The 100972-nt window shown below is 40.5% G+C and overlaps 5 protein-coding genes across 11 annotated transcripts; 3 read left to right on the top strand and 2 right to left on the bottom strand.

Annotated features, from left to right (window-relative positions):
* The first annotated feature begins 24291 nt into the window (after positions 1-24291).
* LOC112459824 (leucine-rich PPR motif-containing protein, mitochondrial-like) lies at positions 24292-28277 on the top strand. Its single transcript, XM_025024159.1, has 4 exons — positions 24292-24897; positions 25155-27440; positions 27747-27897; positions 27981-28277. Exons 1-4 carry the CDS (start codon positions 24469-24471, stop codon positions 28139-28141), a joined length of 3027 nt encoding a protein of 1008 aa, XP_024879927.1. The 5' UTR covers positions 24292-24468; the 3' UTR covers positions 28142-28277.
* A 66-nt stretch (positions 28278-28343) lies between these two features.
* LOC112459825 (intraflagellar transport protein 74 homolog) lies at positions 28344-30846 on the bottom strand. The gene is made up of 2 exons (XM_025024160.1): positions 30012-30846; positions 28344-29923 (listed from the first exon to the last, which is right to left on the bottom strand). The coding sequence occupies exons 1-2, from the start codon at positions 30449-30451 to the stop codon at positions 28399-28401; spliced, it is 1965 nt and encodes a 654-aa protein (XP_024879928.1). The 5' UTR covers positions 30452-30846; the 3' UTR covers positions 28344-28398.
* Positions 30847-31968: 1122 nt separating this feature from the next.
* Positions 31969-91264, top strand: LOC112459823 (SLIT-ROBO Rho GTPase-activating protein 1-like). Of its 7 annotated transcripts, none has more exons than XM_025024158.1 (14): positions 62654-62795; positions 66455-66792; positions 73460-73643; positions 75971-76136; positions 76669-76896; positions 81328-81456; positions 81837-82058; positions 82328-82603; positions 83034-83629; positions 83704-83925; positions 84105-84175; positions 84261-84441; positions 84631-84910; positions 87269-91264. In XM_025024158.1, the coding sequence occupies exons 2-14, from the start codon at positions 66747-66749 to the stop codon at positions 88571-88573; spliced, it is 3906 nt and encodes a 1301-aa protein (XP_024879926.1). In that variant the 5' UTR covers positions 62654-62795; positions 66455-66746; the 3' UTR covers positions 88574-91264. The 7 variants fall into 7 exon arrangements, with proteins under 7 accessions (XP_024879920.1, XP_024879921.1, XP_024879926.1 ...); XM_025024157.1 differs by having other exon boundaries at positions 66429-66792; XM_025024155.1 differs by lacking the exon at positions 62654-62795 and adding an exon at positions 63213-63761 and having other exon boundaries at positions 66429-66792.
* A 1228-nt stretch (positions 91265-92492) lies between these two features.
* LOC112459821 (E3 ubiquitin-protein ligase RNF123-like) lies at positions 92493-98781 on the top strand. Its single transcript, XM_025024149.1, has 10 exons — positions 92493-92833; positions 93256-93581; positions 93744-94727; positions 94957-95093; positions 95211-95314; positions 95686-96896; positions 97024-97352; positions 97415-97580; positions 97649-97798; positions 97922-98781. Exons 1-10 carry the CDS (start codon positions 92730-92732, stop codon positions 98239-98241), a joined length of 3831 nt encoding a protein of 1276 aa, XP_024879917.1. The 5' UTR covers positions 92493-92729; the 3' UTR covers positions 98242-98781.
* LOC112459822 (putative sodium-coupled neutral amino acid transporter 7) lies at positions 98429-100966 on the bottom strand. Its single transcript, XM_025024150.1, has 4 exons — positions 100723-100966; positions 100010-100370; positions 99673-99922; positions 98429-99478 (listed from the first exon to the last, which is right to left on the bottom strand). Exons 1-4 carry the CDS (start codon positions 100826-100828, stop codon positions 98825-98827), a joined length of 1371 nt encoding a protein of 456 aa, XP_024879918.1. The 5' UTR covers positions 100829-100966; the 3' UTR covers positions 98429-98824.
* Positions 100967-100972: the final 6 nt, after the last annotated feature.

The following is a 100972-nucleotide window of genomic DNA, read 5'->3' as shown; positions in this document are numbered from 1 at the left end:
TTGAAAATTCCCGTACAATCACCCCTTTAAAACTACAAACGAAACTAGCGGCGATACAAACACGTACAAACGATTCCGAAACAGCACCCGTTTGCGGATATCGTTAAATTAGAATATTTATGTACATACTTGAGAATCTTTAAATTGTAGAAACCGATATTTCCTATTAATTTAGAGATCCTCAAGCACACGTGCAAACGCAGTTTGGCAGTTCTAATTTAATGCGGAATATTTACTCGATTATAAATATAGCATATACGAATTATATATTTACATATAGTATATACGAATAAAAGATAAGCTCTAATAATTGGTCTAGAAAGGAGGTCAAAATAGCGAAGTTTGAGATCACGTCCGTCGCGCGTTACGGTTCTCCTTTTCCGATGTTTGCGCTTACAATGGCATTAGCATTATCGTCGTTGCCAATCCGCGAGATTAGTTCCCATAATAATGCGACTCGAGGACACGGTGCATAGTACAATTAAACCGGTATCCGAGATGAATATTACCGGCGCGAGAGCGCGGCCCGATAGTGATCTTACGTTATGTACAAGTGGCGCGCATACTGTCGTCTAGCACGAAGGCTCTCCATGATGATTGCTTCGTAAGAACTCCGCCGCCGCGCCGCCTTTATCCCGCATTAATCTGAATCCCGAAATTGGGAGTCTCGGAGGTGAGCGATAATTAATCAGAATCGATAGCGGCCGAGAATATTAAAAGGAGCTCCTTTACATCGATTCTAAAGAGCATAATAGAGCTTGACAATCCGCATTTTGAATTCACGACGTTTTCTTAATTTTATTAAATTAAATAATTCAATTACATTAATTGAACAAGGAATTTAATAGATAAATCAATTTCTTGGTATCAACTTCTATAATGACCGAATAGACGAATCGAGGAATTAATTAATTCTCATCATAATAGGAGATACACTGATATAATATAATAATCGGTTCTAAATAAACGCGCGCGTTCAAGTATTCCAATCTGCTTGGCTATCTAATTCCAGTCATCTTTTCGGCACGCATTATGTATCAATGTGATAGCCAAATAGCATTTTACCACTCTCGTACCCAAGATATTTTCTGATATAATCTTTGATTGTGCAAAGCAATACGATTTGTTAACATTATATAACAGAAAGAATAAGTCAATAAATTATGATGATTTACGCAATACGATTTGTATATTATCCAACGTAATATTGAGAAATAATAAATAAATACACTTTATTTTGTAATACTTAATTCTGTAGTTAAATTAACAAATAAATTTTGTACATACATTGCGTAAGTCATAATCGCCATAAAATAATTAATTATGCATCCATTTTAATTGCTGCACGGTACGGAGAGATTGGTTTAAATTTACTTTGGTCGATATGAAATATTCCTCGGTCCGATATGTATAAATTAATACATGTGTGCCAGGTGATCGATATTTAAACATCTTTCATATTCCAGGTAGCGCTGATTAAATTCCGCAGAATTATACATGCTTTCAGAAAGTAACAGCTTCGTCCTATTAACCGCAGAATAAATTTGCATTGTTCCAGATATTAATATAGCGGGTAATACACATTAAATCTGACACGCGAGAAGATTAAACTTCAAATCAGGTTACAAGATTCGGTAATCTTGGGGATAACATGGTCCAAAGATAGAACCGCGTATGTCCAATTCGTATATTGTGTCAGTGCTGCAAAAGTTAGGCGGCTCAAAGTAAACTTTCTATTATTCTCCTATCAGATTTAACGAACGGATTTACAAGACTGATAAAATAATTGATCAGTCAATTATGTTAGCAGACGGTATCTATTCTAATATTATCAATCTCGCGTTATCAATTTTTTGGAGTCAAGAAAACTTCTGTGTTACAAACTCTTTCCTTTATATAATTTGAAAGAGTTTATATCGATTCTCGCGTGAAATCATAAATCTCAAACGATGATTATCGTTGATATGCCGAAGTTCGGACCTGAAGATAGTGAGAACACGGTCGATCTCGACTGCGGCCTGCGGCTTCCATATGTAACACACGAATAGTAATCGAAATAAGTAATTGACGACAGCCCAATCTCAGCAATTGCTGAGCCGGTCGGCATTACGGTGTCACCGAAACCCCAGCGATCTGTCATTCAAGTGTCACATAAGAGAGATACGAGACGGAGACATACCCCTCGCAACAATGGAGAATCGAGAGATCGCAAATCGCGAATCCGGGGGACGAGGGATTCTGATACGGCGCGTTACGTCACCTCTCGGCTCGGGGAAAAGTTGACAAAGGAACAAGAGAGGATCAATGGAGATCCTCTACGTCTACGTATTATCGAAATTCAACCCTCGCCTAACAGTATAATGGGATATTAAATTAACATTGAAGCCGTACTTTGGGAATCTCTCTTTTCTAAAATATATACATGATACACAAAATAATATAATGTATACGTGTGTAAAATCTGAGTCCAATTCGTTATATAAAGATATATTCTAATGTTCTGATACATGTAAAATAAAATAGAACTATATTAACAGTATAACGCGTGCAACAATATTTATATCATTGTTATAAATATATGAAATCAAATTGATAAGTTTTATCCAATATGGAACGTCGATAATGTAATAATCTAATATATTATAATACTAATATAGACATTTTTGCTTCAAAATTGATTAAAAAATCTGATTAATTCTGCGACACCCTGTGTATTAATACGCATTCAGAAACCCATGCAAATAAAATGTCTGCGCGGAACAATGGAGCTTTTTGTCCGACAAGTTTTATCGTTATACCGGCCCGGCGAAGCTTGCTCTTTATTAATTGTAAGTCGCCTACAAGAAACATCGAAGTTGCTCATTTAGCTCATGAAAGCTCTTTATCAACAGAGTTGCCTGCTTGATCGAAACATGAGATTAAAGCTCTGGCACGATACGTCAACTTTCGTGGCACTAAGGTTTTTCACATCTTGTTATCGTGCATTATTACGTTTACGTAAATCCGGCCGGGCCCTTCACGAATTACACGAATACAAATTTATTTATAGCAGAGTGAGTCATCAAAATTTTATTTTATTTTAACAAATAAAATTATATATCATATATATAAAAGTAATAAAATTGTTAATTCTATAAAGCTGTTTAATGAAATTGTAGACTTAACGTTTTATCGGGCGGAAAATAAGTAGTAAAATAAATGGATATAAAAAGAAAGTAAATAATTTATCAAGTACGGATATTTCGTGGCAAGAGGATATGCTATCGCGAATCAGCGTTCCACTACCGAGTGCGCTCGCTGTGCCTAATCTGCGATCGTTTAATCGCGTAATACGGTACGTGCGCCAGCCGGACCTACGTATTCGTGCTAGAAAGGGGTGAAAGTGTAACACTGTGTCGCGGATAAATGATTACCAGAAAATTGCAGCTCACGGCCGGCCGGCAACACCGATCCGTTTCGTGGATCGCCGTTGTGGTCCTTCGCGCTTTTTTCTTTTTTTTCCCTTCGACGATTATGTTCCTCTCCGCCTTTTCTTTCCAACAACACGATATCGATCGATGTCTTAAACTTTCGCCGGGCGATTAGAGCGTGTAGATTGCACGCTATTTTGCTGGCGTCCGAGCCGCAATCTAACAAGAAGTACTGCCGCGTACACGTTATAAAAAAAAATAGGAAAATCGCGGTCGCGTTTGAAAAGCAACGTCACGATCTGATGTAGAAAAAAATTTTAAGCAAGAAATTTATGGTTTAACGGTTATCCGATTTAATAAATTTCATATATAAATTATTGTGTAATATGTGGTATAATTAATATAATTTATAGAAATTTATTTAACGTAATCTATTAAAAAATAAAAAAATACACGTACACAAACAATATAATAGATCTCGAATATTTAAGTAACAAGACTGAATTAATTGGGAAGATAGATTTAAATACATGTGAGATCATTTTTCTTATAAATATTGCATTTGAAAATTTTATACACTGCTTCTAACGATAGAGTCACCAGACTCGACTGATACGTGCTATTGGAAAAAATTCTCACGGAGGCGTCATACGCCATCGACGAACGTTTACGGGTTCCCATGGAAAATGATACACCTTCCGTAACAACGCGGGGGGGCACCAAGGTGCGCATTATAGTATCTCTCCATATTTACGGCATTGCCTTAGCATTTATTGAAATAACGACATATGGAGCATGAGCGTGCGTACGCTCTTATGCGGCAATTATTTCGATTCCCGTGCAGGTGAACGCGGATACGTCGAACATATGATATTAGAATATATTGCGAAATGCAGATAGAATACCGCCGGAAGCGTGTAAATACATATTGCAACACAGTCGTTCCAGGCGCGTACTTTTAATAAAATATTCACGATAACAACGTATTTACGTTAATCACATCTCTTATAGCGCAAGTTATTCGTATAATTATATTTATCTGTGTAATTATAATTATTCGTATAATTTGTACGAATTCTCGCAATAACATGTAATATTATTTTGAATTATTCATGAAAACTGTGAAAAGACTGTCACACATGTTCATCGGCATGGATATATCTATAATGCAAAAATCTTTCTTTTTCTAATCATATAAAATACTTTAATTTTTATATATTGAACGTAATCTTTTATTTTCTTGTAAATTATAAATATTCTCTTCTTTCAACGCATTTAAATCGAACGAAAGAATTGTTGCCCAAATTATACGATCTTGTACACACGATCTTTAGATCTCTTTTACGCCGGACATCAAATTTCTATCACGACTTTACTACTTCAGATCTCCTTCCTGTTATCCTTTTATCATTAGATTCGGGGATTTTTATGACGCCCATCATTATGCAACGATAGTACCCTATCGTGGGTGGGCGCGAAAGGGATCGTCGCGAGGCCTCGCCAAAGGGCCCACCTGTTGCAATTTCCACCCTTGAACACTCTCTCATCAGCATACCGTCGCGTCATCGTTCCATTGAATTTCCAGCCGAGAGAATACAACCTATTCTACGTCAGGATCGCTCGCTTCGTGTTTATTAGGGACAGAAAAGAGAGAAACTGACCAGGTATCGATTCTCGATACAGTCACGCGTAACAAGTGTGCGAAAGCGACGAATAAACGCAACGAAGAAATTTCTACGCGGAGCAAGGCAAAAATAACTCCGTAGCAGGGGAACTATTGTAACGCACAGTGCGTAACGAAAGTTTCCCGAGCGAGCCTCGACGGTGACCATCAATTATTCAAGTCGATTGTCTTGAGTCTTGATTCTGCGCAACATTGTGCATCGCGGGTGGGGTGGAGAAAACGAAGGGAACTGGGAAACGAATACCGGCGCTGCTGTGAGGAAAATTGGAGAAATGTATGGCAAAAACGTATTCACGAATGGGAATTTCATGCTTTAATACCATGTCATTTTTGTAATAGTCGCCGCCGAGAAAGGGGTATTCGCGGAATATCGCACGCTCTTCTAAGAACGCTGCGGATAATTAAGTAATTTATGATGCGTCCATATACTTTGGGAACCATCGTAATAACGCTTCAAAGGAATCGATTCGTTCTGCGAAAATAGTGAGGTGTTATATTTTTGTAAGCATATCGCTCTATTAGCGAAACAGTATTTTAAATGTCTTTCAAAACTCACTTCTATATAATTACACGCGTAATATGGAGTAATACCTTTCACTTTAATATGTATACAAATTAAAATAATTCGACTATACTCGAAGTACAACTCGGAATATCAGTTTGAAGATTGATCGCCCATCACAGTCACCAATAATTAAGAACAGGCAATTAATAGACAGAGTTTTCTTTTGTTACGAGGTCGTGCCGCGATTGTCGGTATGTCTCACGATAGTAAAAAAATCACTCCCGATTGTTCGCACGTATAATGAAAGACCATTATCACGGAGCGCCCTTTCAGCAACCGTTAGACCATTAGAACGAGCCCTTGAACGAACAAAGAACGATGTCGTTCCGGTTTACCGGCACTTTAGTTCTGGCTCTCTTTTTAAAACTTTTACCGTCCTGTATGAGGATAACTACCTGTATGAAGATAAACTACCTGTTCGTAAAAATTAAAAAGGTGTCGCTCGGTACGTTTAACACAGCGAAATTTTGTACACTTCTATATAGGTTGGACAAGTTAATAAACGTTTTTACGAATTATTTTTGTGAAATAACTAAATGTTGTACGTAATAAAGTTAATAAGCGAGGATGCCATCAAATTATTTAAAAGATATTAGCACGAAAAAGTTCTCACACACGTCACCTCGCCAATAAAATTCCAAGAAAAATTTCAAGATAAAATAAATTATTAAATTTAATATAATTTCAGTAATTAATTGTAAAATGTGTATTGCATACGAAAGTCGAAATACATATGCATATTATGAATATCTTATAGTATATGTGAAATTATCGTTTCGTGCATTCTTTAACAGGCGATTTAAAATGTCAAGTTTTGTGTCAAGTTTTGTTTCTCTGCCTTGTTAAGCTGTTAATCATACTTGTGCATAGCGAGCTACGGAAATTGAGACGTCAGACGATGAGAATCGAGCGTCGTCCGATTCATCATTCGAGGGGGATAGCACCGGTGTCGGTCGGTGAGATAGCTTCGCATTTAAGCTCGTGCAAGTCGATTCAATTCCGATCGCCGTATCGCGTTCATTCTATGACCGCAATAACTTATCGAATTCCTGAGGAACGATTCCAATAACCGTTGCGATTACAACGCGGCGACAAGCCATTTGGCTTGCGAGCGAGGCTCCCGACGATAGATTTATAGGTTTCGATTAAAGAATCCCACGGCCGACGCGGACGGCTCGGGCGCAATTATCTTTTTTATTTCATTGACACGTGGAAGCCAGGAAGCAGATGTCCGAATGACTCGCCTCGCGCGTCATCGCAAAGTGACCGGATAAGTATATATAAATATTACATATATGTATAGTCATATTAAAACCATGCATACATTATAAATCTCTATTCTCTAATTAGATACTGGAATATTACTTAGAGAAATATATGCCTATATATTATATATTATATTTTTTTATCTATTTTTATCTACCTATTCTAATCTACTTTCTCCCTACTCTTTTCTATCTTTCTGTATTGATTATAAAGTTATACATATATATACTCAATCGATGTATAATGTAATGCGACACTCTTTTCTTGGTGGAATCATTTATTTATATAAACGAGCGAGCAAATGAGAAATGGCATTACCCAATTCTTTCTCCATTCTTCGATCCGTAAGAATTTTTCGTGCGTGCCCCCTGTCTCGTCCAATCTACTCTGACGTCTTACCAGCGTGGTAGTAAGCACCCCTGTCGTGCCGCCCCCCTCCTCCCAATCCAAGTTAAAGCGCCCGTATCAATAACGTTTATTCCATTTCGTAGCGTGACTAGAGATTTTGTGCGATGCGAAGCACCCTTTCGAAAGACCGGCTGTTTGTCTTGAGGACGAGAATATCGCCCCATAGCGCGGTAAAGTGCGGTGTAATGGTGTCCCGCCGCAGGCATACTTAGCTAATTAAACTGTATCGTGGATATTCGTTTCGGGGGATTAAGTTACGAACAGGGCACGCGACCGTCTCGCAGCTGCGAGGAGTTTGATACATCGCCGTCGGTAGGAAGAGCCGAAGAATTCCTTGTGCAATAGCCCGGTATCTGTGTTACGTTATAATTTTAATTTGTTATATATTACTCAACTAAAATTCTGTTAATGATAAAAAATAAAGAATCGAATCTAATTAACTTGTCGATACGTGACATTTTTCGTGTACATCTATTTTTGCGTTAATATAAACTGATATCTTGTAAAATCCCCGAAAAAGGTTCAAATTATGAAAGAGCAACCGATAAATCTGCTTATTGGAAATTTCTCTAAGCACGTGACGGTTTCTAGAGCTAACAAAACGTTGGCAGCGTGCAGTAGAGAGAAAAGGATAGATAATAGATAATAGATATAGGTACGCGTTCGGTACGTAATATAGCATTTACGGGTCACATCTGTCGATGCGTGCCATTGTTATGCATGCCAGAGATAAGGCCTATAGATTATGTGCGTTCAATGCATCCGCTCTCCAATATTAATATCGTTCTTTAACGTTCGACAGTTGGTCGTCATCGAGATTTTTAAAAATAGCCCACGAAATGTACTATTAAAACGCGTATTAAATGTGCAAGTAGATATACTCATAGATTCTAGCTTTAATTTACTATTAAATATTTCATTTACCTATACGTGATAGTAAATAAGTAAAATTGTAATATTCTTATTTTCCAGCACATTTGTTACGTGATAACACAACAATATAATAAATATAAATATGATCACGTTAAATAACTTCTTAATATAACAATAATTATTTTTCTTTGTCAAAAGACAATGAAATCAATCTCCCTGAAGAAAGTTACAGGATGTCCAACGACATATGCCTCGAGCATTACGAGAATACACTTATCCGAAGCTTAGGTTAATTATAGGTCTAACCACGTAATAGCCTCATTTATCAAAGCCACACTAACTCAAATTGGCCGAAGTTTATACACGCATACAACCACAAAAAGCAGATCCGGCTGCTGTTTTATCTTCGACTTTGGTTTCAATATACCTCAAAGTCGCAGTTCCAACTGCCTTGCAATTTTGTGTGTGTGTGTGTGTGTGTGTGTGTGTGTGTGTGTGTGTGTGTGTGTGTGTGTGTGAACATATCGATTTTAATATTAATTCTAATATAACATATCAATAACTTAGTAATTTAATTAATCCTAGTTTTGCTACACGTAAAATCTTTAAATGGCGTGCAAGAATATTACTTCAAATAAAGATTTTAAATATACTATACTATCTACTATCGAGTTTTTAACAAAAATATGGCACGTTAACGAATTCCGAAAGTCTGAACGAAAAGGTCGATGAGGAAAGTTGACGAGTCGATGATATTTATTATCGTAACCTTGAGTCAGATAGGGGTTCGGCATTGCGGAACCTTGGATCATTACAAATCGACCGTGAATGCCAATGTTAAGCCCGCATATTCCGTCGGTGTTATACGACGGCCTAGCCAGGCAAATCGAGATTCGTCGATGAATGAAGACACAGGTGCGAATGTCAGTAGAGGATGAACAAGTCAAGTATTTATCACGAGAGCCGTGTTTTACCAATCAACGATTTCAACATCGCGATACATTATCGTCATTATTGTGATATACTGCATGCTATTATTATTATATTATTTTGTGTTATCGTTGTGCATCTACGAGAAAATTAAAGAAGAAACAAAGAAATTTATAATTAAAAATATTTTGCAGATTTGATACTACGATGTAATAAAAGTACGACTCGCGAGAGTAGCGCAGACAATTTAGCAGACGAATAATAACTCGCCTTCGCAAGTAGTATTAAATTAAACAGAGTTATTCTTTATTGCTTCTTTGAAGCTAAGCGAGCAATTTAGCGTCCGAGAGAGAAGGAGAGGAATCTCTAGTGTCTGCGATATCGTTTACGATCTAATTTCGGTGTCGCGGCTATTAGCACTTCATCGGCAAGGCACTTTCCCGACGATAGAAATATCCGAGATCCGAGGCGATCACATCGCTCCACTCCGCGAAATTCCGGGTCGGCCATGAATTTTATTACGGCTATCGAATCAAGGAACGCTCCATTTACCGCGCGGGGATTTAGGTATCTTTCTCCGATCTCTCTATAATGTAGAAGGACAGACGCGTTCGTAGATCCCGACGCGTGCCACGACCATGGCTCACGAATTATAGAATTCCCTCGTTCCGCATCGAATTCACTCGTCCCTTCGCGGAACACCATTGATCTCTCATAGGGAACTCACCCTTCGCTTTTAGAGGGTGACAATAAACTTACGTATCCCTGTAACATGCCACTGTATTTCGCACGACGCCCTACGATAAAGACGACCGGCAATTTGGTCCACGATAACTACTTTCGAGATAAAAGCGACAATACATTATTCATTTGTATTAATGATCGCAATTATATATCCATTTGTATAACAAACATATATTGAATACAATTATATTACTAAAATTACTTAAAGACATACTAATTGATGTGCTTTTGAAAAACGAGATTTTATAAATCTTGAGATATGTAGTCCACATTTGATATATAAACTAAAAAACTGGAGATTTTATTTTTGCTAGAAATATTTTATGAAAATAATTATCATAATTAAAATAAAATAATAAATCTTATTATCTCCGTGGGTTTGATATTATATGTATGTAATTTACGTGAACAACTAGGTTGTGTATCAAGGATTACAAAAATAATTAATTAAATTGTGATTAGACGAACACTCTACTGCAAGGCAAATGAGCAAAAATATCGAGTATCTTCTTTTCCGTCGAGCGTCGCGATCGCGTGGGGAAAATGCGGTAGGCATAAATCTACGCATGCACCCCACGGCAGCAAACAGCATGCCTTATGTCTCATACCTCGGCGTGCCCGACGGTCCGTGAATTCACGAGGGCTTTGTGGCCCTGCCGCAGCGTGCCAGATCGAACAGCGTTTCGCACCCTTTGCTACAAAATCACGGCGCGTGCCGCGCATAACTCCCGACACTCGCGTCCCACCCCTCGCTCATTATGCTCCCGAAGTAAATCACTTTTCCTTCGCAGGAGCGATATAAACTATCCCTCGAGTACGCGCCAAACGGCACTTTCGACTATTATGACGCACGTTTTCTGCGGCCCCGAAGTCAAACGGTGCTATATTTAATAAAACATCAGAACAATTCACTGCTCGTATATTTCGTTATGAATTTATATAAAAATATATTAATTTATGAAACAAAATATATTATCAAGCGTTACTTTCTGAAAAGCTATCGAAAAAGACTATTGCGAAAAATTGGCGTCGTATCGCAAAATTCTCACGAACGGATACGCGACATATGTTTTCGCGGGAGTGTTGCTGCGGAAATTCTCTGGCAATGTAACTGAAGCACGAAAATTGCACCTATTACCCCTAAAACCCCGGTGAGACATCGCAGACGCATTTCCTGCGTAATCCTGGTTCCTGCCACTCCCACATCGTCCTCGCGTGTCGGACAATTTTCACCGAGGCTATTATTAACATGCACCTAGTACAAGGCAGCTGTCGTTTTTTCTGCCACACAATGCAAAACGCTTTTCTTTCCTTCGGTTTTTATATTAGCGACTACCAATATACTTTCGACATGATACTCCACAAGCCAATCTTATCTCATAGCTCGAGAGAACACTTTGACTTTAACTAACGATTTTAGATTATTTTGCTAGATATACGTTATCTGCGAGCGAATTAACGGAGAGTCGCGGGCCTTCGCGTCATAACGGACGAGGGGTGAAGCGTACGAGCGATAACGAGTGCGCGAATGGAGCGTAACGGCTCATTCATCGCGGGGGTGGCAGCGAGTGGTGGTACTGCAAAGAACACCTAAACACGGTGCCCACATTGACCGTTGGGAGAAAATTAATTAGTCAACCGTCAAAACGGTCGCTGGTAGAAAAATGGAGAATTCGAATTCGAATCTGTGTCCCGATTGTTTTCGAGAGTGGGGGGGCGCGTCATTTACCACCTTTATCCGCAAACGGTGTCAATGAGAGGAAAAGAGAGAGAAAGACAGCGAGAGAGAGAGAGAGAGCAGCTAAAAGCAGCTTTATCCAGCGACCACCAATAGCGTGATGCCGGAGGTTTGTCTATCCATTCGACATCGCACAAACCACGGGACGCGCCGTCGTTCGTAGTGGGGGTCCAACGCAGCATAGTGGGGCACGGCGATAGGATGTTGGCGATATTGCTCCGAGAGAAGCGCTGAATCGGCGTTTTCGGCGAGGACGAAGATAGGTGGGGGTGCTTGACTCGGAGACGTGGGGGTGCTCTCCCACGAGACCCCGGCGCGGCGTCCCCGGTACGGTTCCCCCAATCCATGGTAGGTGGTAGACACCCGGCCGCGGCGGGTCCCGTAGTGGAGGGGTAACTAGTTTGTCGGGTTAGCGTCGAGGTGGCGGCAGATACACGCGTCATGAGCACCCCAGGAAGGGTGGGGTACAAGCGTGTCCAGGTGGGGATCGGAACCGGGTGGTATCCGAACGGAACATAAAGCCTAACACGCGCAGGCCTACGGTTAGTTTGCGACCGGACGAGCGACTGTGCGCTTGCGTGACCCTCGGAGGGCTCTCCTCTCCTTCTCTTTCGCCTCGTCGTTCGCCCTTCCACCTCGCTCCTCGCAGTACTCTCGCCTCGTCTGTCCGATGGCAAGCATGACTCGAACCTCCGAGGGTCTCGCGATCATCTGTCCGGCATTCCCGAGTCGACCTCGTGACGGATTGAAATCTCTCACCCGGCCGCAACCATCACCCGACAGAATACTCGCCGAGGATCGAGGATCCGGGGAACGGTGGACGATCGTCTGTGGAAATGCGAGGTACTGACCGAGAGAACATCCTTGTAGACCATGAGGAAACTAGAAGGATCATCCGTCCTCGGCAAAACGCCGGATTCAAAATGGAGAGACGAGGGAGGACAGAGGAACCACGTGATAACCACAGTAAGTACTCAACAATCCAATATATAACACCGCTGTAAAAATCTCGAGCTAACAACATCCAATTAATACAGATTGACATAATCATCGACATCGATATACTGCCGGAATATATCCTCTGGTGCCAACCTCGTTCTCCGTCTTTATAATACACGAATATATGAAAATAGAAATCTGCGAGGCGAGCATGTGCAAATAAAGTCCTAACTTAAGCGCGTACTGATATAAAGTGGAAATGAGAGAAGGAAAGAGAGAAGAAAGAGAGAAGGAGAGACGTAGAGTTCTGATATTCAAAGTACAAGCAGTATTCGAACAATACGCTCGGTGAAGATGAATAACCGCATTTCGCGGAGATGGAAAATTTTCATTCAAATTTCCTGCATGCTTTCGCATCGAACAGCTTCAAAAATCATCGAAGATAGCGTTGGTGCGTGATTCTCATCCGCTTAATTACACCAATTAAAGAAAATGTTTTCAAAAGGCATTCGGACTAACATTAATGATGTTAACGTCAACAAGAAGAAACACGTCGTAACGGAGTATTTTCCTGCTCGGATCAGCTCGAAACACAAACACAATTGTGTCTTATTTATTGTATATACATTTATCATTGCGGACAGAGGAGAGTCGTATAACATAAGTATACGTGCCGTAAATATCACCGTCCTAATCGCATAAAATTCTTGTTCTTCAATCGAGATCAAGACAGACTTAACATAAGAAATAACATGAGAAATAACCAGAAGAGTAATTCGTGCACGTAATTGCAGTCTTAAAAATCTTCAGTACTTATGCGTCAGCTTGCACTACGATGGCACAAAAATATTCAAGTATAATGATAGAGAAGTAAATATATTGGCATGGCAGCAAGAATGATTTCAATAGATATGTATCAAATCGGGCATTTTCTTTGATTGGACATACACCTAACTTTCAACACTCCTGTTGCGGATCGATGATCGGATCTAAGTTCGTTCAACAAATTTTTTCGAGTAAGTATTTCATTGATTTTCACGATTTTATCCGAAACAATGTTGGGTTATATTCGCAATATATTCGCAAATAACAAATAACGATTTCAAATGTATGTATTATATATTCGTTAATACATTTATGCAAATATATATTGCAGACTAATCGTTATTTGTAAATAAATGTTAACCTACCTAAAGTATGATAGTGATTAAAATACTAGGAAATACATTTAATAGATATCGTGGGGACTGGATTCGAGATTCGAGAGGAATTACGTGTCATTTCATTCATCTTTAAGGACGATCTGTAAAGAAGATGACATGTGAAACCCCAACTAAACGCAATCTTTTGAGCTGATATCAACAGAACATCATAATTCATTCTAACATCCAGGAAGGATATTTCACTCGCAATAATGCAATTTTAATTGCGTAATGTAAGTAATATTTATATATGTAACATTGCGGTATTAAGTTCAGCATGCAAATAGTTATTCATATATAAGTTGCTGTAGTATAAAGAAAGTAAAGAAGACTCTTTAATTCAATCGGAACAAAAAAGCCAGATCAAGCCGGAGAATGGGTACTCGATTTATAATTTAATAAAACAGCAAAACTGTTATATAACAATAATAGATTTCAAAATTTTGAATTTTGGTTTCAATTAAAATAGCAGACTTAAATTTAGCTGTTTATTCAGAAACAGCAAAATTTAAATGTTTCTTTTCGTTTTCTTTGACATAACAATATTTCATCAATATTTCAATTTTCAATTATGTCCCAAAAAAACTAATAATTCTAATTCCCACAAAATGTTAATTAACTGATTAACATTTTTCATAAGATTGCGCTTTCAGACTCTATCTGGCTTTTTTTCGTTTCGATTAATGATTAATCATTAGTCTTCTTTATACAAGCGCATTATTGCGAGTTAAAATCTAAATTTTATTCTACGGACATTACTTTTTGCACGGTAAAATTGTTATTTAAAAATAATTCTACTTTTATTCGAATTCTGAGAAAATTGTTTCTCATTAAAATAATCAAATGAATGTAAGCAATGAAAATTTTCTTAGCCGAGCGTTTCCACAATTCAAAAGCTATATTTTAAGTATAATTTAGTTTAGGCCGACAATAATGAGATTAATTTTATGCTAGAGATAAGTAATTTTTTATCTTTAGTAAGTCTCGAAGTGCAAAAGCTAAGTATCTACATTGCGAAATCAAATTTAATTTCTAGTCATATAACTTATCACGTGCAAAATATAATCTAGTCAATGGTCTTATTTCTAGTCTCTAATATAGTCAAAACTTTAATTTTAATAAAAATCAAATTTTAAATCCAACATATTTCTAATGTAATCAAAATAGTTCATTTAATCAAATATTGATAGAATCTAGCCAAGAATGTCAAACATTTACCATCTAATGGAGACTATTTACTGCAATATCAATTGCTGCAAAATCTAATTAAACATATTTTCAATCTAGTCCTAATGCATTATCGAAGATTTAATCTGCCTATCATTATTCCTTTTCTAAAAAGGAGATGTGAAGTTTATTGTTGCCGCTTTTCCGTGATGCCGATTGGTTTTCTTGCTGCGCTTACTTCATTTGCAGCTGTCATTGTATATTTTGACAGTTGTGTATAATAGGGTTAATAGTGAAATGTTAAAGATAAATAGCGCGCGCGTAGCGCGCGTCTGCAGTGTCTAGTCAATTATAAAAAGTATGTATCTAGTTCGTATTGACACTATAGTCTTAACTAAATCAAACTTAAAAAAAAATTAATTAGTCAGTATATCTAGTCAGTTGCGGCAAAAAGTCGTGTTTAATAGTACAAATCTTTCTTTAAGTTCCTTAAACATTTCGCAACTAATTTCTTCAAACTCTAGAATCGTAAGTTTCCAAATGATCTCTTGCAAACCGTAATACATTCCTTTAAAGTAAGGTATCAGTATTAGAATATAGTATTAGACTCAACTAAAGCACATAAACATTTAATTAGTTTGATATATTATCTTTGCAATTCTAGTCATTTATTCACTTGTACACTTATTTCACGTCATTTTTACTCAGCCATCTAGTCTATCGATTTAATTAATTTTATATTCGATGCAGGATATGCAGGCCACTAATAAATGCAATCTTTTCTTAAATCCTAAAGTGTGCAATTACATCTCAATTAGCGTGGCATAATAGTTATTGTCTTATCAGTATTATTCTTGCATATATAAGTTTATATAAGTTTGTACGTCACGAAGTCCGTGGATGCGATGCCATACAAAACTGATACCAAAGCATGTTAGTCATTTCCTCAGACAATTGGATAACCCTCAATGTCTTTGGAAGCATACAACTGTATAATTCTCATAGCATTATCATAGTTTAATCATAATAACTTGGTGTGCAAATAATCTAATCAATTCTAGGCATTATACTAGTCAAATTTAGTGATTAATACTAAAGGCACTCTTCAGAGTCTTAAAATGAAATAATAGACATTATGTATATAGATTTAATTTAATAATAAATAATTTATAAGTTGTAACATATTTTGGGAACCGTGCCAGTATCGCTATCATTTGAAACTGATACTCCCTGAATTGCAGACATTTAACAATTAAAGAGCGATTATTTGCTCTTTTTAACAAAGAGAAGGCTTAATTGCTTAAGTAAGAGATGAAAGTAAATAGAGAGGGACAAGTTTGTGAATTTTGTGCAAAATATGTATAAAGTGCCTGTACATTATTTAACTTTTTATTAATTTACGCGCAAAAATAAGGTGTTGCTCAACGGCAGCTATATAGGAATGAGCTATGTTAGGGACAAATGAATCATTTTAAATCTCCGTATTTTTTTAATTATACTTTTCCAGTAGCGTATTATTTAAGTGTTTATTTTAAAAACTTTTTTCTTTCCTTCAAACAACATGAAGAGTAAATATTTTATAAAAATTATTAATATTTGAGACTTCATTAAAATTAAAATTAATCATAAACGTTTAACTGCTATATGGAATGATTTCAACAAACTTGCAAATGTAATATAAATAAGAAAGAGTATAGAGTTTAAACATCTTACTTTCTTCTTAAAAGTCAATCAATTATCATAAAAATGTATCATCAGTTTTCTATTATAACTGTTCCTTGGATAATAGATAAACAATAACATGAAATTATTAATAAAGATAATAATAATATGGGATTATTAACAATGACGATATTATTGATTATGTCGATATTATATCAATGATTCATTTATATCGACTTTTTTTAACTGAGTTTAAAAAAAATATCTCATGTGTACCTACTTGTATTATAAATCTAGTCTATTTGCCAAAAATTTTAAAGTATTGTAGCGTATTTACTTTGCGTTTCAGTTTATTTGTTAAAAATTTCGGAGTATTGTAACTTGTAACGAATTCTAGCACTTGTTTTCTAAAAATTTCAAAATACTGTAATGTATTGTAGTCTATTTGCCAAATATTTCGGAGTATCGTAGCGTATTCTAGTTTTTTTGCCAAAAATTTAGGATTATTGTAACGTGTTCATTTTCCAAAGATTTGGAGGTAATGTAACAGGTTCTAGTCTGTTTGTCAAAGATTTTGGAGTACTGTAACATATTCTAAAATATTTGCCAAAGATTTCGGAGTATTGTAACATATTTTAATCTATTTCCCAAAGATTTTGGACTATCATAACATATTCTAACCTATTTTCCAAAGATTTCAGGGTATTATAACGTATTCTAGTCTATTTGCCAAAGATCTCAAAGATTTCAGAGAATTGTAACATATTCTAGTCTATTTGCCCAAGATCTCAAAAATTTCAGAGAACTGTAACATATTCTAGTCTATTTGCCAAAGATCTCAAAGATTTCGGAGTATTGTAACATATTCTAAACTATTTGCCAAAGATTTCAGAGAATTGTAACATATTCTAGTCTATTTGCCAAAGATCTCGAAGATTTCAGAGAACTGTAACATATTCTAGTCTATTTAGTACAAAGATCTCAAAGTATTGTAACGTGTTCTAGTCTGTTTGCCAAAGATTTTCGGAGATTTAAAATGATATCAACAAGAAATTAGGATAGAATTAGTTTAACGTTAAGTTCCTGCTTTTTATCCAGTTTGCGCGTTTGTCTTTTAGTTCGATTAACCATTCTTTTCAAGTATTATTCGGCTGTGCTTATTTTAATATTTCATAATTACATTAGTACCTTTTTGAGAACGTATTCTAGTCTCTAAAAGTAAAAAATTGTAATCAAAATTACAAAAATCAAAAGTACAAATCATTTTTGTGACGATTGGCAGGAAACATCAAAACCATTTTTAGTTTTAAACCGCGCCTTTAACAAATATTAAAAAACTAATAAAATTTAATCTAAATTTCGTTTAATTAAATTAAAACTCGTTTACTTCATTTCTATTGTCTATTGCACATAGTAGATTTAAATGAAATTAGGGAACAATTTTGTGGAAAGATATAGTTTAAGTTCACATACACGAATAAGAGAATTAAAATTAATCTCACTATAGTCGGCATGTTAAGTCAATATAAACAACGACATAAAATTAAGAGTATTTCCCTTAAGTTTATTGCATAAGTGAATTAGTATAAATCAATCGGTACAAATTAATTTGACTGTTGGCGCGGCTTAGTGTATAAAGCAATCCTTACTTATAGTCATGAATCCAGCATTAATTAAATCCAGCCAAAAATATATAAATCTAATTATAGTGAAAAAGGTTAAATAACTCCGATCCTAATGAAGGATCTTTTTATCTTCAACGTGACAACAGATAAGCTCCATCTTAATTGTTTGGCTCATAAATATCGTAATCAATAAATAATAAGATAAAAACAGTAATATAAGAAATATTTTTCGAGAAACAAATGATGTTTTAAAACAAAATTGGCTCAAGTATCGTTAATTATCTATTTTTGGCTATTATATGTAATATCATTTACGAGTGTCATCTAGTCAGAAAACTCATGGACGACTAACTCGAAAAGTTTCACCGAGGGAAGATTAGAGGAGATCCCGAAAAATCATATCCGAAAGTAGTCGCCAGATAATGCCATGTAATTATGCAATATTCAATCAACTTGGAATTTTCAAAATAAATCATCAAAATATATTGATATTATTATCAAATATTTTATGCGATAGATAAATACATAACATATATAAATACATAAATATAATATTTAATTTAAAATGATTCTATGCGTTCAAACATTTTTCATATAAAAGAAGAATATTTTATGAAAAAGGAATATTAACTTGTTTCTTAATTATTCTCTATCTATTGTTATATATATTTAATCTAAAAATGGCATGTAATCATTGTAAAAAAAAAGTTCGAAAATTGATTTTCTATCGCATAATTAAGTTCAATTAAAGCGTACTGATTTACAACACTTTATTTACTGACGATCGAATCGTCTTCTCTCGGCTTACGTAGTAGAGTACGCGATCTCAGTCCATGGGGCAGTAATTATTATAGCCTGTAATAATACGTAATAATTCTAGTCTGTAATATAGTCTCTTTGATAAGAAAAATTAAGTACAAGGAAAAACTAAAATATAAGTATCGTATTGTTCATCGAACTCGATAATAGGTAATAAGTAAATAAGCGAAATGATAAATACGCGGAATGATAAATAATCTCGCGTATTTAACCGCCCACATATTTATTATTATTTATTATTCGCCATTTCGTATATTTAATTATCTACAATGTATTAATTTATTCCTTGTATCTATTACACATCATTCCGCATATTTGTTTATTCATTATTCGCTACTTAGTGTATTTAATCGTCTATTTTACATCATGTAACGCGTCAAGAAGTATTATTCAGATTTTTTAGCTTATTGACTTTTTTACGTACATTCTAACAATAGATTCATTTATGCCATAATTATTACATCACGTACATTAAGCTCGAGTTGTGTAACGAGAATTTAATTACAAGCTTTTATAAAGTAATTATGATAGAAAACAGACGATTAATTTCTATTTTTATTTATTATCTGTTATATCGAAGAACAATACATGTATATACTCGACATCATATATTTAACCGTAATAAAGAGCTATATTTATCCATATTGTAAAGAGTTTTCTAGCGTGAGCGAAGTTTGTCGCGTGGAAATATTTATTGCTTTCGGTGTGACTTAATAATTTCTGTAGAGCTTAAGTAAGTCGTATATATACCATGCATTTAATTACTTATTTATTCCGCATATTTAATTCCTACTTATTATTTATATCTCTGGTCTCGATATTTATATAATATTTAATCTATTTAATCCGCTATTCTCCGTATTTATACATCTGTTTATTTAATACCTGTCATTACAAAACATTGTATTTGTGTGTGCTTGCGTTATGTAACCGAATCACGATGTGTGAAATGTATTCTATATTATAAATTGTCACAAAATATCAAAAACATATACATATACATATCTATATATAGTCCGGAAACATCGGAAATATCGGAAATATACATATATACTTCTGTTAATTCCGAAATTCATCGTTCCATTATCATTATCGCGTCATGTCACATTATACCGAATTACAGTAAAATGTCGATTATCTATGCAAATTGGAAGATAGAAAGCTATCCATTATCAAAACTATCCGCGCAAAACAGTTCGAGAAATAAAAATATAAATGGAGTATTAAATAAAATAATATAAAAAATACAAAATAACAGCAAATTGATTAAGAATTTCTGCTTATACTATGTTTGATATCGGCACTTTGCTATATTTTTATTCCGAACAGAAGTAAAATTGTAACCATTCTATTCTCCCGTATATGCCGCTGTATAAAAAAAAACCATCCTAATAAAATCCGTAACAACCGAATAAATCGCAATTTAATTTCAGGCCATTCTATAAGTTCCAAATGTCGCCGTTTTTCATCTTTATTTTTCCAACAAGAATCAATGTCTTTGCGTAATAAGATGTGAGTGAAAAACCTCACATAATTCATAAATGTAATAATTTACTTTTTTTATTTGTTCATAAACACAAGAAAGGTGCTCGTTACCAGACAAAAACATCCCATCAATTATTATCGCGTACTTTAATAATTTATACAAAAATCATTGCACAAGTAATACTTACGCACGAAGACTATTTGGTAGAACTGTCGCACGTTCATAACGACGTGATAACGTACTGGATAATCTATGCGCCTAATACGATCGCCCGACACTTGACTGATACTCCCGACATTATTTCGGTATCACATGCTTGCGATATTTTTTTTATCTTCTCAATAATTTAAAATCATAACGCACAATAACTCGAGAGACAGCGATTTTATAATTGGAATATGATCAATGGATCGTAATTATACACCGATGCGGATCGACGCGTCTTCGACTGCTTTCTTCGACACTCGATCCGCTAATTAAATAACGTGATTTATGTCCATTTCTATACCAATGTAGACTAACTTTAATCTCTTAATTCTTATAGGACTAGAAAAAGTAGGTTAAACCGAGATCGAAGTTAATCTTCATTGGTAGAAATAAACATTTTTAATTACGCTGCTTGTGTCTCGACATGATGAATTATCGCGCATAATGCACCGCGGACGAGCAGAAATATTTCAGCCACGCGTTTATTTCAAGATTCCGAGTTTACGTCACGAATATAACGATTGTCAAGCCGCGCATCGATCGAGCGTCCGACAGTTTCTATCAAACGCGATTACGCGACGTATATGTATAATTGTCATTAGGTCATCACATAATTGCCATCACCGGTTAAGAAACGGATTTCAATGTGGGATACAAATCGAATGATCGATTCGTCACGGGCAATACCGCGAATGAAGAGAGCTCGGGGAGAGCAGTCCGATCTGACTGAAAATAAAGCTACTTCGAAAAAATGCGTGGCCTCGACGCGGAGCGAGGAGCACGGAGCGTGAACTCGGCCGCGTTGTTTTTATGTATGTTTTTAATGTCGGAGTCGAACGGCGCGGCGCGGCGGGGGAAATTCCTAGAATACAGGAGCGAGCCCGGCCTCAGCCCCCACCCCCTTGTTTACGACGCCGCGCCGCGCGCCGGCTCGACCGCTCGACGCATCCGTGTTAATATCCGCGCGAAACGTTATCGGTTTTACGCACATAATATAAGTACGCGATGTAATAATTAATACGATTCTTCTCGTTACGTGTCTAGCACGGCGCACCCGCCAACTTTTTCTTCACAAGAGACACACAAAGTGGAGCGCACTCCATCTTCGAAACGTTCTCTTGAACCATAAAGCCCCTTGCACAATGCCAGGCAACAGGCAATAGGAACAGGAAATAATAAAAAATCGTTAATTACAACCTAAAATATTCGAATGTTATGATTTGTTGGCAACAGGCAATAGACACATAATTTCCAACGTGACGGAAACTCCTGTGTCTATTGCCTGTGTCACTGTTTATTCTGCATTTATACATTGATTTCTGATTTTTATTCCCTGTTCCTATTGCCTGTTGCCTGGTATTGTGCAAGGGGCTTAACGGAAGAACGATAACCCAGGTAGCAAGATGACGTCTAAAAACAAAAACGTCTTAATGACGTTTTATTGGCGTTAGAGACGTCATTAAGACGTTATCAATACGTCATTTGACGTCACTCTGCTACCTGGGAAGCGAGCCGACCAATCGCAGCTGGGAATTAAAGATGGTCTTACATTTTTTTCGACGATTCTTGACTGTGATTGGCCGATTCGCTTACCGTTTGAATTTTACTACTTTCGTTTCCCTACGTGACCCATCGAGATCTGGCGCATCTAATCGATAAAACGAACGCGATAACCGCAATTATATTGCTCGTTATTACTTGCGTGTTTAACTCGCACTTTCGCGGGATCGACAGATTTGTAACACGAATAATCACGACCGTACCGTCGACACGATATTCGAATTTTCCGCACAAATTCCACTCGCAGCAGACGCGTTCGACGTAATTACGACGATCTAAATCTCCGACGCGCTACATTTCCGACAGAAAGCACGCCAGATCGCTCTCCGATTCCCTCGGAGGGCTCGGAGGAACGTAATTACGCGTAATGAACCTTAAGGATCATTCTCGCGCGCAGGTGGTATCGGAATCTGTACTTACTTGATCGCAGCGGCTGACACGGCTCCGCACCACGGTCCCAGGCGTCGATTACGGTCGGGTCGACGAAACGGCATGGCACTGATCGCGAGAATTCGCGCTAACCGATACGTTCTGGCGGTCGCTCGTCACTTTGATCAACACTCCCGGCAATAATTCGCGCTTGTCACACACTTTTGGCGGATGAAAATCACGATCGATCGCGGAGCGGCCCGCACTCAGTACTCGTCCGAACCGACGCGCCGAGACTGTCATGGCGGCCGGCCGCGCGCGCCGCGCAGGCGCGCCGTTGCAATATTGAGATAATTTGAAATCCAAACGATTAGAGATCGCGATGAGAATTGAACGTTTTCTAAGCGTCTTTTAGCGAGCTATGATGATCAATAACATTTCGTTTGACTTTCTTCGTAAAGATTCGAATGGACGCGAGAAAAATGTGTATGTTTTTGTTCAAACTGCGAATTGGCGCGTATTACCCGAAGGTAATCGTAACGCGAATGCAAGTAGAATAATTAATAATTTGCGAAACGGCGCGATATTATATGTATAATATGTGACAGCACGGACAGCACGAATCGTTGTAGTATTAAGGTTTTTTCCAAATTTTTCGAAGAATTCTTGTAGAATAAAGAGTCCTATTTATCTCTATTTCTAAATCTATATATTTGTCTGTAACGAATCAATCCTTTCGAGATATACCGCGTAAAATTATATAGAAATTAAATTGTAAAAGACACCTATTGTTAGCCATAGAAATATCTATTAGAAACCTTCGAATCAAGTTTCGCACAATATGAAATATCTTAAAATAGTTAATAACTCGAAATATATATATTTATCGAAGAAAGATAGAAATATATACACAAATTTTTATAGTGTACGGCAAGTTATATAAAAAAAAAGGTATCAAAAATTATATTATCGGCGAGGTCCAAAAACGAGAAACCGGTAATAAATTCGTAAAAACACGAGAAGCGGCTAATTGTAAGTATAATTGATCGATGACACTACATTCCGGTTGCAGTCTCGACACCGAATGCATGCTTGAGGTTTCGAGTTTCAAGACTGCAACCGGAATGTGGCGCCATCAATCAATTTACCACGCAACGTTTTAGAAACGATGTTACCATTTCAGGACATTTCCTTCTTTATCGTTACGTCGCGATATCTCGCACGAAAAAGAACAAATAATTAAAATTTGCGTTAAATTCCTGTCCATCAATATATTCCGGAAATGTCGAAAAATTGCTGGAATTGTAGAATGGCTTATAAAGTATTTCAATACCTCAAAAATATACCTCAAAAGATGCTTTAAAAAATTCATAAAAACAACATTTATTATTTTCTTATACGTATTGTGTAACCGAAAAGCGCTACAACTAAAAAAAACTTCGTATTGAAAATATCTCGTATATTGAAATTGATCGAAATATACGATTCGACACTACAGGCCACAGGGGCTTTCGACGGTCCCGTCGCACGAAAAAGACCGGGATGGCCTCTCTTCAGGCTTCTTCTCTGGTATATCTATACGTACAACACATATAGGCCCGATATTAACTCGATCCCGAGAAACCGAGCGAGAAAGCATTCCTCCCGAGACTCGAGATTCAGTTGCGTCGATCATAAGATAAATACGTGTTTGATACGCTATATAGCCCAAAGGTGGGGCTGAAGGCGTCAATAACTCCAACCGGAGTTTATAACCTCAAAAAAAAAGCTCCTTCGTTGACGCTGACCCGGCCGACCCGGCTAACCTGACGAAGATGCTAGAGGTCGAGAAGATGCTGCAACTGAGAAGATACCTGACGCTCATCGTCCGTTCGCAGCTACGTTCCCCGCGATACGAGACGGTAAGGAGTCATCCGCCGCGCCACGGAGGTTATGTCGTCGGTTACGTGCTTCCTCGACACACGGGTCTGCGACCCGAGATTTGCGTCGCGACGTGCAACAGGACGTATGGCACGACGGCCCCGCAGTCGTCGCAGTCCGACGTCGTCGATCACAAACTGATGTCGTTTTGCGACGATATTAAGAAGGGCCGGGTCTCGGCGGATGGTCTGAGGGAGGTTATCGACTTGTGCAACAAGAACGATTATCACCTCCCTCACGATACTGGCGTTCTGTTGCTCAAATGTTGCGGCAATCTACTACCCGATCTAGAGGCAACCGAGAGAGATCATCTTGCGGGCCAGGTAGAGCATAATTTATTTCATCTTCAAGTACAACTGTGGGTATACAATGGCTGCATTCCGATAATTGACTGTTAGTACTGCAAATCTATATTTTACGTCACGTATACTATAGATTTTCAGTACTGACAGTTGCTGACAGTGAATATCGGAATGCAGCCAATATTCTGTAGACAAAAAAAGACATACAAGGCATGCAAGAACAGTATTTTAACTGAAGGAAGAGACTAATAGCTCAAATAAATTGTTTTGTTGCTTAGGTATGGCGTTTGGCGAAGAAGAATGATAAAGCATTGACGTTGGAGTATTACAATACATTGCTGGGCATTAACGAGGAGAACTCCAAGTTTGTGAGTCCCAAGAAGTTCCTGACGAACATGACTGTGGAACCGGATGAGAACACCTATCGCTTGCTGTTGAACACAGCTACAAAGACAGGTAATAGTGAATACTTATGGGAAATCTTGTCCATGATAAAGGACAAAAATATAGCTGTCTATGAAGAAGCGGTCAATGCGTTAGTACAGAATTACGTAACAAATGGCAATATCGCCGAGGTTGAGCGAACGATAACACTAATGCGAGAGGCCGAACTGTCGACAGCCAAGGCATATACCGAGCTGGCGTGCGGATATGCGAGACTTGGCGATATTCCGAATCTAGTCAAGATATTAAACGAAGAGCCACAGAGCAACACAGATCTTTTGAGGATAATAAAGGCTCTGAGTATGTCGAACAACAGCAGGCACATCCCAGTTGTTTTAAATTTTCTAATGACCTCGGTACCAGAGATCGAGTTCGAGATCTCTAGGATGATCGCGGAACTCGTACGCGCCAATCAAGTCACAGACGCTCATACCATTATAAATTGTCTCGCGATGAACAACGTGACGAAGGACATCGTACAGAGTTTTGTAAATAGCTTTATGAATGAATTGGTAATGATAAACATGCCGATTGACGATATCATTAAGTATGCCAACGACTTTTCTGATTCCGGTTACAGCCAACACACGTTGACCGACTTAGCTGACATCGGTTTGAAGCTGGGTAGAGAAAAACTGTGCCTCGCGATATTTCAGGCGATGAGAAGTAATAATATCGAGATACGACCGCATTATTATTGGCCTTTACTATTGAGAGGGTATCACGACAAGGGGGAGGCTGAAATATTTTCGCTTGTAAAGTCTATGGTGAATGAGGGTGTAGAAATAGATTCCGATACCTTACTTGATTACGTATTTCCATACGTAAATACCGCAGATCCGATTACTACTTTAAAGAAATTATTGCTGAATAACGTACCGGGTGCTGTCTCGTTTACGCCTCTATTAGCTTTTCTGCTGCATAATAACCGGCTACAGGATTTAGCGTCACTGTGCAAGCATTATACGCGCTACAAGGTGTATTATAAAGAATTGATGAGACCACTCGTACGCGCCTATCTCGCCACTAAAGACGTCAAAAATTGTGTAATGTTATTGACGGCATCTCCACAAGGTCAAGATTTCGCTGGTTTGTTCTTGAAATCGTTGTTAAAACCCGAATATCCGGTTTATATAGAGGATCTACAGCTTCTCCTGGAAGAATTACAAAAATGTGAAATAAAGATATCGCAAGAAGACGCGACCGTTCTCAAGGACAGACTGAAACAGAACGAAAATTTTAATGTCACGACAAAGGTGGCGAATTTAATAGACAATTTGGTTGATCCGAATATAAAAATTTCGGCTCTCAACCGGCAACACCCGAAATATATGACTACCAAGGAATTAACATACTACCTAACGGAGCTGAAGAGCGAGAAAGTCTCTACTAAAAACGTTCTGCATAAATTACTGGTTGCGTACTGTAACGAGAATAATCTCAAGAGAGCTGAAGAGATAAAACGAGAATATGACGCGTGCCAGTACGAATGGACGTTCGGTATGCGGGCGATTTTGTTCGAACTGTATCTCAAGCACAACAAGTTAGACGAGGCCGAGGCACTGCTGCCCGATTTACAAGTCTTGCCCGCTGAATTCCAGATAAATAAATTTAAAGTTGTGACGTATGCCACCGCGTTGGTGAAGGCGAATAAACCTACAAAGGCTTTCGACGTTATTGATACATTCAACGCCATTGATGATACCAACGTAGACACGCAGGCACCGTGTTGGACACTTCTGCAAACGCTAGCACAGAGTCAGTATCACGCTCACACGAAGGACATGTTAGACTTGCTTGTAAGGAAAAATTACTGTCAGGTAACCACGGAACTGCTGAGGCCGTTGGTGGCGGTACCGTTAGAACGCAACAACATCCTGGACACTGTAGATGTATTCGCAGAATGCGCGCAAAAGTATGGCAAGGCGCCGTTGGCATTACAATTATTGACAGCGTTGCTGGAGCAGAAGGATAGTTCAAGATTGCAAAACGCGAATAACTACATAGAACAAGTGTATAATATAACAGCTAATACCTATTCTGTCAAAGTGGCGAATACGTTACTGGCGATAGCATTAGCGACGTTGAACAAGACAGAGAAACTGCAAGCTTTGTTAGAGGTAACCGAAACGTTTCCGATTGCAACATTTAATTTATATTTTCTCAGTTTGTAATTTACTAACAAAACTAGAATCTTTTAAACGTCGATAAAAATTTTATGAAGAGAACGGTCTGAAAAAGATATTTATGTATATATAAATTTTTCTAACTTGTATTACCCTAGTATATATATATAGTGAGAAGAATATTAATAATGTATTCCCAAAATAATTTTAAATGATTTTCTGACATTACCAAACACACGATTAACTTCGTTGGTTACATTTTTTTATTTACATTCTTTTCATCAAATCTTTCTGTTGCAGAATCACGAACTCTCCATGAACTGTCTTGTATACTATATCATTAACACAAAAACTGACAGTGATACAGATGGTTTGCTGAACCTCTTTAAAATAGCTAATGCGAATCATTTGGATGAAGATGTGATATGTAATAGGTTCCTTTCGGTTTATAGTAAGCTATGTTCTTCTTGCATTCTAAAGTATATATAAACAATCTTAAAGTTAATGCTAATGTTATTTTTTTTATATTTGCAGGTAAAACGGGAAATTGCGACCGCGCTTTAGAATTATGGAAAATTATGCGCACGAAGAATATCGAGCCTAGCGAACGGTTCAAGAAGAACTTTATTCAATTTTTATTGTCAAATAAAGTTTCGCTTCCTCCAGAATTAGACAGACAAGCAAAACGACGTTAATTAAATGGATTAAGAACAGCAACAATACGCGCGGAATAATGATATTTTAAAGATAGATAAAGTAGCCAAATGATAGGAATTCTTAAAAGAAATTTGGTAAGAACAATCTGTACAATAAAAATAATTTATAAAATAAGATTTTCTCTCTCTCTCTCTCGACTCTGAGTTCTAGCATCTTATTCTTCATGTATTATTATTTTTGAGTAAATACTGTTAGGAAGTAATTACTGTTATGTAGAAAATGGGCAAAGCGTTATCTAATAAAGAGATTTCAGATTTTCTTGGAGTAGCGCACCGTAATCGTTAATTAGTTTGAAAGCTTTCTCTTTGAGCGGCTCACAATTAACACGCTCTTTTTCTTTAGTTATGAATTCCTCAATCTTTTTATTATCTTCTTTCAATTTTTCTAATTTATCTTCTAGGCTACTGATCTCCGGATAAATTGGATATTTCTCCACTTGCTCTTTGAGCTCGTTATATTCCGCTCGCAGTGACTTGAGTTCGTCCTCGCAGATCGTTTCTTCGGATACTAATTCTTTTCGTTCAGCCATCAACTCGTCCCGCTCGAGTTCATTCCGTGTTTTCAAGCCATCCAGGTCCTCCAGGACGATCAATTCGCTCTGTTGCTTCTTCAGCTTCTCCTTCATCTGCTTGGATTCCAGCTGCAGCTTCTCCTCCAGGATCCTCAGTCTGTTGAATGTTTGTTGCATAGTTGCGTAATCTTTTTTCAGTTCTTCGAAGTCGTCGTCGCGATGCGCGGTCTCATAATCGTTGTACGGGAATTTGTCACGCAAAATCGCCGTTTCTTCGGCTTCCGTGAAGTACTCGTTGTTCTCCACTGCGTTCGACATAGCCTCCAGCTTGTCAACGATCTCCCGCTCGAGTTTCTCCAGCTTTTCCATTTCCTCCTGTTTGTTTTGTTCATACGTGGACATGAATTCCTCCATCATTTCCTCACGCTTACGCAGTTCCTGATACTTAACTTGCTTCTCCGACTGATTTTCTTCCATGTCAGTCTCCAGCTGTTCCAGTTGTTGCTCGAGCTCCGTCACCTTCCTCTCTTTCTCGGCTATCTGCGCTTCCGTTGCGGCGATGTCGGTGTTGTCGCGCTTGATCTTCTGCAAAAGTTGTTCCTTCTCGTCTTCCGGCGACAATCTTCTACGTTCTTCCTCCCGCAGCTTGTCTCGCTTTTCCTCCGCCTCGATGGTTCTCACTTGCAGCTTCACCGCCTCCTGCTTCAATTGAGAGAGAGCGATCTGCTCTTCCAAATGCGCTTGCTCTTTCGACAGTTGGTCCAAATCGTGCTGCATCTGCTGTGCCTGCTCCTGCAATTCCGTCTTCTGTTGGAACAGATGATCGTATTTCTCTTTTGTGTGCGGATCCATACTCTCAATGATGTGTTCGGTCCTTTTCCTCTCATTCTCAATATCCTTCTCCATCTTATGCAATCTTTGTTCCATTTGCTTCCGTTGCTCAAACATCCGCTCGACTTCCGCCGTCCTACGTTCATTCATCAGCGCCAACTCCTTGGCTTCCTGTTCGATCACTTCCTTGTCGACGTCCAGGGTCATTTTGTCCACGACAAGATTGTAGTCCGCTAACTCGGCCTGTAGAGTCGTCAACTCCGCGGCCAGGCTCTTGGCTCTCTTGTCGTAGTGCAGGAAGGTGGCCTTCTCCTTGTTCTGAACTTCAATGTCCTTCATTATCGTTCCGATCTCTTGCGTCAGTTCTCTTATCTTCAGCTGCAGCAGACCCTCGTAGTATCTCTTGTCCTGAATCTGTCTGGAAATTGGAAAAAATTGACAAATAAATACGAAAATGTTAATAGTAAGATTTAGTATAGTTTAGTAAGAAATAGTAACACCATTACCTCGTCATCGGCAGACCTCTGGTGGTCCCCGGTCGCACGCCCGCTATCCCATGCTGCGTAATTGGCCTATCCAGCACGCTGACATTAAACTGCTTGGCAGTTGCCAGTCCCGTGTTGGAACGAATTAATCCGGAGCCTATCCTGAAGCCTGGACCCGCGGTCGGGGCACGATTAGACAGAAGGGATGCCGACGGCGGTCTCGCAAGAGCGAGACGTCCGGGTGTCGCCGAGCGATAGCTAGCCGAATTAACATACTCCGACGACTCGTCCTTATGTCCACGTCGAGACCTTGGTCGCTCGAACTTGCTCTGAGACCTCACGATACCTGTCGGCGGTCTGTCGATCTTGCTCGAGGTACTGGGCACGTCTTCCTGGTCCCGTCGCCACCGGGTGACCGGTCGTTCGCCGATCTTACCAGAATCGTTCCTCTCGGAGTCCATTTCTTGAAAATGAACTCTTGAATCAGAATGTCAGATGTTAGTCGTGAATTAGTCGGGAGACGTTGCTTAATCGAGGAAATACAGTGATAGCGTATCACGTACGCATCTACTTGATGACAGCGCGACAAAGGTAAGGTATTAATCACGGTGGAGGAAATAGCAATGTTTTGCTCATCGTAGTCATAGAAACTGGTATGTGCGTGGTTCGTTGGATTTGCCAACAAGGCCAGCAGCCATATGATCGCGCAGAGCTGTATTGTTTCTCACTGACAATGAGAAATAAGTTGAACTTCTTTTATAATCGAATTGTTATATAAATTGAAATAAATACTGTCGGTTGGGGATAGGAAAAAGGATTGATACAAGGATTTATACAAGTGAAAGAGAAGATATGAGACAGATAATATTTATTTGTAAATTTATAAGATAATTATAAATTTATAAGTAGAGATAAGTACATACACATAATATTCTATTTTACAAGAAAAAAAATTTGGAAAGAATATAATAATAATAACGATAATTATAGTAATGATTTGTGCTGTTTTAACATAATATCGCATCATTTCACAAATTATTGATTATTCTACTCGCATTCACGTTATGATTATCTTCGGGTGAACGCGCTAGTTTGCAATTTGAACGAGGATATTTCGCTTTTCCCGCATCTTTTAAGTACAAATTTTTGCATGTCCATCTGAATCTTTACGAAGAAAATCAAACGGAACATCATTGAGACCGTCGTAGTTCGTTGAAAGGCATGTAGAAAACGTATAATTCTCATTGTTATTTCTAATCGGTTAAATTTTAAATTATCTCAATATCGTAACACGGCGCGTGCGCGCGGCGCGCGGCCGGCCGCCATGACAGTCTCGGCGCATCGTCGGTTCGGACGAGTACGGAGTGCGGGACGCTCCGCGATCGATCGCGATTTTTACTCGTTAAAAATGCGTGACGAGCGCGAATTCCTGCCGGGAGTGCCGATTAAAGTGACGAACAGCCGCCGGAATGTATCGGTTGTCACGAATTCTCGCGATCAGTGCCGTTTCGTCGGTCGTAATCGACCCTGGACTGTGACTGGAAACCGTTGTAATTTCAGCGAGTACGAATACACACGAAAATGATCCTTCCCGCTGAAAGAATCAACGCTCGCGTGCTTTTCCTTGGAAAAACGGATCGATAACTTTTCATAATTACGTCGCGCATGCTACGAGGGAGATTTTGACGGGAAACAATCTGGACGGTACAAATGTGCGACAGTTTCGTCAAATAAACTCCGCGCGATCGTAACATTCGTAGCGTCGCTAGTGGTCGCTAGTCGAGACAGTTCCGTCAAGTGAATTTCGTGCAATCGTAAGTCGGCAGGGCCTTCGGCCTACGGCCTACGACCTTCGCCGATGGATGACGCCAGCGGTTCCAGCGGTCGCGCTCGAGCGCGGTAATTATTCAGTGGGTTGCCGGGCAACTAGACGCGAGACGCGACTCCGAACTCCGACTCGTGTTCTCGTGTCTCGACTCTCGTGTCTCCCGTCTCCTGTCTCCGTCTCCGGTCTCGTTCGAAGCGCGACGATGCGTTCAGGCGGCACCGGCGCGGTGGCGGCGGCGGTGGAGGGCTCCCGAAGTTGAATTTAATATACGTTCGTCGTCCAAGAATATCCACGCCGCGACCGCCTGGAAGACAGCCGAGTGAGCCGGCGGACTGGCAGAGGCAGAGGCACTACGCGGCGAGTAGCCGTCCAAGCAACAAGCGTGCTCGACTGCTCGCGTACCGCGTACTTGTCGCGATCGACCTCGGTCCTCGGTCCTCGGTCAGTTGGATAGTTGGATTGAGCGTAACGTCTCGATCGGATGCTCGGCTGGCTGGCTGCAGACTCGAAGGACTCGCCACCGATTGGCTCCGCTCCGCTTCGCCGCTCTCGCCGATCGCTCGCACAGCGCTGCGCGAGCGAGTTTAGCCGCGGCGAGGAAACGCGAGTGCATCCTCGGATCCGATCCGCGTGTACAAAAACGCCGCATCGGCGGCGGTGCGCTTTGCTTCACCCTCCTCTGCTACTTAACGACCGATCGGCCGCCCGGCCGACCGTCGTAAACCGGTTTCAAGGCGCATAGGCACGGTGGAGGCACGGCCCGCGCGCGGGCCTCCTCGTGCTCTCGAGAGAATGCTCTGAACCGCGGCGAGAGCTTACGCGCGCGCGCGCGCGCGTACCGCGTCCACCTTCGGTTGGCTCCCGTTTGTCGTTCGCGTTCGCGCGCGGCGATAGAACACGCAACCGGCAGCGTGCGCGCCTTGTGTGTATCTCGCGTCGCTTCACGTCACGTCGGATCTCGGATCTCGTGTAACGCCGAGTGCGAGTGCGTGTGAGTGCGTGCGTGCGTGCGAGCGAGCGAGCGCATCTGCCCGTGGGAAAGAGAGAGCCCGAGGAAATCAAGGTCCGCACTTTGCCGTCGCCGGCGCGGGATCATGGACGAGGAGGAGATCGACGGCGTCAAGTCACCCATCAAGCGGCTCGGCTCCACGCGGAAGCTGCTCGTCTTCAACAGTGAGTTTCTCTTTTTCACACGACTTTACTTTACTTTACTTAACTATTACGTTTACTATTATGTTCCAATCTCTGCGTATGTGCGAGATGTGAATTTCGATAGTTTCGCTTCTGTCAGGTGCTCTCCTAAAATAAACATTTTCCGATAATCGATCATTACCGCGTCAAAGCGATAACGACGCTCTCCCGAGACTTTAGCGCTGTAGCTTTTCTCAAGTATCGGCGAATTTTTGAGTCGCAGTAAATCTCACATAAAAATATAGCAACAGATTATTCTACGATCTTAAATGTCAGGGAAACTAAACCGAAACTAAAACTTCGCCCTTTGAAAGAACCGTGTTGTCGCGAGAAAAAGGAACATTTAATGCACAAAATCGTTCGCTCGGGACGCAAAACTGGTATTTGTGATCTTTAGTTCTTTTCTACGAAACTGTCTGAGAATCTTTAACTTTTTGCGGTCCTACGTCGAATTAGCCTCGACACGGTTGAATAATTTTCTTCGAACATACAAGATTATAATCGACAAGCTATAGTTTGAGAGAATCTCTGTAAATATTCCTCCAAGTAATACAAATTCTTTATTTTAGATCCGACGATTAAATGAAATTGAGGATGAAATACTTTATCTTCATTCATTGCAAGAAATAGTCTGGACCGTAAAGAGTTAACGTAACATCGACGTTTCATACGCGGTGACTTAGTAATGTCTTTAATTTAATATCTTTTAATTCCACATTTCGAGATCCGTGAGCGACCACGCAATGTCGCTTAAGAAAACTTTTAATAATTAGATTTTTTGTGATAAAAAAGAACGAATGTTCCGCGAATGTGTTGTTGCGAATGCTAGAATATTCTTTGAAAATGAAACGAACTGCGTATTAGGAATAACATATAGTAGGTACGTGTTTATGTCAGATCCGACGATTAGATAAAATTGAGGATGAGTACGTGATCTTCGCTCGTTTGCTAGAAATAGTCTGGACCGTAAAGAGAGTTGCTGACACATTATTTCACATGCAATGACCTAGTATTTTGAGTCTTTTTTAATTTATATTTTGAGGCCCGTGCATGAGCACAACCAATGTCGCTTTAGAAAACTGTTAATTAGATTTTTTATGATTAAAAAAAACGAGTCCCGTGAATCTTGGTGGCGGGATATTCTTTGAAAGTGAAACAAATTGTATACTGGCGTCTACTCTAATTTTAATAGGTGAAATCATTATTTGCTGCGCAGAGAGAGCGATTTCGAAGAAAAATAAAGCATTAGCTCTCGTCGTAAGCAATATGCGGATTCTCATCGCAATGTTTGCTTTTTTTCTCGCATACTCTCACGTAATAACACGCGTCGTCTAGATAACGATTTCGGAGGCGAAACGCCGAGTTCCGCGGGTGATAACGATTTACAATCAGCTACCTCGACCACGAGTAAAACGAATCGCAAATGAGTCTATTTCGGCGTCATCGAGCTCGAGACGTGTCGTAATCCACTTCGCGAAGATTAACGAGCGCGATTCCGATGTGCGAACAGGTGCGATTTGTTTGTCGATGAGGCATAATACGCAAAACGGCAGGTTACCAATTTCGTTGGGCGTAACGCGAAAAGGAAATGACGGAGCCTCTCCGTTTTGAGTCTCGTGGAAACGGGTGCTGTTTCGGAATCGTTTGTACGTGTTTGTATCGCCGCTAGTTTCGTTTGTAGTTTTAAAGGGGTGATTGTACGGGAATTTTCAAAATAAGATGAGTCGCATAAAAATATGCAATAAAAATCAGATTTTACGCTAAGAGTTATCTTCGCCGTTCTTAGAGATATTTTAAATCCGCGTGGACGGACAGTGCGGTGCCGGTTCATGTAAAACGCATACCAACGTAAATATGTCATTACGTCAAATCCGTCCGAAAAGTTGCAGGCGGATGTCGGACAGAATTACCTCGTTTCTCAACCCACGCAATTCGTCGAAGCGATTCAAATACAAGGAAAGCGAGAAATGCACCAACTTTTAATCGTTATTATAATTTATCGTTACTTTACATTCACGTGTTAATTATATTATATTATCGTTAACTTCTTATTAAGAAGCAAGAATGAGTTTGATTAGATAATATAATAACGCGGTCATCGACTTCTTAAAGAGAAATGGTCCGATTGAAACTGCGGTGTACTTTACGTTCCTGGTTACGTAAAGTCACGCGATTGAAATATATTAATATATTAATGTCAATATTTTAAAAATGTCAAACTTCTGTTACCCCCTTTTAAATAAAATACGGTACAAGTTACAATCGACGGAGCTCATATTTGCGAGAGGTGTCTCATATTTAAAACGCGCGAACGTTACGCGTGACCCGCATGCGGAAAACGGCGAGATAAAAATTGACGTTTGCGACAAATTTCACTCGAAAGATGTTTAATTAATGACGGTAGAAACTTAGGCGTGCGATCGATTTGCAAATAAACGTGTCGTTCCGCATGAGGAGAGGAGAAACGGGTCGTGCGCGAAGCGAAGCCGCGATCTTCGCCGGGATGTGAAGGCGATTCCTTATCTCGTGAAGGGATTTTTCTCGCGGTCCGCGTTTCATCTATTAATTTCATGAATACGATATTCGATCGTTCTGGCTATCTTCTTGCGAAACCGAATCGAAAGCTTCGTTAATCTTGAGCACCTTTTTAAATAATTTAGGATAAAACAGTCACTCACGCATAAATTTACATTGCTTTCTTCATTGCTGTTATTGCGATCGGTAGTTGTTTTAACTTCTTTTCAATATCATCTGCTGCTGCAATTAATCTAAAGTGATCATGCTCAGTTCGTACAAGTCATGTGCATACAAGTCATGAATTATAAAACATGATATAATGCGCCATGGAAAATTACTATTGTCGTGAGTCTCTATGACATCATTAACGCTATGGAAAGCTACATCGCGAGAAGTCTAATGAATCATCAGTTGATGATTGCGGTTTGACGATTTTTGTCCGATGGAAGAGCGAGATAGTCCATCGACTTTCCAGAATAATTTGCGTTTAAGCCGCAAAGAAATTGCGCGTTTATTAGTATCGTGAGCGCGCCGTCATTGTCGCTGGTGGACCACAGTGAGAGGCGATCAAGTGCAGACAGTTGCACCACTATTGGAATGCCGGTGTCGACGAAGGCTGCAACGTGCAGCAGGCACTCGAATCGCTTTCGGATCACACGTTGATTCAAACTCGGCTCGAGAGATCGAATATTCGCGGAGAACGATATACTTGCAATCGCGTCTGTGATCGAAAAATTGCTCCTTATTGTTAGTTAGCAAATATGTCATATGCATATCGTCTCACAAGTGTTCCCACAAAAATCTGAATTTCTACATTGAGATTAATCACGTGTCTGATTCTTTTACGGGATTTAATGATTGATCGCTTTAACGAGCGTCTATCGCTTCAACGAAGCGTGTTATTTCAGCCTTCAATTTCACGCTTGTTTTTGTATATTTAACCAAATATTTCATTAGTAAACCGAGGCTTCGTTAATCGAAAGAAAACAGTTCATTCAGGATTTTTTTTCTTCATCTTGATCATTCAATGGACTTGCCGATCAATCTCGTTTCTCATTAGCATTATTGATACAGCTGCAGCTTTAGAAATGCATGTATGCATAGATCGCTTTCGCAGGCCAGAGGAAAAAGACCTCTATCCATAACACAGACGGGGATAATATACATCACGCGACAGATAAAATTTATTTTCTCCAGCATCACGTAAGCCCCGGACTACTTTGATAAAACTTCACGCAAAGATCCCCGCTTTTTCACAGAAATATTAATCTATCAGGACTTTCTAATCGCGCATTGGCGTAGACGGTCGGTTTAATTCCTATAACAGGCCACGACGACGACGCGGACGGCCTGGCGAGATTTCACGCAGCAGCGCGTATTGCAATGCAGATATTCCTCGCGACCTCATTACGAAACATTTCAATATCCTTTAATGTTACACTGGAAGTAGTTTATAGCGAAAGTACCCCGCAGCTTCGTAAAAATAACAATATGAAAAACAATGTGCAGAAAGAAATAAAAAAATATTTCTTTGTGTGGAACAAGTATGATACGCGATGTATTTCGAAACGAGCCATTCGCTCGAACAATTTTTTCGTCTAGTTCTCGCAGAAGAATCTCTTGAATCATCGTGTTTCTTTTTCTTTTTTACCGCAGTCGTAGAAAGATAGTGAAAAATTTCAAGGAAGTTTTGGATGTGGCAAGGTGTGCCACGTTACAATGGCGCAGCGTCGAAAGCATAGATCCGACGATGAATTCATTGTACTCGCGAGCGCTCGCTCGCGAGGCCCTTCCGTTACCTGGCCCTGGCCGAACCTTTCGACCCTTCCAATGAGATAAAACGAACGCTTTCCGGCCTACGGGTCTGGCCCTTGCCACTGTGCCGGCTGGTAAGCGTAAGCACACACGCAACGCGCGTCCACACATCGCACTCACACGCCGCGTGCGTGCGCGGAAGAAAACAGGAGAACGTCGAAAGGGAAAGAAAGTAGTGAGGTCTCGCGTAGACGTTGGTATTCACAGCTCATTTCGAGGCCGTGTTTAGAATAAATACTAAAAATAGTATTTCATTGTAAATATTGTTTATCCACTACAGATCGCGTTAATAAACGCGAAGCGAGAATTTAAAAAACCGATCAGATAAATCTTATTTTGTATCTTCGTTCAAACGTAGTTAGTCAAAGTTTCTACAGTTTATTCGTCTAATATTGCTATTATTCTCGATACTCTCGATCACTTACGTCCATTTCTATCGATGCAGATTAATTTTAATCTCAGTTCTAGTTCTAAGAATTAGAGAATGACAAAAAGTAAGTTAAACCGAGAGTAAAATTTTTCTAGAAAATAGGTGGAAATAGACATTAATATATTTGCTAATTGCTAGTATCACCTGCTGCATTTGCTAAACGCGCGCGACGACAGAATGGAAACCAACGTCAATGCGAAAGAGAGATATATGTATACTATGTTTACGCGAGTGTTATTTCTGTAGTAACTTACGATAATTTACTCGTTCGCGCACTCTCAGAAAAGATTTCTATAGATACAATACTATTAGGATTGAAATAGGGCCAATCATATTTAGAATTGAAAGAAGAATATTTTAATCTTAAATAGAGGAATTCTTAAATCTAGAATAATTCTGAGAAAATTAGAGGGATAGCATCAAGATTATTTTATTCTAGATTTAAGAATTCCTCTATTTAAGATTAAAATATTCTTCTTTCGATACTAAATATGATTGGCCCTATTTCGATCCTAATAATATTGTATCTAGAAATCTTTTTTGAGAGTGTGCAGAGTGAATTATCATAAGTTACTAGAAAACTCCGTTTACGCGGAGGACGTATCGTAAGTTACTACAGAAGTAAGGGCCAAAGCACATATGACAGTCGTAGTCGTGGACGTAAGTAACGCACAAGCTTTGGCGTATCCTGATCTGTCAGGTCGGGGTCTACGACCGTCGTATATCGCTACGCCATGTTATGTGCTTTGGCCCTAACGCTCGCGTAAACCTAGTGTCAGATTGTCACTTTTAGTACAAGTCTTTTGTTTCATTGCATCTGCGTGCATGAGTGCGTGCGTACGTTTGTTCGTGAGTGCATGCGTACGTGCGTGGTTTCAAGTGCGATACCGAGGCGCGTGCGCGTGCGTCTCACGTGTGGGTGTCCACGTGTATGTGAATCGCCGTTGCAGCGTCCTTTTTCGCGCACACTTACGTCTCTCGTTGCATACATGCGTGCGTGCGTGCGTGCATGCGTGTGTGTTTGTCTGTGCGCATAAGGCGGCGCACGTATAACGGCCACCGTCTGCCGTAATATCGATCTCGTTAACCAGTCAGTTGTGTGTACGCGCCGCCGGTTATGCACCTCCCGCACGGTACACAAGGCCCCAGTGCCGTGCCCCGCAAAATACAGTACCCCTTCGCCTCCACGTTGCTGCCGATCGCGTTCGCCACGTTTTTATCGGTTGAATTGTATTTTTAGTCAGTTGCCGAGAAAACGGAAAAACCTTCTTATATTTCTCAATCTTTCAGAGTATTTTTATCTTATTTCGAATAATCGCATAACAAAGAGGGGATTTAAAGGAGAGGAGGGTTATTTAAAAATCAGAACCGTGTACACGGCCTTCACGAATATTACGTTGTATCGAATATAGTGTATTGGATAATACGGATATCGATATGCATAATAAATGCGGAGCGGTTTTCATTCTCGAAATAGGAATTATAAAAATTATTTGAAATTGTTAAATTAGCCGGTTTGCCTTGTACATTTCGATGACTGCTGCGATCTGTTGCGGTTCTGTGAAATAAGCTATTTGTTGGTAAATTTACGTTTTATCGCAGAATTATATTAGCGTTGCAGAAAGATTCGTACCGATCGGTCGGTTTAATGTGCAAAACCATTTTGCGCACGAACGCACCGCGATGCGTGCATCACGATGTATTCGCGCAATGCATTCGCCGCGCCGCGCACTTCGATCAGTTCTATCAGAATTCCAAACGCGCTTTCACGCTTCTTCCTCGCTTAGCGCCTCGCTGGTATAATGTAAATCGCATAAATTTCTTCGGCGGCGGATAAGGGTGAATAATTCGTGGAATTTAAATGGGAATGTATAATAAATGATAACTATATATTAAAAAATTGCGCCAGAGTATAGTAGAACTAAACGAGCTAGTGCACTTTTTTCAGTAATTCTAATAATTTTAGTACCTATACATTGTGGAACAAAATTTAATATTTTTTTATCTCGAGCAAAAATTTACGCGAAATAGTGTCGAAGGTGAAATCACTGTTCCAGCGATATAAATTTCGTATATATAACATAACATTAATTGCACCGACAATAAATAAAGTAACACGCGTTGTTAACACGTGTTAACAATACCACCTCGTCGTTTAGGCCTTTCTTCTCTTTTCGTATCGGTAGAACGTGTCCTTCGGATGACGATCTAAAAATAAGAAACGCTTGAAAGAAACGTTTTCTACGGCTCCTCTCCACTTGTTCACCATAAATACGTTAGACGGCCTCATATATATCGACTCCATTCCCGCGGCGATCCCATCGACAACGGAATCGCTTAAACGCGCGCGTACCAAAATATTTTCTCAAGCAAACAAGCGCCGAAGATTGCTATTATTTTAGAGCACGCGCACGTGTGTTTGCGTCGCAGATTATACAGAGTATAATCCCGATGACCTCGCTCTGGATTTTCGCGATTAATCTTGGATAAACTTCGAATCAAGTTTTCCATAGTGCGACATGTGATTTCGAGACATATTATCTTCAAATGTGAAAAATTACTTTCTTTTGTTAAGTATTTTATCAATACACGTCTCACCGCGTGTGTTATTTCGCAAACATTCTGATAAACTATGCGCCGCTCTCTTCTCCACGATAGCGATGCGGAGAAGTCGGCGGAAGAAAGTAAGAAAACGCCAACGACGACGCGGCGCTTCCTGTCCCCGGATATTTTTACAAACGGCAGCAGTCGTTTTCTCGCGAGTCAAAAGGGGCGGTCTTTCGTTCGAACACGTGCATCCCTTATGGCCAGGCGCGTGCATTCAAGTGCATGACGTACCAATAAAGTGGAAACTGGCAGTGTAATATCGCGTTTTTTTGCAACGACGAGAGAATTGCCTTCTAATGACCACGGGAAATAATAATAAACGGAAGGTTTTTTCCGCTTCTCGGCACTCCGTTTTCGCGCACGAGATCGAGAGACATCGAGAATTATCTCACACTTTCGCTCCGCACGACTATGATCACGCAAAAACGCATCAACTGTCACTTTCTTCCAGAGCGCGTTACCGCGCCGATTAAAATTGATTTCACGAACAATGATGTTTGATGTTTCCCGCATCATTACGCGTAAAACATAATTATTTTCTTATGTGCTTTGTATAATTATCCTTTGAATTTTTTTAACAGCGTTTAGGAGAAATTTTAAAATAATTACAAGCGTAAAATAAAATAGCGCAAGAATAGAAAACGACGACCAATTTAAAAAAAAAATTTAAAATCATCATTTAATTATTATCTCCGCTTTATGGTACAGATATTATCGCGACGTTAAAATTCAGGAGAGTGTTTACCGGTATCATCCGGAGTTGACCTCGCAGAGAATCCCCGAAAATCATTACTTCTGGCAACGCCAACGGCCGGGGTCACCCGTTTGCTCGAGTTCCGCACTTCCGGGATTCGAAAATTTAGGGCGCCTATCGGCCGACTGGCGCCGATTTGGCACACTTTCCCGACCTGTCGCAACGTATTTCGCGAGCCCTAAGCCCGCGGTGCGCACTGTGTGCTGTGTGTTTCGCGCCCAGCGGACCCTCTGGCCATAAATTCCGATCTCTCGCCCTCCGGAGAGCGGATCTTCACCCGAAACCTAACCCGCGCAACCCTCGTTATTGCAATTTTTATCCCGCACAACTCCGTACCGTCCTTCGAACGGAAAGTTCTGGCGTACCGTGAATTTTTTATGTCCCTTTTATTTGTGATTTTTTTCTTTTCCCTTGAACTCCAACGATCTCAATTATCCTGCTCGAGGATTCTAACTCGCGCATTTCGTGATAATCTCGATTCCGCGCGGCATTCTCGGCATAAGTCTAAGAAGAAATGTTTATGTTCCGCGTATTCTTGGCGCCACTTTACTCGGAATTTTTCCGGCATTCTTTGTCGTCCACGCTTCTGGAATCCCTAAATCGGGCAGAAATTTTCGTAATAATTTTAGCACTGTTCGTCTTAACATTCTTCCGGCGTCCTTCCGGCGTCCTCGAACCGTGGCCGTCTTTGTTCCACGACTTCCACGGGGCACGGACTGCGTGCGGCTTCGTAACGCAGGTATAGCACGTTCCTCCGGCTTTCTTCTCTTTCTCCTCTCTTTCGTCGGTCGGCCAACGACGTGCTGCTGCCGGATGCCACGCCCTATACGTGAAAAAGGCATAAAATCTCGTTACGACGGCCTAGTCAGGCCGAAAGATCATCGTTATCCCATGAGATACGATATATAAAATAGGATTAGAGTCCCGCGGACGCGAAACTCGTCGCCGTCGCTCTTGTGACATATTTGAACATCAGGTGATACGATATATAGCAAGTGTGCACATCGGCAATCAATAAATTGCGTTAAAATATTAATATCGTATATGACGTATATCTAACAATTACAATGCTTCTCTATTTAATTTCCCCCGATGAGTTGATAGTGTTCATATTATCGAGAAACAACCGCTGCTCGACTGCTCGTTTTCCATCCGACTACAGCGCATTTTACGCCTTATCAAATCGACCGTCTCACAAGTCAGTCCTGTCAGCTTCTTTCTCGACGCTACTGACGATGGCATAATCGACCAACACAGTATATTCTTTGTAAAGAAGTCCCGTTCGCTATATGGTTGCACGAAAAACGTCTCGAGGCAAGGTCAATTGTGAATAGAAATGCCTTTACAGGGTACCGTAGAGATGCTTCGCCAGATGTTTCGCTAGAAATCATAGCTCGAGAGTATCTTCATATAGAGTATAAGATAAATCATATTATATCGCAAAAAATTAAATTTTCCTGCGGTACGAAAAGGTCGCGTTTAAAATTCTTCTGTTAAAATGAAATTTTGTTTTTAACGACGAAAGTCGAGCCTGCAATGCTACAGGGACACTCTGTTGAGTCAGGCTTCATAGACTGACTGTGAGATTTATTCTGAAGTGCTCGTTCTCGCACGCATGGCTCTCATCTGCGAGGCACGTACGCGCACATCAAGTTCGAGGTGGCAGTAGAAAAGAAAGGGAGACAAGGGCGAGCTAGATGAAGAAGGGCTGGGGGGAAGACATTTGAATGCGCAAGAAAATTATCTCCGCTCTACTCTTTCTCGCACCCGGCGAGAACGATTATGCGTGCGCCGGCTGTCGCAGCTGTCGTCGGTTGCATCGCGTCGTCGCGTCGCCGAGAGTTAGTCGCGTGCTGCGTCTCGAAAACGTCGAATTTTCACCTGCACATTCCTATATATGCACACATATGGGGGCGCGTATCGCATTAATGGAACTGCGAGCCTGTCGCGATTTCGTTCGCCGCTCTCTGCTCGCAGTCGCCTCGCACGTTCAGCTGCTCGAGATAACGACTCATTGAATAATTCCGTGCGAGAAATAACGATAAAATAAAACAGCAGGTGACGGCAGGAGTTGAGATAAATGCAGAACAAAGCGTGATGAATTAATTAATAAAAATCGAATATCGAGATTCTGTTCCTCGTAAGAGAATCATTACGTTGAAAATATAAAAGTTTCAATAATCCGCATGATGTCAAGGTTTCATTACGCCGATAACAGAGGCTTTTATTTAAAAAATTGATTTTTTTTTCAAAGATTTTATACACAGCTGTTTTAACTTGATTTAATTCTGCGATTACAACACGGCAGTCTGAAGCGCTTATTTTTAAATCGGCATCTTAATCGCTGATTTAAAAAAAAAAAATTAAGATTTTAAAGACTGTTTATGAGACGGTTCGAACGAGCCATTTTTACCCGTGCGAACGAATTACCGGCTCGCGAGTATAGCCCGGCAACCGGCAACTCGTTATGAAAGTCATATTAGTGCGGCGATCGGCATTTTACGACACAATGAATTCCACGGCGATATTAGTTCTGATTTTTGCGCAACGCAATTTTCGAGTCACTGCGCTTCTGTTAAAAATATCCGCAGCTGCATCGCTATCATTGTTATCGCAAGCATAAAAGCGTTCAATATCGTTGAGAAATCTCCCCTGAGAAATCTTGAGCTGCGTAGCGAATAATTAAATTTTTACTAAAGTCAGTTGAGATTATTTGCATACAGAGGATTATTGTTTATTTATTTGAATTGGTGGGATTTTATTCGTCAGAACTCAAGTAATTTCCGGATTTTAATTTCGTTTTACAGTATTTCCTTTCCTAATTATTATCAAGTTATATTAATCGTCGAGAAGTTCGATGCTATAATATTTTTCCCGTGAACGATGAGACATTTTATATAGCATAACGTATACAAGCATTTGAATGCACAGACACAAGGAAGATAGGAATATAAAAGCTTCGTGCTTCTGGGTTTCGATCGCTGCCATTTCGAACAGTGGAAGCGAACAATAGAACCGCGGAAGCGAAAAGATGGAGGCGAGAGAATTGCTTTTTCGAAGTTTTATCGAAAATGAAAGTTTCTCGTCTATTCCGTTTTTCTGTCAATGCAAAAATGATTAATATTCTCGTGCTCAACTTGTTCGAAACCGTCGCAAGAAAAACTTGTACTTGAAAAGAATATTTAAAAGCAGGCAGCTGATAGAAACTTTCTTGAAGTTGAAAATGAAAGTTTTGCGTTTATTTTATTCTTACATAAATGCAAAAAATTTCTATACTTATCAATTTTCTTAAATCTTGCTAAATAAGAAAATAATTTTCACGTTTGCAAAAGAAAATGTTAAAAAAAGATTCTACTGTGATTCTCTATGTACAGAATATTCCAACAGGATCGTCGTGTTGAAATGAGTCTAGTCTACTTCTAACACCGTTTGCTATATTTCGATGTCATGATAAAGGATATTGGCATATTTTTCGCGACCAACGGTGGAATTCGCGGCGTATTCGTAGAAACGAGAGAATTGCCCGAGTCTCTCACGTTTAGGCGGAGAGAATAGCGCACGCTCGGAACGTGGAGTGCACTTTCTTTCCACGAAACGATATTTGTTTCCTCGATTGTAGCACGGAAGACGCGGAGTCGATTGTGCCGCGAAACGTAAATGACACCCGACGTTTGTCCAGGCCGCTTACTTCGCATATTTTAGTTTAACGATGCGGCTGTACCGCATCGTTATACATCGCGTGCTGAATTAAAACGCAATTATGCAAAGAGCTACGAACTGCCAATACTTTTCTTTCCAGATTTCTAAATATCCGTAAAATCCGTAATGAAGTAATCGCAATCAGAATCCATAATACGTACAAATAGGTAATATGTACTGTTTTAAGAATACATCACAACAATATACATTATATAACTTTATTCAAACTTTAATAATCCTACATTTACATTTTTAATTAACAAATTTTTATGAAAAATTATTTTAGTTTTGCTAGGTATATAATAGTTGAATGATATATAATAGTTAAATGATATAATAGTTTTAGTAACTTACCTCACACATCCTGCATATTTATATCTTTAATACAGAGAAACATTTATGTACTAATTATCTCTGAAAAAAATGCGTGTAAAAATAATTTACAATTTTTTAATAAGTATATATATTTGTACACCGTATTCGCTATTCCCAGATAAAGATCATTTCTAATAAGAAACGTCCCCTTTCAGTAACAGTGACATAATGAATATTTCCCTGCTGCGGTAAGCATTACAGCTTGTGTTAAACTCTCAAGTGTGTCGTGCTCGACTGTGTTAATAGAAAATAACGTGATGCACCCCGGGGCGACCAAGTTCGGTCGTTTGTTTTAATCCGATTCGAGGGGCACAATAAAAAGTCAGGCTTGCGCGTAAGGGGAGCTGCGCCACGCCGCGTCGGTCGGAACGATACGCTCGCATCTGTGTATCATCGTCAAATTAAATGACTCCATACCATCTTATTGGGTCGTAAATTCCGATCTAGACTCACGCATCAAGCTGTAATATAATCGGCGGAACCGCTCGTTGATTGAGATAAATCGCCATCGAAACGAGATCCAAATGTGACTCGGAATCGCGTTATAGCCGAGGGATGATACACCGAGATACAAATAGGGATAGTGTGCTCGAAAAAATATTATAGGAGATATAAGAATATAAGGCAAGAAAATCATTCCAAATAGAGAGTTTCAAGCTATAATATACTGAAATATGTATACCTATCTTTAAAATTTTCTGTCAAAAATACGGCAATTTCGGAGTATCTAGTATTGTTATCTACGATTTATTTTTAACACTATAGAACAACCAGCTTTGAATGTATATCTAGTTTTATCACATATATATCCATTAGTTTAACAGGTTTTGATATATTTAGATATACAGAAATTCAAAATTAAAGTAGTGATGGAAAATAAACTGGCATATATGATCATTTTTTTTATCCCAATCGAAGTCAACATATACATTCCGGCAAAAACACTTTAATAATTTTTGTAGTTTAAAATAAGAAATCTGATGAAATAATATCCATTATTTTGACGGGTTTGATTGGTCTAGTGTTAAAATAGTGTAAATCTAATTTTGAAATGCAGTGCATTTTAAACCAGATATAGATTCAAACCAGATATGGTGCGCGCAATTTATCACTTATTTTTTAAAAAGCTCTTGAGAATTTTGTTTTGAGAAAAACAAGTATTTTATTTAAATATATGCATACATATGAACGAATGTACAGACGGCGTCATTAATGCTTTCCAGCTGTGTTCTGGGGATTTCTATAGTGTACGTTACATGTACTATGCCTTCAGGTGGAAGGCATTAATGACGCCGTATGTACATTGTACATATATATTTCGAGTTATTTCAGGATAAAAGTCCGGAATTGAAAGGTGTGCGCCACAATCGTTGGACACAATCCTAGACTTAGATCACGAGAGATCGCGGAATCGGAGAATGCGCGAACTTAATGACATCTGGCTCCGAACGAACGGCTTTTCAGACTTTCGCGTCCGCCCTCGGGCTTTCGCGACTGGCTATTCCCTGAGATCTATAATGAGAGGAGATAAGCCGTTCTCATTGCAACGATACCGCTCCGACACCTTGTTCAAACTAAAGCAATTACATCGACAGGAAAGTTTCGCCTCGTAGTCTAAGCACTTTGACTAAGTGAATCTCGCAAAAGGTCGTCAATATTAACGCCGGTTCTAACTTTTTTCATCCTTCATATTGACTGCACAGATGCAGACCACCAACAAATTTATCGTTGCAATAAACTTCCGTTGTCATTTAAAATCCATCTTGCTTTTAAAATCTCATTATTCATAATCGATAGATTTATGGAATTGTAAATTATTTTTACACGCATTTTTTTTTAGAGATAATTAGTACACATAAATGTTTCTCTATATCTAAAAGTTTTTCTATTTTTTCAAATATATGTTTTATATATATTTACCAGATATAAAACTAGAGAATAAATTTTAAATGATTTATAGCAAACTGCGACAATTATTGATTAATTATTGGCGGTTGTGATATATTTTGAAAAGCGTCGAGAACTTGACTAGTCATGGATGAAGCTTTGTCATCCGATATTCCCGGGAAGAGGTCGAGAGATGATGTTTAGTCACGTGAATGCGGGTGGTCAGTAGGGTCGACTGGAATATTGGAATAGTGAAGAACACTCCGGTGAAGAGAGTTACATGCCGCTTCCGTTTCTGGGCGTACGTCGTGGGCGTGCACGAAAACTAAAATCAGTCCGGAAATCTGCGCCGGAAATAGCCGGTTGGCGCCGCACGATCTCTCACGTGGGTAGGCCGCGACGCGGGCAACAAAGGCTGGCAAGGAGAAGTTTACAGCCGCGAGAACGACGTCTATTGAATCCCAAACGTTTGCGCTCTAATGGAGATTTAATCATGCCCCCGAAATAACATCTCGCGCAATCGACATCACGAACATCGCCGCAATTTTAGATCATTGTTCAGTCTTATCTCGCGTTCGCGTTCAAGGTTGCCGAGGTTGGAATAATATCGCGCTAGAAGATACATTGACGCGTAACATATCGGGTAACATGGAAGGATATCGACTGGAAATAAGGGTAAACCTGCCAAGACAATTCTAATATAACCGTTCATACATACGTTATTAACAATTTGTTTTGAATATCGTAAGCTCGTCTAGCTTATTTATTCTTACTAAATTTTTCTAAAAGATAAGTCAATCTTTATTTTTCTTTAAATATGCCACAAAAGATATAAAACTTTATTTCAAGTAATTAATGTTACGCTCTAACGATAGATTATAGATATGAATCGTACGGTAATGACCACAATATAAATGCAATTTGTGTCGGCAGCTTGATAACTTAAAAAGAGCTCGGGATTTGCTTAGGTCCCTTTGCTTCGACGCAATTAAAAGGGTCAAAGTCGAGAGAGTCTAGTGCTGGTGGATATCGGAGGAGCATGAAGAGTGCGTTCGGTATTAAAGCACGCCTGGTAAGACAACCCTGAGTGTTGTTAGAGTGGCCGATGAAAGGCCTCGACACTTGTTGACCAAGCCGAAGGGTTAGCCAGGTCTTATATTGATGTGACGCAAAGAGCATGGGCGATTAGATCCGTAACTTCATAAGTGAACAGATAAGAATGGAACAATTAAACAATCTATGCTATTACGCGAGTTCTTGAAAAATCATGCAATTTCATTCGCTACTAATATACAAAATTTTTCGATCTTGAACCTAGAAAATACAACGAGTATTTTAGCGGATAATTTTAGGAAAATTTTCAATCTGTATAATTAAAATAATTATAATAATATATAATTACATAATAATTATAATAGCGATCAAAATAATTAATAATAGTAGTTGCTTTATTATAATGTATTTAATTTAATTATGATGGTTAAATTGTGAGTTAAAACGCAGAAGAGTAGAATCCGCTAAATTAAAGCCCGCTCAGAATTTAAAGATTCAAGATTCTTCTGTGCGCAGCAAAGAGACAGGAAAAAAATCAGTAATAACAATCCTGATGACAGTTCTTAATTTTTCGCGAAAATTTTCACACGCAGTCTTCATTCATTCGAGTCTCGGTTACGGTGGATGCATCGCATCACCACGTTACAGCGAATCGCGTTACGCGTGCAATGCACACAAAAACCAGCAGTAGCGGCAGCGGCGGCGGCGTCGATGCAACGCGGACACGCGCACTCCGCTCTTTCACAGACCAGAGAGTCACAGTCACGGTCACGCTTCGAGGGTTGGACACTCGATATAGGGCGGGCACGGTGGAAGCGCAACGTTCGGCGAGTCTGAATGAAAGAGGAAGAAGGAGAGAGAATGGGCAAGAGGGAGTGTGGGAGAAAAAGAGAGAGAGAGAGAGAGAGAGAGCGAGAGAGGGAAGCGCGAGGTCGTGGAGTAGCACCCATTGATCCCATACTCTATCTGCTTCTCCCCATCGCTGTCTCTGTTCTTCGTTATCTCCCTCGCGATCTCTTTTCTCTCTGTAATTTTAGCACTGTTTGTGCAGATACTTACATACTCGATTATTACATGTATATTATTTGCTGTTGCGCATCTGTCATCGAACAACGATTTACTTTTATTTTTTATTCATTCTTTATTTAAATAAAGATTATTTATTTATTAGATCTCCTTAAGTTCGATTTTATGTGCCTTAGAAGTAAAAAGTCTTGTTTTAGGAATTTAAATAACTCATTGTTCTATATAATCTATTTTTATCATGATCGACATCATAATTCTTACTCGTGTCGCGTGTCTGTGCTTTTATTTGCTCAATCACAGCTTTAAATAACTAGACTACCTTTCGAATCGTTACCCTACTTTTTCTTAGTATTATAGATTTAGTTTCCGGAGTCATTTGTTCTTATCATTATTGCCTGTATTGTTGTGCCCCAGCTAAATTACTTCCTTTCACTCGATCGCTATTTATTCCTGGGGCGTGCTTCTCGGAGCACATAATAAACTTCTACTCTATTCTACTCTCTCTCTCTCTCTCTCTTTTACGTGCCGGTATTGTTCCTTTTCTGCTGCTTCGGTATAGATGACGAACAATCGGGGAGAGTCCATTCCATCGTGCACCTGGAGACCGACGCGACGCCGAGTTTCTCTGAGTCTCGTTTCCTCATTCGACATTTTTTCCGCCCAAAAACCAGCGGGATCACTCGCGCCTCCAAGTGGAACGTAGAAAGTGCCGGTCAGCCAGTCGACGCTGAAAAGCGCGAATCGCAAACGATTTCTCCGCGACCGGCACGGCGGCACCTCGCCAGCACGTTGATAATATAGCTCGAAGGAGCAATTAGCACCGCCGAAAGGATCGGTCGAGAAATTCTTGCCAGAGAAAAAGAGAGAGAGAAAGACGATATAAAAACTTACGCGTCTAGACTTAATAAAGTATTATAGGTCGCGTGTTATGCGAAAGTTGCGATCTTATAAGCAAGAATTATCATCGTAGATTACTCCAAGTTTCACGAAGAGCAAAGTTTATCGGATTATTGCGTTCACGAGGATTTAATGATGAGCCGTTTTAGCACGATAATATATCCGGCAAAAATGTATGGCAACAGACTTTTGTCGCCACTGGTATTCAGTGCAATTAAGGTACACAACAAATGCGATATATCTTATCTGCTTTATCGCACGACTCGGCAAATATTTATCGCGCCAAGAGGAGCCGGGTATCGGGTGGGGAGTCATACTATTTAGCCTCTGCGTGTCATTTTGCGTTGCGACTGGCTAGGCGAAAGATTCGTTCGAGGGAATCGCGGAAAGTTGCCAAAACTTTTCATCACGCGCGAGATCCCATGGATATCGCTAATCGCAAGATGAAAAATCAAGTTTCTAACGTACGGTCGCGGGTGAAGTTAAATTTCAAGTTGTAGCAAAATTAAAAATGAAGTGAGGCGAGTGCAGACGATTGATTGTTGAATAAGGTGTGCAGGACATTTTTCTCGCAGTATCCGTGCAGCGTTCGCGGTGCAGAATCTCGAGGAAGAAGTGGTGAGGGAGGAGGATCCTCCGCCGCATCCTCCGGCACGCGGAGGGTGAGCGAGAGAATTGCGACGGAGGAACCGGTGCGCCGTACCGGTGATGTGTACGGGGGTCGGGGGGGTAAGAGGGGAGAACGGACGAGCGAGTAGCGTGCGCGGGAGGGTGGAGGAGAGCCCGCGACTAGCAGAACGGAGTGGAGTGGCGAACGAGAGGGCGAGAAAGAGAGAACGCCGAACGGTCGAGCGAACGTGCGAGCGAGCGAGCTAACGGGGACCAGAAAGGAGGGCGGAAGAAGGGGGAGAGACCCGTACTCGCGCGCTCGAGAGACCGAGAGGGAAAATCCGGTTGCCTGGCGACGAGCCATCTAGTTCGATCCCAGCCAGCCACCCGACCAGCCACCCTCCTCCGGTCTCTCCTCGTCATCGTCGTCGTGGTCGTCGTGGTCGTCGTCGTCGCAGGAGCGACGACACCGCTGTGCCGAGGGGAACGGTGCTCCGCTTCGCTCCGTTCCGCTCCACTCCATTTCGTTCCGTTCTGTTCTGTCACCGGTCCCGGTTTTCTTCCCGAGAGCCGAGAGATCGGCAGCGAGAGAGAGAGAAAGAGAGAAGAGAAGCTGCCCTTCTTTCTCTCTATCTCTCTTTGGGATCATTTTCTCGCCGTTGGTCGCGTGGGATGCGTCCGGTATCGAGATCGCGGATACCGGACCATTGTCAGCGCCTTCGTTTCCGAGCCGCAACGAGCTTCGGATAAGTCGGGAAAATGCTGTTCTGATCGCGGCTCTCTCTCCGCGTTGCGAGGCGTCGTGTGTACGGGGCGATTCGATATCTTGGACACGGTGGTCGTACGTCGTTGTCGGTGTGTGAACTTCCGACGCGGGAACATTTCCGAAGGACGTTTTGCGCTGAGAGTTATCCAACTGATCTCTTCCGTGGCGCGAGTGTGTGTTTCATCGGTGCTCGCCTGTCACCTCGACGTGACAGCGTGGGAAATTGCGAGTATTACGCCCTCGCTCTTTCTCTTTCTCCTTTCCCTTCGGCGGCGGCGCGAGGGAAAGAAAGAGGGACCGTGGCAAGTGCGTTTCCCAAGGACGTCGTCCCAGCGCATCTCGCTGGACTGCGTGCGCGCCCACAGGTGATGTCCTTCGCCTGCCACTAACAAAGCGAGAGGAACTGCGCCCGGCGTCGTTTTCGCCACAACGAAATTATAACAGCAATGTTCTCGCGAAGAGAAGAATAGACAGGAACCGCGGTGCGTTCCCCGTTCACGAATGACTTCTCGAGAGGAGAAGGCAAAAAGAAATTAGTTTCATACGCACAAATAATATTTATTTACTCGAAATAAAACGTATTAAATAAATGTTGTGTAAAATTAAGACAAATATAAATGTCCATCACTAGCAACATTTTAACGCCCAATTCGGAATATTGCGTCAAATTGCAACTAGATATGCCACTGCGTCGCTAATTAGTTGGAACCACCTAAGTTGAAAAGTACTGCAGCTATAAAAGGAAAGAGATATTCATTAAGAACGAGATAAGATTGATAATTATTAAGATAATTACCAAGAATCAGAATCCTCTTCTAATTCATTATAAAAATACAAGTCAAAGGGAGGCTATTTCGTAAAAGAGAAGAGAAGGTGATGAAATCATTCATTGTAGGATTACAATACGTACAGAAAAAATTAAGAAAACGCGACGAGGAAGAAAGGAGAGCAAAGTATATCGATGGTAGGAAGAATTTATGAGGGCAATTTCTTTCGGCGAGATCGACGACCCGATTGAAGTGCACGAGGGGCAATAAGAAGTGGAGACGAGGAAGATGAGCCTGGACCGTCGTAGTTCGCGGAATCTCGCAGGCAGGATCGTCCTGGGGACGACGGCGGCCGCGGTGGCCTTCGATGGAACGCCGTACGGTTCAACGACTTAGAGTTGCGTCCATAGAGCTACGACTTATACGTAACGTTCGCGCTTAACTGACTGCCCCTTTCCGGACCGTGGCGTAATACGCGACGTAGCATAAGATCGCTAACTATCGGAGATCGATGACAACGTAAAAGCTGATTGAACAACGAAGAAAATTCACGTTCTTTTTTTCCTTGACATGTAAATCTGGAAATAAATCGAAATACAGGATAGTTCCTCCCATAGGAAATCGAATTAAATCCGTCGAATGATATGGCAACGTCTACATTGGAATCCACGACAGAGTGACAACCGTACATTGAGATCTACATTATTCGAGATTAAAATGCGAGACTCCTCTTTGACTCGCCGCGCAATTGTGTTCGCGACTCGCGATAGAGATCTCGCAGATACGTAATTTAGATTAAGTGCGCTTCGTCGTGATAAGAAGAAACTATCTTGTTTCGGAAGAGGCGCCGCATTCTGGAAAATCCTCGGATCTCTTTCTCACAGACAGAAATCTACGAAATTCACGGCATCATGTTCCAGTGCATCATACAGCAGAGGAACGGCTGGATCCATCCCTACACTCCCGATACCAAGGATGTCTTCCCAGGTACCGTCAAACGAAAACTTTGATATAAATAAGTCTAATAGATCATCATGCGTGCATTCAACTCTAAAGGTGATACGAAATACAAACAGAGCTATACGATATAAGTCTAAAAAAGAAGATATCGGATATTGGAAATTAATCAAAATTTCGATGAGACAATTTTTATAGCAAGATATTTAATACTTGAATATAATGATATTAACATAAAATAAATAGGTATTATGTGCGAAATATTACGTATTTACATTTTCTTACGTGTCTACATTATTCGAGTATCTTTTATTAAACCATGATACTCTTCTCAAGGTTCTTCAATTACTTAATCTAAACTTTCTTTTTATATCTGGGATCATAGAAAACAAATTATATCTTACAAGAAGGAATTTTGTTCCGCTAGAAATTAAACTTTTTCATTGAAAGTCTTTTTACAAAGAATTATTAAAACGTCAGAGCAATAGATCGCCGTCGCCTTATGCATATATAAATTCAAGGAATTGTGATTAATATTTTCGACTGAAGGCTTATTTATGAGGGAATGGCTTTTATATATGCTGCGTGATGTCATATACAATATGGGAGATCTACGAGGATACTCAACACTCATATCGCAGGATGGCGGTGCGGGCGTTCGTTATAGCTGTATAGAATTTCTGATGGAAGAGGAGTACGCGAGGGAGCGTATGACGCATGGAAAAACGCTGGAAGTTAGAAGATAACCCGCACTGATAACACCGTAGTCGTAGTAGCGAGCGAAACGAGCAGGGAAAAAAGGATAATATAGTCGAGTGTAGTTAATTTCGCTTATAATTGCCGGTTAACGAACGCTAGCGGACGCATTTTTGCCGTTGGTGAGCTACGAAAGTTCAAATAGAGAGGGATGTAATGACTACACTCAATGCAAACTAAAGTACAGACGGACTACGAGAGTCTCTCGATAAGGCGCTTTGAAGCTTTCCGTTTCGCGTTCAATTAACGTCCCATTGCTTTCTCAGCACCGGTGATATTTTAATACATTCAAATTCGTTAATTAGATATAAATTATGCACAAAGAAACAATATTAAAATGCTGCTGTCTCAAGGAGGAGAGTTCGAAAAGCATGACGTTAAGAATAGAATTCTTTATCTTAAATTTTATATATCATAAAAGCAAGGTTCTTAATATTATACAGGATTGTTCACCGATATCGTATTTAATTTTAACAATCGATTTTATAATAAATTTTGAGTTGGCTTTTTCTTAAAAAAAATTGTACATAATATGTATATATTTGGCTTGAGAATTTTAGTTTCTGATTATCTTTTTAGGTAATATATGCATGTTAAGGAATTAGATAAAAGTCGTATCGGAAAAACAAATTGCTGATGCCTTTTTTACCCTTTGAAAATGTTAACACATGCTAAAAAAAAGGCAGACCTGCGTGTTCACGTTCGCCTCGTGTTCAGCTACTCTGTATTGTTTACTATTCCTTTTATTATTTATGCTGCAATGTTCTTTAACCATGCACGCATATGGTACAAAAGAGACGCGGAACATTTCGGTCGATAAACGTGCGTGCACAACGAAACTCGACGCCAGAGCAGGAAGCCGTTAAATTGACACGTCGCCGAGGAGGAGGAGGTGCGTGCGTGTTGCGTCGCGTTTCCTCCATAGTTATGTATGCGTGTGCAACGATGCGACACATATATTACGAATACATGCGCTTGTATAAAGGGTTGCACTGGCGCACCTCTGAATCTTCAGAAAAGGCTGAAGAAATACAAAAATTAACGCGATACTTTATTAATTACAGAATCTACCACGAGTTTTTAATACAAAATTATAAACAAGGCTCTTTCTTAAACGGATTTAGAAAACATTTTATTTTGAACAAAAAAATCAATGCCGTCTTAATTCTTTGCAATTCTATATCAAAGATACAATGCCTTGTGGCAATCTTTCGCGTTGTCGTTGAAATATTCGAATCAGTGTACGATTATAACGAGCACTATATTTTTGGAATCTCCATAAATTCCACCGAATGATAAACATTCTTTGATTTGTATTAGACTCGTTTAAATGAAATTAAATAAAATTGAGATCAAAATACTTGATTCACATTTATTTGAGAGAAATAATTTGAATCGCAAAGCGTTTAAGAAAGAGTTCGAGCAATTTGCTGTGAAAAAACTGTAGTGCCCAAGTTTGTTGTGCGTGCATTACTGTAACGCCGCTCCGGTGCGTCCGACGACGACGTCGATGTTTGCTATCGGATAAATCGTCGATGTGTCGGCCCGCGTGTATGTACCTGTCCGCACGATATAAATAGACCGACGCGAATGCGTCGTCGTGGTGACGCAACGTGAAAATTCGTTCGTCTAATTTCGCTGTCGAGCTCCTTCTCATTTGATATCATATTCATCTCGTTTTCGGTACGTGAGACGCGCTGAATAAAAACAACATGATATCTGCGAGTGTATGCGACTGGAAATAATATTTTGCGATGTTTGCAACTATTTTCAAACGCCACTTTCGCCACTTTTATACAAGAGTTTTATCTCATGAAATCAAACAACGAATTTATATTAATATAATTAATTAATTAATTGAAGTACTTTAATTATATTATTATACAAATTTAATTGAAGTTTTATAGTGATATAAAGAGAGTAAGATAGAAGTCACGAATTTGAGAAAAAAATGCAAGGAAAAATTTTCTTATTTTTTATTTATTGCGCGCAATGTGTATCTAGGTTACACGCTGTTTTAGTGTATAAACTTCAAGTTGAGTAAATGAGAGCCCGCACGTGCGGTTTCGAGGCGCAGCGGCGCAGCGTTGCGAATAAACTGCATTGGCGTATCGGCTGAATGCAAATGCATAATAAATCGTTCCAGTCCGTCGCGGAAGTTCGAAACCGAAAGAAAGATTATCGAAGCTTCCAAGTAAGAAGCTTTCGCAACCATATTAAGTGATATAATGAAACATATAGTAGTTCGAGAACTTGCTCCCTTGTGATATCCCTTTTATTGCGCGTGATAAAAGCGACAATAAATGCGGACGGAGCGGACGGTAAGAGTCTCTCGAATGTGTATGCGTGTGTATTAATCTCCGCTCTGAATGATAATCAAAGTAATAATGCATGAAATAACATTGACAGCCGTGCACGCATCTCGTCACACTGGAAATTGAATAGCTATATTGCGGTAAACCATTAAACGACGCCCGCGTCTGCCCAATGTTCCCGAACTTAAAATGTTAATGAACTAAAATAGATATTTTTTTCAACAAATATTAAATTTTTTCTTTCTGATATTTTTGAAAAATAGAATATTTATACGGCTCTAGATCTCTTCTTCACGTTATCTCGTATAATTTTATACGAGATTTTACTATTTTGATCTTAGTTTTATGTTTAAATTTTTAATAACAAAAATAGGAGATTCTTTACAACTAAAGGAATTTTTTAAAGAAATTTTTTTATTTTAAAAATGGACATTATTTTAATACAATTTTAGAATGTTTTTTCTTGTTCTTTATCATAAATATTTAACGATAACTGTGTGTATACCTCGCAGTTCTCCGGTGTCAATTTCTGATTGTTCCACGTGCGAACGTCGATAACAAAAGTAGTTCGCGGCGCGAAATTGCCAACCTCACTTCGAAACAAAAGTCCAGCGAGATTTCATCCGCGATCGACGCGACCGTCGTTTCCAGCCAAGAGTTAAATAATCGTCGCTCTCTCGCCCAATATCACCGAATAAAAGCAATTACTTGGCCAACGTTTCTCTTTTTCTGCACACGAACTCTTGTGCAAATAATCCGTTTCGTTCATAGTATTAATTGCTTTTTTATTTTTTATGCCTATCTTTGTTACGATGCTTTTGACTCGTTCGGCATTAATTAATTTTTAAATAGATATTCTTATATGATCGGTGAATATTTAATATATTATATATATTATAGACTCCAAAGAAATAGAAAAGAAGAGAGATTTCGTCTAAAAATGTATTAAATAGAAAGCTTCCCGTTGAGAGTCAGAGGTCTCTGACTTTCAAGGCGCGCTATACATCGAGAAATTATGTCAATCGTGGGATATACTTTAAGGCGCATTATACACGGTGCCGGAAACAGAAGATTTTGTGACGCAGAATTTCGTGATGTTGAGTTCGACGCGATTCTTGTCAGTGGACGACTGTTTCTCGTGGACGAGCGGTTGCACGACTTTTTTCCTCCAAGCTCCCGCTAATTGCTTCGTGCGCGACAATTGTGCCGAGCATGAAAGCGACACTGGCGGCGTGACAAATTGAATTCGTTTGTGATCTTTGGCCGCGCTCGGCAAAATTGCGCGTTTGGTTCAACCGCTTAAATGCGGCCTCGCGCTGATCCGAAGAATTTCCGTTCAGCGAGGGAAGTTATTTCGCCAATTAATTTCCAATTTTGCCGATAAATCGTCCCGATATAGTCTGGCGATAGAATTCGCCGTAACTGCCGTAAGTCATAATAATTGCGTTACAGCTGGACGCGAGATCATCACGAATGCGAGTCGAAGAACGATCTTTATCCGGCATAATTGAGAAATCTCACTTTGCTCGAAAAAATCATTTTTTCAATTACTTTCCGTGGATGAAAATTGCTTTACCATAATTATAATCTAATTTTAGTTCTATAGAATTTAATTCTCCGAATACGTCTTGCAATTACGTTTTAAAAAATTCTGATTAAATTAAACGTAAATGTTATGAGCCAAAATGGTTTTTATCAAGAATAACTTTGTTTTAATTAAATAGACATTATTTTGCTGTTAATTAATGCGATTAAGTTCTAATTTTAGCATATAATGTTATACGTGTTTGTATAGGAAATTTATTCACTATCAGCAAGAATATAGTATCAGTGAGAGCTTCTTTCGAACTCCATTTGATGAGAATTGTTCTTCGCAATTTGAGACGAAAGAAATAAGCACACGAGATAGAGAGAGAGAGAAGGGGAGGAGAGCGGAGAGAGGATCAGTTTCTCCAATTAATTCTTAATTCCGACAGTTAATTCCATCGACAGTATCGCGCACGAAACTTGAGCCTAATGAGAGTAATAACATTAGCCGGATCCAGAAGCGTAATGAACATCTCGACTCATCTCGTCTCGTAACAGACACGCGGTCCAAGATGAATCTCTCCCATCAACATCGGTTAGAAACGCGATCGCGTTCTTCACCCTGACAAGCAACAACTCGCGCGCGAAGTTTCGCCTTCCTCCTCCCGCATTCCTTGCATTCGTTGTCGGCCCGGCCGACTCGATTTAAAGCTGTCGTTGCGATTGTAACAATGGATACGCGTTGCATTCTTGCGTAACTCTCTTCTCTCTCTTCCTCCTCGCGAAGAATGTATATATACGAATCGTAATGCATAATAATTCCACGTTGCAGGATTATTAAGGCGCGCGAATGCCGCCCTCGGTATTGCGTTACGAGTAATCCGTAGATCGGTAATTAGCGCTGGCAGCGGAACTGTGTCAGCTCGTAGAAGCATATCCGTGATCTTTTCAATGGCCTATAACTGCTCGTCGCTCGTTGTAACTTTCTTGGGCTTCCTTAGAAATCTAACAATACGTTATTTTCGATTTATCAAATCTTGAGAGTGAACTTCGTCGGGCTTGTTTGTGTGAGAATTTAAGCCGAGATGTATTATTGGGTCACTCGTTTTGGGGGGGAACTCTGTCCCAGAAATATCGAATATATGTCAGATTTAATTTTTAATCCTTTTTTATGAATAGCAACATTGATCTTGGAGGGATAACGTTCTAAAGTTAGCAATTCAATTATTGAATTATTTCGTATTGAAAATGGCTTTCGCTAAAAGATTACGCATAATTAATGAGAGCTTCTTGCTTTTAGCAAGAATAAACTTTCATGTAATTTTTTTCCAATTTCAAATATTCGACGTTGATAATTAGGAAAGAACATATTAATTTTTTAAATTAACTACGGTTTCTTAAAATCCTTGCCAGAGATTGTTCCCGTGATCTCTAAATATTGAAGTATCTTTCTTTATTCTTTTTTTGTACTTTTGTATCTAAAATCACACTAGAATATAGTGCATATAATACACTCGTGAGAGTAAAATTATGTGATAGAAACATAAAAGACGAGCGGAAGTTGAACTCGAGATCGTTCGCGTAACATCTTTCGTTCACGTGCACTGGTGATAAGACGAACGCGGCATATACAATACTCTATCAATGCATTATTATCAATCCGGCCGACAGTCCGTTTCTCATTTATCACACGCGAACTCTTGCAAACGCGATTATTTTCTAGCCCGTGAAATAAACACCCTAGGATTTTCCGTTAGTAGACATTCTAGCACGTAATTGTCATGTAAAACATTATGCCTTTAAAGTATGCATTGTGATAAATACTGGTATTACGACATTCTTGACGTTTCATGACGTAAATGAGTCAATTGAGGCGCAAAATTAATAAAGATTAATTTGTATTAATAACAGCTTGCCTTAAAATCGCATCTCGGCATTGGACAATTATCCGCAATTTTTACTCCATATCGAAACTAAAACAAACTCGTCGTTGATGAGTTTTTGCGCGTGAGATTACCGGTAATTATACGTGGCATGCGCGCGTCAGGGAACGTATATGAGCTCATGACAAATTAAACAGCTGTTTTATGCCGCGCGTTATCGTCAGCTTCGCGCGCTCGCTTCGCTGCAGCTTCCCTTCACATCGTTAAAACGGTAAATTACTATCGCGAGCATGATGCAATTAGAGGAAAAGGAACTCGATGCCGAGCTTATTGGGAAATCAACGAGCCAGAAGAAGCGAACGGCGATTGAAACGGATTCTTTTTGAACGATGGGAAACAACGACCGTCATTTGCGTTTGGTACTTCGCTTCCATGTACATCTCGATTCATAATTCTATATTGCATACAAATTGTTCGTTAAGCCTGTAAAAAAGAATTTTTCGACTTAGAATCTGTTTCTCCTGTTAGCTTCTCGATTTTATTAAGGAAATAACGATAAGAATCTTGATGACTTTTACAATTTTTCACATATTAATCTTGTTATTTATTTACTGTTTTTATTTTGGTTTACAATATTTCAGTTGTAATATTTTTGCATGGCATATCATTTCCTTAATAACGCTCTGATATGACTCTGTGTAACATATACCATGTAAAAAATCAGATTTTTTAAGCTTTAACCGCAACCACAAGATTTTCGAATAAATCGTCTAACGCAACGACTGCGCAACAAAGCGCAACCGATACTATCGATGACCTTTATTAAACTTATTCAGAGGCCGTCGAACCATCCTTCGACCTGCCATTGTGCTGGTTGCACTCTGGCCGCATTTGTATATATACACACACACACACACACACACACACACACACACACACACACACATACATAACTTGACACAGTTATTCGAGCGAGAGAATTAGAGTTAAGATAACGAAAGGCAAGTCGTTCTCGACGCAATAACCACTTGGCGCTTTTCTTCAATTCGTGGAGGAATAAGAAAGTCGATAAAGATAGAAAGAGAGAGAGAGAGAGAGAGATTTGTCCATCGCATTTACTTTGAATAAATATAAAAATGCAAATTTAATTTTATAGCGAAAATATCTTTAGGTAGTTATTCTTGTGTGAAAGTATCGATTTGATATTTAAAAAAGAGAACGGCGATCGCATCCGGTGAGACCTGCACTTGCTGCCCCTTTCAATAATTCACAAAGAAGCTGAACTTCGTAAGCCTTTTTTGAAGGATGCGTGGGCTGCACCGGAAACATGCATCGCAAAGTGCATTACGCGGGAGCTGTTTCACGATGCAGACACTTTCAGTAGTTCAGTAGCATATAGATGAAAATTCGCGGAAAACGTATTTGAGAAAGTAAAACTGAAACCTCTTGAAACGTTAACTCAAAAAGACTTTTTAACGTGGGATATACATATATGACGAGACTTTATAAAGTGTAACGTCATATGCGAATTATTCACAGCTGGCGCTCGTGATGAATGAATATTTATGTAGAATCAGACACAGATAGAAGACAACTTTTTAACACATTGAAACGTTTTCGACTTCAGGTCGGAACGTAGAAAATAGAAAGATAATAGAGATTATTAAATAATAGTGATTATAATTTAATAATTTGAAACAAGGTATTTTAAGTATAATCGTCATAAATTATGTTGTGAATTATTTTAATCCGATGCAGATATTACTATTTTAATTTGTGCAAATTTAAGAAGTCTTGCGATTTAATTAAGCGTGGGAAGTTTCGGTAACGACAAGATCTTTGAGTAAACATTATGTGTTAATCATCAATGTACGTAACAACGAGAAAGGGACAGACTGCAGTCGGAGAAATTACGCGCTTAGGCGCCACATTCATCGTACTCGGAATTTGTCACGGTCACGAGCACGTACAATGACGTGGAATAGGCGGCGCATATAAACTTAATTATTCGGCACAGTTCAAATCTAATTTTCGCGGTTCGTACAACGTCCACTCGTTTGAGCGTTTATTCCACCCATTCGTATCGTCATTGTCATCACTTTTCCACGAAAATTTAATTTGCGTCGTTCTGCCTGTAAGTCAATCGACGCATAAGTTTCACGCGCGTATTATCCCAATAATATCATATTTTCAGTGTGATGTATATTTCCAACGGCTTCGTCATCCGTGATCATTATTTTTCTGTTTCGCGCTCGCCGAATTTCCCGATTATCATTTCATACACCATATGGACATGATCGCTAATCTAGGCTGATAAAAGATAAAATTTACAATTTACGAATAATATTTTACGCAACTCCTGAGGGAATCACTCGCGTCAATCTGTGCAAAGCGAAAGCAATTAAAGTCGTTATACCTGGAAATTTTATTTTTAGGATTCCGAGCCCTTGAATGTGCAGCTTTATCCAGTTTACGTCGCATCCCTATCCGACAAACGACACTGTCGTTATTATTATCATCGAAGTATCTGCAGTTTCGCTTCGTCGCGCCTCAGCATCAGTTATTGATTACTCATTATCACGGTAGCTCATACAGGAACGTTCGCAAGCTGCATTCTATTTCTTCTCGAAACAAAAATTCAATTATCAGCGTTGCCTTCTCTAGAAAATATAACATTCCGAGTTATCTTCTAGGCGTGCTTATCGTACTTCTTTATTCTTGAAAACCAGCTCTCGATGCGAACTAACGGTCTCGGCTACGTTGATTTACTGGGAAAAATCGTATAGCGCATGACCACGAGGGCAATGTCAAGGACGGGGCCCTTCGGGACATCTCGCCGTGCCTGTTTTCCGCTCGCGCCTGCCCGACTGCACACTTCTCGTTTGTGCGCGCGAGAGAGAGAGAGGGGGAGAGAAACAGAGAGAACGAGAGAGAAAGAGCGTGTGTGGGCCCCGGGGACGGTGGTAATTGTGGTTAATTTAACGACGGTCAAAGCAGTCACTGCCTGTCCTTATAGGCCAGTTTATGCGGCCGAGTCCTGAGCGCAGGCTGCTTCGCTCGCGCGCAAAATCTCGCTCTCGTCGAAATCGCGAAACAGCGATTTCCGCGCTGCCCATTATAATCCAGCGGATATCTACAGTTGTTTTGTGAGAATCGCGAATAAGAATCGGAAAAGTGTGTACGTGTATGTGTGGATGCGTGTGTAGTTGGCGAAATTAGTCTGGTCAATTAATCAAGCTTTGAGGGAGTTGGTCGTGAGAGTTAATTTGGAGAATGAGATTAGTAAAATACTGTCTGTGAGATGTGAAATATAGGACGTAGTAGGGAGTGAATTTTTCAAAGCTGATGGATAAACGAATGAAATGTCGAAGTCTGCGTAAATAATGTGAAGAATGATTAAGTTTGTTGATTCTGATCTTTCGAGCGTTCACTAAATCAGGATTAAATACATTAGAAGAGATTAATTAAACTGTCATATATGCAAAAATCAATTTCTATTAAAACGTGTATATATATATAATATAGACGTCTGATATAAAATTATTGTTAAAAAAAATAAAATTATTTTATTTACCGTCAGTCAGAAATAATCCAAAAATAATCACGAGAACGTCGAGATTTTTATTTTCAACATTCATATTAATGAAATAGAAATCGGCGGCATTCTAAACATAACACAAGATTAAGGAATATATAATAAACTATTATTACAGAAGAATTGATTGGCGTGAGCGTGAAACGATTACAACGCGGCCTCACTATACTATATCGATACTCCCCGATCGGGAACCCCGACCCGTATCGAGTCTCTCCTTCTCGCAATCGTCAGTAACGGTGATCGCTTCGTACCGGCTATTTCGCGTAATCGACGCCGCCGCTTAACACCTGCGGCCACCATCGCTAAGAGATCGATCGTGATCGTGCCCGATTTTCTCGGCGTACAGACGCAATCTGGAGAACGTTTTAGTCTCACTTTATACATCAGTGGAAATCGTTTGCGAATAATAGCTGCGGAACCGAGAAATCACGGCTCGATATCCGTATATCAACGCGGAAAAATCGATCTCGATCGCCGTCGATCGGTCTGGTGAACGTCAAGTAATATTTCAATGGTAATTGATCGTAAACGTGTGATTTCATAACTCTGCTGTGCCGATTAGCTATTACATCCTCTCGACAGATGAAGATGTTCGTTGAGAAGCACGAGGCCGACCGATTTTACCATCACGTGTCTTAATTGGCTTTACCTTGAAGACACAGAACTATTCTTTTGTCCTGAATAATTTGTCCGACATCAAAGTCCGAAGAATTTTTTTTTTTTTTTTTTATGCGGTATAATGTAAGCGAAGCCAAAATAGCGAAGGGAATTGATTGAGCAAACGGCGGTCTCATCGATCAGATATTGATGCATTGTCCGGTTCTGATTTTTAGCGTTGGGAGTAATTAACGGATGTCGAGAATGCGATGCGCGATGTAATCAAATAATGGGTAGAAGGCGTGTCGCCCTTCCCGTCGGAATGCGAAATTATTCCCTCTTCCTGCCTTCACTCGCTCGCTTGCTCGCTCGAGCGGCCGAACAATTCGCAGCTCCGATCGACAACTACGTGAAAACCTGGACGAAAAAAATGTGTTTATTATCCTTGTACCTGAATTAGGTGTATTCTATTCGCAGTACGATGTACTGTATATAATTATTAATACTTGAAACAAAATTTAATTTAAGATGTACATATATGTGGTTTCTTAAAGATATATTTTTAATTTTGTTTGATTCAAATCTGTATTTTTTTTCTTTTAATGCAGTTTTTCCAAAAATTTCGATACAAATAAGATAATTATTTGTTAAACGTCGATCGGTTTAAATATTGGCGAATATAGTTCAAGCGTACGATTTAAATCAATCTATCGTGCTATATACGGATACTAAATTTTTTCCTCTTTTATTTCTTTAAACATATCACGTAAATCTCATCCAATTGAATCTCGTCGTTTCGTATCGGAGGAATGAAATAGCAATTTTGCGAAATTCGTATAAAATTTACTTTTTATCGTTGAATTTTTCATCCTCGCGATCGATTGCGGGGTGCTCGGTCAGTAGGTCTTCCAAATGATTTTACGACCGTCGTAACTCGGCCATTGAATTCATTTTAGCCGATAATAATAGGCTATAAAGACGATAGTATTCAGAATCTATGACCGGCCGTTCGAAAGTTCACACGCATCGTTTTAGTCTTTAAATTATCAATTCACCGGGCAATCGTGTCGCCGCGCGCTCTCATAAATATTCAATCACGTAACTGGAGTGATCTAACTGATTATACGGGGTCGATTAGGTGTGTGCGAAGCGAAGGAGTGCGATGATAAAAATAGTTGCGCGACATTATCGAGTGCAGCTTGCACGACGTGCCTCTTCGGACCAGATATATACGAACGACGTGTGTTAAACCCCGATAACAATCACTTAAGCGGAACTATAGCGCGTTGTATCAACAGAGTTCTTTCACCGGACATAAACGATAAATGGCGGTCTCTCTCACTCGGCCACTCGATATTACCGCGATCGTTTTATCGAAGCCACTCTCGTTCGTTCCGTTGAACCAACGGATCGGATTACAAGCACTTCCCCTCTCTTTTTCAAACGAAATATTCGACAGGCGTCGAATTTATCTATCGACCTATCACGACTTGTGTAACAAAAAAAACATTCTGTCATAAGCGTCTCTGCTTTCCCTGATCTTTTATTCCCTGATATTTTACATGAAATATTTGTTTCATTCGTTTATTAATCTAATTTCCGAAATATATTAGAAATATAAATATTGGCATAAATTTGTTTTCTAGATTCATCTCATTTCTTACATTTATTTCATTTTTTGCGGAGCAATGTTCGGAAACGATTAATTATCGCGATAAATCCAGGATCGAGATCGACGGGATCTAGAAACTTGATTTTCCAAAAGCGACGTCCCAGTTCCTCCGTCTGCCAAGAAACGTTCGTTTGCGCCAATTGATCGACTTTCTTCCGGAGCGACCCGCGGGGGTTTGAGAGAAGTAACGGGAGTCGTAAAACAGCGTGGATCATCTTTGCTCTCTTGAGAGCACGAACATCTCGTGTTATATTGACAGAGCTAACTGTAAATTATTTGTCTTTCTTTCCGTGTATTTATTAATTCTCACTCGCGCACGCGGTATGCATCAATTGACAAGGTCAGTGCAATCCACGGTTGTATATTCGGATTTACCTAGAATATTGCAACCATATAGATCGATCCGTTCAATGTTTTTATATTATAAAAGTAAAAGCTTTTATTAAAAGTTTTTATGTTATAAAAGTCGAGTATATCAATGCTTTCAGATATTTTTAATCCCTAATCTGAATGTATAAGTTTGGAATTATGTAACGCGGTTGATGATTATTATTAGACACTGTAAAAAAATATTTAGAGAAAATATAAATAGGAATACAACACACACGTGTGGCAAATCCAATTTGATTAATAACATCGTAAATAAGAAGTGGATTGATTTCTAATGGGCATTCCACGAATCGCGACTCAAAAGAATGGACAATAAGGAATCTTAAGTCGCGCTGACAAAGTGAAGAATCTGAAGTGTCGCATTCTAATGACATAACTATGCTGTCACATTGAAAACAAACATTTTTATTAATGTAATATGTTCAATAACTACGCGTAAGCCTCTTTCCTTATTCCGTCATCGACGTCATCGTATCAGTCGCAGCACAAGCGTGTTAAGATTCATCCTAAAGTATTCTTCAGATGAGAGCTAATCGTCGCACGTTTAGAAAGCCACTGTACGTTCCGGAGGAAAAGCTCGCGTGATATACCTATATACCGGGCGGTCACGAGCAATACATCGCAGAAGGGTATACGTGTGTGAGTGCATGTGCGTGCTTAGCGTGCGCGTCGCGGCGCGTGTGCACGCGCGAGAGACAGTGACACGAGGAGCCCCGTCGTCGTCGTGACGTCCACGAGTAGTGAACTGGTGAACGTGGGTGAACGAGGAACTACAACGACGACGACGACAACGACAAGCGTGCCGACTTCTAGCCCGATAATAAATAACGCGAAGGGAGAATGTTCAAACTGCCCGGACGCCACGAGTGGGAGGCTTGGACAAAAGGTAAATGGAATATCCAGCGAGCGTGTGTGGGCGGTAAGGAAGATGTGAGGGTCGACCTCGTCCTCTCTCTCTGCGTGAATATAGGGGGTAGCTCACAAGAAAGGGGAATCGCCAATGATTGATAAGAGGGCTTCTGCAACTGTGATGTTCTGATGTTGAACGGGGCGGGATCAAGAAAGACGGTGAATATGAAGGTTTAGAACACGAGGTTTCGTACTTTGTATCTATAAATCGTTTCCGGCCATTTCATAGAGAGTCCAGCGAATCGTAGAATTGTATTCCTTGTCGCGATGTTTCCTATCCATCAAATTCTTTGGCATCTTACTCCGGCGAGAATCTAGTACGTTTTTGTTCGTTATTTTTACTATTACTTAGACATTTTGAAAGCGCGTGATAATTTGTCAGAGCTAACTTTATTTACAACGGAATAAATAATGCAATTGTCCTTTTTCTAACAAGTCAGTTTCTTGCCGTTTTATTATGTTATCGATTTTTTAAACCATGCCTCGACGGAAATATGTGTTCTGGAAACAAAGGCAACATGAAACGCATGACTAATGTCAGATATTTATCGCGACACGTTCGGCAATGAAAGCAAGTATATATTTACAAACAGAACTGTCCGTGCCGAAGCATCGACGAATGTTACATATTCAAGTAGATGAAGGCAGTCAGGGAATCTTCGATGCTTCGTCATGTCGAATATTTTGAGAGAGCGTAGAGAGAAAGAAAGAGAGGGAGAGAGAGAAATTTGCATATTGACTACATTTTAGATTCTATCTACTTTGTAGCATGTGTAACACCGAACGTGCTAGCGAAGTAAACTTTCCAAGATGGAAAAAAAATACAAAATTAAATAAAGTTCTATTAAAAATCTTTATGTAAACTAGATTTGTGCTTTAAATTCTTCATTATTTTAGGAAATAAATATTATAAATTAGTCTACAATTAAATTACGGGAATACATTCTTTAGTTAAAACTTTACGCTACATTTGTCTTTCTTTTTTGACACACATAGATCCAAAATAGAAAATATATTACACTAAATCAAGTCTACGTTAAGTCGAAAAATGCATATTACAGAAACAACCATGTATCTATCGATATCATAATTAAATATAGGAAAGATGAGAAGGCGTTTGACAGCGATATACTCGCGTTTCGTGCGATAAGTAACGGCGCAAGTCACTTTCGTGATGCATCGCGAGGAGATTCGCCCGATAGCCGTAACATTGTAGGAAGGATCGCGTCCAGCTGCCCGATATACATCGTACAGTTATGTTTCCTCGCACGTGTGTACCGTATGCACCGCTCTGTAACGGGTCCTCGCGCGACGATGAGGCAATTATTAAATCGCAACTCGCAAATCGCGACTCGAGATTACCGGCGTTCGTCGCGACGCGCCGCGCCGCTCCCTCGCTGCGCCATGCCATGCCATCGCGAGAGATTCTGTTATGTGCGGCACACCTGGAGTCAACCTTGACGATGCCGTTCGCCCCTCACTTATCACGCGCGGTATGTGCAATGTACATGCATGAGATCGCGAAAAAATTACGGTTTGCTTGTGTACGAGTCGCGCACGTCATGCGATCCGACTAGCGTATCATTTTGACGAGCTGCAGTCGCGTGTCTACCAGGCAAAAACTCGCGTAAGTAAAAGCGATATTGAATTCAGGTTTCTTAGAAATTTCTCCGTTTTTACTCGATTGGCGTCCACTTTAATAAGTAACGATAAAAATTTCAATCGGCACAAAATCAAACGCGACGAAATGTCAAAGTAAACAGTTAGTGATCTATAATGTGGAACGTTAAAATAAAAGTTGCTGATATTTAAGTCATAATCAACACTGACAGATGATAACTATTATAGATCATTAATCTTAAAAATAAATTCTTATAGTCAAGATAATTTATTGCGCGACTACTAACTTTAATAAATATGATAATAAATACATCTTACATATTACCTTTTTAATTTATAGTTTATTTATTATACTTTACAATATTACGTTATTAAAAGATTTTATATACACGTGCATCTATGTATTTCTTAGCTGTTGTAATCGATATTGATTACGCTACTTTTTATCTCTCGGATATATTATCCATTCTTCGAACAATCTGTTCGATCGAAGGCCGACCGTGTGTAAGGCGAAGAAACTTGTTTCTTCGCGGCGTCTTCGAGAATAAAATGGTGGTTGAATGTATTTTAGGATCGTCCCAAAGACTCGACCTCGCTTCTCCCTCCCCCCTCTGTCTCTTTCTCTCTCTTGATAAACGTTGCACACGCACACATGTATTTCTGGTCGCGGCGGGGGTGCAATATGCTGCGCTTCAACCGGTTCGCGCTTTGTCGTGGGTGGTTTTTAGGCGCAGCTGCTTTCTCGACTGTCTTTCTTTCCTCCTTGCCTCCCTTTTTCTCTCTTTCTCTTTAAGCATAGACACGTTTTTGTGCGAGATTCTCCTCTCGTCTTCGACGATATTCTCGAAGTTTTCGCGCCTCACATCACCGACTTTACAAAGTTTGTTAAACATGATAAAAGACGCGTTACACGCGTTTTCGTGATTAATTCGAAAATCTAACACTGATGACTGAAGAGCCCAATATCTCTCATTTGGAAAATTATTTTTGTAAATTTATTTTGTAAAACTACCTTTTTGTATGCTTATTTTACACATTTTTATTTGAATTATGAATTAAAATTTTTCTATTTGTTTACATGCGATAATCACGCGTTGTAGATTCGTGTAATCAAAAGAATAGAAAAATAGAAATTTAAATAACTGCTTCGATGTTTATAACTTTCCGTTTTTTGCGATATCGATTAAAATTAATTTTAACAACATTGATACTAATATTAATCTATATTTGTATGATTGCAATATAAATGTGAATATACTAATGTGTTACATTAATGTGATTGCCGAAGTTATTATTTAGAATTAAGGTTCCGTGTTGTCGGACATTCCGTATACTAATCACAACTGATAATGTAGTCATAATCGATCATTCGAGGAGGAAAGATCAGGCCGGGATTGAAGGGGAACGAACGGCCTGCTGCACCGTACAGCCTATTTCGCTAATAGTGCTCCTATCGCGGTCTAGTTGGTCATAGTAAGCCACAATTCTCCGTCTTCAAAGTACACGACGGGAACGTCGCGATGCCCTTTCCCTTCCTTTTGTGATCGACGCCATCGACCGTTCGGGCGATCCGTCGTTACCCCTCTCGTTGGTTAGCGGCTTGTCAGTTGATGCATCCGACCACGATGATGCGCGGCATACATCGACCTCTCGCTCGTTAGATGACTAACTCAGTGGGGGTGCTGCATATAGGGTGTCTCAGAAACGCCGAATGTTAATTCTTTCGGCCGCAGTTTCTTTGACCAATCTATATACAGCGACATTTGTATTTTATCGTAACTTTCCATTTTTTTAATTACTATACATCTTCTGTAATTTATAAACTCCGAATTTAAATCCCGTTGAGGTTTGCTCGAAATTAATTGCAAAATATAATTTTGCCATCTGTTTTCTTTCCTAAAAAGGGGAATTCTCAATTCGCTAGAAGATTTCCTCGTTTTCAGTCAATTATTTTTTAATTAATTTGATGCTTGATCTTTTCCGGAAAAAAAAAACTTTGAATCTACCAAAAGGCAAAGAGCCGTCCTATGATTCTAGGGTACCCTGTACATAGAAACCCCCGTTGTGTGCATTCGAAAATGCGTTTATTTACCCCCATCGTGTGTCGGTTTGCGTGTCTGCGTCTCGTCCGCGTTTCGGGGTCAAAGATCGCTCCGCGTCCTTTCGAGAAGGATGAATCACGCGCGCGGAAGTAAGGAGATCGATAGGACCTTCGTCCGGGAGCGCATCGAAACTCGCCCTTGGAAAGGAAACCCTCGTTTGAACTCATTATTCTCTTGGGATATCAGAGGAAGTGAAAATTTTCCATTATTAATAATAATGATCGAAACATAAGAAAAAGTAGACAGAAGAGAAATAATTAATTATAAATATGAAACTAGTACATCTTTATAATAATGATGTTATTATATTATTAAATTAGTTTATATAAAATAATGTATAATTATTTTATTATTTTTTATCATAAGTATAGTTATTTTTGTCGTATAAATCTATATATATATATAATTAAAATTATTCGCAGACAATTTATAAAATATACCTAACGATGCAGGTAACAGTGGTATAATGTTAAATTTTAAATAAGAATAGGCGGAGACTATCGGAAGGTATTCCTTCTTCAGTATCGATCCTTCCTTTAAACGAGACAGTCAAGATTGGAGTCTCTTGACAATCTTCTTCACTCTTCGGAATCTTTAATTTACAGCGTTCCGTTAAAATTAGGAAAACTTCGTTAAATAAATTTGTGAAATTTTGCAAAACAAAGACACAAATATGGAAAATTACTCAGCAGAATACAGAATTATTATGTTTTTAATTTTTATTTGTTAGCTGTCAAATATTAATTTTATTACCATACATAATTTTTTACATATACGTAAATAACATTAACTAAATAATTTTAATTTTTAATTGGGAGTGTTTTTCTGCGTTATATAAAAAACCAGATGAATGTATTTAATAGAAAACGAAGAGAAAATAAATCAATCTTTTAATTAAACTTAAAAATAAATTTAGATTGATTTTTGAATATTCTTTTTTGTTAAAGTTTAAATAAAATTTTCTTACTTTTTGATCTAGTTAGCCACATGTGACGATTATAAGACATGGGTCGCCATGGCAAAAAAACGCGGCGGTCTTTTTCATCCGCGCTTGGTATTTCCCGGAATTAACATTTTATCGTCGGCCGCCGCCGTCTCTCATAAAAGGTCCATTCGTGAGTTTCGAGGCTAAGCTGCCGATGAACCGATCCGTTTAGAACTCCCGATAATTGGTAACACGTGGAACGAACTGACATGTGGCCGAGAATGACGTTTCTCCCAGGCTCCTCTGTTTTTCTTTTTTCAGGGAAACCAACGATATTCCCGAAAACGCGACATCGGCATCGACGTCGGGATCGGGACCATTATACATATATTCTCGATCTGACAGAAACGCCCATTTCGATTCGAAGTACGCCGCTCATACTCGTTTATCGCCGGAGCTTTTTTTCTCTCTCTCTTCTTTTAACGATTCGTTCGAATCGTTGCACGGTTCGATGAAAGAAAGAGTGCCTTAAAACCAGTCCAGCACTCTGGCTCCTGCTCCCTCATCCCGACGATCGTCCAATTACGTTGATTGATTGACGCTTACGCGAAGACAGATATACAGCGAAATGGTATTTCCATTTTAGGAGCGTCTGTCAAGTGTAATAGTATAAATTAGATTGAATGATTTGCGCGGTATGGTAATAGTCTGAATTATTTCTCCGAAAACTTGAGAGAATTGAAATAAATTCAATCTCTCAATTAGGCTGCGGATTCCATTTGATGCTACAAACGCTTTGAAGCGTTCTTCTTCTCCTTCTTTCTTCACTGAAAGAAAAGAGAAAGGGAGGCTTCGAAGCCTTTTTGTAGTGTTAAGTGGACCGCAGCCTTAGTCGTACAGACAAAGCATAAACTATTTAGGGAAACTAAAACGACTTGGAATTTTTGGATGTTTTTTTATCTGGAAAAATCAAAGACTCTGAAGGAACTGATTTCTAATTGTAAGATTTTTTAGACATTCCGATAGAGAGAGATTCAATTTGTTCTGAGTGCGCTAACAATAAGTGCATGAAGAATGTCGGAGAAATGAAAATTGCTTTCACTCGCATAGACGATGGATTACGTGAACAATGTATTCGACCGCGGTCACTCGTCATTTATTATCGGAGTCGAAGGAAGTTTCGAAACGGAAACGAGATACGGCCGCGACAATAAATCACGCAGTACGCGCGCGCGAGCGCGATCATCTCTCTCTCTCCTCGTCTCGGCAAAGTCTACGAAACGATAGATCGTTTCGTGTCGCGTACATCGTTTATTTTTAGCTTAGTCGTCTTGCAAAGTCGAGACGTCACGTCGTTCCTCCTCCTCGTCATTGTCTTGCGGATAACATTAACGGAATACGGATTACTGGGGAGAAAGAGAGAAAGAGAGTCGGAAGTCTCTGACACGATCGTGTCAAAGTCCTTCCTCGCGACATCCGTCATTCCCGAGACATTATTATTCCGCGCAGCAGCCGCCTCTTTGCCATTGTTATCGTCGTCGAGGGAATAAAACGACTTCGACGTGAGGGTATTAAAAACCGAATCCATATCTCAAAACAACTTCATTATACAATTAATTTCTAACAATAAGTCAACATCTACAATACATAATAGTATTTATTATTAAATCCGTATTCGATCCTTCGAGCATTACGATAGAGATGAGAGAATTCCTGGGTATCGGTTTCGAAAACGATCCGGAAGACCCTGAAAGAACTCGGAAGTCTTTTTCCCGTAGCCTCCGGAAATTCATGACCTTTGAGGTAGCAACAGACTGATATGAGTCTCGACTTTGAGAAGATGAAAATTTATTTGCCAGAAGACTTGGCGAGCTCAGCGGCGACCAATTTCCGGGGATTACTTTTACAGGTCTTCGCGTGTATCTTGAGACACCCGAAACGCATGATCGTGATCGGAACACGCACTGACGGGGTTTCCCCCTTTTCTCTGCTTGCAGATATACGGCTACAGCTGAACGAACAGCTGAGATGCCTCGACGTGAGGATGGAAGCACAAGTCGCCCTCGTGGCCGAGCTCCAGGATTTCTTCCGCAAAAGGGCGGAACTGGAGCTAGATTACAGCAAGTCCCTCGATAAGATGGCCAGGAGCATACAGTTGAGGCATAAGGAGCAGAAACAAAAGTACGATAAGTATATCATGTCTATTTATTCTATTTCTAATATATATATCTTTTTATATTTTTCATAAAAAAAAACATTTAGATTGAAAAGGAAGAATATATACATCAGAACATATAGAAAAGTGTAGCTAACAATAAGATATACAATTTTATTATCTTAGAGACAGTGCAGATAATCGCAAATGCGTCAGATGATTACGCGATTTTGCATTTGCGTCATATCAAAGTAATCTTTTATTATTAAATTATTATTCACTTAATTGATATTTTAATCACAAGAAAATTAGCTGCTTAGCGAAAGAGTTAAAACGACTCACATTTGTTTTAAATGTTTGTGTTTACTTTTTTACCGGGAATACGATAAAACTAAATTAACGACGCAGAAATTTGGTTAGCTGAATAATTTTACAAAAAGCGAAATGGCGAGAAAACAAGGGAAAATAATTCTGCGTGGATTGTAGCGTTAAATGATTAATGAAGATACATGCGTTAATTAATTCATTGTAATTCAGGCGCGTGCACTACGTGTTGCACGACGCAATTGAAACGATAACACGCGTCTATATAACAGCGTTACATTTGCACTATTACATTACATCACGTTGCGCAACGCGAATTGTTTCGCAATTACATTACGTAAATTTTGATTAAATATGCATTATATTCGAGATTATATTCGAGATGTAGTCGATGTAGACCTTGATCATGCATGATTACATTTCGGTCATGAAATGCATAATTAATTGGATCAGAGCTCGATCCAGATACCTTAAATATTTATCACAGAACTGCGATTTTACATTAAAATCAGCAACGATCTTAAATATTTTATTATATATATATATATACTTTCAAGGAATTTTTCTTTTAAGAGTCAATATTAAATCGTCAATGTCTGGGGAAGATAGAAATCAATATTTGAGAAATAGCACGACTAGGATAAACAGATAATATTTGACAAACTATTTGCAATATTAAAATTATTTTAGATATTTGACTTACAGAATTAAAATAATATTTTATAGTCTGTTTATATCTTTAATATTTAATTTATAATAACATAATGATTTTGGAGATTCTATAATATGAAAGCAATTGCATATATTGCAAATTTTCTTTACATTGTCATTGTAAGAAAATTAAGCTCTAATTAAAGGTCTCGTGTTCCCCTTTTAAAGAAAATTTTGGTGGTATATAAAATTATTTCGATATATAACAGAGAGTTTAAAGCTATTTCATTGTTCGTATTACATCGGTCACAACATAATTAATAAATAAACGTCATTGTTAGTAGACTTGTGAATTCTGCTGCATATATCTCGTGACGATTTATATTTCTCGCATTTATTCCGTAGAGTATTGATGCGATTGACATTTTCCGCGTTCCACTTTTGCGATGGACGGACGAACGAACGAACGAATGACGGAAAAGCGGACGGCTTCGCATTTTTCCCGCGTCCTACACGCGCGTGCACTGCCATCCGGCGGCATCGTTCCCGCGTTTGAAACATGCCCCAGTTCCTTCTCGTCATTCAACCCTGAACGCGGGGTGCCCCTTTTGTGCGCCGTATTCAGCGTTTCACAAAAGGGACGCCTCTCTCGCGGTACACTGGTACACATGATACACACGGGTAAAACGTAATCCGCAATCACGTCGACACACTCTCTTTCCCTCCTGCGCGTTTCCCTCATTTCGCTCCGGGAGATATCACGAATCGATAGTTCCTCTTCTTTGCGAAGCCGCATCCGGGGTTACGTCGTCACATTCGTTTACCCTTTCACAAGAAATATAATTACCGTGAAGTAGGTTTTATGGTCGATAACCGGACGACCTCGTTTTAAATGGCCCACTTGCAGTTTTAAAAATATCGTTTGTAAACGTTTATAATAAAATAATTTTTCAGGTGCTTGTATCGAAGGATCATCATGCCGTTTATATCAAACAGATTTTGGAGATTCGTTTGTGATATCAAAATAATTTTAGACACTCAATCTATAATATCAAAGAAATTTTTGATCTGTAAAACTAGAGAGATTTTAGGCAGCTTTCTTATTTAACATATGAAAGAAATACCATTTTATCTTCAACCTAAGGGTATATATAACGCACTCAATATGCATGAACCAGCAAGCAGAACGATCGCTATTACGTGTGCAAACGTAAGGACGGAACGATACGTCGTTCGAGCCGCAAGACGACGCGAGCGCGACACTTTATCGGCTCGTTAGCGGCCGATTTAATTGCCGTGTAATTACATCGATATACACGCGCGCGGAACATACATCCGTCGCCGATTTAATATCGTCTTTATCGATCGTTTTCCGCAGGCGGGAACAATGGCCTCTGTTCTCCAGCTACGCCTGCTGGCAGCAGCTCGTAAACGAGACCAAGTCCCTCAGTAGGGACCATGCCGCCCTGTCCGAGGTCTACAGCACCCACCTCGTGGGCCGTCTCAATCAGGTGATGGAGGACGTGCAGCGAATTTACAAGCGTGTGAGTGTCGTACGCCACGCGGTACAACAGTACCGTTAGGCAGTTAGTCGGGATCGCGCGATTGCCATCGTCGCGCGTCGCCGTGTCGTGAGAAGTTCGACTGTTCCATTGTCTCGTCCAATTAATTGCCTCGAATGTCTCCATTCCGCCTTCGCCGTCGCCGTCGCCGTCGCCGCCGCGATGTTTCGCCACAGCTTGATGGCAGTGCCAATACACGTCGGGTGCTGGTTAAATGAACACGAATGCTGATTCCATCACGACGAATTTCTCGACACATTGCTTCTCACGTTCTCTTATAATTGCGCCCTGACTTTTATTTTTGTAATTGGATTCTCGTAAACCTCTCACATAGCGCTTTTATTTATATCTCATAAATTTCTTTACGTACGCGCTATTGTACAACCGCAAATTTTTCCGGAAGAAGAAATGTCGTCTCTATTGCATTTGATTAAAATTAAATTCATATTACGGAGACATTGTATATTACATCCTTTTAATCGCGATTACATCTTTTCGGCGTTTCTTGCTGCAGTGTCGCGAGATCGGCTACGAGACGCACGAGGAGATACTCCGGGTATTACACGAGCTGCATACGACGATGAAGACTTATCAGGCTTACCAGGCCGAGTCTAGGCAAGCGGAGACGAAGCTTCGCGTCGCTGAGCAGCAACGCAACAAGCTCGAAGTGGCGAACGCGGACAGCCGTGAGAAACTCGCACGCAGCAAGAAGTACAAGCTCATTGAAAAGGAAGTCAACAAGGTAGGTTTGTAGAATAGAATACATCGAAGGTCGATCTCGAGTGCTTCTACACGACAAGAGTACTCGTAACGACGTTGAAAAAGCTGCTCGACGGCGCTTGATCTTCGCGAGAGCTTCTAGAAGAAAGTTTAAGCTCTTCTCCCTGATCGTTTCACCTGCGTCAAATTGTGTTGACAATTGCAACCTGGCCTGGCGTGGCGAAGGAAAATTGTACGTAGCACGTTTTAGATTCCATTTATCGTATTTTGTTAACAGAGATCTTTAATACTCAATATCTCACGCATTTATAGTGAGTCTCGAAATTAAAACTTTATCAAGATGATTCAAATCTGGATAAATCTGTATCGCAGGGTCAACAAAATTTGACAAACGCTCTGACAATTCTAGATAAAAATTTCACGCAAGCGGTATTTGATACAACATAATATTTAAATTTCTGTAATTTGACATTTTTCATAACATTCGCGATAACGAATAGAGACGTTGCTTCGATCACACGCGATTTATTCAGCCTCTTTCGAGCCTTTTTCGAGAGCGACCCTGGCCATGGATAAATCTGGCATATTGCGATTTTGCGCGCGTCCTTCGGATTTTGGCACCAATATGACGACGTGTTATGAGATACGGTCGGTCGAGAGATTGCTCGTCGACGATCATCCGCGACTTTCCTTTTCACTCCCTTTGCCGTTTTGACAAGATGCTGGCATCTGACGCGGCGGAACGGTCGTCGCTTCTGGCGAAAGACTGACAGTGATTTTACACCAAAGACGCAGCGATTTATCGCGACGATACGGCGGCAAAATCTTTCCACGATGATGAACACACGGATTTAACGTGCGTTTTTTTCGCCGTTGCGCGTCTACCAGCTGTTCGCGAAGTCAAAGCAACGCGTCGATTAGCGGGAAATGCTTCGATACGTTTACCCGTTGTGCGATGATTCGTAAATATGCCGGGAAATTGCGCGGTTCTTCCGGGAAGTCAGGAATGAAACTTTTAACAACGTTGTTGAAACTTTTAATCAAGATATTTCTTTCCAATCGATAATCTTATTTAATTTTGACAATTTAACGTCTCAAAAAAATTTTCAAATAATTTTGAATATTTTACATAAAGAGATCAGATTTGGTTCTTAAAAATCGAAATAAGTTTACGTGTGAGGTGGTCTTGTGAATGTTATGTTATAAATTTACCGAAACATAATTGTGGGTTATTGATTTTATATATTATAAAGTTAATATTGAGATTATAGTTTTATAAGTCAATAACTGGTGCTTAAGGGGATGCCATAGAGATATAAGAATAGAGTGCGCCAGTCATATGCTAGCACGTAAGAGGCTGCGATATAGGAATAGAAAAAGAACGCTGCATATAGGCCCTTTCTGTCTTTGTCTACGCGTGCATGCGAAACAAAGACAGAAGGGGCCCATGCGCAGCTTTCTCTTTTTATTCTGCGCAGCTTTCTCTTTCTATTCCTATATCGCTTTTTCAGCTCGCTCGCGCACTCTATTCTTATATCTCTATGGGGGATGCTGGAGTCACGGGCGAACTCGATCAGCGTCGATAAAGAAGTGCTCACCGATTCTTACATATACATACAGAGCGCAAGCAAACTCGACCAGCGTCGATAAAGAAGTGCTCACCGATTCTTACACATACATACAGAGCGCAGAGTTTTTGACTGAAATCGGGGAGACGCGTAACATGTGCATATGAAATTTTCTAACATACTTTTCTCTTATCTTATACTAAAGCTCGCAGCTCATTTCTGCAAGCACAGGATTCTTCTTTATTGTATTTCCGTGACGGCTGCAAGGTTTTTGTATACGTACACAGTCTAAAACTTTTATCTGCAGCAAATGTTGTCATGAGTCGACCGCAGAATCAAAAATAAAAATGTAATTTTCTAATTTTTTTTCGTTTTTTATACGCAATTGATGCCTGCCGTCTTCGTTATCGTCCATACTTTAATTCTGGACAAAAAATTTTTAATTCGGTGAAATCAATCAAAAGATTTGTGTGTCTGAAAATTTCGTGGTAAAACAGACCTGTCTCCAGCATCCCCTTAAAACTAGTGGAAATCGAGAGATCGAGTGTTCTTTGTTCGTCGCGCCCCTTTAAAGCGAGGTATCTCGCGTGGCGGAACGTAGCTGGAAGTTCGCGTGTCTTGCCTTCGTCGATGCGATTGAAAGGAAATTGAAAGGACAGCTGGAGTGCCGTCTGCTGCGTCTTAATAATTTCGTTTCACGAGCGCAGCGGAATTCAGCGTTCATTACAGCTCTACAGTCGCGCCACTAATTTTCTCTGTCACAATTTAACAATAAGGACATCGTTAAGATCAACTGTCGGATCCGTCTTCGTCGGTGCGCAAACGTATAAAACTGAATAACTAGTCTTTAAAACAATTGTATAATAAAAATTAACGACTTCTGCAGTTCTCTTTTAAGACATTGACAAAGTAAGGGCTTTGAGAAGTCCGCGACTGTACTACAGTCTGCAAGACAGCTTTGAGAAACTTTAACTTTGAAAGTTACACCGAAATAAATGTTTCCGCTCGGCGTAAGTATAGTTTCGAATATTACAACGTTGAAGTAGTTCTTGTCGAAGTATCCTTCCTCTCAATAGCTCTGTTATCGCGTACTGCGTGATTTACGGTTGCTGTCGACACGAAGATTATTACGCCAGTGTGCTTTCCATGCCAATAAAGATTTGATTCGCCTCGCGATTGTTGGTATTTTACATCCCTCGCGCTACACGCTACTACATGTGCATTATCAGGCGGAAATGACGGCCGCACGAAAATATCGCCGATAAAATGCGGATCGACGAAAAGGTTCGGCGGCAGGTGGAAACGCGAGCGAACGGCAGTGCGTCGGCTAGACGATATCCAGGCCAATCGCAGGATGTCCGAATTAGGCATCTGCGTCATCAGTCCAGCAATTGTTCCGCTTTTTGTCCATCGTCAACTATCTCGCGCGCCGTTGCGATTCACGGAATCGAACGGATAATTGTCTTGAATCCGGAGCGCAATCTCGTCTTTCTGGTCTTTCGAAAACTCGTTCGTGCGTTCTAGAGTTGGATTAGTGCGACCGGACTGCCGTGCGAATAACGACCGTGGAATTAAAATTGAGACGGAAGAAGGAAACTCTCAAAAACTTTCCGCGCGATTATTCAATCATCTGATTATTCTAATTAATAAATTTGCAACGCTCATGAAGCTATTACTGCAAGCGTGAAATTATATCAATTCTTGCAAACTAATTTCGTACTCCTTTGCTCGGAACTTTTACAACTTTTAAGATTCTTTAGATCTAAAGTTTTCTCATTAAAACTCTTAAGGTATTCTTCAAAAATAGGTATTTTACGATCGGAGAAGACTTAAAATTTCAAAGTCTTTTTTTTAAATCTGGTAAGTGGGATCGAGAAATTTGAGTAAAGTAGAAGGGCATTTGCTCGTCCATATTTTTATTCTGTGACAAATGTGCGTTCGCGTCCATACATTCTACGAGGGCCATATGCTTCACCGTTTTGTTGGCATGAGTCAAAGGTCCCCGGGGACTCGAAGCGTTTCTCCAGCTTACAACTGAGAGGATATCATCCACTCTGCGGAGTGAATCGTGAGAGACGTTAGGAAATCCGTACAACGCGTATCTCTCTCCGCGTCCTTCCTTTTTTTCCCCACTTCTTTCCAATCCGAGCAGACGTCGACCGAGGATTTAGGGCCGACCTGCTAGCGGGCTTTTTTGCCGAGCACATGCAACTTGATGGAAAAATAAATAGCGGTCCCCCTCGAGCAGCGCGGTTATAAGTGCGATAAGACAGATGGTTAAAACGGCCTGGAAGCAAAAGGGATACCGAGATGTGAGAGAAGAGTGTAGGCGCCAAGCGACTAGGAAAAAAAAGAGACCGATTCGTCATTGTCGCAGTATCGTTGGAGTTGATGTCATCGCTCGCATTTTAAAAGAACACAAATTTTGTTTATAAAACTTATATAAGGATCGAGAGTTTTTGTACGAAATTACGAGATATCTGCTATTACGAAAGTATATATTTGTGAAAAATTAAGTTACTATCTTACTGCATTAATTAAAATTTTGTTAAATAAATTTCTCAAGAAAAAAATTGTATTGCCATTACATTAATAATTTAAATACTATTGAAAGCATAGAACGCGCGAGAGCCATGTAAGTGACTTATTCGGTATAACAAGGATCTTAATTGTGATAATATGAAAAGCGATAACATGTAGACAATCCTTGGGGAGAAAAGCGAGACGAGGAAACTCGTCCCGGGAATCGACGGGGTCAATTAATACGCTGGTCGGCGCCGGCGATTAATAAGATTAATTAGGCGGGTCTTAGTTTCTCGCCGCTCGGCCGCTTCTTTAGGGTAAGGCGCAACATCGTCTCTAACCCGACGTATCCCCCTTTTCAGAGGAAGAGCAAGTACCAGGAGGCGAAACTAAAGGCGCTCAAAGCGAGAAACGAGTACATCCTGTGCCTGGAGGCTTCAAACACGACGATACACAAGTATTTCGTCGACGACCTGTCCGATCTCATCGACGTAAGTTGCTCATCCATACTCGGGCTCGCACGTGCACCCCATTGACCCCGCGACCAATGGCCGCGCTTTCACCAGCCTCCGTAATCGTTACACTTATTCGTTGCATTGTAACGTTACGATATACATTGAATTTATATTCTGTCATTTAATAAATTATTATAAAATTCAATGAAATATTAAAAGGTGAAGAACAACGATGTTAAGAAAAGATAAAATAAATGTAAAAATGTAAAGATGATTGAAAGACCGCAAAGAAAAAGTTAGACACAATTTACTGTTTTTAATTTCTACCTGCAATTATTACCTAATGTAATCTAATTTATTTCATAGCGCAAAAGATAGATAAAAAAATGAGTGTACATTTGCTTTTACCCTCGCAGTGCATGGACTTTGGATTTCACAATTGCATAGCAAGGGCATTGCTAATGCACTGCAGCGCGGAGGAGGGTAGGCAGCGTTCCTTGCAATCTGGCGCCGAACAATTAGCTGCGTGCGTCGGTGCACTCGACTCTCGGGCGGATAAGCAGAGATTCCTGGAGTCTCATCACGCGGCCTTCATGATTCCCAAGAAGTTTGAGTTCCAAGGACAGCGTGGAGATGAGGTACGGGAGAGAGAATTACTTCGAACTTTGTTAACTTATCGGCCTTTCTTCATCGTCTTTTAATTAAACAGCAATATAAATTATGATAATTTTATTTATGATTTATTTATGATTTTATTTTAATAAAACCCAGTTAATAATACAGCTATGAAAATAAAAGAGAATAACTTTCGAAAACTATGAACAATGTTCTGGTTTTTATCGGAATTTCTTCGTAGTCATTGTTACTACTAAAATTGCGATTCATTGCTCTATTTCTTTCCTGATAGACGCCCGAACCCGAACTGCAAAAGATGCTGCATTCGGAGATGGAACAACGATTGCAGCAGCTACAGCAGAGGGTGACGTCGCTACGAACTGAATCGGAGGAGGTGTGGAAGACTCTGGAGACGGCGGAGGCGAGTCTGCTCGAGATGTTGACCGCCAAGGATTACGATTGCTCGAGATACTTCGGTGAGAACGCCGTACCTACGTCTAGGCCGCCGGAAACGTTGCAGATCAAGTTGCGAGCTGACAGACAGGAGACTGAAGAATTCTACCTCACGGTAAGTTTTACGAGAGCGTTCTATCTCCTTCTCCTCCGCTGCGAACGAAAGACACATGATCGCGCGGTCGACTATTGATCGTCACATTAGCTTGCGAAGAATAGAGGAAGCACGCGAGCAAGAGACAAGTAGAAAATAACCGATAAAAGCACATCTGCGTTCAGTGATTATTTTTCCGAGAAGAAATGGTTTTTTTTCCTTCATTTATATTATATGATTATTATCCAATTTCTTTTGTCTTATTTATATCTAAAGATTGGAAGAATCAGATTCTACGTTTTTTTTTATAAAAAGATTATTAACGTTAATAAAAAAATTTACATTAACACAATAAATATTCAAGTAAATTTCGTTAATTATAAAAATTATCTTCGATGTAAAAAAATGCATTTTACAAAACTTACATTATCTTTCACATTGATGTTTGTAGAAATTCAGGGAGTACCTTCTCGGCACGTCGAGAATAGCCAGGTTAGATGCAAAACAAGAGTACATCCGACAGAGTCTGCTGGATGGGTCGAACGCCAGTCCGAATCCGTCGATTTCCGCGACGAAGCAGAAACAAGCGCGTCGCAAGCGGATCGGTCGCTTGCAGATGAACGGCCAGCCAAAGCTGTTCGGCGGTTCACTCGAGGAGTACCTGGAGAGTACGAATCAGGAGATACCACTGATCATGAAGAGCTGCATCCGCGTAATCAATCTATATGGCTTGCACCATCAGGGTATCTTTCGCGTGTCGGGCTCGCAGGTGGAGATCAACAACTTCCGCGAGTGGTTCGAGCGTGGCGAAGATCCACTTGCGGATGTCACTGACGCTTCGGATATCAACAGCGTCGCCGGGGTGCTAAAACTCTATCTAAGAGAACTGCGCGAACCCCTTTTTCCCATTATTTATTTCGAGCATCTGATGGAGTTAGCGCAGCTTGAATCGAAGCAAGACTTTGTCAACAAGATGAAGGAGATGATAGCGAGTCTGCCGCGACCGGCTGTGATCGTTATGCGATATCTTTTTGCTTTTCTCAATCAGTGAGTATTGCTCTGCAAAGAATTCGTGTATGAAATTTCGCCGGATTTTTAAAACCTGGTCTGTACTTAAACAGTTTGTCGGAATTCTCGGACGAGAACATGATGGATCCGTATAACTTGGCTATCTGCTTCGGCCCGACCTTGGTGCCTGTTCCGGAGGACAAGGATCAGGTCCAGTATCAGAATCAGGTTAACGAACTTATCAAGAACATCATTACGTTCTGTGAAGAGATTTTCCCAGAGGATATTGGGGGCACTCAGTATGAAAAATACATCAGCAGAGAACCCGACGACGTGTAAGTAAAAATAAATTGATATATTCATCATGAAATATCACATATTAAGACAACTTAACATTAAGTATATAAACAGGATTTATAAAAGAATCTAAGAGATATCACAATTTTTTTATCAATCCTCAGGCATTTCTTGAATCTTTTTTATTGTTTGACTATTGACATGATTCATAATTTAGGGATGTTGGAGATTCGCCGACGGAACAAGTTCAGGAAGACATGGACTCGGAAGTTTATCCGTCCGAAGACGGTAATTTTTTTCCAAGATATTTGACCTCACTGAATTAGAAAATATTTTCATGAAGTATAATTTATCTGTTTTATCCATCCATTAGAATCAGAGAATCTCGAAGCTACGGCGCAGTTTGACTTCAACGCGAGGTCTGAAAGAGAACTGAGTTTCAAGAAGGGCGATACCTTGACGTTATACACGCAGGTCAGCAACGATTGGTGGCGAGGCGCTCTAGCCGGCAGGGAGGGACTGATTCCTGACAAATATATTATGCTCAAGATAAAGTTAGTACTAGTATTTTAATAAATCATAATAAGTTTTATTTTACGCTTAACAGAAAATTTGTCAGTATCTTTATTTCAGTCAAATTATTATTTAAGTAAAACTATTTAAGTTAGTTCATGATTTAAATCCGAATCTATTATTTAATTAGTTTCTAATCGTTTCGTCGGTACTTTCTGCTTTTTTCTCAGGGATGAAGAGCGTGAAAAGGAACTTTTAAAATCGTCCAGCGAGGAATCTATGCGTAGAAGAGCGTCCAGCTCGGCGGACAGCATGCTGTCGAGCAATAACTCGCCGCTGATGGGCCCGTCGGCGAATCCGAGCACTTGGTCGTCCGGCGCGGCGTCCGATATGTCATCCGCCACGACGAACATAATAACGGACAATAGTAACGCCAGCGGTATTATCGCGTCCGTAGTGACGAATGTGCCCTGCATCTCGTCGTCGGCGCAGCCGATCATCAGTCGAGAGGTATTGGAAACCACCGTTTAGTAGTTGACCTGATTAATCTGTGCCCGATTCTTCTCCTCTTCGTGTTCGTCTTCGCTTTTTGACGTGTATTGTCGCACTGTTGCATACCGACGCACCGTCTAGCGACTAGCAGATTTTTATTGTCTCCGTACTCTTCACGACGCACACTCAGGTGCATGGCTGCTCGAGTTGCAACATATCTTTTTTTCGTTTCTTTATTATATTCTCGAGCAAACAAAACCGCGTCTAGAATGCACAATGTAGATTGACAACACGAAATCTCTTGCCTTCGCACTGCACCTGCATATCGGATCCACGCATCGCTTCGTCATGTAATTCGCGCGATTCTCTCATGGTCGAGTGCAAAGTTTCCGTTCTCCACGAAAAAGTTTACGAAAAAAAGACGAAGTTAGTGACTGGATAAACTCGGGGGGGGGGGGGGGGAATTCAACGAGCTGTCGTCGCGAAATCTACGCAATATCGTTTACTGTTGCGATTCCGAGGTATATAAGTGTTTTAAAGTTTCGCGGACAGAATCGACGCAGTGACGCAGAATTAGGGAAGACGACGAGACGTGGGAGAGAGGCACTTCACGTGAGAGACGTTTTATTTTAAGTTAACTTAAATTCGGAACAGCACACGAGTACTTTATAGGACTTTATACGAGTTTGTACGATATATTTGTAAATAAAATATAAATATACATATTCATTTTGTGCTGCATGTGCCGCCTTGTGGTTGTTCTTGTCTTGTGCGCCGCCTGTGTCCTCCGTTTTACTGTGTGCGTATGCGTGTTTTAATTTTCTTTACGTTTTTTGTCTTTTTTGTCAACGATTGTTTTAACGGTTGGGATGGTTGATGTTTTTCCAGATATACGTTTAGTCTCTTGGCCCTTTAGTTGGCGAGAAAAGCCATGCCGTTTCGCGCCGCACACATATACGCAGAGCGAAACGCGGACTAAAAACTGTTCGATAAAACTGGCCGCCAGTGTTGTTAGTTGTGTGACTAAGCTATTAATTATCATAGTCGTGTTGTGTCGTCGAAATCGCGAGATTGAGATTTCGGCGGTAAAGTGTGTTCGAGCTTTTTTCCTTTCTTTTTTTTTTTTATTATTTTTTTTTCTCCTTGTCGATTCTGTGAGAGTCTCCTAGAGTTTCTTCGTAGAGCGAATTCTTCCTCTTCGGTCTGTAGATGAGATCAAAAGGAATGCCGCTCGCGCGAGCGGGCCTGCTTGTCTCCAGCGGATATCCTTTCGGCTTGGCGAGGTGAGTAAAGAGAGTAATCTCACCCATTGCAATAGCCTTATATAGCCATTATTAACCCTCCGGGGCAGTAAAGAGACGAAAAGAGGTAAACTAATTCATCGTTTATTACGCCGGTACGTGCGCCCGCTTACGTGTCTGTCTCAGTTTTACGAGCAGTTTTTAATCCTGTCCCTCAAGTGGCACTGTTCTATGTGTGTGTACTTCATCCCTTCATATTTGTGCGCCGATTTGCATGCGAGCGACTATTAAGTGTCCCGAGATTAGTTTTACAGACGCTTTCTGAACCGATCGTGTCGAGACTACTTACAAAGTACCTTGATTAACACGATATTTTGATTGTTAGATGAAAATATCTTGGAACCAATTGTTTTATTAATGTACTTTGTTCAATCACACAATCAGCACCCCTTTCATTCGGTATTCACACATATATCTCACATTGTCGTTATATCGTGCAGTTGTAAATTATTCACGAATTATTTCACTCTCCCCAGTTTTTATCTATACACGTTGTTACATGGAAAACTGTATATAGGGTGTCCTACTACCATTGGATGACCTTTCTAAAGTCTTTTACAAGTCTATCGTTGACATCTTCCTTTATGAAATTTTAATAACTGATCACTATTTGCTATACTTTCGCTTGATATTAAATATATCTGCAACTTGAAATTTAGACAAAGAAAAATAAACGAAAACTGGAATTCCAGGAAACTGTCTGTTTCGCTATAATTCACTAAAAAAAAGTCTTCGTTAATTTATTCTAAAATTATCGACGTTTCAGTATAGAGAAAAATTTAAAATTATGAAGTTTATCTGTGACTGTGTATGTTAGAAAGTACATCCACCGGTGGCGAGACCCCTTGTAGACGTGAGAAGAGAGGAGACGTGATTCGATAATAATTCGACAATAATTCGTATCTCGTTACAGCGCGCACGACCGCTGATAGGTCAAGACGACGTAGTATCTGCGTATTACCCGCAATAGTAAACGAGACCCGTCTGTCGGCTTCACTCAGGCAACACACACCCATTTAGCCCCCCGCGTACGCGCTTCAAGCCTCGCTACGATTGTTCCCGTGACTGTTTGCAGGCTGATTCCGTGACTCCGTCGAGGCCGGCCAGAGCGTCCACCCCTACGGAAAACGAGAAACACTCGGAGCAACATAGACGGAACGCGGACGGCGTTCTCCAAATCGCCCTGGAAAATAACGTCGACTCCATCGACGGCGATTTCTCAAACTCCGTTCAACAGCAGCAGCAGCAGCAGCAACGAGGCGGTAGCAGCAACGAGGAGGTCACGAATGAGGATTCGGGGAGCAGTTCGGTGTTGGCAACGATGTCATCGCTGGACGGCATCGTGGCGAAACGCGGCGCCGGCCGGAAGCAGCAGCATTGGAAGTCGCAGAGCGTCGGCGAGAGCATGTTAACCCAGCAACATCAGCAGCTGCAGCAGCTGTCGCACGCGAACTCTCTACCGACTTCAACGATGACGACGACGATCGCTACGATAACGGGGTCGACGACGACGACAACGACAACGACCACGACCATCGTGACGCCAGAAGATGAGTCGCAGGATCCCCAGACGACGACGAACTTCTCGGCGAATCGCGAGCTCTGGCAGCGTCGCGCCACTTCGCAGACGCAGCCGGGCTCCAAATCATCGTCCTACTCCCGTACGTCTCAGGAGTTCCGCGAGATGCGGCAAAAGCACACGCCCGATCTGGTGATGGATCTGCCGCTGTCGGCGCAGGACCCGGTCGGCAAGAAATCCGCATCGTCCAGCAGCCTGAGCAGCTCGGACGAGGAGACGATGATACCGTCGTCCTTGCTGGCGCCGCAGCAGCAAACGCCACTCTCGCGAGCGGAGGCGGCCACGTCGCCGACCGGCGGTCCGGAGTCGCCGGACATGAGCACCGCCGCCGAGCGCTTCGCCAAGCAGAACCAGTGCACCCTGAAGAAGAACACGAAGACCGGGAATTCGGAGAACGCCACCCCCGCCGGTAGCAACAAGCTGAAACGGATCGAGACGGCGGAGCACGACGGAACGGGCGTAATCGTCGTCGACGCGGAGAACGACGAGATCGTCCGGTCGGCCAGCTCGAATCAGATCGCCGTCGCCGTCGCCGTCGACGGGGAAGGTGGAGGTGGAGGCAGCGGGGGAATGCCGCTCAGGTCACCCCTCCCGCCGCGCTCCACCCCCAAGATCGTCGCCAAATTCGCCGACATGCATCTGACCGGCGGCAGCCAGGTGGTTTCGTCGTTCAAGCCGCAGGTCAAGGTCAAGCCGACGATCCTGCGCAAACCGGTGCTGCCGTTCCCGCATCCGCATATGAGCCCCGAGCTCGCGCGCAAAATCGAGAAGCAGGCGCAAAGTGCGGAGCAGGCCAACTAGATTGCCATATGATCGCCGAGCGAAGCCGAGGAGGCTTACGTTTATTCGCACGTGTTTGTCGGCACGCTTATCACTCCGGCGATCGCCGGGTGATACCGTTCTTCCGGGCGTTTCCTCTCGAGTCACCGATGAAAGTGATACCAGGACCAGGTCGGTCGGCGATACCGGCGCGCGTTTCGAGGAGACGCGCGAGCTCATCCCGCGTCCCCTCGAGTCGCGGTCGCTCTCGAACGATGTTACTTGACAATAACCGTTCCCTCTCGCACGCGCGGAATCCCGCGTGAGAGACGCGAATCATCCAGAGGAGACGCGATAAAGAAAAAACAAAATCGGACACCCAGGCCGTCGCCGGGGCGTCAAGCCGATCGTGCCACGAGATTTTTCGTGATTTCGCCGTCTCGAGGCGCGTGTAGCGTGTAGATTTAGAGCGATATACGAAAGCGCGACCACCCATCGACCAGTTACTCCGCCCAGTCGCGAGGACTTCTACCGTATTAATTATCGTGCCCAGGAAGAAAGGAAAGCCGCCGCGGGATAGCGACGCGGGTCGCCGCGCATGCTAAATCCGGCGCGCGTTCGAGCGGGGCGCATCGCGAGACCACGGCGCTATCCTCGCGGAGGCGAGTTTATTTTTTCTACAGATGTTTTCCATTTTCGCATAATTTTTTTACCAAATGATCCGCGCGAAGCGACGTTTCTAGTCATCGAGCGAAGATAAGAATAAGAGAAAAAAAAATGAGAAAAAAGAGCGAAAGAGAGAGAGAGAAAGAGAAGTGAGAGTGTGAGAGTGTGAGAGAGAAAAGGAACGAGAGAGAAAGACGTTTAGCATCGAAGAACGTAAATTTGTAACGTTGGACGTTGGACGACGGTATAATTTATTTTTTAGCGCGTGCCCGATGTATACGCCAATGATGAATTTTCCTGCTACTATCACTATACACTTGATGAGCACACCGTTGCGAGTCGCGTGCCGCGACGAGCACGTTCGATGGTTCCTTTATGCGCGAGCGAGTGTATGAGTTTGAAGAGGAAGAAGAGAGGAAAAAAGAAAGGAGAAGGAATGGAGAGGGAGAAAGAAGGAGCATGCCATTCCCCACAACAACCTTCTCATCGCCCAAGACAACTCTTTGGTCGTGAGTCCAGGTCTGTTTCTCGCAGAGCGGAAGTGAGAGTGAGAGTGAGAGAGGAGAGAGAGTCTCTCGGGGTCCTGCGAGTCCCGCGACTTTATCGTTAGGTTTATCATAATAGGGTACGTTACACTAATATGTATACCGCGTGCCGATCTTAATTATAGGTACTAAACTAATCCAAACAGCGATGTTCGATATATTCGAGTTAAAGACAGAGAGAGAGAGAGAGAGAGAGAGAGAGAGAGAGAAAAGGGGGAAGGAGGATCTAGCTAGGTGATTAAGCCGTTGCTTATTACATTTCCGGTTCCGGTACCAACGAGCCGAGAGGAAAAGAGGAAGAGAGAGAAAGAGAGAGAGAGAGGAAGGAAAAATGTAAAGAAACAGGAGACAACACATCCTCTGCAACTCACCTCGATGTTATTTCTGCATCGCCACCCTCTGTAATCGATCGAAGGGAGGAAAGAAAGGAGAAACTTATACTCGTGATTTAACGATTATCGTATACGTGCGTTAACACGCGAAAAGAAATGTATACCGCGTAAGCTCGTATTCGCGAGGAAATCCCCGTTCGTTCGGCAGAATTCGCGCGAATCGACAGCGAATTCCAGGAGTCGCGTGTTTAAACTTTAAACCCGCGCGACGCTCCCTCACTTTATGTGTGTATCGACTAAATGTTTAGCACGCGTTAAGCGGTTCTGGCGTCGTCAGCGTTATCGCGATCTTTGTCAGATATCTCTATCGATATCTGAACACTTACAATTGATTCGCGTCGAGGATGTCGAGTCCTCGCCTTTAATCCCACCGACACTTGAAACAGACTTTTATCCTCTTACTGCCTCGATATTTAGATAATTTTTTGTAATTGAATCCGAAATATTCGAGGAACGCGAGTTCATTCAAAGTTTCAAAGCGAACAAAGGTAATTTGTAATTCACGAAGAGGTTTTATTTTTAGTAACGCGTATCTGGGACATGTCGGCTATAGAGAAATCGACAGAATAAATCTGTCGTTGAGAATGACGTGTCGGCGTGTCGAAGAACCGTACGTCTAATAATTCGGGGGAAAAAACAACTCGAGATATGCGATAGCGCTGGTTGACATTAGGATCGCTTAAGATTGCAGGCGCTATACCCACCGCACCTATGAAATACCAAAGCGAAAAGAATACGCCCCTCGTTCACGTTGACTTGTACAATGATTTCGTAATTATCGATCTTCGTAATCGGTTTTCCGGTTTTCAAGCGTTGCCTCGTCGTTCTCTCCTTTTCTTTTCTTTTTATCGTCTTACATCCGTGGACTGCGTATTTTGTATTTAGTAATCTCTCCAGTTTTTTTCCTTTTTACGCGGTGCCGACCGCACGCCGGACGATATACATATATAATGATTTTTAAACGAATCCGTAAGGTAATTTAATACGCATTATAATAATTTAGTGTAGCCACGTCTTATCAGTGGATGATCCGAGAGGAGCGTAATAGCTTAATCGATAATCTCTCCCATTTAAGGCTAATGACACATATGGATATCGTAATAAACGAACTTACAGGCTATGTTATATTATGTCACGAACGAGGCTCATTCGTCCGTCTGCGTCGGCAGATTTCCATCCGCATCCATCCCGATTTTGCGTCCAGACGCTTTCCGGCAACGTCTCCCGCGCATTTCGCATAACAGTTCTCGGTTTTTTTTTTAGGAATGATCATTTTATTTTATTCTTTATATTACTGAAATATAAAACGTATATTTTAATATGTTAATTTTTTTGTATTTTATTTAGTTCACTGACGATTAAATATTTAAGAATAATGAACGTCTCATATTATCGAAGGAAGCTTCGCCAAGATCAAGCATCCCAGGTAAGATCGCTAATTTATCCTACAGATAATCTCACTTCTACCAGTATATTAAACGAGATAATCGAGAACAATTTTGTTCATATACATACAATTATATATAAAAAATATGTCCATATATATTTTCTTTCTCTTGCATAATCTTTGTTCGTATATGTAGAAAAATAATACGAAGAGTTTAAAAATGACTAAAAGGATAATTTTCGCATTGTTTATTTTTACAAAAAAATGCTAAGTGTATATATAATCATAAAAATGTAATAATTAAAAATAAAAAATATATATATTATGTGATCTAATCGCAATCATTTACTTTTTGTGAAAAAACCGCAAATTATTTTTTAATTAGTCTTATTTTTCTTATATATCGAACAGAGATTATATAAGAGAAAAAACATATATATGGACATTGTTTATGTATAATCACATATGAAATATGTTTTCCCGAAAGAAGAGATTAAATGCAGCTGACGTGAATCAGCTGGACGAACCCACGATAATTCTACGTCAACGATTGTCTGTGACGTTCGTCATCAATCGTTCTTTTTACCAATCCACTTCATCTCCTTTAATTTCTAATTATACAACTTTCAAGTATTCTTCACAGTTAGTGCCCCTTATGCCCCTTTTTTTTTAGATCATCTGTGCCGGCACTGCGTCCCCTGCAGTAAACGGCGCGCACGATCGGCTGATGCATCAGCTGATATCCCTCCTCCTCCTCGTCGTGAAGGCCAGTGGCGCGCTGCGCTCCGGTTCGGTCCCCCCTTCCCCCCGTTCTCCTTGTCAATAACGAGAAGTTGCTGGTGGGAATTTCGTCGTCGTCGTGCATACTTGACTACATACGTATACATACATATACATACTCGGTCCTCGGATACTCGCGCGCGCTGACATGGCGACGTTGACGTCGGCGGGCGCGCTCGCATGAGCCCGAGAGTCTCGAGACCGCCGCGAGCCGCGAGGCCCGCGAGGGCCGTGAGCCGTCGCCTATCGATTATCCTGTCACCGTTATTTGCCGCTGCCGTCGACGCCGAGCGGACGCGGCGGACGAGAGGCTCGGGGTCGCGAAGTCGTTCTCGCTCGCTCGCGAAAGGCCGGCGATGCCGTGCCGCGGCGCGGATTAACCTGCCCGTTCGAGACGTAAATTCCCGGTTTCCCGATAAATAGTGGCGATGGACGCGGACGAGGTTCTCTGCAGGATCTTCGGCGCGAGCCCCGTCACCGCCGAGCGCGCCGGCGCTGGTATACCCAAGGACGAGCATCTCGGACGATCTAGGTAGGAATCGTAGGAATCGTTTCCTATCCGGAGGAGAGGCTGGATTAGCTCTTTCGCAGCTGCATCTCACTTCTTTCCTCATCCCTGTAAAACTCGAGCACATGCCTGCTTTAAATGCCCCAGTTCTACGACTTTTTATTCTTCTCCCGTTTTACTTTCATGCTAAAAAATACATGACGGTATAGCTAAAAAAAGCTTCTTGTTTGTTGCGAGTATATCTAAATATGTGTCAAAACAAAATCATTTAAAACATGACACAAATATCATTTTATCACATTATCTCCTTATATCATATCACGTTATATCTCGTTATATCTTATCATATTGTTATATTTTTCTGTTTATGCGTTTTGGATTTTACTTTAATATAAAGCGACTTTTATTAATCATTGCAATTGCCAAGTCGATTTTTTTTATTTCAGATTATTTCAGAATTTGACTTGGGTGAACGAGCACATCAGAAAATCCCTGTTGAATCTGTATATCGACACATGGAACTCTGCGGACAATAGAGAGGGTCGTATAGGTCCCCATCTCGTTAGGTTTGACGTGTCTATGCATCACGGTCTCTGCATCGTCTCCCCTGACAGGCTAAGCGTCAATTCACAGAGTAGCTTTAGTACAATGCGAGCTAATACGGGAGTGTTTAAGGGAAAATGGATGTACGAGGTGCAGCTTGGATCCAAAGGAGTGATGCAAGTGGGATGGGGCACCGCTCAATGTAAATTTAATCAGCAATACGGCGTTGGTACGTTGAAATGTTACCGCAAAACCTAGCCATTGTGATCCACAATCTTGCAATAATTTCCAATAAACGTCATCTTTTACTAATATTATTGAAATACTTTTGTAGATTATTTTAGTTGAGCTAAAATTTAACTAACATAAGATTCTACTGTTTCCTCCTTAGGAGACACACCAAATTCATACGCTTATGATGGAAATCGTGTGCGAAAATGGAATGTGAGTACCCATAAGTATGGTGAAGCCTGGTTAACAGGAGACATCATCGGCTGCGCGCTGGACATGGACGATGGAACGATAGATTTCTATAGGAATGGCAGGAGTCTGGGCAGAGCGTTCGAGAATATACCGATGGGCGCCGGGATTGCGTATTTTCCCACTGTTAGCCTGGCCTTCACCGAGAACTTAACGGCGAATTTTGGCTCCATACCGTTTAGATATCCCGTGGAGGATTACGAACCACTGCAAGCGCCTCCGTTGGCGCAAGTTCGGCAAGCCATGCTTCTCTTTCAGTGGCTGTCGCAAGTGATCGAACTGCTGGAATATTCAAAGAACGTTGACAAGCGGAACGTTCCATTGGAGGATAAGACTATGAGCGCCCAAGCGTTCCTCATGTGCCTAGCGAGATCTATCTTAAAACATATCGGCCCGTTGCTCACCGTTCCTTACGTCACCGAGACGGTTTTCGTGCCGTTTATGCAGACGCTCTGCGATCTAAACACCGATGACTCCTCGACGAAATCCTCTTATTCGAATGTTCGCAGCACGCGGTCGATTGTCTGTTTGGATTTGCTTTGGACGTTCCTGGAGGAGCACGAGATCAAGATGTGCTTGGAGAGTACAGTGCTCCATTTACTGTCCGCCTTCCGACACGTTTCCTTGCTACTCGAATACCCGGATCAGTGCAAGAGCCTGATGCTGCTGACCAAGATCTGTCAGCACACCGTCACACGACAATATTTTCTACAACACCTGTTGTTCGATCGTGTGCGTTTTGCCAACTTTGTGCACGTAAAACCGCTCGATGAGGGTGGACTGACGGATGTAGTGGAGAAAGTCTGGTGGGAAACTAATCCCTTGGATCCGTCGATTGAGGCAAACAAAACTAGTTATCTATACGCTTGTGAACGCATCAAAGCTGCCATATCCGGTACGATTAAATGCTTCTTGTAACTTTTAAGATATTTTGCAATTGTAAATTGCAATGTCATTTACATAGAGTAATTTTTAAGTTTAAAACATAATCGAAAATAAAGATATTTTTTTATTTTATTATATTATGTTCGTGAAATGAAAAGATATATTGTTTAATTTATATTAAAATTTTATCTTTAAAATATTGATTGAAATAGTAACGTTATACTTTGTATTTTTTGTAGAGGTAGAAGCATTACAAGTCGAGTTACTAGTCACTTTGTTAGATAATACCGATGGAACAGTCAAGAGGCCGACGTCGAGGACTATCTTTTTGAAAAAATTCAAACGTTTCGTTCAGGAGAACCTAATATCCAGTCGCGTAAGTACGCTGTGTGTATAGTAGTAAATACGGAGACTCTTGTACGCGCGATTCGTCCGCGTAACTATCAAGCATTCAGTCAGCAAAAAACCTGCAGACATTTTACCAATTCTGCAGACACCCCTGCCGATCACATTATGTTGCTTTCACCGACTTCTGGTTGCATTCAGAATTTTATGGGACACTGAAATTGGGACAAGTCCTGTCTATATACCCTGCAGGTGATAAGGCATTACCGAGAATTATCAGACACACTTGCGAGAGGAATCGGCTCTCTACTTTAGTAATGTAGAAACCTTCAATCAATTCAATATGTTTTTTTCTCATAAAGCTTATATACATATATTTTATACATATTACTGAAATAATATCGAAATGCTTGAACGCTTACATTGCTAGTTGCGTTTATCGCGTTTATTAACTGCGCATTTGTACATTGGTATGTATCTGAGGATCTTTAATTTCTTTTCTACTTCTCTTTTCCGAATACATGAGCACCTGCTTCGTACATCATTATTATTATAATTCGCAAATATTATTGAGCGACGTTTAATTTACGTAATAGCATTTCCTTATAAATTGGAATGGGCAGGGCGTTCTACGATGCATCGATCAATTACTCTGGAATCGACAGACTTGGTGGCGTAATAACCCACTTAAACAAGACATTCAGGAACGAATTGCTACGCCTCCTAGGTCCGGAGCATGAGGTAATCGTTGCTATGGAACAGCAACAACAGCAGCAGCAGCAGCGTACTACAACAGCGACAAATGAAGCGTCAAATAACACTTACGCTGCCGTAGTCGGCACGGCCGTGAGACCACTAGTTGACTTGCCCGCGGCTATACCCGCGGCCGTTTATCCTCGCTTAATTAACATCAACCCGCCGGCGGCATCGGGAAGCCAAGGTAGTTCTATGATACTGGAGAGATTCGGATTTTTTTCGCATACTAGAGAGGATAGGACTCCAATACGTCACGGTCCTGCAGATCCAGCGATCTCGTTGATGGAATTATTAGATGGTATTATCTTATTCTACCATGTAGCAGCGAAAAAGCAGCTGGCCAAGGTAGCCGGTCTGCGCGACAGTATGTCCGCATATATTACCGCGATCGCCGACACTAAGGCGAGGCTCGAGCATGTCGACCGGGAGACTATCCCAGGGAAGGATCCCGACGCAGAGGCAATACAAAGAGAACTGCTCCGTACGACGGATATATTTAATAAGAAATTGTCGGAGCAGGCGAGACACATGGCGTGGATCAGGGCCGCCGTGTATTCAGAGGAGAAACAAGCTCAATTGGCCTGGCTACTAAAGGTAGTTACGCTGACCCTGCAAACCGCCAGTCAACAGGGTAACATGTTCAGCTTTGTGCCCGATTTCTATCTGGAGACGCTGTCTGATCTGATCATAACTTTGCGCGCCCACATGCATCCCACCGCACCGATTGAGAATATCCCGGATTATCGAACGATGCTGTGCAACGTTGCCGAGTTCTTGTGCGATCATTTTCTCGATTCACGCATAGTGCACGCCAATTCTAAGGACGTGCTGATACTCGCGCTCGCTGGTTTTGTATCGAATCCATTGATGCTGGAGGCATTGGAGAATGTGCCACGCGAAAGCAGGATAAAGATCGTGACGAGTCTGTTGAAACCATATGAGAATAGAGCATGGGCGCAATCGAATTGGGTTCTGCTCAGATTTTGGCAGGGTAACGGCTTTGCCTTCCGATACGAGAAGAGCCCACATCTTTCGAAGATCGGTATGAAACAACAGGAATCTGTCTATCAGCTTATAAGTATGTTATCCTCTTTGTTTAACATTTAATCCTTATTATTAAATCTATATTACTAAGACGTGACAAATTTAAATGTTGGACAAATGTCTTTTGTAAAGGTATCTTCAGGATTTGCTGATTGTTTCAGAACCGTGTCCATCGGTAATATATCAAGACCATGTGAGGGACGTGTTGCTGGGCAGTCCGCAAGTGACCACGCCATTCTTGAACTCGCTATTGAATCAATTAAATTGGGCATTCTCCGAATTTATCGGCATGGTGCAGGAGATTCACAACGTGTCGTCGAGACCGGAGCGAGTGTTTATCGAGTCGAGACAATTGAAAATCTGCGCCACTTGCTTCGACCTAGCTATCTCGTTGCTTCGGGTATTAGAAATGATTTCCATGGTGGCCCGGGATGTTTTCAACGATCCCACGCAGTCTTCCAGCGAAATCTTATTGGCCAGATTGTGTCAAGTGAGTGAGAATGTTATTTCGTGATCGATCTTTCGAATTGTACAATCGTGTCGTGATTTCAGTTACTCTGCCAAGTGTTGAACAGGATGAGCTCACAAACGAACTGTTTTCAACACGTCATGTTACTGGAAATACCGGATTTAGAATCTATAGATCACTTTCCTATATTAGCTGCTGTTATTGGTATTCTGTTGGCTCTTCTTGAGAAAGAGATGAAGGATTTCGCAGGTAAATTACAAGACTTGTGAGAAAACTATTTGCATATAAAATAAATCTCAATAACTTTTGTTTGTTAGCAGCAAAATCGACAATTGAAGTGCCCAAAATTACACGAAGTTTATTGACAGAACCGAGCTTCCAAATCAGTTCTCTGCATTTCGTTTTGGGCGACACAAAATTGAAAAATACAAAGACGAAGAATGTAAAACCATTCTCGTTGTTGAACTGTAAGTATCTTGTGAGTTATACCTGATCGTATATATGACAGTATTATATACATAATAATAATAAAAATATATATATAATTAAAATATTTTAAATTAAAATATTTCGTTCTTTTTTTTTTGCAGATCAGGAAGATGTAACGGCAGAAGAAATTAACCGAGTAAAGCAGATGATAACATATCTCGACACTTGTCACGTGCTCTTACCCGATACCAAATTGATCAGTGACGATGAGAATGCTTGTACAATTTGCTACGCGTTTCCAATTACTGCTATATTTAAGCCGTGCAATCATCAAACGTGCCGCACCTGCATAGATCGCCATTTGCTCAACACCAGAGAATGTTTCTTTTGTAAAACGACCATAGACAAGGTTGAAGATCTAAGCGGGAACACATTGCACGATTTTACTAGCGAATTCCCAATTTCAAGAGCGACTTCTTGATCCAGTGACAAGATTGTTTCGCACAAATTGCATATATTGTATTAAAGATTTGTTGAATTCTCGCGATATATATGCGTCGAGCATCGAATCCCGATAAAACTGCCGCAATTTTAATTGTACAATAAAGAATTCTGTGAGGGAGAGAGAAATAACTAGGAGATAAATTGAGATTAACACAAAGGTTGTATAAAATATCACAAAAATTTTTTATTTACATTCACAAGTACAATATACTTATATATTCTTGAGCACATCTTAAACAACAGAAGACGTCAAAAGTTTAAAAGAATCAGTTTCACGCAATTCTGCGTGTAAATGAGTTAATCGGTAAAAATTGTATATATATGTATATCAGTCTTTCTGACGCCTTAACTATATCTTTTCATCTTAATGTAACATTAACGAAAGTTAAAGTATGGTCGAATTGCAAATCAGCTTTCTCAGTCTCATTCGAATCAAGTTGCATGTGAGATCTGCAGAGAGCATGGCACGCCGTTAACAGATTGTTATCAATGATAATAAATCTCTAAGTTTATCAGATCGCGATGTCTAACGTTTATTTTGAGTGTTATGACCGTTATTATCAAACGCACAGACTCTCTCTAAGCTGTCTAAAACCGGTGACCAATGGCGGTTTGAGCGGTGTCTTCTGTAGATCTTGAAGAGCTTCCATAAACACAACGCCGCACACAAAGGCTCCAAGGGCGGTCAGGAAGATCGCGAAGATGGCCAACAAACGGTTCTTGTTCAAGTACAATTCCGGATCTCCAAGGAACACGTTCTGCAGGAGGCAGATGCCTGGCAGCATGAAAATGAACATCGCTGATAGCGATCCCAATAAGTTGATGACCGGCGAGATGTCCGGCACTAGAATGGCGATGACCAACGACAAAACGAACCAGGTCAACGTAACCATCACCCGGACGCCGATTCGATCGAGGCTCACATCCAAAATCCCGAGAAGCGCGTCTCGGCCGCAGTATAGTACAATGGGATAAGTAGTGAAGTTCTTGACCGCGATTGCAATTATTGCTACGGTCACCACGGCACTCTTATCGGTGTAGCCTTGCAGGATATCGCTCGGGACCTTGCCACTGCCGAACGTGGCGTAGCCGAAATAACCGACGACACTGTACGTGCCGCAGCAGATCAGCATGCTGATGCCGGCGCACAGGGTAAACTTGCACAGATTACGATCCTTCATGCAGGCATAAGTCGGTATTGCCGTCATGTGACTCTGTAAAATATGCATATCTGTACATACTTATATCGATTTAAATCATATAATTTATGTGAGAGTGATAAAGATCGCATAAAAATTATTATTATTATATAAAGCGTGTAATAATTATAATGTTAATATAGTATTTAACCTAAGATAATCATATTTTTTAATCGGAGGGTAACACATAAATTTAAGAATTCGTATACCTGGTAAGCGAAGCAAATGATGGGTATTATCTGAAGAACCTCATATCCATTATCCGGCCAGATTTTTATAGGTGGTACAGTACCGTTCTGTATGGTGATGCTTTTGTAAATAATCAACCATACGACGTACACGATGGTTATGCAACCAACAGAACTTGCGTAACTTAGAACGTCTAATCTTTTAAAGAAGCATAGGGGCAATATAAACATACTGCAAGATAAAGCTGTCACGAATGGCCTGGATAAATACCTAGAAAATGAAACAGTTTTTCCACTTAAATAACAATCTAGCAAGTCACATTCTTTTTTCTTTTTTTTCTTTTATCGCGACAATTACCACGTATGACAATAGTCAAGTCCGTAATAGGTGGCGAACACTCTGTCGAACTGATCGCCAACAATTATCAGGAATGTCAAGCAGCAACCGAAACTGTAAATAGCCACGCATATTCCGCAGAAAGCAAGTGACTTGGATCCGCATAATCCAGCGAACGTGTCCTGCATGGTATCGGTGCCTGTACTATTGCTACAGCTGGCCAGTATCACCAGAGCAGCTGTGATGAAAACAAGAAAGCCAAGTTGAGCCACAACGGAGGTTCCTACTCCACCGGCCTTGTCGAAGGCCTGCGGGAAATTCAATAATCCAGCCCCCAGCGTAGTGTTCACAATCAAAAAGATTGTTCCCAAAATGCCAGCACCTGTAAGATATTCAAGAAATTTACTTTGTCTCATTGTTAACTCTCTCTCATTCTGGACATACATCTAAAATAGATCTCTATAATCTTGAATGTAAATCAGGTGAATCTTTTAGGTATTCTCTAATTTTAACTTGAAATTCAGTTTAGTTTATGAGGTTTATCTTAACTATATTAAAAGTAAAAGACAGATATTAATTTAATTAGCTAATGAGATTTCTATTATTTTATTAAGTGAGAGCAATGTTTGTGCGGTTATCTCGATAGTGTTTTCGTTCGGAACGTATACAATTAAGATAACGCTTCGTATATGTATCACATGTCGTAACATCGTTCCTATTGAGTATTGCATTACCTCTTCGAGTTTCATTGTTACGCGCCTCCGAGGGACTCGGTCCGCCGGGTCCACTCGATGGAAGCAGATTGTTGGTGAAAAGTGGCTCGCCCACAAAATGATCCATACTCGACGCGATCGCGGATCGAACTGTGACGCTTTGTTTCTCCAGTTCTTCTCCTTCTCCTCCTTCCGATGCACAAAGTCCGCGAACACTTGACAGGGCAGAGGTCAGAATCGGTTAAAAAAGGCACAAATTGTATTTAAAAAA

This window comes from Temnothorax curvispinosus, unplaced genomic scaffold (genome assembly GCF_003070985.1).
Source record: "Temnothorax curvispinosus isolate PA1 unplaced genomic scaffold, ASM307098v1 QBEX01010159.1, whole genome shotgun sequence".
Taxonomy (NCBI): domain Eukaryota; kingdom Metazoa; phylum Arthropoda; class Insecta; order Hymenoptera; family Formicidae; genus Temnothorax; species Temnothorax curvispinosus.
This window is presented reverse-complemented; position numbering and strand designations above follow the sequence as displayed.

Coding starts and splice junctions, on each gene's coding strand:
- LOC112459824 (XM_025024159.1), top strand. CDS start 24,469: ATGCTAGAGGTCGAGAAGATGCTGCAACTGAGAAGATACCTGACGCTC. Junction 24,898..25,154: donor GAGATCATCTTGCGGGCCAG/GTAGAGCATAAT, acceptor TTTGTTGCTTAG/GTATGGCGTTTGGCGAAGAA. Junction 27,441..27,746: donor AACTGCAAGCTTTGTTAGAG/GTAACCGAAACG, acceptor TTTCTGTTGCAG/AATCACGAACTCTCCATGAA.
- LOC112459825 (XM_025024160.1), bottom strand. CDS start 30,451: ATGGACTCCGAGAGGAACGATTCTGGTAAGATCGGCGAACGACCGGTC. Junction 29,924..30,011: donor AGAGGTCTGCCGATGACGAG/GTAATGGTGTTA, acceptor TCCAATTTCCAG/ACAGATTCAGGACAAGAGAT.
- LOC112459823 (XM_025024152.1), top strand. CDS start 32,913: ATGGACGAGGAGGAGATCGACGGCGTCAAGTCACCCATCAAGCGGCTC. Junction 84,442..84,630: donor TATATTATGCTCAAGATAAA/GTTAGTACTAGT, acceptor CTTTTTTCTCAG/GGATGAAGAGCGTGAAAAGG. Junction 84,911..87,268: donor AGCCGATCATCAGTCGAGAG/GTATTGGAAACC, acceptor GACTGTTTGCAG/GCTGATTCCGTGACTCCGTC.
- LOC112459821 (XM_025024149.1), top strand. CDS start 92,730: ATGGACGCGGACGAGGTTCTCTGCAGGATCTTCGGCGCGAGCCCCGTC. Junction 92,834..93,255: donor GAGCATCTCGGACGATCTAG/GTAGGAATCGTA, acceptor TTTTTATTTCAG/ATTATTTCAGAATTTGACTT. Junction 95,315..95,685: donor CCTGTCTATATACCCTGCAG/GTGATAAGGCAT, acceptor TGGAATGGGCAG/GGCGTTCTACGATGCATCGA.
- LOC112459822 (XM_025024150.1), bottom strand. CDS start 100,828: ATGGATCATTTTGTGGGCGAGCCACTTTTCACCAACAATCTGCTTCCA. Junction 99,923..100,009: donor CTTGACTATTGTCATACGTG/GTAATTGTCGCG, acceptor TTCATTTTCTAG/GTATTTATCCAGGCCATTCG. Junction 99,479..99,672: donor TCATTTGCTTCGCTTACCAG/GTATACGAATTC, acceptor CATATTTTACAG/AGTCACATGACGGCAATACC.